We start from the raw sequence: 142,631 nt of genomic DNA, 5'->3' as shown, positions 1-142,631 counted from the left end.
TCCTCCCACCACCTCACTCCTCCTTCCCCCTCCCTCCTCCTCCTCCTCCCACCACCTCACTCCTCCTTCCCCCTCCTCCTTTCCCATTCCCCTCCTCGGCCATCCTCCTCCCACCTCCCTCCTCCATCCCCTCCTCCCCCCTCTCCTCCCCCTCCTCCTACCACCACCCCCTCCCTCCACCCCCTCCCCCTCCTCCCTCCTCCCCCTCCTCCTCCTCCCCCTCCTCCTCTTCCCCCCTCCTCCTCCTCCCACCACCACCTCACTCCCCCCCCCCCTCCTCCCACCACCACCCCCTCCCCCTCCACCTCCTCCTCCTCCCCCTCCCCCTCCTCCTCCTCCTCCCCCCTCCTCCTCCTCCCACCACCATCTCACTCCCCTTCCCCCTCCTCCCACCACCCCCCCCCCCTCCCCGACACACAGAGACGCACGCCGACCTGGTGTCGCTCTCCGAGGTGTCCCGGGGCCAGCACCTCGTCCCCGTCAGCGTGGCCGACTCGGGCCGCCCGCCACAGACCACGCTGCTCGTGTTCAACGCCTCCGTGTGCTCCTGCTCACCGCCGGCGGCACGCTCGGGCGGCGCGGCGCAGCCCCTCGACTGCAGCTCGGGGGCCCCGGGGGGGACCACGGCGGTGGCTCGGCGCCGGGGGGGCCGCGGCAGCGGCGCTCGTCGTGACCGCACTCCTCGTGGGGGGGGGGTGGTGACAGGTGGGCTGGCTCGTGGGGGGGGGGGGGGTGACAGGTGGGCACGCTCGCGCGCGGGGGGGGGGGGGCGTGAGGCTCGCAGCGAGAGACAGAGACTCGTATAGGGAGCCGTAGACTCCATCCACCCGCACCCCCTTGCGCCCCCCCCCACCTGCACCCCCATGCGCGGGGGAGTGTTTCACCATTGCTACCGCCGAGCACACACACACGCGCTCACACACAACAACCGCCATTCGCCACTAAGTGGCGGTGACGTCACCACGACGCTTGTGCCAGGCTATGTGCACCTTGAGGCCACGTGAAGTGTCGAACGCCCGCTGGCAGGAGGTCACGGGGCAGACCCAGGTGCCACGGGTCGACTGACAGAGATGACTGGCTGATGCACCACCTGTGCCCCCTACTGTGCCAACCTGCTGTGCTTTAGCCACCCGGCGCTCCGCTCGTGTTGTGAGCGTCGCTCATCCGCCCTCCGTTGTTGTTGGAGGGCGACTGCCTCCAACTGCCCAGTAGCATCCTTCACGAGCCTCCTCCACAGAGGCCGATCTTGACACCGCTGGTACCAGTCATCGGGAAGTCCACTCAGCTCAACGTCCTCCTGTACCACATCAATCCATCTCTTCTCTAGCCTGTGCCGCGCCCGTTTAGCCCCCTCGATCCGGCCGAACAAAAGCTGTTTCGGCATGCGGTGGTTGGGCATGCGGGCTACATGACCCAGCCAACGCAGCCTTGCCTGCTGGAGGAGCTCACCGATGGGACCTTGTCCAGATCTTTCAAGGATTTGTGAGCTCCTCACACAATCCAGCCTTGTTAAACCCAGGATGGATCGTAGGCAGGCTAGCCTAAATGTTTCTAACCGGCGAAGATGTTCCATTAAGGGGGTCCACGTTTCGCAAGCGTAGAGAAGGGAGGGAATGACCGTGGCCGAGAAGACCTGCAGCTTAGTACAGAGCGACAGACCAGGTAGCTTCCACACAGTGTTACGCAATCGATGAAAGATATTGCCGCTCGACTGATTCGGAGTGAGACCTCTGCTGTTAAACTGGAGCCAGTCATAAGCACACTGCCCAGGTATGGGAAACTCTCCACTCCCTCCACAACTGCCCCATCACCGATTGGGAGTTGTGGGGGTGGAGTGTCCGATGGTACAAAATACCCAGGCAGGTGCTTAGTTTTGGTGGGGCCTGATGGTAAGGCCCCATCTCTTAGTGGCACGCTCCAGTCTCAGCAGGAGCGTCTCCAACTCCTCTGAATGAGCAGCTATTACCAAATCATCGGCATACATAACGTGGTTGAGCAATAGGGAGCCATCCCTTGATCGCACCCGGGCATCGATCAGCCTCCCATTATATCTGTACCAAATGGAGATACCCCGGTACAGCTATTGAAGACTTCACGAACGACGTGATCAAAATAGATGTTAAATAATGTGGGAGCCAGAGGACATCCCTGTCGCACCCCAAGGTGTACAGGGAATGGCTTCTGACTCCCAGCCACGTAGTTTTATCCGGGCCCGCTCACCATCATGAAGGTCCTTAATGATCGTGAGCAGGGTCAGGGACTCCAAAAGCACGGAGAACAACCCAGAGCCCAGGCCTACTGATGGTATCATAGGCCTTGACCAGGTCAATAAAGCAGAGATGTAGGTCTTGTTGGAATTCCCTACACCTCTGCTGTAGCAGACGGACAGAAAATATGGCATCTGTGCAGGACCGCCCTTTCCTGAAACCGCATTGGGGCTCCGCAAGCCTCTCCTCAGCGTGCCTGGCAAGGCGATGTTGAATAATCCTCGCCAGGATCTTTCCCAGCCCACTGAGGAGTGAGATGCCCCTGTAGTTGTTACAGTCTGTGCGTTTCCCCCTTCTTAAAGAGGGGGACCACCGGGCATCCTTCCAATCTTGCGGAACCCGTCCAGTGGTCCAGACTGTTGTTATGTCATATAGGGCAGTCTGTGCACAAACGCCACCCTCCCTCAGCATTTCGCTTGGGAGATCATCTCTGCCCGCTGCCTTTCCTGGTCTCAGACACCGGATCGCCTTCAGTACTTCCTCAACAGATGACACCTCAGCCAGCCACTCACAGGGGGTGACTTCTTCCAATATTTGAGGCACCGCAGCCTCAGAAGGGTCATTCCCACTTTGTGCCACGATGTTTTCCTGGCTGAGGGGTTTCCCCTCCCCCAGGACCTCACAGAAATGCTCAGCAAATCTGCAAACCTGTTCCTGGGGGTCGGAGATTGGAACACCATTTTTTTCCTCTGATGGTAATAGGTGTGGCGCTGCAGGTTACTTTTTTGATGGAGTTAAATAGAGATTTGTGATCGCGGGCCACTGAGGCAGACTACATCTCCTCAGCAACCCGCGACCACCACCCATCCTTGCAGCGCCTCACGGCTCTCCGAACCTCCGATCGAAGGCTCGGTAAGCCTGCTCATTCTCTGACGTGGGATGCTGTAGATGGTGAGAGTGGGCCTGTCGCTTTTTCTCAGCCTGCCTGAACACCTCCTCTGTCAGCCAGGGTCTCTGGGGAGGTCTTGACCGTGTACTCAAAGCAGCCATTGCAGCTGCATGAGCCAAGTCCATAACCTTGCCCATTTCCCCTCGACATCAGGAGTGGGGGACGATGCCAACCCCAGCCGCAAGCGATTATGAAATTCTCGCTTGCAAACTTTCATCAGCTGAGACCAGGCCACTTTAGGTTGGAATGGGGTCCTGGGTGTACACCCACCACCGGAGTGGAAGAATGGCAGGCGCATCTTACAGATGACTAGTCGATGGTCAGAGGGAAGACCAGCTCCACGGTAGGTCTTGGTGTCAAGGACATGGGCTCGCATCCGCTGGTCCGTCACTATGTAGTCCAGCAGATGTTCTTGCTTGGACCCGGCATGCATCCATGATGTTGTGTGGATGCACCGATGCCGGAACACCGTGTTGGTAATTACAAGCCCATGGGCTGCACAAAAATCTAGCAGCCTCCTACTGTTGTTATTGAGCTGATCTGGCCCATGCCCTCCAATCACTCCAGACCAGGTGCCAGCATCATGACCAACTCGGGCGAATTTGAAGTCACCAAACAAGATGACTCTATCCCGAGGGGCCACTTTAGCGAGCACCTGTGACAGGAGGTCATAGAAGGCATCTGACTCATCGGCTTTGCCTGCATCGCTCCACGGATGTTTGTATTCGGTGGGGGCATAAGTAACCACGACCACCACTCCTCGCCTCCGGTTGATGGGAAGGCGAGCCCAAAGTAGCCTGGGGCTTACAGCTTCCCACACCTCACCACCTCGCTCTCACGTACCCTTCATTCTTTTGTTCAAAAGAAGAGCCACACCCTGTTGTTTGGCAGTCTGCTGCCCCGAGTAGAGGACTGTCCACCCCTTATGGTGGCAGGAGCCAGAACCGGTCCACCGGACCTCCTGAATGCCACAGAGATCCAGGCCGGTACCGGTCCAGCTCCCGACAGAGGAGTGGCAGCCTCTCCTCCGCAGTGAGCGTTCGAACATTCCACGTGGCCACACGAAGTGGCTTTTCGTTGTTTCTGGAGGAGCCCCGAGGGTAGAGATTCAATCTCCTGGCTCCGCCAAATGGGGTTTGGCCAGGAGACGTCATAGACGCCTGTCCCCCCGGGGCCTCTGGAACAAGCTTATTAATTATATATTTTAAGCGTGTTTCGTGGTAATTTTTTGAAGGTGGAGGGGTTACCAGCCCCTCGCACCCGTCCAGAGCCCCCGTTTAGCCACTGTGGTGGTCACAGACGCCATGAGGGGAGAGGGCCAATCGAAATTGGCCCTCTCCCCACAGCACTGTCCACGACAGAGTTGCCCGTCCGGCAGCGCGAGGAGGTAGGGGGTTGTTTTGCTCACACACACCCACACACTCCACCACCCACACACACACACACTCCACCACCCACACACACACACGCAAACCCTCTATATAGCCTACACATGTTCACACACGCGCACACAATGAGCCTCTATAAGCCCGACACACGCACACCCAACGTGACAAATACAAAGATCGCACCCCCCCCCCCATAGCCTGAACTTACTTTAGGGGCAAGTGCTGCTAGCGAGTAGCGCCTATGAAAGGCCGGCACTGTGGCACACGAGGGGGTGGGGGTGGCCAGCACCACGCCCGGCCGCCTTTGTCTTCCCTAGCGTCGATGTTTACGACGCACCACACCGGGATCTCACAACCGTGCGACCCAACGCGTGGACAAAGACCCCCACCACTGCAGCACCACAACAGGCTGCTGCTGCTGGGGCAAGTGCCGCCTTACAGGGGCCGCAGACTCGCACGTAGAACCAGAGACTCGCATAGAGAGCCAGGGACTCGCACAGAGAGCCATAGACTCGCGCAGAGAGCCAGGACTCGCACAGAGCCTAGACTCGCATAGAACCAGAGACCTCGCATAGAGACCCATAGACTCACATAGAGACCCATAGACCTCGCAAAGAGACCCATAGACTCGCACAGAGAGCCATAGACTTACACAGAGACCCATAGACTCACATAGAGACCCATAGACTCGCAAAGAGACCCATAGACTCGCACAGAGAGCCACAGACTGGCATAGAGACCCGTAGGACTCACATAGAGACCCACAGACTCACACCAGAGACCCATAGACTCACACAGAGACATAGACTCACATAGAGACCCATAGACTCGCAAAGAGACCCATAGACTCGCATAGAGACCCACAGACTCGCATAGAGACCCACAGACTCGCATAGAGATCCACAGACTCGCATGGAGAGCTAGACTCGCATAGAGAGCCATAGACTCGCATAGAGACCCATAGACTCGGATAGAGACCCACAGACTCACATAGTGACCCAGACTCCAAAGAGACCCATAGACTCGCACAGAGAGCCACAGACTCACACAGAGACCCACAGACTCGCACGGAGAGCCACAGACTTGCATAGAGACCCACAGACTCACATAGTGACCCACAGACTCACATAGAGAACCACAGACTCGCACAGAGAACCACAGACTCACACAGAGACCCACAGACTCGCACGGAGAGCCACAGACTCGCACGATAACCCATAGACTCGCATAGCGAGCTACAGACTCGCATAGCGAGTCGATGTAACTGCCTCTCATCACCGTTCGTCGCGGCCCCTCCCCCCCCCCCCGTGCGTCCCCCGCCTGCAGGTTGGGTGGATTCGGGTGGGTTCCCAAGCTCCGGGTCGCAGCCGAGTTCCGACGGAAAACCAAAGACCTCGTGAACACGGACTCAGCCCCCCACCACCACCCCCCACCACACCCCCCCACCACCACCCCCCCCACCACCCAACTAACCTACCCCCACCCTCCCACCACCACCCCACCCCCACCACCCCCCCCCCCCCACCACCACCCCCCCACGGAGGGGGAGCAGGCCGCGCTCCGCGGTGCGACCAGAGATGTACATACGGCACGAGCACCCCCCCACCTGCACCCCCCCCACCCCCGTGCCCCCACCCGCACCCCCCCCCGCGCCCCCCACCCCCGTGCCCCCACCCGCACCCCCCCGTGCCCCACCCCCCTGCGCCCCCCCCCCGTGCCCCCGTGCCCCCCGTGCCCCCCTCCGCCCCCGCGCCACGCTCTCCCACGGCGCCAGCTTGGCAGCTTGGGGTCACGTGGGGGGGGTGTTTCACCATCGCTACCGCTGCACACACACACACGCAGACCCTCTATATAGCCTACACATGTTCACACACACACACGCAGACCCTCTATATAGCCTACACATGTTCACACACACACACGCAGACCCTCTATATAGCCTACACATGTTCACACACGCGCACACACACACACACGCAGACCCTCTATATAGCCTACACATGTTCACACACGCGCACACATGAGCCTCTATAAGCCCGACACACGCACACAAAGTCACGTCGAAGTCCACACCCAACGTGACAAATACAAAGATCCCCCCCACCATAGCCTGAACTTACTTTAGGGGCAAGTGCTGCTAGCGAGTAGCAGCGCCCTGTGAAGGCCGGCACTGTGGCACACGAGGGGGTGGGGTGGCCAGCACCACGCCCGGCCGCCTTTGTCTTCCCTAGCGTCGATGTTTACGACGCACCACCACCGGGATCTCACAACCGTGCGACCCACCGCGTGTGCCAAGACCCCCACCACTGCAGCACCACAACAGGCTGCTGCTGCTGGGGCAAGTGCCGCCTCCGAGAGTCGTCACGGTGCACGGCCACGCGCACAGAACGCCCATGCGCCGCGGGACACCGAGTCCCCACGTGGCTATCGTCTCCCCCCCCCCTCGCCCCCCGGCTCGTTTTGCCCGGGAGAGCCTCACTAAAATCTCGAGAGGGGGGGTCCCTGGGGGGGGGGGGGGCGGGGGGTCCCGATGTCGCTGCCACCGCCGCCGCCCCCAATCGAGAGACCGTTCATTCTTTTGAATATTTTTTTTCCGAATCTTTGGGACGTTCTGCGGGGAGAGGGGCTCCCAACGTCCACTGCGAGCGAAGCTGCGCTGATGCCGGCAAGATTCATCGGGGGGGGCGGGCGGCCTGCCGGGTTCGAACCGCCAATCGCTAGGCCGCGCCACGCACCCAATCGCTAGGCCGTGCCACGCAGCCAATCGTGAGGCCGCGTCACGCGGCCAATCGCTAGGCCGCGCCACGCAGCCAATCGCTAGGCCGCGCCACGCGGCCAATCGTGAGGCCGCGTCACGCGGCCAATCGCTAGGCCGTGCCACGCAGCCAATCGTGAGGCCGCGTCACGCGGCCAATCGATAAGCCGCCTCACGCGGCCAATCGTGAGGCCGCGTCCACGCGGCCAATCGTGAGGCCGCGTCACGCGGCCAAATCGTTAAGCCGCCTCACGCGGCCAATCGTGAGGCCGCGCCACGCGGCCAATGGTGAGGCCGCGTCACGCGGCCAATCGTGAGGCCGCGCCACGCGGCCAATCGTGAGGCCGCGCCACGCGGCCAATCGTGAGGCCGCGTCACGCGGCCACGTGATTTTGAGGAGACGCTGTGAAGACAAACGGCCGGTGACGTGCGACGGCGGGTCACCGTCAAACGCGAGAAACGTCGTCGCGGCTGAGGACCCCCCCCCGCCCCCAACGGGTGGACAACTCGCGACAAGCACCTCCGCCCTCCACTCGGAAAGGGGCCTTCCCCTTTCCCCGGCAGGCACCGCCGCCAAGCCGTTATCCGGCCACGGCGTCCGGCGTTTCGCACCGAGCGCTCCCTCATCATCATCATGGTGGCTAGGAGATGTTAACTCCCTCGCCTGGTAGGCAGGAGGTCGCGGGTTCTATCCCGACGCCATTTAGAATGAACGTCCCGCGCCTAGAGTATTTGGCCGAGAGAAATGTCCACTTCTCGTCGCACTCTCGTTCGAGACAGCCAGGGTCGCTTCTGCAAAAGAGCTACGTGGCTCCGTGGGGCCTTACCTGGTCAAATAAAAATAAATTCGTTTTCCAAATGTAGTCTTTTGATAGGTCCCAGCCGCAGAATTCGCCCGTTCAATCCTTGGCTCTCGGTCGTGGTTGCCGTCGTGGTTGCGGTTGCGCGTCAAAACATCGTGATGATGCCGTGGTCGGCCGGCTGACCCCCCCCCGGCCCCCCATCTGCATCGCGCTTCCGTGCGTGGCAAAACACCGGAGCGGGATTCCCCTCAAGGAGACTGAGCGACACCTTCCTGTTTGTTTGGACTAAATCAATAAATGTCACACGACAGCCCTCCGTGTCTTCGCCATTCGCGATGTTCCTACGGCGACGTTCCCAGGAGCGGCGGTCCTACAGCGGCGGTCCCACAGCGGCGGTCCCACAGCGGCGGTCCCACAGCGGCAAGGTTCCACAGCGGCAAGGTTCCACAGCGGCAAGGTTCCACAGCAGCAAGGTTCCACAGCGGCGTTCCCACGGTGAAGTTCCCACAGCGGCGTTCCTACAGCGGCGACGTTCCGACAACGGCATTCCTACAGTGACGTTCCCACAGCGGCGACGTTCCAACAACGACAAACATATGGCGATGTTCCTACAGCACGTGGAGGCGACCGTCGCTGGGGGATGTTAACTACCTCGCCTGGTGTACAGGAGGTCGTGGGTTCGATGCCAACCCTGACGCCTGCTGCTGTATATTGGGAGTTTGCGTCTCTCTCTTCTTGGTTGCGTGGATTTTTCTCCGTGGTCCTCCGGTTTTTCCCTCCACATTTTGAATCAACGTCGCGTGTTTAGAGAGTATTTGGCTGCGATAAATGCCCACAATTTCCACGTGATGATAATAAGCCACTTAATTGGGCAATCATTTGTGAAAAAGAGCTGCGTAGCTCTTTTGGTAGTGGGCCTTACCTGGTAAAATAACAAAACATTTGATTCGTTTTTAGTTTTAAGCCTGCCGGCAAGGGGGAGGGGGGGGGGGGCGGTGACGCCCCTGCGCCGCTTTACCCCAAACTCGGCAAGGGGAGTTCGTCGTTTTTGAAAATTTGGAGATAACATTTTTTTTCTGGTACCGTGCCGACGCCGGAACACGACGGCCTACCGCCCTTGACCGGACGACGCGCCACGGGACCGCTACCGGCCCCGCCACGAGCGAAGCAGACGGCTCGTAGTCGCAGCAGTCCCGAGTGCGAGATATACGGCGTACCCGCACGCGGTGAGACGTCGGGAGTGGGAGGGGGGCGTACCGTGTAATTTCCGCGCGCGTACACCCAAAATTCCCACGCCGCTCGGCCTCGCGGCTCAAGGAAGGGAACCGCGTCGCAACGTTTTGACGGGCGAGGACTCGCCGTAGCAACCAGGCGCGGCCGTCGGTGGGCGCGAACCGCGGAAACCTCCGCAACCGCGGACGACTCCTTCGCGGGGTCACACGTCACGTGCGGCAGCACTCTCGTCGAGCCGTTCGGCGAAATGTTTTATTTCATTTTTACTTTCACTCGCGCAGCCTCCGTCCCCCGTTCTCGGCAAAAAAAAAGGGGTCGCGGAAACCCGTCGCACCACCGAGGGGACTCGTCGGACAAAAGGAGCAGCCGCGAGCGTGGCACCCCGCTCGAAGCGTCCGCGGCGCGGCGGTTGGATCTGCGGCGTCAAGAAGCGCGGACGTCTCTCGATTCCGCCGCTGGACCCCCCCCCCCCCGAGACGGTCACGCCGGCGCGGGTACGCCGGGGTTGGGGGCCGGGGGGGGGGGGGATTGTTGCCCGAGCGCGCTTTTCGCCGAGCCGGCCAACGCGGAGGGTTGCGGCGAAGGCGGAGAAGCGCCGATTCCCCGCGCGGCGTTGCCCCCCAGGTTCACGCCACCCCTGCTCAGCTTCGGAGATTTCGGCGTGTTTATCTGCCATCGAGAATGACCGTGTTCTCTGGACTGCTGTAGGACCGCATGGCCCTGTACTTTTTAAAGCAAAGGCTAGGGTGCGCACAGCTTATTAATACCACACAGTTCGCATATTAGACCATGTCCTGCCGTACGCCGACGCTAAAGTTATCGCGCCGAACATATTTTTTAAAAGTTTTTTTTTTCTCATCTTAACGAATCCTCAAGAATTGACCGAGTGCACTCTTTGCAATTATCACGCAATTCTTAAAATGAACCTTTTAACTATATCTTAACTCGTAAATATTTCTCGCGATTGTGCACCCGTTTAACCGCGAACGCTTCCACCCGCAGCACCGCGTGCGGTGACCACCGGTGAACAAATTACCGCGCCGCGCCAATCCGTCACGGCGTCGCACTAGATTCTCTCGCCAAGCTTCCCCGTGAGTCGTTTCGAAGGGGCCGCGGTCCGAGTGATGACGAGGGGGCGTGGGTTGGGGGGGTGGTGAACATCTCCGTAAAATCTCAACGCAAGGGAGATTTAGATTTGTTTTTTTCAAAATTAAAACAATCATTTGGGCACGCCAGCTAAAACGATCGCGCGACGAAATCTTGAAATCGATATAAATTACAATTTTTTTCCCTTTCGACAAAACTCCACAAAACCCACGATCACTGAAGGCCGTCATCACCGCCACCGCCGTCGTCACAGCTTGCTGGCGTCGTCGTGCCCCGCCGCCGCCGCCGCCGCCGCCGCCGCCAGCGTCGCCACGTCGGCGGACGCCGGTGCGCGCCCGTGCCGCTCGTAGTCGGCGGCGTTGCGCACCGTTCGCTCCGGCCAGTAGCGGTAGTTGGCCATGAGGCCCGCGGAGGCGCGGAGGGCCCGCGGCGACACGTCCGCCATCCAGTTGAGCCGCCACGCCTCGGCGCCGTTGCGCAGGTGGAAGTGCGCCACCGGGTCGAGCGCCCGACCGCGGCGCCGCTCGCCCACCAGGTAGCGCGCGCAGAGACGCGTCAGCGGCGCGCGCATCGCTTCGCGGAGATCGGCACGGCGCCACCAGTCCAGGGCGGCCGCTCCGGCTCCGTCCGTCGTTCCGCCGCCGCCGCCGCCGCCGCCGCCATCTTCGTCCGAGTCGTCGGGGCAGCTGTGCGAGCGAGAGAGCGCCGCGCGCAACGCCGAGACGGCGGGGAGGCCCGTGAGGGCCTCCAGTTTGGCCGCCTCGTCGGGCAGCAGGAAGGGCGGGAGGGCCGCGGCGGCGGCGGCGGCGTCCCCTTCCGTGTCGGAGGAGGGCGAGCGCGGGAGGGGGGCGGCCGAGGTCAGGGGTCGCGGGTCGTGCGACGCCAGCACGCCCGCGAGCCAGCGCGTGAATCCCGGGATCGGAGAGAGGCTGGAGAAGTCGCGCAGGGTCGACGGGAACTCCGCCTTGTGGGGGGGAAAGGGGTCGTAGCAGGCCACACGTGCACCGTGGAGGCAGCCGGAGTTTGTCGAGTCAAAGATCCCCCCGTGTAGAATTGACAGACTGAACGGCTTTTTTACACATCGCGCCAGGCACTCGATTGAGGCCGAGTCCACCTAGGGGAGGCCCAGGACCGCTGCGGATAATCGTCACCATTGCCGGGTTCGTCGCGCAGCAGGGCGCTAACTCGTGAGGCTCCCTCTAACTGTGGCGTGCCAGGGCAGTACAGCAAGCGGGTTAATGTCCCCTTGCCGTACGGGGGGTGGGGGATTGAGAGTTACCTCTCCGGCTCCCTTGTTAACATCTAGATGTTAACAAGGGAGTTAACATCTCCTAGCTCACGGTGGCTAGGAGATGTTAACAAGGGAGTTAACATCTCCTAGCTCACGGTGGCTAGGAGATGTTAACAAGGGAGTTAACATCTCCTAGCCACCGTGATAATGATGAGAGAGAGAGACACGCACACTCCAAATATACAGCAGGCGTCAGGGTCGGGATCGAACCCACGACCTCCTGTATACCAGGCGAGGGAGTTAACATCTCACAGCCACCGCGGTGCCCCAAACTCTTGTCAGGACCCCCAGAGTAGGTGGAGGCTTTTCCATCATAAGGAGGTGGGGGGGTGAACTGAACCTCACGGTGCTCTGAGTGAAAACTCCCGTAATCTCCGGCTACATGGAGTTAATAAACCCTCAAGTCCTTACCCAACGATGTTGTCTCCCTGCTCAACATCCACCCGTAACCCAGCGTGGTGAAACAAGATATTGCCCGGTCAGCGGTGGGGGGGGGGGGGGTACCCTAGGGCCCCCCCTCGCCGCAGCGCCGAGACGTTAACCACCCCGGGGCCCGGCGGGTTTAACGACACTCCGGCACTGCCGCGAGCTAACCCCAAAACCCCGTCACTGGCGGTGGCTCGTACTTTGCTCCGCCGTGAGCGCGCGGCGGCCGGCCTCACCTGCAGGTGGCGCACCACGTGCTTGATGAGGTGGTGGCCCAGGTCGATGCCCTGCAGGCCGCGCTGGGTGGCGCTGATGGAGTAGAAGACGGCCGCCCGGACTCTGCCCGCGTCCTCGGGGGGCGCGACGATGCCCGCGGGGGCCGGGGTGGCGGCCGTGGGAGACTCCCGCACGATGGACTGGGCGGGGCGGCGGACGACGGGGGGAGGCGGGGAACGGGAGGGGAGGGACGAGTGGGAATGGGGAGGGAGGAGGAAGTTAGGGGGGATGAGAGGGGAGAGAGAGGAATGAGTAGGGGGGAGGAGAAAAGGGGACGAGGAGGGGGAGGAGGGGGGAGGAGGAAGGAGGGATAAGGAAGGAGGGTGAGGGGGAAGGAGAGGGGAGGGAAAAGAATGAGAAGGGATAGGAGAGGGAAGGGGGGAGGGGGGTGGAGAAGGGGGAAGAGGAGGGATGAGAGGGGAGAGATAATAATGAGAAGAAGTGGGGGAGAGGGGGAGGGAGGAAGGAGAATGCAGGGGGAGGAGGAAAGAGGGGAGTGGGATGGGAGAATGAGAAAGGGGAGGGAGGGAGGAGGGAGGGAAGAGAGAGGTGGGAGGGAGGACGAGGCAGGATGGGGCTAGCAGCGACAGAGCCCTGCCATCGATGCTCATGGCGGTCGTGAGACGCCCTCCTCCGCGCCAAGCCTGAGAGCACTTCACACGTTTGAGAGGGCACCCCTGGTGGCAGCTGTCCCTGTGGGGCACGAGGGGGACCCGGCACCTGGCCTGTCACTAGGGGGCGATCTTGCTTCTCTCAACTCGAGTAATCTTTCAGCATCGGCATGTTTTGGCCAATAGCTGGGGGAGGAAACCCCATGCAGAAGGGGAGGGGAGGGGGTAGAGAGTCTGTCACCCACACTCTGTGATCCACACACTCTCACACGCACTGCCTCATACACACACACACACTCACTTTCACACTCCCACACACTCACTCTCTCTCACACTCTTTCTCTCTCACACTCTCTCACTCTCTCACTTTCTCACTCTCTCTCACACTCTTTCTCTCTCACACTCTCTCACTCTCACACGCACTGCCTCGTACACACACACACACACTCATACACTCACTCCCACACACACTCACTCTCTCTCACACTCTTTCTCTCTCTCACTCTCTCTCACTCTCACACACTCACACACTCTCACACACTCTCTCTCTCTCACACTCTTTCTCTCTCTCACACACTCTCACATGCACTGCCTCATACATACACACACACACTCTCATACACTCACTCCCACACACCCTCTCTCACTCTCTCTCACACTCTCACTCTCTCTCACTTTCTCACACTCTCTCACTCTCACACACTCTCACACGCACTGCCTCATACACACACACACACTCTCATACACTCACTCCCACACACTCACTCTCTCTCACACTCTTTCTCTCTCTCACTTTCTCTCACTTTCTCACACTCTCACACAATCTCACATGCACTGCCTCATACACACACACACTCACTCTCATACACTCACTCCCACACACTCACTCTCTCACACTCTTTCTCTCTCACACTCTCTCACTCTCTCACACTCTCTCACTCTCACACACTCTCACACGCACTGCCTCATACACACATACACTCTCATACAAAACAAAGATCCCCCATATAGCCTTAACAGACTGTAGGGGCAAGTGCTGTTAGCGAGTGGCACCTATGAAGGCCGGAACGGTACACGAAGGGGTGGGTGGCCAGCTCTCATACACTCACTCCCACACACTCACTCTCTCTCACACACTCTCACTCACTTTCACACTCACCCATACTCTCAAGAACGGGGGGGGGCAGGGGTAGGTGGGGGGGGATAGAACCCAGCCATGGGGGGCGGCACGAGGAGTACCGCCAGCACCCGGTGGTGGCCCCCCGTGCCGCCCCCATGCAAGCGGGCGAGGGGGGTCGGTGAGCAGGCGAGGGGGGCGGGTGAGCGAGGGGGGCGGGTGAGCGGGCGAGGGGGGTGGGCGAGCGGGCGAGGGGGGTGGGCGAGCGGGCGAGGGGGGTGGGCGAGCGGGCGAGGGGGGTGGGCGAGCGGGCGAGGGGGGTGGGCGAGCGGGCGAGGGGGGTGGGCGAGCGGGCGAGGGGGGTGGGCGAGCGGGCGAGCGGGCGAGGGGGCGAGCGGGCGAGGGGGCGAGCGAGCGGTACCCGGATGTCGCTGGAGATGGTGTCGGTGAGTGCCACGTGCAGCACGACGAGCGGCTCGCGAGGCATGGCGGCGTGCGTGAAGACGAAGCAGCGGCGGTAGGGCCCCACGCGGCGCCGCATGTCCGTCCAGTGGCGCACCGGGTGCACCGCCTCGTATCTACGCACGCGCGCACAGAGGTACCCCGGGTAGCCCTCGCGCGCCGCTGGGGCAAGTGCTGTCGGCGAGCGGCACCGGCGAAGGCCGGCGCGGTGCGGCTATGGTGATGGCCATCCTATGGTGATGGCGCTCCTACAATGATGGCGCACCTATAGTGATGGCACACCTATAGTGATGGCGCACCTATAGTGATGGCGCACCTACAATGATGGCGCACCTACAATGATGGCACACCTATAGTGATGGTGCACCTATAGTGATGGCGCACCTATAGTGATGGCACACCTATAGTGATGGTGCACCTATAGTGATGGTGCACCTATAGTGATGGCACACCTATAGTGATGGCACACCTATAGTGATGGTGCACCTATAGTGATGGCACACCTATAGTGATGGCGCACCTATAGTGATGGCACACCTATAGTGATGGCGCACCTATAGTGATGGTGCACCTATAGTGATGGCGCACCTATAGTGATGGCGCACCTACAGTGATGGCGCACCTATAGTGATGGCACACCTATAGTGATGGCGCACCTATAGTGATGGCACACCTATAGTGATGGCGCACCTACAGTGATGGTGCACCTATAGTGATGGTGCACCTATAGTGATGGTGCACCTATAGTGATGGCACACCTATAGTGATGGTGCACCTACAGTGATGGTGCACCTACAGTGATGGCGCACCTATAGTGATGGCGCACCTACAGTGATGGCGCACCTATAGTGATGGTGCACCTATAGTGATGGCGCACCTACAGTGATGGCGCACCTACAGTGATGGCGCACCTACAGTGATGGTGCACCTATAGTGATGGCGCACCTATAGTGATGGCGCACCTATAGTGATGGTGCACCTACAGTGATGGTGCACCTACAGTGATGGTGCATCTACAGTGATGGTGCACCTACAGTGATGGTGCACCTATAGTGATGGCGCACCTATAGTGATGGTGCACCTACAGTGATGGTGCACCTACAGTGATGGTGCACCTACAGTGATGGTGCACCTACAGTGATGGTGCACCTATAGTGATGGCGCACCTACAGTGATGGTGCACCTATAGTGATGGCGCACCTACAGTGATGGCGCACCTATAGTGATGGCGCACCTATAGTGATGGTGCACCTATAGTGATGGCGCACCTACAGTGATGGTGCACCTATAGTGATGGTGCACCTATAGTGATGGCGCATCTACAATGATGGCGCACCTATAGTGATGGCGCACCTATAGTGATGGCACACCTATAGTGATGGCGCACCTATAGTGATGGTGCACCTATAGTGATGGCGCACCTATAGTGATGGCGCACCTATAGTGATGGCACACCTATAGTGATGGCGCACCTACAGTGATGGCGCATCTATAGTGATGTCCAGCCTACGATGATGGCGCACCTATGGTGACGGTGCACCTACGGTGATGGCCAGGCTATGGTGACAGCACAGCTATGGTGACGGCACAGCTATAGTGAGGGGGTGGAGTGCGTTGGTGGGTTGTGGGGGCGCTACCCACTGTGCAATCTTCTGCAGCATGTCACACGGGGACTGCCACGTGACTCTCTCCAGATGCAGGAGTCCAATCGAGAACCACTCGGACAGCAACGCCTTCAGCACCATGGCCAGCTCCTATAAACAGCAGCAGCAGGAATAGCAACAGAGGTAGTAACAGCAGCAGCAGCAGGAATAGCAACAGAGGTAGCAACAGTGGTTCTCAGTGTGGTCTAGAGCAGTGGTTCTCAGTGTGGTCTAGAGAGCAGTGGTTCTCACAGTGTGGTCTAGAGCAGTGGTTCTCTCAGTGTGGTCTAGAGCAGTGGTTCTCACAGTGTGGTCTAGAGCAGTGGTTCTCAGTGTGGTCTAGAGCAGTGGTTCTCATTGTGATCTAGAGCAGTGGTTCTCACAGTGTGGTCTAGAGCAGTGGTTCTCAGTGTGGTCTAGAGCAGTGGTTCTCACAGTGTGGTCTAGAACAGTGGTTCTGACAGTGTGATCTAGAGCAGTGGTTCTCACAGTGTGGTCTAGAGCAGTGGTTCTCAGTGTGATCTAGAGCAGTGGTTCTCAGTGTGGTCTAGAGCAGTGGTTCTCACAGTGTGGTCTACAGCAGTGGTTCTCACAGTGTGGTCTAGAGCAGTGGTTCTCAGTGTGGTCTAGAGCAGTGGTTCTCACAGTGTGGTCTAGAGCAGTGGTTCTCTCAGTGTGGTCTAGAGCAGTGGTTCTTAGTGTGGTCTAGAGCAGTGGTTCTCAGTGTGGTCTAGAGCAGTGGTTCTCACATTGTGGTCTAGAGTAGTGGTTCTCAGTGTGGTCTAGAGCAGTGGTTCTCACAGTGTGGTCTAGAGCAGTGGTTCTCACAGTGTGATCTAGAGCAGTGGTTCTCAGTGTGATCTAGAGCAGTGGTTCTCACAGTGTGGTCTAGAGCAGTGGTTCTCATTGTGATCTAGAGCAGTGGTTCTCAGTGTGGTCTAGAGCAGTGGTTCTCACAGTGTGATCTAGAGCAGTGGTGCTCAGTGTGGGCTAGAGCAGTGGTTCTCAGTGTGATCTAGAGCAGTGGTTCTCAGTGGTCTAGAGCAGTGGTTCTCAGTGTGATCTAGAGCAGTGGTTCTCACAGTGTGGTCTACAGCAGTGGTTCTCACAGTAGTCTAGAGCAGTGGTTCTCAGTGTGATCTAGAGCAGTGGTTCTCACATTGTGGTCTAGAGCAGTGGTTCACAGTGTGGTCTAGAGCAGTGGTTCTCAGTGTGATCTAGAGCAGTGGTTCTCAGTGTGGTCTAGAGCAGTGGTTCTCACAGTGTGGTCTAGAGCAGTGGTTCTCACAGTGTGGTCTAGAGCAGTGGTTCTCAGTGTGATCTAGAGCAGTGGTTCTCACAGTGGTCTAGAGCAGTGGTTCTCACAGTGTGGTCTAGAGCAGTGGTTCTCAGTGTGGTCTAGAGCAGTGGTTCTCACAGTGTGGTCTAGAGCAGTGGTTCTCAGTGTGGTCTAGAGCAGTGGTTCTCAGTGTGGTCTAGAGCAGTGGTTCTCACAGTGTGGTCTAGAGCAGTGGTTCTCAGTGTGATCTAGAGCAGTGGTTCTCAGTGTGGTCTAGAGCAGTGGTTCTCACAGTGTGGTCTAGAGCAGTGGTTCTCAGTGTGATCTAGAGCAGTGGTTCTCACAGTGTGGTCTAGAGCAGTGGTTCTCAGTGTGGTCTAGAGCAGTGGTTCTCACAGTGTGATCTAGAGCAGTAGTTCTCACAGTGTGGTCTAGAGCAGTGGTTCTCAGTGTGGTCTAGAGCAGTGGTTCTCAGTGTGGTCTAGAGCAGTGGTTCTCAGTGTGGTCTAGAGCAGTGGTTCTCAGTGTGGTCTAGAGCAGTGGTTCTCAGTGTGGTCTAGAGCAGTGGTTCTCAGTGTGATATAGAGCAGTGGTTCTCAGTGTGGTCTAGAGCAGTGGTTCTCAGTGTGGTCTAGAGCAGTGGTTCTCAGTGTGGTCTAGAGAGCAGTGGTTCTCACAGTGTGATCTAGAGCAGTGGTTCTCAGTGTGATCTAGAGCAGTGGTTCTCAGTGTGATCTAGAGCAGTGGTTCTCACAGTGTGGTCTAGAGTAGTGGTTCTCAGTGTGGTCTAGAGCAGTGGTTCTCAGTGTGGTCTAGAGTAGTGGTTCTCAGTGTGGTCTAGAGAGCAGTGGTTCTCACAGTGTGATCTAGAGCAGTGGTTCTCAGTGTGATCTAGAGCAGTGGTTCTCAGTGTGATCTAGAGCAGTGGTTCTCACAGTGTGGTCTAGAGTAGTGGTTCTCAGTGTGATCTAGAGCAGTGGTTCTCAGTGTGGTCTAGAGCAGTGGTTCTCAGTGTGGTCTAGAGCAGTGGTTCTCAGTGTGGTCTAGAGCAGTGGTTCTCAGTGTGATATAGAGCAGTGGTTCTCAGTGTGGTCTAGAGCAGTGGTTCTCAGTGTGGTCTAGAGCAGTGGTTCTCACAGTGTGGTCTAGAGCAGTGGTTCTCAGTGTGATCTAGAGCAGTGGTTCTCACAATGTGATCTAGTGCAGTGGTTCTCAGTGTGATCTAGAGCAGTGGTTCACAGTGTGGTCTAGAGCAGTGGTTCTCAGTGTGGTCTAGAGCAGTGGTTCTCACAGTGTGGTCTAGAGCAGTGGTTCTCAGTGTGGGCTAGAGCAGTGGTTCTAAGTGTGATCTAGAGCAGTGGTTCTCAGTGTGGTCTAGAGCAGTGGTTCTCAGTGTGATCTAGAGCAGTGGTTCTCAGTGTGGTCTAGAGTAGTGGTTCTCACAGTGTGGTCTACAGCAGTGGTTCTCACAGTGGTCTAGAGCAGTGGTTCTCACAGTGTGGTCTAGAGCAGTGGTTCTCACAGTATGGTCTAGAGCAGTGGTTCTCACAGTGTGATCTAGAGCAGTGGTTCTCAGTGTCGTCGAGAGCACAGAGCTGTCAACCCATATGGTTCACCCCGTATTCTTGTACAGGGAAACTGAGTTTTCAGGTCCATACGGCGTACAGCCGTTTCACTACGGGCAAAAAAAATAATCCGTCTATTTGTCTGTGTTTCTCCCTTGTGATGGGGCTTCGTAGCATGAACGTTGAGATTTATAATGGCCAATGGGTGTCGATTAAGGTCCGAGTTGGTCTGTGACAAGGCAGGACAACTGACAAGGGGTGGACCGCTGTGAGAGCAGTGGTTCTCACCGTGGTGGTCCGGTAGACCACCGGAGACAAAGCGCGGCGAGGGCCACCGCTCTCACCGTGGCACCCCCCGCGGTCACTCGCCTTGAGGTGGGGCCCGTCGGCCGCGTCGCGGGCCGCGATGGCGGCGAGCGCGTCGGCGCGCATGTCCACCAGCAGCTTGACGCCTCCCTCCAGGCGGCTGAGGCGCACCAGGAGGTGCTTGTACCGCGGCGCGAGGGCCTGCCGCAGCCTCTCCTCGGCCTGCAGCAGCGTGGCCGGGTCCCGCGTCCCCTCTCCCTGCGTGCGCAGGGGGGCAGGGCCCCCCTTCCGGTTATTAGGAAGCCGCCGGAGTCGTGGCTGTCTTCTATCGCCGACTGGGTAGACAAAGCTCATACTGGTAGGAAACGTAGTGGGCTGGAAGCACAACCGGGATTAGTTCAGAGGAGGCAGGGGATTAATGGTGTATGTCTGTGGATGTCTGTCCACGTGGGAGGGGTAGGGCTGGGTGGAGAGGGGAGGGTAGGGAGGGGCTGGGTGGGGAGGGGCTGGATGGGGAGGGGCTGGGTGGGGCTGGATGGGGCTGGGTGGGGAGGGGCTGGTCACCCCGTGGTGCCCTTATAAAAATCAAAGTTTAACCTACTCACGCCAGCTTGTGCCCGCCCTCACAGTCGGGAATATTTGCTGAATACACCACGTGGTGTCCGCCGTTGTTGACCCTGCCCATTTACCGAGCAACCCAACGTTCCTACCAGCTCCCTCCGCAGGAGAACGTGTTTTGTGTAGAGGCTGCGTTGTGTTTGTTGTTTAGTTTGTTGTCCTTCCCCCCCGCCCTCCACACCTCCGATGTGCACGGTTTGCGGCGAAAGAAGTTCAGCGTACGTCGAAAATGACGAAGATTCCACCCCCCCCCACGGTGTAGCCTGTCACAGACTGTCGGGGCAAGTGCTGTTGGTGAGCAGCACCTGTGAAGGCCGGCACTGTGGTACACGAGGGGGGTGGGTGGCCAGCAACCACGCCCGGCCGCCTTTGTCTCCCCGGTGACGATGTTTTTTTTTTTAAATCGCACCAGGTACTCAATTGAGACTGAGTGGAGCTAGGGGAAGGCCCAAGACCGGTTCAGATAATCGTCACTCGTGTTGGTGGCCGTGAGCCGGGAATCCAACTCAGGTCGCCCGGATTTCTGGCCACACACGCCAACCACCACCAACCACCACCACCAACCACCAACAACCACCACCACCAATCACCACCACGACCAACCACCACCACCAACCACCACCACCACCACCACGATCAACCACCACCACCAACCACCAACAACCACCACCACCCACCACCAATCACCACCACGACCAACCACCACCCACCATCAACCACCACCACCACCGACCAACCACCACCACGACCAACCACCACCCACCACCACCCCCAACCAACACCACCAACCAACACCACCACCACCACCAACCAACACCACCACCAACCAACACCACCACCAACCACCACCAACCAACACCACCCAACACAACCCACCACCACCAACCACCACCACCAACTACCACCACCAACCACCACACATCCAGCCACAACCAACCAATACAACCACCACCCACTACAAACCACCACCATTACACACCACCAATCAACACCACCACCAATCAACACCACCACCAACCACCACCACCACACGTCCCCACCTGCATGTGCGCCACCCTGGCCGCCAGCGTGGCCGCCGCTTCGTGATCCACACCGTGCGGGTCCCGGGCCAGGGCCCTCAGCAGCGCCCGGCGGCCTGCGGGCCCCAGCGCCGCGTAGCATCGGGCCAGCTCCGTCGCGGCCTCCTCCGCCCCGGGACCCTCTCCGTCCCCGCGAGCCGCCGACGCGGGGCCCGCCCGGGGCCCCGCGTCGACGGCGGCCCTCAGCGCGGCCCCCCACGTCTCCTCGCCACCGCCGTCTTTGTCTTCCTCGCGCCTCCCGGCAGACGAGGCGACGAGCCGGCGGCCGCCGTCACCCGGCCAGGGGCTCGCGCGGGCCCGAGGGCCGCCTCGGGGCGCCGTCGGCCGCGGGGGGGCCGCCTGGCAAGCCGGGTGGCCGCGGTGGAGGTCGGGGCGCGGCGGGGTCAGGCCCCGGGGGTCCGGGTCCATGGGCGATGGGCTGCGGGCAAGGTCCCGCTGCGGGGCGCTGAGACGGCTTGTCGAGCAGGCCTCCGCGGGGAGGGTCGACCAGGGGAGGGTTGACCCGGGGAGGGTTGACCCGGGGAGAGTTGACCAGGGGAGGGTTGACCAGGGTAGAGTTGACTCGGGGAGAGTTGACCAGGGTAGAGTTGACCCGGGGAGAGTTGACCAGGGGATGGTCGACGCGGGGATGGTCGACCCAGCCTGAAACCGCGGCGGTTCTAAGCGGGCGGCGTTGACCTCCCGCTCGTGAGACGATGTGGCTGTACGAGACCAGCCCAGGCGGGGTTCGTGGTGCCAGCCGAGGGCCGCGTGACCCTGCGCTGCAGCCGCTGGTTGAGCGCGTGGGCCTGCCGGGGCCTCGGGTCGTCGACGATAACCCCTGGCGGGGTAGGCCTGGGGGTGAGGGGCCGCTCTGAGCCGTCCCTCACCCCGGGGCTCGCAGCGACCAAGGCGGCGTGCGGCCTGCGGCTTGATCCCAACGCCTCGAGGCGGGGGTCGAACTTCTTCACCGCTTCCACCTCCTCCTCCTCGCCGGTCGTTTTCCCCGCGTCCGCGCGCACTCCCCACGCCCGTAGCGGCCTCGCAGCCGCCCAAGCGAGCGGCGAGGTGCCGCGCCCGGCAATCGAAGCGCGGCCCGCCGGCGGACGTGGCGTGAAGCAGGCCACGCGTCCTGGACAGGGCAGCCCACATGGCCACTCGCGACCACACCGCGCCTATCAACACATGGCTGGGTTGTTTATCGTTAACGGTCGCGGTTACATCTCCAGCCGGGATGGCAGCAGCCAGCCACTGTTGTTTGGTTGTTGTTGTTGTTTGCGCTGGTTGCCAGTTCCGAACTTGCAAGTGACCAAGTGAACAGTTCCAGCCCGCATCTAGGTTTCGCCACCGCTGCAAGGTCACGGGCCCCGCCGTGGAGCGGAGGGGGGGGGGCGGTTACGAAGGGGCGGGGCTAGGCAGGGGCCACGGACAGAGGGAAGGGGGCGGAGATTGCAGGGGATAGGCGGGGATAGTTACAGGGGGCGGGGCCTCCAGGGGATGGGCGGGGTTAGTTTCACGGAGCGGGGCTAGTTATAGGGGGCGGGGCTAAAGGGAAGCGTGGAAGCTGGAGGGGCCGTGGCTGAAGGCGGGGCCACGCGTGTGGGCGTGGTTTAAGGGGAAGGGGGGCGGGTCTAGATGTTTGTGCGAATCAGAGAGGCGGTAGCCGAGGGGGGAGGAGCTCGGAGAGGCGTGGTTATGGTGGGCGGGACATATGAGAGACTCCGCCCTCTACCCCGCCCCCGCCCCCGCCCCTCCTGCTTCAGCCACGTGCCAAGTGTGGGGCGACCCTCGCGTGATCGTTGATGAAGCTAAAGGCGCAGCCCTGCAATGTCCGGCTCACGCCACTGCTGGCGGATAAGGGAGCGAATCCCCATCGTGGTTACTTGGTCTACTCTTCCACGTTGACCAGATGTGCGGGAGGAGGCGGCTGTACCCAACACTTAACCCCTACCACGCTCGCTGTAAGATTGACTAACTCGGTGAACCTACCAGCTGCAGCTACTGCTGAGTGGACAAAGGAGGCAAGCGGTGATTTAAGAATGTCATCAAACCGGCGACTACTGCAAGGCGGGTTTGCTAACCAGAGTAGCATCGGTAGCTCCTCTATATTGAAGCAAGTAGCCTCTGGATCGGTTTAGAACCTCTGGGGTCTCATCAGCAGTCAGGCGTGTTAAAAAAATATATCTCCATATATATAAAAGGCAAAGTTGTGATTGTGTGTCTGTTCAAAATGTTTAGCGTACTTCTCGACATGCAACAAACTTGAAATTTGCCATGTGGGTACTTTCCAGACTGTACACCGTGCAGAAATTATAAAAATACACTTTTGTATGTATTTTTTTGGGGGGGGGGAGCTCAATAGTGCATTTATTTTTTGCACGGCAAGTGAGCTGTGACGTCAAATCTGTCACGTGACCCGCGCACGTGGAAGCGTAACGCATTGTAGTGTAGCGGTTAGCGCGCTGTCTGTGTGTGTGTATCTGTGTGTGGGTGTATCTGTGTGTGTCTGTGTGTGTGTATATGTATCTGTGTGTGTATCTGTGTGTATATGTATCTGTGTGTCTGTGTGTGTGTATCTGTGTGTATATGTATCTGTGTGTGTGTGTCTGTGTATGTCTGTGTGTATCTGTGTGTGTCTGTGTGTGTGTATATGTATCTGTGTGTGTATCTGTGTGTATATGTATCTGTGTGTCTGTGTGTGTGTATCTGTGTGTATATGTATCTGTGTGTGTGTGTCTGTGTATGTCTGTGTGTATCTGTGTGTGTGTGTATCTGTGTGTGTCTGTGTGTGTGTGTAACCGTGTGTGTATGGGGGGACAGGTAGTGTAGCGGTGAGCGCGCCGCGCTACGAATCCAGCGACCCGAGTTCGATTCCCGCTCACGGACCACCACCACTGACGATTATTTTTACCGGTCCTGGGCCTCCCCTAGGTCGACTCAGCATCAAACGAGTAACTGCTGTGGTGTGTGAACATCGCCACTGGGGAGACAAAGGCGGCGGGCGTGGTGAATCCAAGTCCCGGGCGAAGCCGGGTGGTACAGCTAGTTATTCATCAGAGCACTCTGTATATAGAAGAAGAAAGCCACCTTTGGGGGTGACTGCTCAGGGGAAATCTCGACATCACAACAATCTCGTTGTGCGGCACGACAAACCTTATTTTAATCAGTGTCTGCCGGCACACCACACCCAGTATGCACCCTCTTGCTAGAGCCGTACCTACTGTTAGTCACGCGCCACGTACTTAAGTCTGGCTCGGGGGTAAATATTCTGTGAGACACGGCGTGAGACCGAGAGTGTCACCCCCCCCCCCCCCCCCGAACTGTAAGCCGAGCCATTGCTGCACAAAGGGCAAATATTCTTGAACTCTCTGTCACGTGAGTTTCCCGACGGGGCATATCAACAACATAACGCTTTCACATGGGCACATCTGAAACGTCAACACGGTCCAAACACCGCAATTGCAAATCCGACGGATCTCGAGAGCGCGAGAGAGCGACATGGAGTAGGAACAGAGGGGGTATAGAGAGAGAGGGGAGGGGAGGCAGAGAGGGGGGTAGAGAGAGAGGGAGGGGGGCAGAGAGGGGGGTAGAGAGAGAGGGAAGGAGTAAGGAGAGCAGAACGAGAAATATTTTGTTAAATCTTTCTTTAAAAAAAAGGGGGGGGGGGGTTTACATAAAGCAAAGCATTGAAAAAAAAAACCGAAATGATGAACGAAGCAAAGTGCCGACTACACCGAGCATCTTCTTGTTTCCTCTGATCGTAAGAAAAAAGAGAGATGTTTAGTCGACGCGAGATAGAGAAACCGGTTACTCTTCAATGGAAAGAGAAAAGTGACAGCCGTCATGTCTCATGCCCTTCCCACAAGTATCCTGCGCTTAAAGTTCAGGGACTCCTCTACTTATGAACACTGAACTTAGGAAGTTTTAGAGATACGAACGAAACCTGTCCGTACGTCCAGTTGCCCGTTCGGACCCAGAGTCGTAAGTTCAACCGCTACGCAATAGATGGCGGTGGTGGCATCTACATCTGCAGAACGTGAAGAACCAGTAGCATCTACATCTACAGAACATAAAGAGCCAGTAGCATCTACATATGCAGAACATGAAGAACCAGTGGCATCTACATCTGCAGAACGTGAAGAACCAGTGGCATCTACATCTACGTAACGTGAAGAACCAGTGGCATTTACATCTGCAGAACGTGCAGAAGCAGTGGCATCTACATCTACATAACGTGAAGAAGCAGTGGCATCTACATCTGCAGAACGTGAAGAACCAGTGGCATTTACATCTACAGAACGTGAAGAACCAGTGGCATTTACATCTACAGAAGATTAAGAACCAGTGGCATCTACATCTGCAGAACACAAAGACACCAGCGGCATCTGCATCGACAGGAGATTATACAACTTGTAAAGCAATTTCCCGTGTTTAGTGTACATGCCGTAAAACGTGTTTGGAATCGACGGGAGTAAAGTTGGCCTCTGGAACCTAACTCGTTCGTAACTAGAGGAGTCCCTGTATTCCGCTTTGTTATGTAGTAGTCGTCGTAATAATAATAAGACTGCCAAGACAATATACATTGTGAGGTTTTTTTGTTGTTTAATATTTCCTAGGATTTCAATAATATTATGGCGAATTAATTAAATCAGCGGTAGAGCAAAATGGGATATAGCGATTTAAAGTGAGTCGTGTCAAAGTCTTCTTTGTTCCAGAACCTCCCACATCTTTGCTTTCACGATTATTGTCGCAACGTATTAACTCTCCAACACAACCGGTGACAAACCCCTCGCTTACGTAATCTAACCCCAAAAACACCTTTATTATTAATATTGGTCGCGAAAGCCTTACGTGTTAAACTAATTGGCCGTGTCGGGTGGTGGCGGGTTTAACGACACATTGTACACTTACGCGATCCACCCAACCAACTTTTATTATTAATATTGGTCGCGAAAGCCTTACGTGTTAAACTAATTGGCCGTGACGGGTGGTGGTGGGTTTAACGACACATTGTACACTTACGCAATCTACCCAAACAACCTTTATTATGAATAATATTGGGTCGAGAAAGCCTTACGTGTTAATTTATTATTGTTGTTGTTGTTATAAACGTCTTGTGAACTTCTTCCGCCATTTAACTTCAACTCAATATTCATTTATTACACGGAAAATCCCGTGCAGCCAGTTACCCAGCTAGTTTCGGTGGCAAAGTGCCCACAGCAGCCACTAACAACAACAGGAAGCCCAGCGAGCAGCCAGCCGGGAAACTCGAGGCATAGATTCGTTTTTTTTATAGCAAAATAATCCGAAATTTAAAAACCCATAATGTACACAATGTTGACAATCCACTGCTGGATGAGGGCCTCCCCGCGCCTAGCCGGTTGTCGTTGGGGGGTCACTTGACAATACTTCACCCCAGTGCCGGATGAAGCGAGTGCCCTCAATAAAGATAAACACGTAAATATTAAAACACAAATTTTTCACTTGCGTAGTAAAGTAAGTGTATTTTCTAATTTGCTATACAGCCAGATAATACGACAAATACCTAACCTTAAACACCCGGTCGTTCATTAAAGTTGAAGGCGGTATAGTACTACAGTAATAGAGCAAGTGCAGAATCACTGAACCGGAATTGATAGCTCAAAAGAATTTAGCGCGGGGCCCTTGAAAGTGCGGGGCCCGTAGCTTGTGCAGCTACTTTTGCTACGAGGATCATCCGCCACTGCTTCACCCACGCGGGGCAGCGCGGGTTGGTTAAGGTCGGTCGTGGAAACACAGACGCGGGGGACATCGTTAGGGCACAACAGTGGACTTCTTTCTGCTGCCTCACAACGTAAGCCCGTAAACAAGCGAGCGGGGTTTGACGGTCGCCCATCCATGGCCCTTCAAGAACCGCGCTCAGCTTCCGGCATCCAACGACGGTCCCAGGACGGTGGATCGAAAAACGTCTCATCATGATATCACATTGTAAAGATATTCCCATCATATATTGTGATATTCTCATGATATCATATTGTGATATTCCCATCATATCACGTTGTGAGATATTCCCATCATATCGTATTGTGATATTCCCATCATATCACATTGTGAGATATTCCCATCATATCGTATTGTAATATTCCCATCATATCACATTGTGACATTCTCATCATGGTATCACATTGTGAGATATTCCCATCATATATTGTGATATTTCCATCATATCGTATTGTGATATTCCCATCATATCACATTGTGAGATATTCCCATCATATCGTATTGTGGTATTCCCATCATATCACATTGTGATATTCCCATCATATCACATTGTGAGATATTCCCATCATATCGTATTGTAATATTCCCATCATATCACATTGTGAGATATTCCCATCATATCGTATTGTAATATTCCCATCATATCGTATTGTGATATTCCCATCATATCACATTGTGAGATATTCCCATCATTATATCGTATTGTGATATTCCCATCATATCACATTGAGATATTCCCATCATATCGTATTGTAATATTCCCATCATATCGCATTGTGAGATATTCCCATCATTATATCGTATTGTGATATTCCCACGTCGGACGTCGTTCCGAACGACGCGGGACGACCAGAAATATCTCGAGGTCGTGGATGCGGGTATGGGGGGCACTCCATGGGAAGGAACGCTCCAGCGATGCCCAAGATCTCGGCTGTACCGGCTCCCTCTGTGCTCTGACCTCTGAGCCACATGGACCATGGGTTCTCATTTGGGTGCTTTATTTTAAAAAAAGACATGTTGGGGGTACGGTGAATATGTTCCACTACTGGTTATGTTTAGCGCGAACATCAGACCGGGCACGTGGCCACCGCGTGGAACTTTGTCACTGCGCGTAGTTCAAGGGCGGGGGCGAATTTTTGTTTCGAAGGGGGGGGGGGGGCTCCTCCTCTCCCCCCTCCACCTCTCACCCTGAACTACGTGAACACCAACACATTCAATATCGTATTCTTGGTTCTTTCGGTAAAGTCACGAGAAGGGAAATTAAAAAAAATTAAAAAGATAAAACAATACAATTCTCACGACGTTTAGATTGCAACACAAGCACTCATCTTGAGGTGTGAAAACCACAGCAAGAAAATTTGAAAAAAATTGGCGGTCAAATGTTCTTGCTGTGGTTTTTCACATCTGATGATGATTGCTTGTGTTGCAATCGAAACGTCGTGAGAATTTTATCGTTATCTTTTTATTATTTTATTATTTCCCTTCTACCTGGTGACTTTACCGAAAGAACCAAGAATATGAATCCCTGCAGTCACGAAAGCTTTAAATCGAAATTTTACATTCAATATCATTTTCTTGGCCGATTGTAAGAATGTCCACGGTCTATCGGGGTTTAGAGGTGGGGGGGGGGAAATTGTCTCCATCGCCCCCCCCCCTCACTTCCACCCCCCCCCCACTTCCACCCCTCCCCCCCACCACTTCCAACCCCCATTAGATCCTCTGCTTTGGTGCGCCATCATTCGCACGATATTTTGCCACGGTAATATTCCTCCCGCGAGATCGTGACGTCGCGAAATACACTCATCATATCATGTCATTTTGCGAGATATTTACATCATGATATATTGCGAGATATTTACATCATGATATCACATTGTGAGATATCCCCATCATATATTGTGATATTACCATCATGATATCATATTGTGAATATCCCAATCTTGATACCACACTACGATATGTTCTCATCGTCGCGACATGGTCACCTTCCCGTGACGCACGACTAATTGCTGCTGCCTACTGCTGCCACTGCTGCTGCTGCTGCCACTGCTGCTGCCTACCGCTGCCACTGCTGCCTACTGCTGCCACTGCTGCTGCTGCCACTGCTGCTGCCTACTGCTGCCACTGCTGCCACTGCTTCCACTGCTGCTGCTGCCTACTGCTGCCACTGCTGCTGCTGCCACTGCTGCTGCTGCCACTGCTGCTGCCTACCGCTGCCACTGCTGCTGCCTACTGCTGCCACTGTTGCTGCTGCCTACTGCTGCCACTGCTGCTGCTGCCACTGCTGCTGCTGTCTACTGCTGCCACTGCTGCTGCTGCCATTGCTGTTGCTGCCCACTGCTGCCACTGCTGTTGCTGCTGCCACTGCTGCTGCTGCCACTGCTGCTGCCTACCGCTGCCACTGCTGCTGCCTACTGCTGCCACTGCTGCTGCTGCCCACTGCTGCCACTGCTGTTGCTGCTGCCACTGCTGCTGCTGCCACTGCTGCTGCCTACCGCTGCCACTGCTGCTGCCTACTGCTGCCACTGCTGCCACTGCTGCTGCTGCCACTGCTGCTGCTGCCTACTGCTGCCACTGCTGCCACTGCTGCTGCTGCCACTGCTGCCACTGCTGCTGCTGCCACTGCTGCTGCTGCCTACTGCTACCACTGCTGCTGCTGCCACTGCTGCTGGTGGCTTGGCCGCTACTTGGGGTCTGGCAGGAAGAGGCCGTGCAGGTCAAGGGGCACATCGGCGCCGTGGACGGTGGCCCGTGCCACCTCGCGGAACGAGCGAGCGTCCAGCACCAGCAGGAACGCCGGCATCCCGGGCTCGCTCGTCACGATGGACGACAGCACCACGCCTGCGTCGGTAGGGGGGTCAGGGGGTCAGGGGGTCAAGGGTCGTGGAGGAGAAGGGAAAGGTCAGTGTGGGTAACAATAAAAAAATAAATCTTGACTTAAAGCTTTCGTGACTGCAGGAATCCATACTCTCTGGGTCTTTCGGGTAAAGTCACGTAGATAGAAAAATAAGAAGAAATAATAAAAACACACGACGTTTCGATTGCAGCACGAGCAATCGTCTTCAGGCGAAAAAATACAGCAGGTGGACTGCTGAGGCAGGAAGAAATATATGTATTATAGAAACATATGTCGATTCTTTTCTGCCTCTGCAGTCCGCCTGCTGTGTTCTTTCACCTGAAGACGATTGCTTGTGTTGCGATCGAAACGTCGTGATTTTTTAAATTATTATTTGTCTATCTCCGTGCCTTTACCCAAAAGACCCATAGAGTAAGAATCAAGGAGCCGTTCTGGCCGACGCTCGTTTGTCCATGAAAGCCTCGCACGAGTCTCGAGACACGTTCACGTCTCGATTTAAAAACTCGCCCCTTTGAAACGGCCCTCGATTCGTTTGGTGTTCGGTGTTCTTCTTGCTCGCCGCACCTCCGATGAGATGCGAGAGAAGTTCGGACCAGGAAAAATAATCCACGTGACCGCGGGGAGAGAGAGACACGCAAACTCCAAATACAGCAGCAGGCGTCAGGGTCGGGATCGAATCCACGACCTCCTGCATACCAGGCGAGGGAGTTAACATCTCCTCCACGACCACCGCAACCACCACCACCACGACCACCACCACCACGACCACCACCACCACCACGACCACCGCGACCACCACCACCACCGCCACGACCACCCCGACCACCACCACGACCACCACCACCACCACGACCACCACGACCACCGCCACTACCACGACCACCACCACCACGACCACCACCACGACGATCACCACCACGACCACCACCACCACGACCACCACCACCACGACCAAGACCACCACGACCACGACCACCACCACGACCACGACCACCACGACCACTACGAACACCACCACGACCATCACCACCACGACCACCACGACTACCACCACCACCACGACCACCGCGACCACCACCACCACGACCACCACGACCACCACCACGACCACCACGACCACCACCACGACCACCATGATGAGGGGTAAATCCCCGGAGTGAGCGAGCGAGGGCGTCCGACAAGGGACTGCGGCGAGGACAGACGGAAGGAAGCGGATGGTGGGTGGTGGTGGTGGCTGGGTGGTGGTGGGTGGTGGGTGGGTGGTGGTGGGAGATTGCGGCGCGCCGGTTAACGGAGAGGCCCCGGCTCACCGTCATCCTCGTCCCTAGCGCCGGGCGTCGGCACGAACACCGGCTCCGCAGGCCAGCAGCCGCCCTCCTGCCACTCCAGCTTCTCTCCCGTGTGCGTGTCCACCTTCACGATCTGCGTGCGGGAGGACGACGGACGCACGGGCGACGCCGTCGAAGGCCGGCTTCGACCGCCGGCCACGCGGCGCTTCCTGAGACTCTCCCCCCCCCCCCCCCCAGGCTCGACTCGGCCTCGAACGAGGCCCCCCGCAACCGTTAAGCGCCGCACTCGTGATCTGCGCCGTGCTCCTCAATGACCCCCCCCCTCCCTTAATGACCCCCCCCCTTACGGTGCAATGTTGAGGGGCCGTCCATAAATGACGTCACGCGATTTTGGCCGATTTTTGACGCCCCCCCCCCCATCGTCACACAGCGTTACAAAAAGTCAGACCCCCCCCCTCAAATATGACATCACAAAGGTCTGCCCCCGCCCCCCACAAAACAAAATTAAAACATGCTTCAAATCGCTTTAAACTATTGTCATTGTAGTGCGTGTTTAATGTGGCGCTGCACTCTGATGTTGTAGGAGAAAACATTAAAAAGTCTTATTTAGTTAATTAAGTAGAACGTGTTGTCTATATTTATTTAAAGTTGCGCATTTTGATGTGACGTCACATTTCTCAAACCCCCCCCCCTCGTCACACATCGTCACAAATGTCTGACCGCCCCCCCAGGTGCGTGACGTCATTTATGGACGGCCCCTTGATTGTTGTTGTTGTTGTCGTCTTTATCTCGTTGCCGTCATCTCGCTGCTGTGCTCACACCCACCGCGGATCTCCCGCGTGCAGACGCAGCACGGACTGGGGCCACAGGGGGCCCCTCCCCACCCAGCCCCTCCCCACCCACCCAGCCCCTCCCCACCCTCCCCACCCAGCCCCTCCCCACCCAGCCCCTCCCCACCCTCCCCACCCAGCCCCTCCCCACCCAGCCCCTCCCCACCCACCCACCCAGCCCCTCCCCACCCACCCACCCAGCCCCTCCCCACCCCTCCCCACCCAGCCCCTCCCGCCCCTCCCCACTCTCCCCACCCAGCCCCTCCCCACCCTCCACCCCCAGCCCCCTCCCCACCTAGCCCCACCCTCCCCACCCAGCCCCACCCCTCCCATTTTTGGATGCACGACGGACGTACAGACACAATAATCCCCTGTGGGCTGGTGGTGTAGTAACCAGGAGGTTCCTACCAGTAGTATCAAACCAAACGTGAAGGGACCCACTAATAATAATAGGGTTTACCCCCTTTTTATGGCGACACAACTGAAACCCTTTTTACGAGGAATCATGGCTGCGTTAACCACGATACTTGTGGTCACAATGCAAGCAGAAAACACGCTCTGATAATCTACGTGGCATTGTCCTTGAAACTGATTGGTCCACACCAGAGACGGCTTTCTTTTGAGCCTCGTCTCAAAAGGGTTCAGTTTTGTTGCCAGTAAAAAAGGGGAGAAACCCGATGATTATATTTTGGTACTGGCAAAGGAGGTCAAATGATGGAAAGAGACCCAGTTATAGCGTGCTCTTAAAGGGACCCTGTTTTTGGGATGCTCTTAAAGGGACCCTGTTTTTGGGATGCTCTTAAAGGGACCCGGTCATAGCATGCTCTTAAAGAGACGCTCTTTTTGGGATGCTCTTAAACGGACCCGGTCATAGCTTGCTCTTAAATGGACCCTGTTTCAGCATAATCTTAAAAGGATCCAGTTTGACTTGCTCTTAAAGGGACCCTGTTTGGGGGATGCCCTTAAAGGGACCAGCTATGGCTTACTCTTAAAGGGACCCTGTTTTAGCATAATTTTAAAGGGATCCATTTATAGGTTGCTCTTAAAGGGACCCTGTTTTAACATATTCTTAAAGGGATCAAGTTATAGAATCCTCGTAAAGTGACCCTGTTTTTGCATGCTCTTAAAGGGACCCCGTAAGGATGGCCTTAAAGGGACCCCTGTGTTTTTTTTTTGGTATGCTCGTAAAGAAACCAGAGCAGGTACCTTGGTGGGCACGGGTCTCCACTCGATTTGGGCTGCGTAGATGTAGCGGTACTCCCTGCCGTTGTAGTTGTAGTTGATGCGAGGGAGTTCGATGCCTGTTGTGAGGTCAAGAGGTCAAACAAATCAGCGAGCACCTCGATCACCAGCAGCGTGTATCCCCGTGCGTGTGTGTGCATTTGTATTTGTGGAGCGGTGGCGCCGCGGTTGGCGCACTGTGCTGCGAGCAAGGCGATGCGAGTTCGTTTTTCCGCTCGCTGACGGATGTGTCCGAACCAGCGGGTGGGCCTCCCCTAGGTCGGCTCAGCCTTAAATGAGCACTCTGCCTGGGGCGGTGTGTAAACATCGGCATCGGGGAGACACGGACAGCGCAGGCGGGCGTGGTGGTGTGTGGCCACCCACCCCCTCGTGTGCCGTGCCGGCCTTCATAAGCGCTAGCCCCCACAGTCTGTCGTGAAGGCGACGAGGGGGATCTTTGTCGTTGAGTTCGTGGGTGGGTGGGTGAGTGCGCCACTGAGTGGATGCATGCGTGTACAACTGAGATGGGGGTGTGAGTGGGTAAATGATTGAGTGGGATGATGAGTGGGATGATGAGTGGGATGATGAGTGGGATGATGAGTGGGATGATGAGTGGGATGATGATTGAGTGGGATGATGAGTGGGATGATGATTGAGTGGGATGATGAGTGGGATGATGATTGAGTGGGATGATGAGTGGGATGATGATTGAGTGGGATGATGAGTGGGATGATGATTGAGTGGGATGATGAGTGGGATGATGATTGAGTGGGATGATGAGTGGGATGATGATTGAGTGGGATGATGAGTGGGATGAAGATTGAGTGGGATGATGAGTGGGATGATGAGTGGGATGATGATTGAGTGGGATGATGAGTGCAATGATGATTGAGTGGGATGATGAGTGGGATGATGAGTGGGATGATGATTGAGTGAGATGATGAGTGAGATGATGATTGAGTGGGATGATGAGTGGGATGATGATTGAGTGGGATGATGATTGAGTGGGATGATGAGTGGGATGATGATTGAGTTAGATGATGGGAGTGTGTGCGCATCGCACCCTCTGCTATAAGCTCTGGAGTGCAGACCACGTGTCCTCCCCCCTCCTTGACGGCGCTCGCTTTTGAGCCGGGAAGAGTCACGAGGTTCCGGGAGACGGGAGACTCCTGTGACGCACGCCACATCGTCACGGACTCATCGTCGCAGACTCATCGTCACGGACTCATCGTCACAGACTCATCGTTACAGACTCATCGTCACAGACTCATCGTCACGGACTCATCGTTGCGGACTCATCGTCGCGGACTCATCGTCGCGGACTCATCGTCACAGACTCATCGTCGCAGACGACACTAGTGCCCTTCGTTTCCATGGGACAGCCGCCGCGTCCATCACCACCACCACCATTCTCATCAGCAGTTCCATCACCCTCACCACCACCACCATCAGCAGTTCCATCACCACCAGAATTCTCATCAACAGCTTCATCAGCACCACCACCATCACCGCCATTCTCATCAGCATCACATACCTGTCAACCCCTTGTCAGTGCCCTACCTTATTAGAGACCAATTCAGACCTTATTGGTCACCCCGTGCGCCTTTATAAATCTCAACGTTCACCCTACAAAGTCCCATCACAAGGGGAGAAACACAAAGACATTTTGTGTGCCCGTATTGAAACGGTTGTACGCCGTATGGACCTGCAAACTCAATTTCCCCTGCACAAGAATACGGTTAAACTATACGGGTGAGATACACACACTGTCCCACGTGTACCCGTGAGACAAACACACTGCCCCACGTGTACCCGTGAGACAAACACACTGCCCCACACGTACAGTATAGGAATTCGCAAAGACAAAGCATCCCTACCCGTACAGGTATTCATCAAGACACACCACCCCACGCGTACTCGCGAAAGACAGTCACGTAGAGAGACACAAGGTGTGGATGTGGCTGTGTTGGTGTGTAATTGAGTAAGTAGTTGGGAATTTGAATTGGTTTTGTGCAGCTCGTTGTGTGTGGGTATGGAGTTGGATGTGGGTACAAATAGGCGCGTCCACCGCCTCCACCACCTTGTCCACCGCACGGCACGGGGGCCACCGGCACGCGGCCCACCTTGCCGACGCCCAGCGGCAGGACGTAGCGGCGGCACTGCGGCAGGCAGCTCATCTTGTTGTCCTCGGCGAAGTCGGCGGCGCCCTTGCGCAGGTTGCGCAGGTAGAACATGTCGTAGAGGCTGTTGTCGTCGTAGGCGACGACGTCGCACACGACGCAGCCGGCGCGCTCGAACGCGTTCACGTGGTGGTACACCACGAAGGGCTCGCTCACGAAGTGGGTGCTCAGCGCCTTGCCCGTACGCCGGTCGATGAGGTAGAAGCGGCTCTGGAAAAGGAGGAGAGGGGAGAGGGGGGGGGCCGGGGAGGGGGGGGGGGCACGTGCTGAGCTAGAAATAAACGAGCCGCGAACTCATTTTTTGGGGTTTTATTTTCGATAGGGGAAAGCCCCCCCCCGAAGCCCCCCCCCCCAAAGCCCACCCCCCCCCCCCCACGAAGTGGCCGCTCGTCATCGTCGTCGCGTGGATATTTATAGCGGGCAGCCAAATAACTCTGAACGGGCGCTCACGTTGATTCTAAATGTTGGAGAGGAGGGCGTGGGGGGGGGGGAACCGGAGAAAAATCCACGCGAGCGCAGGGAGAGAATATACAGCAGCAGCAGCAGGCGTCGGGATCGAAACCCACGACCTCCTGCACACCAGGCGAGGTAGTTAACATCTCCTAGCCACCGTGATGATGATGAGAGACGCAGACTCCAAATATACAGCAGCAGCAGGCGTCGGGGGTCGGGATCGAACCCACAACCGCCTGCATACCAGGCGAGGTAGTTAACATCTCCTTGCCACCGTGATGATGAGAGACACGTAGACTCCAAATATACAGCAGCAGGCGTTGGGAGTCGGGATCGAACCCACGACCTCCTGCATAACAGGCGAGGTAGTTAACATCTCCTAGCCACCGTGATGATGAGAGACACGTAGACTCCAAATATACAGCAGGCGTCGGGGGTCGGGATCGAACCCACAACCTCCTGCAAACCAGGCGAGGTAGTTAACATCTCCTAGCCACCGTGATGATGATGATGAGAGAGACGCAGACTCCAAATATACAGCAGCAGGCGTCGGGGGTCGGGATCGATCCCACAACCTCCTGCAAACCAGGCGAGGTAGTTAACATCTTCTAGCCACCGCTGTGCAGCAATTCCGCTTTTGCAGGGGTCGACCTGGGAATGAGGGCACCTGGGGGAAGTGACCTGCACATCACAAATTGTAGCTCAGCGTGCTGGCTCATCAACACGTGGACATTCGCAGCGGCCAAATACTCCGATATGTGTGGTGATGTTGTTTCGAAATGTGGAGGGAAAAACCGGAGGACCCGGAGAAAAAAATCCACGCTCTGAAGAACAGGCGGAGAGAGAACGCACAAACTCCACTCACTCACACTCACTCTGCAGAACACAGAGAGAGAGAACACAAACTCCACTCACTCTGTAGTACAAAGAGAGAGAGAACACAAACTCCACTCACTCACATGCACTCTGCAGAACACAGTGAGAGAAAGAACACAAACTCCACTCACTCACACTCACTCTGTAGAACACAGTGAGAGAGAGAGAACAGACAAACTCCACTCACTCTGTAGAACACAGGGGAGAGAGAGAATACACAAACTTCACTAACTCACTCTGCAGAACACAAGGAAATAGAATACACAAACTCCACTCACTCACACTCACTCTGCAGAACACAGTGAGAGAGAGAACACACAAACTCCACTCACTCACACTCACTCTGTAGAACACAGTGAGAGAGAACACACAAACTCCACTCACTCACACTCACTCTGCAGAACACAGTGAGAGAGAGAACACACAAACTCCACTCACTCACACTCACCCTGTAGAACACAGTGAGAGAGAGAGAACACACAAACTCCACTCACAGAAAGTGCTCCCTATTCGGGAATCGAACCCAGGCCCGAACACTGCCACCAGCGCTGTCACCTGTCCAACGTTTCGCGCCGCAGCCCCCCCCCCCTCCCCCATGGGGGCTCACCTTGTCGTCAGGCAGCCAGGTCATGCAGCTGGCCCAGTTGGCCCCGCGGAAGTAGGCGGTGGCCAGCTTGACGAGGTCGAGCTTGAGCGGCTGCTCGATGAAGACGAGGTAGCGGGGCGTGAGGCCGAAGCTGTGGTAGTAGCTGGGGCTGAAGCGCCAGCGAGAAGGCACCGTGCACAGCACCTCGAGGCCGCGGAGGCCGGAGTTGGGGCGCTCGCCTGCACGTGGCGAACAGTGGCCGTACCCGTCAAGCCCTCATCAGCACCCTATCTTAGTACAGGCCAAGTCACATACCTGTCAAGTCTTCATCAGCGCCCTATCTTAGAACAGGCCAATTCACATATCAGTCAAGTCTTCATCAGCGCCCTACCTTAGTACAGGCCAATTCACATACCAGTCAAGTCTTCATCAGTGCCCTACCTTAGTACAGGCCAATTCACATACCAGTCAAGTCCTCATCAGTGCCCTATCTTAGTACAGACTAATTCACATACCAGTCAAGTCTTCATCAGCGCCCTACCTTAGTACAGACTAATTCACATACCAGTCAAGTCTTCATCAGCGCCCTACCTTAGTACAGACTAATTCACATACCCGTCAAGCCCTCATCAGCGCCCTATCTTAGTACAGACTAATTCACATACCTTTCCAAGTCTTCATCAGCGCCCTACCTTAGTACAGGCCAATTCACATACCTTTCCAAGTCTTCATCAGCGCCCTATCTTAGTGTAGTGGATTAACACGCGCATACAGGGTGGATGGTAAAGACGCGCGAGTTATGGACGGTGGGGCCAAGTCTGGCCGGCCACGTGCGGCCACGTCGGGCCGGCCACGTGCGGCCACGTCGGGCCGGTCACGTGCGGCAGCGGGGGAACCGTGGAATAGAAACGGCCCAATTAAGTTTGTGAGCGACGTACGGCAGTGATTGACCGGGGTTGTTGTCAGGGGCCAAGTGGCGCCGGAGTGTCTGGAGATAGAGGGGGGCGAGCGACAGGTGCGGGGGACGCGGGGCCTCGTGGGCACGCGGCTTAATTAATTGGTTGTTGATGAGACCGGGGATATATGCGGGAGACGGAGAGAGCGAGGGGAGTTGTGGTTGGGACTGGGACGGAGCAGGTCGGGGAGAAACGAGGAGAAGACATAGGAGACAGGACAGGCTAGCAGTGGAGCAGAGACAAGGAGCGACTGAGAGCGATAGGGACGAGCAGAGACGAGCAGAGACAAGGAGAGACAAGGAGCGAGACAGAGATACAGAGTGGGACAGAGACAGAGTGGAACAGAGACAGAGCGAGACAGAGACGTAGCGAGAGCGAGATACAGAGACGTAGCGAGAGAGACAGAGACAGTGAGCGACAGAGAGAGAGACAGAGACAGCGAGCGACGGAGAGAGACAGTGAGAGATAGGGGAGGAAGCGGAGCGAGCGAGCTACGGCAAGCAGAGGAATGCTGAAGTCACAGACGTAATGTGGAGAGTTGTAATAAAAATGTGCCAAGTGCCCAACCTGGCAACGTGGGTGGCACCCGGATGAAGGTGTACTTGGTATGGCCCTTGTCTGCGATGGATGTGCCCACGTTGTAGACTGTTCCATCCGGCTCGTAGTGCGGGTGGGACGTGGCGATGTTGATGGCCACGTATTTGGTGTAGTCCACCTAGGGGGGTGAGTTTCCAACATCGTCATCGTCGTCATTCTCACCATCATCACTGTCACCGTGATAATCATTAACATCAACACTGGTATCATTGCTACTAGCAATAGCAAAAGACAAAAGATGCAGCTCCCCCATATAGCCTGTAACAAACTGTCGGGGCAGGTGCTGTTAGCGAGCACCTATCAAGGTCGGCACGGCACAGGAGGTGGGTGGGTGGCCAGCACCACGCCCGACCGCCTTTGTCTCCCCAGTGGCGATGTTTACACACCGCAACCAGGTGCTCATTTGAGGCCGAGTCGACCTAGGGGAGGCGCAGGACCGGTTCAGAAAATCGTCACCGGTGTTGGTGGCCGTGAGCCGGGAGTCAAATTCGGTTCGGGGGGGGGGGGTTCCTAGCGCAGCGTAGCGCTACCCGCTACACTACCGCTCCCACACGCTGGCAACAACCTCACCAACGTGCATCGCCACCTTCGCAATCATTGTCCGTCTCGTTACGTCTCGCGACGTCACCGCATCATCACCACCACGCGCGTGGCACGCCACGGCTCGGCACAGCTTCCCACACGGTTCACCCCGTGTCCTTGTACAGGGGAAATCGAGTTTTCAGGTCCATAGGGCCTACAGCCGTTTCAATACGGGCACACAAAAAAAATAACGTCTGTTATTTTATTTTATTGTGTTTTATTTTTATTATTTTATTTCCATTCTACGTGGTGACTTTACCGAAAGAACCAAGAAGATGAATCCCCGCAGTCACGAAAGCTTTCAATCGAAATTCAACGTCTGTTTGTGTTTCTCCCTTGCGATGGCACTTTGTAGGATGAACGTTGGGGTTTATAAGGGGGCGCGGGGCGACCCGTAAGGTCCGAGTGGCTCGTGTAATAATGTAGTAGGGCACTGACAAGGGGCTGACAGGTACGCGACCGGCGCGTGCCACGTGCCCCGGCGGGTAGCGGCGGTGACCTTCTCGAGGGTGTTGAGGGAGCTCGCGTCGATCCGTCGCATGAAATTGGTCTCCGTGGTGGCGTAGAAATCCTCCCCGCACCTCATTACGTTGATGAGGCAGTTGTCGGTGAACTCTGGCACGGAGTAGGAGAGGTAGGAGAAGGCCCTGCGCGTGCGGGGGGGGGGTGGGGGATATCACGGAACGTCGGGCCTTCAGAATGTAAATGTGGCGGGGTGTTAACTGCACAGCTGTCAACCCCTGATCAGTGCCCTTACCTTATTCGAGACCAATTCAGACCTTATTGGTCACCCCGTGCCCCTTATACATCTCAACGTTCATCCAGCAAAGTCCCATCATGTGAGAGAAACACAAACAGACACATTGATTGTTGTTGTTGCTGCTGCTGCCCGTATTGAAACGGCTGTACGCCATCGTGTGGACCTCAAAACTCAATTTCCCTGCACAAGAACACGGGCTAGACCGTGTGGGTTGACCCGGTGTGCGACCCCCACTGCCCAGCACACCACCCCGCTGCCCCCTACCTGCCCCCCCCCCCCCCACAGCTGACTGCATCAGCTGCGAGCTCCCTCACTTGGCGAAGACGTTCCTGCAGGGGTCGGGGTGGGCCATAGTGCCAAACTCCGAGATGACGATCCTGTTGGCCTCCGAGTTTTTGCGGAATGCGTCGCTCTGCAGGTACTTGCTGCGGTAGTGAACCTCACCTGCGCACAGGTGTGCGGGCACAGCAGCAGCAACAACAGCAGCAGCAACAACAACAGCAGCAATATCAGCAGTAGCAACAACAGCAGCAGCAGCAACAACAACAGCAGCAGCAGCAACAACATCAGCAGCAACAACATCAGCAGCAGCAACAGCAGCAACAGTAGCAGCAACAACAGCAGCAGCATTAGCCATTCGTCACCGAGTGGAGGCTACGTCACCGCGTCGCTCGTGCCAGGCTAGGTGCACCTTGAGGCCGCCGTGTGCAGTGTGGAAGGCTCGGGTGTTATTTTGATGATTGCACAGGTACAAAGACAAAGAGCCCCCGTGTAGCCTTAACAGACTGTTGGGGCAGGTGCTGTTAGCGAGCAGCACCTATGAAGGCCGGCACGGCAACAGGAGGGGGTGGGTGGCCAGCACCACGCCCGGCCGCCTTTGTCTCCCCGGTGGCGATGGTTACTACACTCCGAACTGGGTACTCGTTTGAGGCTGAGTCGACCTAGGGGAGGCCCAGGACCGGTTCAGATAATCGTCACTGGTGGTGGCCGTGAGCGAGAATCAAACTCGGGTCGCCGGGTTCGTAGCGCAGCGTTGCGCTAACCGCTGCACCACCGCTCCTCAAGGTCACACAGCAATAACAACTGCTATTTACCACTACGTGGCGGTGACATCACTACGGTGCCTGTGCCAGGCTAGGTGCACTTTGAGGCCACGTGAATTTTCGAACGCCCGCTGACCGGAGGTCACGGGACCAACCCAGCAGGTGCCATGGGGTTGACCGACTGAGATGACTGGCTGATGCACACACCCACAGCCACCCACACACCCACAGCCACCCACACACCCACCCACACACAACAACAACAACAACCGCCATTCGCCACTAAGTGGCGGTGACGTCACCACGACGCTTGTGCCAGGCCATGTGTACCGTGAGGCCACGTGAAGTGTCGAACGCCCGCTGGCAGGAGGTCACTGGGCAGACCCAGGTGCCACGGGTCGACTGACTGAGATGACTGGCTGATGCACCACCTGTGCCCCCTACTGTGCCAACCTGCTGTGCTTTAGCCACCCGGCGCTCCGCTCGTTGTTCTGAGCGTCGCTCCTCCGCCCTCCGTTGTTGTTGGAGGGTGACTGCCTCCAACTGCCCAGTAGCATCCTTCACGAGCCTCCTCCACAGAGGCCGATCTTGACACCGCTGGTACCAGTCACCGGCAAGTCCACTCAGCTCCACGTCCTCCTGTACCACATCACTCCATCTCTTCTCTAGCCCGTGCCGCGCCCGCTTAGCCCCCTCAATCCGGCCAAACAAAAGCTGTTTCGGCATGCGGTGGCTGGGCATGCGGGCTACATGACCCAGCCATCGCAGCCTTGCCTGCCGGAGGAGCTCACCGATGGGACCCTGCCCAGATCTTTCAAGGATTTGTGAGCTCCTCACACAATCCAGTCTGGTTAAACCCAGGATGGATCGTAGGCAGGCCAGCCTAAATGTTTCTAACCGGCGTTGATGTTCCATTAGGGGGGTCCACGTTTTGCAAGCGTAGAGAAGGGAGGGAATGACCGTGGCCGAGAAGACCTGAAGCTTAGTGCGGAGCGACAGACCAGGTAGCTTCCACACAGCGTTACGCAACCGATGAAAAGATATTGCCGCTCGACTGATTCGGAGTGAGACCTCTGCTGTTAAACTGGAGCCAGTCATAAGCACACTGCCCAGGTATGGGAAACTCACCACCCACACACCCACCCACGCACCCACATACACACCCACAGCCACCCACACACCCACGCACACCACACACACACTCAACCACACCCACAGACACACACCCACCCACGCACACCCACCCACACCCGCACACGCACCCCCGCGGAACGTGAAGCTGTGGAGCAGTGCCATGCCGTCGAACCAGTGGTTGTACGAAGTGTCCCCGAACGTGTGCAGGGCCGGCCCGTTGCGAATCAGCGTTCCGCTCAACCACTCGGGAAGCTTGCCTGATCGACACAACAACATCAACAACAACAACAACATTTTGATTTAAAGCTTTCGTGACTGCAGTAATTCATATTCTTAGCTCTTTCGGTAAAGTCACGTTGAAGGGAAACAATAAAATAATAAAATATATAAAAAACAATAAAAATTCTCACGACGTTTCGACCATAACACAAACGGTCGTCATCAGGTGTGTCGGTTTGCATTAACTTATTTATTTTTAAACGGTGTATTTATTTTTAAAAAACGTCAGCGCCACGCGCAGCGACTTGGCAGTTTATTTAGAAGGACGAGTCCATCTGTGTTCTGAAAAGAGGAGACAGCATACATTAATTTTTCGTCTCCCCCCTCCTCTTTTCAGAATATAGATGGACTCGTCCTTCTAAATAAACCGCCAAATCGCTGCGCGTGGCGCCGAGGTTTTTTAAATAAATAAATACACCGTCTAAAAAGAAATTAATTACTGCAAACCGACACACCTGATGACGACCGTTTGTGTTATGGTCGAAACGTCGTGAGAATTTTTATTGTTTTTTATATATTTTATTATTTTATTGCTTCCCTTCAACGTGACTTTACCGAAAGAGCTAAGAATAACAACAACAACTAACACGTCGTGCGGGCCCTTCTGCTAGGTGGCGGTGAGGACACCAAAGCTCTCGTGCCAGGCTAGGTGCACCCCCGCCCCCTTTGAGGTTGTCACGTGACGTGTGGAAAGGCTCTCTGCTGGCACCGTGGTGGGGACTAAGCCACGGCGTCGTGGGTAGACTCAGATGAGTGAGCGATGCACCGCAGACACACACACAGACACATACAGACACACACACACAGATACATACACATAGATACACACACAGACACACACACATACACACACAGACACACACAGACACACACACAGATACACACACTGACACATACACACAGATACACACACACAGACATACACACACAGATACACACACACAGAAACACACAGACATACACACAGACACATATACAGATACACACACACAGATACACACACACACAGACACACAGACACACACATAGATACACACACAGACACACACACAGATATACACACACAGACATACACACACAGACACAGATACACACACACATACACACATAGACATACACACACAGACAGACACACACAGACACACACATACAGACACACACACACACACAGATACACACCCACACAGACACACACACACACAGATACACACCCACACAGACACACACACACAGACACACACAGACACACACACACACACAGACACACACACAGACACACACACAGAGACACACAGACACACACAGAGACACACAGACACACACAGAGACACACACGGACACACAGAGACATACACGGACACACAGAGACATACACGGACACACACGGACACACAGAGCCACACACAGAGACACACACGGACACACAGAGACACACACGGACACACACGGACACACAGACACACCCGGCGTCCCTTAGACTTACCCTGTAGTTCGGCACGGACCGGCTGTGGGCATTCCTTTGCGTTTCCTTGGAAAAGGGTTTCCATTGGTGCTGCTATTTCATAGAGACACACACAGACACACACAATAACAAAGATATCCGGTATAGCCTTAACAGACTGTAGGGGCAAGTGCTGTTAGCGAGCACCTATGAAGGTCGGAACGGCACACGAGGTGGTGGGTGGCGAGCACCACGCCCGACCGCCTTTGTCTCCCCAGTGGCGATGTTTACTGCACACCTCCCCAGGTAGTCATTGGAGGCTGAGTCGACCTAGGGGAGGCACGGGACCGGCTCAGATAATCGTCACTGGGTGTTTGCCTTGAGCGGGAATCGAACCCGGGTCGCCGGGTTCGTAGCGCAGCGTAGCGCTTACCGCTACTACACTACCGCTCCCCACACCCACAGAGACAGACACACAGAGACAGACACACAGAGACACATAACAACGACCCCCCCGTATAGCCTTCACGGACTGTTGGGGCAAGTGCTGTGTGCGAGAAGCAGCATCTATCAAAGTCGGCACGGCACACGACGGGGTTTGGGTGGTCAGCACCACGGCCGGCCACCTTCTCTATCCAAGTCATTCCGTAGTCCCATCCACGCACTAGCCAGGATCAGACCTGCTTAGCTTCCGAGTTCCGGTGAGACGGGATCCGGATTGTGGGTGTACAAAAATATCACTCGACCACGGGGAGGGAGAAACTGCAGACTCCAAGTATGCAGCAGGCATCAGGGTCCGGATCGAACCCACGACCTCTTGCACACCGGGCGAGGTAGTTAACATCTCCTAGCCACCGTGCCCCCCTCCATAATGTCAGGGTCGGGATCGAGACAAATAATCAAAATTATCTAAACGCATGTTCAGATTTATAGCAGCCAAATAATAATATAAATAATCGAAAAGCATAAAATTTTGATTTAAAGCTTTCGTGACTGCAGTGATTCATATTCTTGGTTCTTTCTGTAAAGTCACGTTGAAGGGAAACAATAAAATATATATAAAACAATAAAATTCTCAAGACGTTTCGACTGATGATGACTGCTTGTGTTGCAGTCGAAACGTCGTGAGAATTTTATTTTTTTAATATATTTTATTATTTTGTTTCCCTTCAACGTGACTTTACCGAAAGAACCAAGATTATAATCTAAAAGCATGTTCAGCATTCATAGCAGCCAAAAAATCAATACGCATGTTTAGATTATCGCGTGCTTTCAATCATTTATTTTCACACACCCACAGGCTCAAGTGTTCAAGTCGATGCTGTGGAACCAGGCGAGAACTCTATAGAGCAGGATAGAAGTCTCATTTGCAAGAGTGGGGGAACCTGGGGGGAGGGGGGGGGGAAGAGGGGGGTTCACCAAAAGTGACAACACAAACTAAAGCACCCAGCAGCGATGGCAACAGAAGTCAGAGTAAAAAGCACAAACTGCGTCGCATGGACAAAACGGCCTTCGTCACAGCCCACGGTCAAGCGACCGGAGGATGTGTCCGCGCGACACCACCAGCCAGCGCCTTCCGTCACCATCCTTCCTTCCCGAATGGATCGCCTCGAGAACGGTCGCGCCAATACCACAGACGCGCTCGTGATCAGTCATCGTACGCGGGCGCTAAAATCAGAACGCGAGGCAAAGGTACCTGTTGCTCAGGCGCGCTCGACCCCGTTTGGGATTGCCGCAAGCCGCACTCCGGCTCGGGGGGTGGACCGGTAACTTCGCCGCGCTGGCTCGGGCAGGTGCCGGTAGCGATGGCACAAACTGAACTTTGTTCCACGTGGCTCAAGGATTTTTAGTGCGCGTCGTGCGGACACCGTTTATGAGCCGAGCGCGCACTCTGGCTCCCTTCCTCGGCTGCCCTGACCACCGCGGCGTCAGCCCCGGGGCGAAGTTCGAAGGGTCGGAGCGTGCTGCCCGCTCTGTGATATCGGCTTGCGCGGGGCAATCTGTGTGGGCCAGAGCGGTCACTTGAAGTAGAAGAAGGGGATCTCAGGGGTAGCTCTGTGGTATCCGCTTCTGCGGGCCGTTCTGTGTGGACCAAAGTGGTCACTGGCGGAAGAAGAAGGGGATCTCAGACGTAGCTCTGTGATATCCGCTTCCGCGGGGCAATCTGTGTGGACCAGAGTGGTCACTTGCAGAAGAAGAAGGTGATCTCAGACGTGGCTCTGTGGTATCCACTTCCGCAGGCCGTTCTGTGTGGACCAGAGTGTCGAGGAAGAAGTGATCGGGATGACATTGAGGCTTATGACTCGACTGTATGGTGCCACTGTGGGCTTAGCCTAACACACAATCGTGTATAACGGCCGTGAGCAAAACAAAATATCTAAATATCTCACAAAACCCAAAATGTTTCACCAATCTTCACGCACGTCGGTTTTTTTTTTCTTCCCGACAATATCATTCAAAAATGTATTCGTGTGTTAGTAATATTGGAAAAAAATATGCATCGTCAATACCATGGGACCCGTCTTGCCAAGCATCTGCCGAGTATCTGGCAAGAAATGTCCCATGGTATTAATTCCTTGCAAAAGATTTCTGTTTGGTGTTTTAAGATCTGAACACAAAATGCTTTATTGCCAGAAATAATATAAACAATTCTGATATGTCGTGAATACTCTCCACCACCCGACATAGCCCAAACAAATTCAGCCCGGTTTAACACGTAGGCTTTCTCTACCAATATTATTTTACGTGGATTTACTCTCCAACACAACGGTGTTGCTGTAGTAGTAACGAATTGGCCACGTTCTCTTTACGTGACAAACCTTACTAATTGGCCGTGTCAGGGGGTGGCGGGTTTAACGGCACATTTATATATTTATATACACTTACGCGATCGAACCCCCCCCCCGCCCTCTGTTATGGATTATAAATTCAACCCGGATTTTATCCTCACTTTCCGGATCTCGTCCTGAAGATGCTCGCCACAGTTGTGAGCGAAACTTAGTCCCGCATCTAATCGCGAGACGCGGCCGTCACCTCAACTCACCGGGTGGGTTGAGCTAAATGCTTTAGAGCTATCAATTCCGGTTCAGTGATTCTGCTCTCGCTATATTACTATAGTACTATACCGCCTTCAACTTTTATGAACGACCGGGTGTTTAAGGTTAGCGATTTGTCGTATTATCTGGCTGTATAGCAAATAAAAAAAATACAATTTCTTTACTATGCAATTAAACAATTTGTGTTTTAATATTCACGTGTGTTTTTTTTTAGTAATTTAGGGCCCTTTTATAACATCATGCTACAGGTCCCCACACGAACTTCATCCGGCACTGCAGTACACCGCGTGACGGTTTCAATCGATTTGGCCGCGTCGGGTGGTGGAGGGCTCTTAACGACACACGCACAACAACAAAAATCACAAAATCTACCCACACACCCAACCAAAAATAACTTAACAACAACCCCAAATACTCTTTGTTTTTATTCGGTAAAGTCACGTAGGTAAAAAACAAATTAAAATTAAATAAAAGAAACAATTAAAACACGACGTTTCGGATGCAACACAAGCTTCCGTCTTCAGGTGGAAACAGTCACAGCAAAAAAATCGCTGCTGTGACTGTTTCCACCTGAAGACGGAAGCTTGTGTTGCCTCCGAAACGTCGTGTTTCAATTGTTTATTTTATTTTAATTTGTTTTTTTTACCTACGTGACTTTACCGAATAAAACCAAAGAGTATTAATTCTTGCAGTCACGAAAGCTTCAAATCTAGAATTAACAATCCCAAAGACCATTTGAATGGCACCTACAGGGCCTTCCTTGAACATTCAAAATCCCACGGGTTCCTTGACCAGCTAATTGGTATTAAAAACATGACCGAGGCAACAACACACATCGGTCTGGAGTACACTTAAGGAAAACCTTTGCTCGAAGACAGTATGCCCATGATTAGATCTTGCAATGCTGTGGTTATTGCCCCATTCTTATCCGGAGCCAAAGTCCTGCAGCGATAATCCAATTTAGATAAGAGGTAATTTTCGGCGGAGGGTAAATACACCTTTTTATGGACATCATCTTCAAATGATATGGCTGCGCAAAACTTCCCCACACCCGTGTCAAGTGCGGTCACCCACGTAGGGATACGGTGGCCTGATCTGCTCGCGTTGGTATCACTCCGCAGCCACTTACGTGGAATTTCGTGGCCAAGTTTTCACGGCGATTGTGACGATTGTTCCGCTCGTTTACCCAGGAGAGCTTCGTACTGAGCATCAGGACTCCTGTTCAGGAGGGTTGTGCCCAAGTTTTCAGAGTAGGGGAGCAATTCTGCCTCTGCTGTGTGCTTTCAATTGAGTAATTGGCAAGTACTGTTTCAGCATTGGAGATGTTGTTTGTCCAACAAAATTTGCACTGTGGATGTGTGATTTCTTCTAGCTATGGGAGGAAACTGGAGACTTGGGATCCCAGAGGAAAACCCCATGCAGAACAGGGGGTGGGGGGGGGGAGAATCCACAAACTCCGCAAAGCAAGGGGGCCGAGTCAGGAATCGAACCCAGGCTCTTGCTGGCGCGAGGCCTCAGTGTCACCACTGCGCTGTCACCACCCAATGTGCAGGGCTCCATACATAACTACTTGTACGATGTGCATGGTCCAGCAGTGGGGGGGGAGGGGGGGGGGGAGGTTGCCATTCGTTGCAGAGGGTTCGCGGTTCAATGAATGGAGTTCAAAATAGCTCACAAACAAACACCTTGTTGTGAAAGACCCAAACGCAGACGACTCCCTGGGGGTTTAATCTTCCACGAAGCTGCTCATGGTCCACTCCTAAATCCCATCAACTGCACAAACCGCGCCAGTGGATGCGGACACACCACATTGTGAAAGACCCAAACGCAAGAAAATTCCCTTGTGGGGTTGACCTTCCACGAAGCTGCTCATGGTCCCACGCTAAACCGCATCCACCGGACAAACCATGGCAGGAGATGCGGATGATACCTGAGGCACCAATGGACATTAACAAAAAAAAGGTCCAGTAGCGTCCAGAAATGACCGCGCCAGCGTATAACGGTTAATGCCACCCCGATCCACAAATACGAAGAAGGAGACATAATCGCGGTGGCGGTTCGCGTAAGACGGCCGTCCTGGTTAATACTGCGAGTGTACTAACCATAAAAAAGCATTCGACGCGCCACCCTGCAGTGAACGTTAAACGATGTTCACCGTGACGCCGTTATACGTCGTTACGTTGTTATATGCGGGAGACGTGCGGGGCCACCCAGGGTGAGCAGACTTGAAGCTCGGAGAAAATCTCACGTCGCGATGTCATTGTGAACGCAGTCTGGAGATTAAATGCAAGGAGCCTTTAGAGATAAGGGGCAAGAGGGCGTAGGGGCCCTAAGTGGTGATTGGACGATCGCCCCGCCCCACCACCACCACCTCTGTGGCGATGATTTGAGCTGTCGAGATTGAAGGCCGCGATTAGATTGTTCCAGAGGTTCGCGGTTCGTAATCATCTGGCAGCACGCCCTGGTTAATACTGCGGGTCTTTATGAACCACAATTCAAGGCACCCTTCAGCAAGATCGGTGATTCCGTCGCAGTGCGCCTTTATGGTACCACAGCGCCTTCTGCGTCACGGTGGACGTTAAGGATCCGCGTGACTTCGTTCTAAACGAGTGCTGGTGGCACAGTCCACATTCGCTAACATTTTAACAATTCCACGGCAGAATGGCTCAATTACTATTAACTTTCATTTTATTTCATCAGGTAGTGTCCACTGAACTACATATTGCCCTTTGTCAGAAGCGACCTGGCTACAAAGGATAGCGCAACGAAGTGGCTTATCAAGTGGACATTTATCGCAGCCAAATACTTTAGACGCACGTTTATAATTGTGGAGGGAAAACCTGAGAACCCGGAGAAAAGTCCACGCGAGCACGGAGAGAGAGAGATACGCCAACTCCAAATACACAACGGGCGTCAGGGTCGCGGTTGTTTCTGAGGTTTGTGGGTTCGAATCTATCGGCCTGTCCTGGTTGTGAAATAACCACGATCATTTTTCCCGCCGTCTGCTTCACAGCGGACATCAAATACCCTGTGACGTCATTCATAGGAGTATCAGAATGAGAATATTTTATTTATACTGCCGCAGGAGGAATCTGATGAACTATGAAGCTCTTTTGTCCAATTCGGGGCACGCGGTCAGAACGTTACAAAAATAAACAAAAACACGATAGGAGTGCAAAGAATAGAGAAGGTAAACAAATCGCTTTAAAAATAAACATATACAAATAAACGTAAACTATGTTTCATCTTCATAATAATGGTTTTTGGATTGGATCTCGTAAGTATAAATGTGTCGTAACCCTCCACCACCCGAAACGGCCAATCAGTAAGGGATTTGTCACGTAAACCAAACGCGCCAGTTAGTTTACTACTTCAGCCCACCGGTGTGTTGGAGAGTAAATCCACAACATTTACAATTTGAGTAGTACGACGTTTCGCTGGTAATTACATCCGGCATCATCGGGCGATTTGTCCGATTTAATACCCCCCAAAAAAACCTTTATTATGAATAATTTTGGTGGCGAAAGCTTGCTACGTGTTATGTTTTATCTTAAAAGGTAGAGCCCACTGAGCTATTTGACTTATTTTTTCAGAAGCGACCTGACCGCGAATGATGAGATCAACAGAGTGGCTCATCACGTGGACATTTGTGGCAAAGTATATATATAGTTCTTAAGAATCCTAAGTACTCGCGTTTAGAAGAATCGCATCGCAGTTTAGTCAAATTGTGATTCTGAACACGGCGCTCCCACTAATCAGAGGACTCAATCACCAGATCCGACTCTTTTCCAATTATCCATAATTATCCGTAATAATTATGCGATCTAGCCCAAAATATTTACGCGATCTAACCTCCCCCCCCCAAAAAATAAATCTATATTATGGATGATATTGGTCGCAAAAGCCTCCTACGTGGTAATCTTAACCAATTAGACTTCCTATCCTGATTTCTTCTTGATTTCTGCATCGGTTAGCAATTATTATTATTGCTCTGCGTAATTGTACTATGTTTTTTTGTTTGTTTTAATTTGTCAAGCAATTTGGGACCATTTTTTTTATTGATTGCGTGATGTATAAAATAACGATTTATGATTATAGTTGTTGTTAATAGATAACAAGTTTATTTAGGGTGATTATTGCATGAGTATGTGTGCTCGATAGAAAAATAATAATGAAAATAAAGTGAATAAAATTCAAATGATAAAAAGAAAATAAAAATAATAATAAAAAACAAAAACCCATTAATGTAGACTGTAGCCTGGTTTTTAATCAGTGTGAGTGTACTGGCAGTCTATAAAGTAGACTGTAGCCTGGTTATTAAGCTTGGTGAGCGTATTGGCATTCTATAATGTAGACTGTAGCAATGGTTATTAAACTGATGGAGGATACTGGCAGTCTATAATGTAGACTGTAGCCTGGTTCTTAACCTGAGTGAGCGTACTGGCAGTCTATAATGTAGACGTATTATTGGTTCTTTCAGTAACAAAAAATAAAATTCAAACTATTCTTTGGATCTTTCGGTAAAGTCACGTCGATAGGTTTCGATCGCAACACAAGTGTTCCTGATGACGAACGCTTGTGTTTTCTTTGTACCTAACTACGTGACTTTACCGAAAGACCCAACGAATATTAATTCCCGCAGTCACGAAAGCTTTAAGTCAAAATAAAAATGATAAAAAATAAAGATGATTTTTTTTTTAAAACCCACGACGTTTCGGTCACAACATAAGCGATCGTCTTCAGGAGGAAAGAGGGAGACGGTCACCTAAGGCAACCGTTTATAGAGGTTTCAAAAATGGGCGTGGCACAAGAGAAAAAGCTCCTGCCGCGCAACGAAGTGGGCGGGGCATGTGTGCCCTGGGGTCAGAGAGCACCAATGTGAAGCACGGAACGTGCAGTGTCACAAAACGTCTCCGTGTCAGAACGAAGTGGGCGGGGCATAGGTGCCCTGGGGCAAAACAACAAGAAAACGACACAAATCAAGTTACGACCCAAAGGAGCCGTCCATAAATGACGTCACGCACCTGCGGGGGGGGGGGGGGGGGTCAGATATTTGTGACGATGTGTGACGAGGGGGGGGGGTGAGAAATGTGACGTAATATCAAAATGCACAACTTTAAATAAATATAGACAACACCTTCTACTTAATTAAATTGACTTTTTAATAAATGTTTTCTCCTACAACATCAGAGTGCAGCGCCACATTAAATACGCACTACTTTTTGTGACGCCGTGTGACGAAGGGGGGGGGAGGGGGGGTCAAAAATCGTCTAAAATCGCGTGACGTCATTTATGGACGGCACCCAAAGTGGTTGATGACATCTTTCCAATGATTGCTGAGTCTATAACCATCCTCTCGGTTGAAATTGTGTCTTTGTATATATAAATGGATGGCTTCATGAACGAATCTTTGTTGATATCCAGTGGGCTTGCAAAGTACCATCGTCTTAGAGAAATCAATTTCGTGTGAGCCAGCCGCATTAAAATAATGATCAGCCACGGCAGAAGTATTGGTCCGACCGTGTTTCAAATCTGCCTCATGCTCACGACCACTGTCCGAGACATGTCGCTGATTTTCCTCAATATACTGCCGCAGACACAGCTTAGTTTGTAGACGCCGGGGTATTGCATGTCAGGAATCGTGCCCTTCACAGATGGGATCAGATCACACATTTTATGTACTGTGTTAAATCGGACCTGGATCTTGTGTTTGATTTAGGATATCTTTTTGGTGACCCCTGCCGTGTATGGCAAGGTGATGGTTTTGATTGGATCCTCAGATGGCTCCTTCCTCGCGGTTGGGGTGATGGCTTTGCGGATTGTGTAGTCAGACTATCCATTCGCCTTGAGAGCTTCGTGTACGTGTTTGAGTTCACTGGTTAGGTGTTCATGGTCGGAGATACATTGAGCTCTGTGGTGTAGCGTTTTGATGAGGGAATTCTTCTGGGATGGATGGTGGTGGGAGTCAGTTTTGAGTTAGGCGTCAGTATGGGTTACTTTCCTGGAGACGGAATGGTTCATTGAGCCATCTGGTCTCAATGAGCCATTCTGCCCTGTGAGCCATTCGGCTCTTGAAACGGGTGCAACCGCAACAAACAAAAAACAAAAACATGAACAAGAAAACATCTTAAAGTGACTATGTGACTGCGCAAACAGAAAAATCCAGGAAAAAACAGCAAAAATCTTCCAGAAAAAGCATCGTACACCAACGCTGTGTGCAAACAATCCCAGTGGGATGCAAGTCAAACAACAACAACAACATATTCTTGGCTCTTTCGGTAAAGTCACGTAGAAAGGAAACAATAAAATAATAAAAATATAAAACAATAAAATTCTCACGACGTTTCGACTGCAACACAAGCAATCATCATCAGGTGTGAAAACCGCCACTTTTTTCAAAATTTATTTCTGTGGTTTTCACACCTGATGATGATCGCTTGTGTTGCAGTCGAAACGTCGTGATAATTTAATTGTTTTATATTTTTTATTATTGTATTGTTTCCCTTCTACGTGACTTTACCGAAAGAACCAAGAATATGAATCCCTGCAGTCACGAAAGCTTTAAATCAAAACAACAACAACAACAACCACAAGACAACTTAGATTAAAGCCATCAGCCTAACTCGGTACTTCAACATGATGAGGACATCTAAGAAAGGGAGCATGCTACACGCATCTACCTCTATGGTGAATTTGATGGCTGGGTATATGGAATTGATGTGGTTGAGGTGCATGCTTAAGCACGTCGCAACAGGCATTGTTCGGAGCTAAAAGCGGTGCATGTCCTCCCCGCCTTGTACCAATCCGTGGTAGCTGTCCTTTGTACTGCCTGTGCGAATTAGATTGCGTTAACTCGCGCACGAAACGCCGGGCATACCCTGCGTACTTTTTTAAGCGTAGCAAACGACCAGATGTTTTTTTTATGCAATATAATTTTTTTACGTAATTTATTTGACACAAGTGTCACCTCCTAAGACCCCCACTACCCCTTATTGGCCGAATTCAACTGGCAATGAAATAGACACCCCTCTGGGGGTCCTTTCAACCGGTAACCATAGCAACAATGCAAACCGGTAACCCTAGCAACCGGCGTACACAGTCGTTGTCGTAGACTGTATAGCGGGTGTAGTTTAATCGATCTTCAAAGCGTTTTTTAATTTTATTTACCACAATTATTGCTGTGTTGTTGTTGTTATTGTCTAATCTAAACGTGAGCTCGTTGTGTGCCGGGTGACGCAGGTGCCATGCCCGGCGGTCGGGGGACATCGATCCCCAGGTGAGAGAAATTCTCACCTCACCCAAAAAATATATTAAGAAAAAGATTAAGCGAAAAAATATTAAGTAAAAAAAGATAAAATGTTGCGATAGTGCACGTCCCACTGACCCACCACCACCCTCCATGAACTCTCCTTGACATCTTAAACGAGTTTCGCGTCTCAAAATGCATTCGTGAATAACACGCAGGTTTTCGCGCGACAAATTGTTATTCATGGTAACCCCTGTCAACCCCTTACCAGTGCCCTACTATACACTACGATACACTACACTGTAAACTACAATATGCTACACTATACACTACTACATACCTGCCAACCCCTTATCAGTGCCCTCTCTACCTTATTACAGACCAATTTAAGACCGTATTGGTCACCCTGTGCCCCTTATAAATCTCAAAGTTCATCCTACAAAGTCCCATCACAAGGGTGAAACACAAACACATAGACAACACTATTTGTATTGCCTGTATTGAAACGGCTGTACAGGTGTGTGGTCACACGCTTGGTTGTTATATCTTGTAAATGTGTCGTACGCCCTCCACCACCCGCCCGACAGACAATTAGCAAGGGTTTGTCACTACTAAAACTACTGTCGTGGGTTTGCTCTCCAATACACCGGTGGTGCTGAAGTTGTAACTAATAGGTACGTTCTGTTCACGTGACCAAACCTCGCTGATTGGCTTGTGTCGGGTGGAGGTGGATTTACGACACATTTACGTGATTTATCCCGAAAAACGTTACTATGATTGTACTCAATAACCTTATGAATGTATTATGAAAACAGTGAATATATAAATAAAAATTCTAATGAATATTCATTATTCATATACGGCCTAATGAATATGCACTATGCCTATTTTTATTATTACTTATAATAAATACGTATTCATATTCATTATTAATGTATTCATAATGAGTCATAACGAATATGTTAATAATACAAACTAACACATTTATAATCATTCACATGGGTCGGTCTTCTGAAGGGCGCTTACCATACTTTTTGGCTCTTTCGGTAAAGTCATAAAAAATAAAATATAAAACAAATCACGACGTTTCGATCGGGCGCTTTCCAGTTTCCCATGTCTCTTGGCACAGCTGCCCCCGTGTCGGTGTTGATATTGTCTGAACTTAATATAAACGGTGCATTAAGTCACCATCGCTGTCAACCCATACGGTTTACCCGTATTCTAGTGCAGGGAAAATGAGCCAAAGAAAATACTTTGTCTATTTCTTGGTGTTTCTCCCTTGTGATGGAACTTTCCCGGCAAATTTGTTTTTGTCTATTTGTTTGTGTTTCTCCCTTGTGATGGGACTTTGAAAGGATGAACGTTGAGCTTTATAAGGGGCACGGGGCGACCAATATGGTCTGAATTGTTCTGTAATAAGGTAGGGCACTGATAAGGGGTTGGCAGGTATCGGTCACGCTTGCGGATGTCTTTAAACTTTTAAATAATCTCCATTGAAAACTCATGTCTTCAGAACTTATTTTCGTGTTTAGTTTGTTGTCCTTCCCTCACACCTCCGATTAGCACAGTTGGCTACGTACGGTGCGAAAGAAGTTCAACATACCTACAAACTGGAGCTTTTGGGAGACCTATATACCGTATATGTCTCTTGGCATTGACGTAATTACATGCAGCAATTGTTATTTAAATGGAAATACTGTCATTAAAGACAAGCCACAGCACGGTAGTGCGATTTTGACCATGCAATATAGTAAATCCATAAGAGACTCATAGAGATACATAGAGACCCATAGAGATTCATTGATACACAGTGAGACCCATAGAACATCCATGGAGATACATCATAGATTACAAGCCACAGTGGTGCGACTGCGGCCATTCAGCCCAAAATATTGGACCGTATCGTAAACCAATGTGGTTTTCTCTTCTTCAGCGGAATAGTAAACTGAATAACTACACGGTAGTCCTCTCCTGAAGCCCTCCCGTGATAGCCAGCAGACCTCGACGTTGGCATCGAGCTCCTCAACTCATTGCTGTTGCCCATCATACGCAAGGATAGCATCATTATTCCACCTCGGTGTTCCATAGTGAAGTTGTGCACGTTTTTACTGTGTGAAACCGGTGTCTGTGTTTGTGTATTGTGTTTGTTGTCATAACGTTCTGAACCCATGCCCCTACTGGACATCTTTGAAAAAAGAGCTTTACAGCTCATCGGATTCCACCGGTATAAATATTCTTATTCTGATTGTGAATGCACGCGTGTGTTTAGCGGTATGAAGCCGTTGAATTGTTACCAGCTTTCGGGTGCAGTGCCTCATCAGCTGCCTCCAAAAGACTTCATCGAGGTCAGTAGGATTTGGGATGAGCATGCAATTAACCCGTTCCGATGACGTAATTCTACGTGTGCGTCATCAGTTTTTTCATCCAAGTCCGTTCCAATGACGTACGTGTACATAATCAAAACGAAACCGGAAGAAAAACTAAAATAAAATAACGTTATCGGTATCGAGGCTCCCACAAGGCCACGCGGGAGGGCTGCGTGTGGCACGGTGTTGGCGCCAGCCATCGTAGAGTGGCGGTGGTCGTGTCGCTACAGTTCTCTGCGGTGAGTAACAATGTCTTCAAAAACGGCGCTACTACGCTTCTCTAAATAAAATTAACGCTGAGCCGCTTGCACGCTCCGAGATTCAGAGGTGAACGGGACACCCACCCTGCAACTTGCACACGCCTCGGAACGGATAAGGGTTAAGTCCATTCATTCCGTTTTACGACTATACTTGACTAAATATTGTACTCTACGACTGTGTTATTTTAAGGTTGATTACTCGATGCCTGAGAATAGGTTTTCCCCTTTTTATGGCAACAAAACAGCTGTGTTAAGATGTTAAACCACCAAACTGAAACCTTTTACAGGGAATCATGAATGCAAACAAAAAACATACTCTGATAATATTGGCATTGTCTTTTAAACTGATTGGTCCACACCAGAAATAGCTCTCTGTGGAGCCTCGTCTCAAAAGGTGCTAGACCAGAGGACGCCAAAAGTCCATGTGAATATATTTATTCAAGAAGATATCTTGATTACATTTTTTTTATGATACAACATAAAACCTGTAAGTGCCGACCGTGGCCTATTGGGTAACACGGCCCTGCATGTAAAAACTACCCAGACTCGGCACTGCTTAGCGTCTCAGATCCGAGATCGGTCACGGGCCATTCGGCCAATGTCGGCATCACGAGCTAAAGTGCCAACCATGCAACAGCAGTATCAGCCCCAACGCTGGCTGCTGCAAAGGTGTGACATCTGTTGTGCAGCGAGCCGATAATGTTTATCTATGGAGGACAAGCGTTATTGGTTTTTACGCTCTATTTAGGTTTTTCAGTCACATAAAGGGACATATAACACAGCTATATGAGCATTGCATGGACAAGGTTGTAATGTACTTGAGTTTTGTCCCATCCACACTGCAGGTCACAACAACACACACATTAACTTACCACACTGCAGGTCACAAAAACACATCCACACACACTAACTCACCACACTGCAAGTCACAACAACACACATACACTAACTCATCACACTGAAGGTCACAACAAAACACGCACTAACTCACCACACTGCAGGTCACAACAACACACACACTAACTCACCACACTGAAGGTCACAACAACACACACACTAACTCACCACACTGCAAGTCACAACAACACATCCACACACACTAACTCACCACACTGCAAGCCACAACAACACACTCACTAACTCACCACACTGCAGGTCACAACAACACACACACACTAACTCACCACACTGCAGGTCACAACAACACACTCCTCACTAACTCACCACACTGAAGGTCACCCCGCTTCTCTTCCTGATTCTTGCAGCGCACTGCTCCACTTTGGATTCCCCTCCTGCCATCATCGCCTCTTTTATCAAATTCTTGCAATAATCCTGCTCAATTCCACAAACCTCTTTCGTTCAGGTTTCTCTCAAGTTTGTTTTGTTGTGCAGTGCGAGGGGGTGGGGGGTGTGAAGTATTTTGGCCTGCAGTGTGGTGAGTGGGTGGGTGAGGAGTGGGTCAGTGAGAGGATGAGTAAGTAAGTGAGAGTGGATGAGTGTGTTGTGACCTGCAGTGTGGTGTTTAAACACAGTGCGGATGAGGCTGGCATATCGAGTCCTCAACATGGGAAGAGGATTCAATGCATGGAATATTGTGACCTGCAGCATGTGCAAATGTTGAACTTATTTTGCACCGTACGTAGCCAACCGTGCTAATCGGAGGTGCGGTGGAAGGATAACAAACATAAACATTACTGGGAAAGAGAGCTCTGTTGTCAAACGTAAAAATTATGATCATTATTCTTCCCCACAGCCACCGGTGGGCTCGGCTCAGCTGTCCGTGTGGCCAGCGGGTCCTCTGGCCGTTTCGCCCCAGGCACCGGGCCCCTCCGAGTGTTCCCGGGGCCTCCGCAGGCCTCACGGGACCCCCTACCCGCCGGCCTCGCACCCCTCTGCAAAGCCGCGCTTCCTGCAGCAGTTGGAGGCCGACCTCAGGCAGGTGGGTGGCCGCGGTGGCGACCAAGAGGGGACCGCTCCGCCAGCCGTTCGTAGTCTCTTCTCCGGAGGTTTCGAGAGCTGACCGTGAGGGCTTTGATTCGTTGCTGGTCCACGCACAGTTCCACAGTTCCCCCGCGGGTTAACTGCTCAGCAAGCGGCTTCTCGCGGGGAAATGTATCGCAGCCAGATACTCAAAATGCACGTTTGTTTCTAAATGCGGAGGGGAGAAAAACCGAGGGAACCCCGTGGGGGAAAAATTCACGCGACCACGGGGAGAACGTGCAAACTGCAAATATACAGGCGTCAGGGTCTGGATCGAACCCATGACCTCCTGACATGAAGGGAGCTAGATCAATAACAAATTATTATTCTTATTGTCTCAAGACGCTGTGCAGAAACATTGGCCACATCATTTTATCTCATCCACACTGTTGAACCATCACATTAAGGAAACTAAAACTAAGCTATTTCTTTTATTTTACCACGCAAGGCCCATTGAGCTATATAGCTCTTTTTCAGAAGCGACCTGGCCACAACCGATAGCGCAATTAAGTGACTTAGAGAGTGGAAATTTGTCGGAGCAGCCAAATACTGTAAACACGTGTTTCTAAAATGTGGAGGGAAAAACCAGAGGAACTGGAGAAAAATCCATGCGATCACGGGGAGAACACGCAAACTACAAATATATACAGGCGTCAGGGTCGGGATCGAACCCGCGACATTGCAGGTCACAACAACGCACTCACTCATCCACTTACCAACCAACTCACCCACCAACCAACTCACCCACCAACCAACTCACCCACCAACCAACTCACCCACCAACCAACTCACCCACCAACCAACTCACCCACCAACCAACTCACCCACCAACCAACTCACCCACCAACCAACTCACCCACCAACCAACTCACCCACCAACCAACTCACCCACCAACCAACTTACCCACCCACCCACCTACTCACTGGGTGGGAGGGTGGATGGGCAGGTGGGTAGGTAATATTGGTAGGTGAGTGGTTGGATACGCACGATCGTAGGAGGGTGGGCAGTGAGGTGGATGGGTTTGTGGGTCGATGAGTGGGTAGGTAGGTGGGTGGTTCCATGGGAAGATCATTCATCCGATCATTTAGTTACCCAGTGACAATACAAACACGGGCTAATGGTAATAACTACTGTGAATAATTAATGTAATTTCGCATTTGTTTGCGAATGATAACTTACAGGAGCTGGGGACACTCAAATCATTGAACCCAGACTCACAGGACCTGGATTTGGCCGCACAGGAGCTTCGACTCCAGGTATTGTTTACCACTCCAATTGCATAATTCTTTCACTCATTTTGCAACCTAGCCATGCAGTCGTCCAATCACCCATTCAGTCTTTCATTAAATTTCCCAACCATTCAGTCATCCATTTATTAATTCACCAAGTCACACAGTCACGCAGTCATTCAATCATCCAGTCACTCAATCACTCACTCATTCATTAATATGGTCATGAAGTCATCCAGGCGCCCAGTCATCCAGTCTTGCAGTCATTCACGAAATCATCCATTCAATCAGTCATTCGTGCATCTAGTCATCCACTCATCTAGTTAATTACCCAGCCACTCATTTATCAATTAATTCATCCTTTAAGTTAGTTACCAAGGCATCAGTAATTGAGTAATTCCATCAGCAACTTACTCTATTGTTCTTTCAGGCACCTTGCAATCTACCTATTCGTTAATCTCTGTTCAATAAATGTTATTACAGTAGTTATGCTGATACAGTTTTATTGTTGTATGTATATTGAAATACTTTTACACCGTACGTAGCCAACCGTGCTAATCTTGCCGGCAGTGTGACAGTAAAGTTGGTGTCTCTTGTACGATCCTTTGCAGGCTTTTCGAGAGGCGTTCAATTGCATCATCGAAAATTTCACAACCTACAAGCCACTGCTGGCAGCAATCAAGTGCGAATACGAAGCCACGTTAGGTACGGAGTAGTCGCGATGTCCAACATAGACAAAGATCCCCCGTATAGCCTGAACAGACTGTTGGGGCAAGTGCCGTTAGTGAGCAGCACCTATGATGGCCGACACAGCACACGAGAGGGTGGGTGGCCAGCGCCACGCCAGGCCGCCTTTGTCTCCCCAGTGGCGGTATTTACCCATCAGGTACTCTTCATTTGAGGCTGAGTTGACCTAGGGGAGGCCCAGGACTCAGATAATCCTCCCTGGTGTTGACTGTGAGCGTTAACCGGACTCGGGACGCCGGGTTTGTAGCCGCCGTGCGCTAAACGCTGCACCACTGCTCCCCACACACACAGATATGCGTGTGGATGTGCGCACGCGTGCATGTGCACATGCGCGCCTTTCCACTTAAAATCTGTGCTTAGCGAAAGCTCGTTGGCCGCTCGTTGCAGAGGTCCGTGGGGTCAAATACTGCAGATGTATTCACCGTGCACTTATGCGCCGTCTGCTTCACAGTGGACATTAAAGATGTGTGCCAGCGTTATGGTTCAAATTCGAAAAAAACGACACCGCGAATGACTCGCTTGCAATTACGCACTCGCGACATCTCCCCATCCTGTGGAAAATTGGCAGGACCCCCCTGAAAATACAGTCTCGAGGCTCAGCGAGGCTTTGCAGGCTAAACGACCGTCGCAATCTTCCTTGGTTCTTTCGGTCAAGTCACGTAGAACGTGAAAGAGCCAAAGAAGATGAATCCTTGCAGTCACGAAAGCTTTAAATCGACATTTAACCGTCGCGATGTCATTCATTATTACATTCATTATTAACCCACGCGCTCCCCTCCCTCTGCGCCGCCGCCGCCGCCGCCGCCAGGCCACCTGCGGCGCCGCGTGGCCCAGCTGGAGCCGCTGCGGGGGCTGCTCGTCGCGGAGAGCGAGCGGCGGGCGGCTGAGGGGGTGGACGCACGCCGGGAGGAGGGCGACGCGGCCGCGCGGCTACGCCGGGACAACCGCGAGCTGTCGCGACGCCTGCACGAGGAGAGCGGGCGCACGGACGCGGCGCAGCTGCAGGTGCCGGCGGTCCGCACGTCCGCTCTGTGTCTCCCTCGGCGTCACGCGCGCGTTTCACTCACTCACACGCACGTCCCCGTCTCTCTCGAGCTCTCTCTCTGTACGCGCGCAGACCCCTCTGCTCTCTCGCTTGAATCTCCAGCCGTTCGGTCTCGATTACCTCTGCCCCTCTTCGTTGGCAGAGGGCAGAGGAATGCTGCGAACAGCAATGAGTGGCGCGCCGGTGCGAGTTAGCACAGTGGGGAGCACAGCTGGTGCATCATCTCAGTCAGCCCATGGCACCTGCTGGGTCTGTCCCGTGACTTCTTACTTGCAGCGAACATTGCACACCTACGATTAGCGCGGTTGGCTACGTATGGTGCGAAAGAAGTTCAACATACACGCATATACACATTCGCGTCTCTAATCGCATCACACCTCTCTCATACAACTCTAAAATAAACTACGAGCTAATACTATTTTTTTTATTTTACCAGGTAAGGCCTACTGCTGAGCTATACGGATATCTTTTCAGAAGCGAGCTGATCACAAATTGTCAACAAAGTGGCTTATCACGTGGACATTTATAGCAGCCAAATATTCTAAACTCACGTTGATTATAAATGTGGAGGTATAAACGAGAGGACCCGGAGAAAAATCCATGCGACCACCATGGGGAGAACATGCAACCTCTGAATATACAGCAGGCGTCAGGGTCGGGATCGAACCTACGACCTCCTGTACACCAGGCGAGGTAGTTAACATCTCGCCACCGAGATGTTAACATTCACATGCATCCTTTTCTTCACTCTCATTCACATTCAAATTTTCGTGCGCTCACATTTACAACTCTTCACTCTATCCTCTCTGTTGGCTTCACCCCTCCGCCCCTTTACCTGCGAAACTGGGTGTCGAACACATGGACTTAGCGGCGCTGGCTCAGTGGCTCCGACTCCCGAGTCACTCGGCCAAGTCTCTGCAACCGTTGGTACCTCCCTCCCTCCCTACCTCTCTCCCTCCCTGCCTCCCTCCCTACCTCCCTCCCTGCCTCCCTCCCTACCTCCCTCTCTCCCTGCCTCCCTCCCTCCCTCCCCCCTCCCCCGACTGGCAGGTGGAGCGTCTGAAGGAGGAGCTGTCGGCTGAGTACCGGCGGAGGCGCGACGAGTCCGACGCTCGGCGACTCCTCAACAACGAGATCCTGGAGCTGAGGGCGCTGCAGGAGAATGCGCAGCGCTTGCAGGCACACGGTGACAAAGCACAGACAAAGATCCCCCCCACATGGCCTGAGACAGGCTCTTGGGGCGAGTGCGATGAGCGAGCACTTAAAGGGGCTGACACGGCAGACTCTTGACTGGTGTGCTCGGCACCGCAGCCTGTGTCTCCCCAGCGCTGATGTTTACACAACACTGCGACAGGCGTTCATTTAATGCCGAGTCGTCATAGGCGAGGCCCAGCAACAGATATTCATCACCGATGTTGGCTGTGAATGGGAATCAAACTCTGGTCGCTGGGTTCGCAGCGCGATGGCGCGTACCACTGCGCCACCACTCCCCACACGGTGGCACGCGCAGTGACCCACATTGTGAATATTGTTGCTCAATTAAGTTTTCGTTTTGTATTTCCTGACTAATAAATGTTCACGAGATAACAGTAATCGACAGAATGGCGTTCGAATGGCATCATCGTCCGTAGTTCATAATCAAACCACGCAGCAATATTGCCCTGTGCTGGCAGCCTTATGCCCGCAGGTGCTTACGTACGTTGAACTTATATCGCACCGTACGTAACCAACCGTGCTAATCGGAGGTGCGGGGGAAGGACAACAAACTAACACACACAATATAGCAGTTCGAAAGAAATTCGTTTTCAACCTAGATAATTCGAAAGTACGTAGCTTCAGTGGCTTCCTCATATCGGAAGAAAGCGTTCCAGATGGCCGCAGAAGCGCGCCTGAAAGTGTCGCGCGAGGCGGTGACCACTGTGCAGCACAGGGACAGCTGCCACTGGGGGTGCCCTCCGAAGGTTTTGGATGAAATGTGGTGTCAGTCGCATACCGTGTGTAAAGCACTCTGAGGCTCCCGGTGTAAAGGAGGGCCGCGTGGTAAATAAATAAATGAAAAATTAGGGCGGCGGCGTGCCGCAGGGGTAGCGATTTTACCCCACAACTTGAAGGGTCTGGGTTTGATTCCCGACTTGGGTGCCCTGCTGTGTGTGGAGTTTGTGTGTTCTCGTTTCTCCTCAAAACTACTCCCCCCCCACCACGCCTGTAATATGACTGCTATTGGCGAAAACATCGCAATGTTGAAAAATCACCAAGTGAATCGCTCAGTTGGGAGTACACGTGGCAGCGACATTGCCCCGTGCTGCAAAGAACTCGAAAGGACGCTCCTGCAAATCGGTTTTAAGAACGCAAAGAGTGACACTTTTCCCAAGGTAAACAAACACTCTTTACAAAAGCGATAATAACGATTCCTATTCTAATGAACCCTAACCCCCCCTCCCCCCCCCCCCCTACTTCCCTTGCGCCTCCCGCCAGAGGACGATTGGGCCGACGCCGTGGGCCTGCGTCTGGCGCTGCGCGTGGCCCGCCAGGACCTGTCGCGCGTGCAGGACGAGCTGACGTGCGCGAGGGCCGACTACGCCGACGTGGTGCCGCGCCGCGACCACGAGGCCCTGGCGGCCAGCCACGCCGCGCTGGCCCGCCACGCGGAGCTCCGCGACAGGGACCTGCTGCTGCTCCAGCAGGAGCACGGCTCCCTGCTGGAGCTCCACGAGCAGCTCCTGCAGCAGAGGGACGGGCTGAGCGCGGAGGTGGAGGCCCTGCGGTGGAACTCCACGCCCAGGCCTCCGTGGGAGGAGTGCGGGGGTGAGTTTGTTTTCGTTTGGCCAGTTGTGAGCTCAAGGGTGACCTGGGTCACCAAATGTGACAAAAGGAAAATGAAGCACAGCACCAAAAGCAACCGTGTCACATGACAAATCTAAAATAATGCGCAGAGATAATTCACTGTTAAATGATACATTCCCTGTAGCGCGAGTCGGCTCGGGCAGATTATTTTGAGACTGATCGTAGCGCAGTTACAATTAAGTTGCAGAAAGATTAAACAGATATAGGGTGACTATTGTACTAATAAGGGGTGTATGGGTAGAGGTGGCGCAGTGGTTAGCGCATGAAGGTTCATCCGGTCCTATGTGTGTGTCATGTGTATGGGGAACGCAGGCTAACACGTCGCACTTAATCCACACCTGTGCGTGTGTGGTATGCGGGTGCGTGAATTCACGTGTGTCCCCACATGCCTCCCCCAACCCACCGCCACCACCCCCCCTGTTCACCTGCAGCCGTGATTGAGGGTGGAGTGGACAGGTGGACTCACCTGTGCGAGGGCAGGAGCAGCGGGGAGATCATGAAGCTGCTGCTCGCAGAGGTGACGGGAGTCTCCAACCCGGGCTTCACCGAGGACAACGCTGACCAAGAGGTGGTGGTGCTGCTGTTCCCTGGAGCGTTTTTGTCATTGGGGCGGCAGGGTGGCGCAGCGGTGACACTCGGGCCTCGCAGCTAGAAGGGGCCTGGGTTCGATTCCCGACCGGGGCGCCTGTCCGTGTGTGGAGTGTGGATGTTCTCCTCCGCCACCTGCTCTGCATGGGTTCGCTACGCGTTTCCTCCCAGAGTTGACACCAAAAAGAGTGTAACTGGAATTGGCCGAACATCCCAATGCTGACACTTTTTTTTTTTACCCAAGAGCACTATCGCCCCCTACTGCGAGAACAAGAGTAGAGACTCAGTGAGGTTTTCCTGGGTACACAAACGTAATCATGATTTCATTTCCACTTTTTGCGAGGCCCGGTTAAGAGGCTATGATGCTTAGACAATCGGCAGGTGGCGCGTGGAGCGGTGGGGTGAAGCGTGGCTACTCCCACCTCTTAAAGAGGTCTGGGGCGTCAGCGTGGAAGAGTAGGCCAAGCACCCTCGTAGAGGGTCTCTCTTGAGCTCCCCCCGTGGTGGAGACACACTCTTGCGGAACCATCATGAAACAAATAATAATACTTTTGATTTAAAGCTTTCGTGACTGCAGTAATTCATATTCTTAGTTTTTTCGGTAAAGTCACGTTGAAGAGAAACAACAAAATAATAAAATATATTGTTTTGTATATATTTTATTATTTTGTTGTTTCTCTTCAACGTGATTTTACCGAAAAAACTAAGAATATGAAATAATAATACTTTCATTTTATATCGCGTCATTCATGCCAACAGCATCCCACAACGCTGTACGTTAATTATACATGAGGACCAAATCCCATTTACGCAGTTGGCTTGTCACGTCGTGACAGAAGCCCAACGCACACGCCGAGTCAATGAAAACCCCTACGACCAAGCAACGTCGAAAACGAATGAAGAGATCAGTCGATGAGGCGGCCCGTCCCCTCTCACGCCGTCGCAGGGCGGTGGAGCCGACGGGGCCTGGAGCGTGGAGGATCTGTGCGCCGTGGTGCGAGACGTGTGGAGGGAGAAGCGGGCGGACGATGGCGCGGTGAGCTTCCCGACGGCCGCTCTCCCTCTCTCTCTCCTCCCTCTTTCAGGGTTGTCGTCCGCTCTGTCCGTCGGTCGCGCCTGTAGATGACGAGAGGAACCCATCGCAGCGAAAGTACCGGTGCGCCATCGCATGTGCAAAAGCGCTCGGCCTTGTCCAGACATGCCGGCTCAAGACGACTGGACGCGTGGCCATTTGAGTCGTTGAGAACCACCGACTCGAAGCGCACGAGGGTTAGTCGGTGGTTCTGAGCGACAGAATGGCCACGCATTCAGTTCTGTCGAGCCGGTGGTCTGGATAAGGCCGATAGGTGTTATTTTTTTTTGCACGTGCGACGCTGCACACATTTGTGTGTGTTGTTAAACACGTTTAAAATGTATATCAGTGGAGAGTCACAGTCGTCGTCATCATCATATCAGCCAGTTGATCTTCACGATTCACAATTGATATTTGGGTGAGGCCACGTGATTATTTGACCAAGTGCTTGTTGTTGACACCCCGGCCACCCAACATGGCCAGACGAATTGAATTGTCACGCGGTGTACAAGCGTTTAATGATGCACCGATTATTATTCTTGTGTCACCTCGCTCACCGGTAAATGAAAGAACAATTCTCACAACCAAATATTTATATAGTCGATACTAACTTGTAAATCATCATGGCAGTCATTTTAATCTCCAGTGTCTTGTAAGAATCATCATTCCTGTTGTTACATTCGTCAGTGTAGGATGTTGATGATAATGATGGTGATGCTGATTGTCTTTATCATCACCACCATCACCATCAACATGACAATCACTATCATCACCACCACTATCTACATGACAATCACTATCATCACCACCATCACCATCAACATGACAATCACTACCATCACCACCACCATCAACATGACAATCACTATCATCACCACCACCACCATCAACATGGCAATCACTATCATCACCACCATCACCATGACAATCACTACCGACCCAAATCAACATGACAATTACTATCACCACCACTATGTACATGACAATCACTATCATCACCACCATCAACATGACAATTACTACCATCACCACCATCAACATGACAATCACTATCATCATCACCACCATCAACATGACAATCACTATTATCACCATCAACATGACAATCACTATTATCATCACCATCAACATGACAATCACTATCATCACCACCACCATCCACGTGACAATCACTATCATCACCACCACCACCACCACCATCAACATGACAATCACTATCATTACCATCAACATGACAATCACTATCATCACCACCATCACTATCAACATGACAATGACCACCATCACCACCATCACCATCCACATGACAACCACTATCATCACCGCCACCACCGCCGCGTGTCCCCCACCACCGTCAGGCCGGTGTTCGCTCGGAGCTGTCGCACTTTCTGGTGAACTTTGGGGAGACGCGGGCAGCAGCGGGCGGCGAGGGGTCGTCGGCCCGCGGCCGTGGGGCCGAGTGGGCGCGCGGCGTGCGGGCCGCGTGCCGCGCTCACCGCGACCGCGCCGGCGCCATCCGCCTCTTCCTCTCCATCCTCGACGGAGAGGTACGCCGCACCCTGGCAGTGCCGCCGCACTCTTGACGCATCGGACGCGGGGCGGCACGGCGGTGGCACTCGTCGTACCTGGGCGCCAGGGTGGCTAGGAGATGTTGACTACCTCGCCTGGTGTGCAGGAGGTCGTGGGTTCGATCCCAGACCCTGACGGCCTGCTGCTGCTGTATATTTGGAGTTTGCGTCTCTCTCTCATCATCATCACGGTGGCTAGGAGATGTTAACTACCTCGCCTGGTGTGCAGGAGGTCGTGGGTTCGATCCCAGACCCTGACGCCTGCTGCTGCTGCTGTATATTTGGAGTTTGCGTCTCTCTCTCATCATCATCATCATCACGGTGGCTATGAGATGTTAACTACCTCGCCTGGTGTGCAGGAGGTCGTGGGTTCGATCCCAGACCCTGACGCCTGCTGCTGCTGCTGTATATTTGGAGTTTGTGTCTCTCTCTCATCATCATCATCATCACGGTGGCTATGAGATGTTAACTACCTCGCCTGGTGTGCAGGAGGTCGTGGGTTCGATCCCGACCCCCGACGCCTGCTGCTGTATATTTGGAGTTTGTGTCTCTCATCATCATCATCATCACGGTGGCTAGGAAATGTTAACTACCTCGCCTGGTATGTAGGAGGTCGTGGGTTCGATACCGACCCTGATGCCTGCTGTATATTTGTTCTCTCTCCGCCTGTTCTGCAGAGTGTGAGTGAATGAGTGTGAGTGTGTGCGGAGTTTGTATGTTCTCTCTCCCCCTGTTCTGCATGGGTTTCCTCCAAGTTTTCTGGTTTCCTACCCCATAGCTAAATATAAGTCCACACACAATGTAACCGGTATTGACCAAACATCGCAAAGCTGAAAAGTTATCTGCAAATTACTCAATCTTGGGATTACGTTGAGCAACATCATCATCTCCTGCAAAAAAACTTGGCGGGACCCTCCTGCACAGGAGTCTTGAGACTCCGCGTATGCTTTCCTGGTTGCAACCGTAGATTACAACAACAACACTAGAAACTGAAAGAGAGATGGCAGGGTACTCGTGGACGGAGAGATGGCGCAAAGGCCACACCACACCGCCAGCGGTCCTACAGGTGGATACACAGACGGACGAATAGACACACGGAGAGGTACATGTCACCAAACCAGAGCTCATTTCTAGCCGGTCCTTAGGTGACTGGCTGGATGGACGCATCACTCCGGTTATTTATGTAACAATGGCATGCGTGTTGCCTCTGTGCGTATGTGTGTGTTTGCGCATGTCTCCGCAGCTGGATGAGTCTTTGTACCACGGGCAGATACAGATTCTCTCCCAGCTCGAGCGGACTCTGTCGGTGGTTGACTCATCGGCAACCGGCATTCTGTCCGCACAGCAATTCACGTGCGCCCTCCATCACGCGTGACTCGTTGCAACCAGCCACTCAGCCACTCAGCCGGCAATTCAGCCACTCAACCAGCCACTCAGGGAGTCGCTCAGCCGGTTACTCAGCCACTCAACCAGCCACTCAGCTAGCCACCCAGCATCTCAGTCACTCAGCCAGCCACTCAGCCAGCCACTCAGCCAGGCACTCAACCACTCAACCAGCCACTCAGCCACTCAGCCGGCAATTCAGCCACTCAACCAGCCACTCAGGGAGTCACTCAGCCGGTTACTCAGCCACTCAACCAGCCACTCAGCCAGCCACTCAGCTAGCCATCCAGCATCTCAGCCACTCAGCTATTCACCCAGCATCTCAGTCACTCAGCCAGCCACTCAGCCAGCCACTCAACCACTCAACCAGCCACTCAGCCACTCGATCCACTCAAGCCAACAAACATATAATAATGATCGTGGTTGTAAATGCACGTTAGCCGCTTGTTGCAGAGGTTCGCGGTTCGAATATGGCAGGCCGCCCTGGTTATTACTGCGGGTGTATTAACCGCAACATACTGCATGCCATCTGCTTCACAGTGGACGTTAAAGATCTCATGATGTCATTCGAAATTAGTCGGCCATTGTGTTCCAGCGTCTTGGGTCCAAATTTTCCAAATTCGAAAGATGACACCGCAAATTACTCAATTGGGATTATAGCATTAATTTTCCTGTACTGCATGTTTGCGGCCCAGGTACTGAGTCACCTTGTGCTGCACAGGGACCGCTGCCACTGGGGGTGCCCTCCGAACGATTGGGATGAGATGAGGTGTAAGTGGCCTATTGTGTGTACAGTACTCTGAGACGTCCGGTGTAAAGGTGGGCTCTCTATCAAGAACAACTCATCACTTCATTTAAACCTAAAGGCGGCGTCCCTTCTCTGTCTTGTGTGCAGGGATGCCCTCCACCGTGCCTTCCCTCTCAAGGAGGAGGGCCTCATCGCGGAGCTCCACCAGGGGGCCTGTGCCCAGCTGGGCTTGGACAGCATCGACGCCTCCATCCCTTATAGGGCCCTCTTCACAGAGGTCCATCTCCGCCACCACCAGCACCACCGCCGCCACCAACATTACCACCAGCACCACTACCAGCATTACCACAAGCACCACCACGAGCAGCACCGCCACCACCAGCACCACCAACAGCAGCACCAGCAGCACCACCAGCACCAGTCCCGCACCACCCCATCCTGTGCCTTGACTGCCTTAATTAGATGCTCGCTAACAGCCCTTGCCCCAACCGTCTGTTAAAGCTACACGGTGGAGGGGGGGGTCTTTGTCTTTGTGCTGTGCGGACGAGCAGGGAGAGTCGCCCAGCTCGCAGGAGTTCATGCAGACGCTGCACAGGCAGACGCACGAGGAAAAGCTGCTCTACCTGCAGGAGGTGGAGGAGGCAGTGGGGGACACGGAGTATGTGATACAACCCACACGATCCAAACCAAACCGTTTTTATTTTACCAGGTTAAGGCCCCACTGAACTATGTAGCTCTTTTTCAGAAGCGACCTGGCCATCGCCAATTATAGCTCAACGAAGTGGCTTATTATCACGTGGAAATTCATATCGGCCAAATATTATGAATGCACGTTGATTATAAATGTGGAGGGAAAAACTTGAGGACCTAGAGAGAAATGGACGCGACCAAGGAGAGAACACGCAAACTCCAAATATACAGCCATCAGGATCGAGAGCAAACTCACGACCTTCTGTATACCAGGCAATATGGTTAACACCTCGCCGCCACCATCGCCGCCACGATCATCCTCACCGTCATCGTCGTCATCGTTGTTCCACTGTCGTTGCGGTGGCGTGGCGTGGTTGGTCTCGATGTCCGGCCAGGTGGCTCAGCAGCAGTCGAGCGAGCAGCTCGCGATCGCTGGTGGCCACGTTGGTCATTGGCAGTGTGGAGCGGCGGCGCGGCGGTTTGGGCGCCGCTCTACGAGCCCGGCGACCCGAGTTCGATTCCCGCTCACGGTCACAAACACCGTTGGCGATTAATTTGAACTGGTGCAGGGCCTCCACGAGGTCGACTCTGCCTCAAACGAGTATTTGGTGCAGCGGTGTATAAACATCGCCACTGCGGAGGCAAAGGCGGGCACGTGGGGTCCTGGCCACACAACCCCTCGCGTGCCGTCCTCAGCCTTTTATACGTGCTGCTCGTTAATAGCACTTGCCCCAATAGTCTGTTTATGGCTATACGGGGGATACTTGTCTTTGTATTGATGGAAGACGTGGCAACATTGACCAGAACACGTGGAGTTCACGTAAGTTCTGAGTCATTGCAATGGGTCCATATTTGGTATTGGGCTAGGCCATGAGGTTGCAGTCACGCGCGCCAGCGGGGGAAGGACATCATCATCATGGTGATGATGCTAATGTTGATGATGGTGGTGCTGTTGTTGATGGTGGTGATGGTGACGATGGCGATCAGGGAGGTGTCGGTGTCGTCTCTCCGTGCCGCCTTCCTGCGCGTCGACCCCTGCCTGGACCAGCCGGACATTGACGCGTACCTGGCGCGAGCCTTCCACTCGGACCCAGACCGCCTGGAGAGGGCCCCCCCTTGCGATTGGGCCACGGTGGCGGGTCGCCTGAAGGCCGCTCACGTGAGGAGGGCCGGGCCCCCGCCTTCATGAGTATGAGTTGGCAAGCGCACAACACACCAACGCAACAAAGATAAAGATACCCTCCCCCCCGCCAGTGTAGCCTTCACTGGCTGTTGCGCCAAGTGCCGTTAACGAGCAGCGATGAAGGCCGGCACGGCACACGAGGTGGTGGGTGGTCAGCACCACGCCCGGCCGCCTTTGTCTCCCCACCGCTGATGTTTACACACTTAGCATGTGCTCATTTAAGGCCAAGTTGATCTACAGAAGGCCCAGGACAGGTTTAAGGACCGCTTTGCTACCTCTTTCCACTGCACAACCGAGCCGTGCCAAGGCCGTGCCAAGTCTATGGGTCTGTATACCGAGCCCGGCATGGCTATGGAGACACAAATGTGGCAGTGGGATACGGGTAGTAGACGCGGCTAGGATTCGAATTCAAGTTGTCAGGTCAGGTTCGAAGCGCAGTGCGTCAGCCCCTAAGCCACCGCTCCACACATTAACAACAACAACAGCAACAGTCATTTGCCACTGAGTGGCGGTGACGTCACCACGACGCTTGTGCCAGGGTAGGTGCGCTTTGAGGCCACGCGAAGTGTGGAATGTTCGCTGCTCGTAGGGAATCACGGGGCAGACCCAGGTGCCATGGGTTGACTGAGATGACTGGCAGATGTTACTTACCACCTGTGCTCCCTACTGTGCTAACTCGCTGCGTCTAAGCCTCCCGGCGCTCTGCTCGTTGTTGTGAGCAGCATTCCTCTGCCGTCTGTCATCGCTGGAGGGTGCCCACTTCCATCTGCCCAGTAGCAGCGTTCTTCACGAGCCTCCTGCAACAGGGCGCTGTGGAGGAGGCTTGCAAACACGCGTGTACACAAACGGAACGTAACAATGTCCGTCATCCACACGAATTAAGTGCGCGTGAGTGTTCTTCACAGATCTCGGTTACAGCTGATAGAATTATTTTGGATATGTCCATGAGTGTGGCATTCTGTGTAAACAATAAAAGCAATTATGTTCTATGCGGAATCAGAATATGTTTTTTTTATCAGAATATTTATTGATACTGGAGGAATCCGATGAGCTATAAAGCTCTTTTTCACAATATGGTTCAGAAGCTAAATGGCAATATTCGAGGTCTGCCAACCACGAGAGGGCTTCAGGAGAGAGTAATTTTGCTTTTCATCCATTGAAAGAGCACCGACTACAGCGACTACAGCGGATTACTAATATTGTCCATAGTTTGGGTTGCACGGTTACAATTGTACTGTGGCCTGTCTTTTATTTTGCGTTCATGGAGATGTGGTGTGCATCGGCCTGTTGATGATCAGATGATGCGATTGATGGTTCCACCACCAGTGTCTTCGTGGGGGAGGAGGAATGTAAAAGCCAGGAGGTGGTGCGATGTGTGGGTCTCGATAGAGGTGTTTATCCTCGTTCTTCAATTATTCGCTGCGTCTTACTAAAACCTGTTTCTATTTTATTTGACCAAGTAAGGCCCCACTGAGCTGTAGCGCTCTTTTTCAGAAGAGACCCGGCCATCGCAAATGATAGCTCAACGAAGCGGCTTATCATCACGTGGAAACGTTTAGCAGCAGCCAAATACTCTAAACGCGTGAGGACGTTGATTCTAAAACGTGGAGGGAGAAACCGGAGGACCCGGAGAAAAATCCACGCCACCACCACGGGGAGCCGCGCGGCGCTCCGCCAGTGAACAGTGGAACAACGCGGAGGCCCAGAGTAAAAGCAATATTCGTACAGGAGTGTTGTACTGTACTGTTCAGCATAATGCAGAATCAGAATATTTATACTGGAGGAATCCGATGAGCTATAAAGCTCTTTTTTCACGGATGTTCAGTCAGGGGCACAGGGTCATCAACCTTACAACAACAAGCACAATACAACAACACGATAGGAGTGCAAAGTGTCGGAAAGGTAAACATCCCCAAAAAAAACAACTACAAACTAAACTGTGTTTTGTTTTACCAGATAAAGCCCACTGAGCTGTTAAGCTTCTTTTTCAGAGGCGACCTGGATATCACAAATGATATCCCAACGAAGTGGCTTATCATCGCGTGGAATTGTATAGCAGCCAAAATGATCCCAGTAATTTAAACGCCCGTTTCAGCTGAACAAATGCAACCCCGTGACATGGGTTTAACTGGGCATCCCGCCTCCTGAAGGTGGGATGCCCCACTCTTCTGGATGGCGAGTGCCCTTGACCCTAAGATCTGATAATCCAGCAGCATTTGTTTAACGAGTCTTAACTGTGCTGATGAGGCCCAGAAGGTCGATACCCTGATCCAGAGTGTGTTTACCTAAGTGCTGCTGGATAATATTGGTCCAGCAATGCGGATAAGGCTTGATGGACTTGCACTTTTATGCGGAGACAGAGTGGAGTTGTGCTTGTTTTAGATATTTTCACGAGCCTTGGAGGTAACGTTGCCAACTTTTTCACAGATCAAACCCGCAAATGTATCTCAATTACACGTTGGTCTACCAAAACTGTGCAGTAAGTTGCAATAAAGTGCAACGCAATGCCACCATGTCTCCTAAAAGCAATCATCATCAGGTGTGAAAACCACAGCAAGAAATTTTGAAAAAAGTGGCGTTTTTTTTTCAAATTTTCCTGCTGTGGTTTTCACACCTGATGATGATTGCTTGCGTTGCAGTCGAAACGTCGTGATAATTTTATTGTTTTTTATTTTATAGTTTCCCTTCTACGTGACTTTACCGAAAGAACCAAGAATATGAATCCCTGCAGTCACGAAAGCTTTAAATCAAAATTTATGCTTCAAAACGCTTTAAACTATTGTCATTGTAGTGCATGTTGTCTATATTTATTTAAAGTTGCGCATTTTGATGTGACGTCATAAATGCTTCTCTCCGGGACTAAAGCAGGAAGTTATTTTTCCCCAATTACATTCCTTGAATAATTATCAAATAGAGCAAGTCAAGATCTATAAGTATCTTGGGGTCATCCTGGATTCAAAACTTAGTTTTGAAGATCACATTGATTATATTGGTAAAAAGACAAAAATAAAAATTGGTTTTCTGTATCGACACAAGCACTGCTTCCCCCCAATGTTCCGTTTGGAATTGATAAAAGCTACCATACTGCCTCTACTTGACTACTGTGACATCGTGTATAAATCAGCCACAAGTACTGTACTGAAGAAGCTTGATTCCATCTATCACTCGCCCTTAAGATTTGCATTGAACTGCCCATATAGGACTCACCACTATGATCTCTACATTGGGTCAAACTTAACATCTCTTAATGTTCGACGGCTTGTGCACCAGATCTTATTTATTCACGGTGTACTTACAAAAAATTCCGCAGACTACCTACTGGATCTCCTCTCTGTTTCAAAGAACAAATTTGACCTCAGGTCTTCGCTCATTTACCAGCTTCACATTCCATATTGCCGTACAAAAACTGGAGGAAGGGCCTTTGCTATTGATGCCCCCAGGGTCTGGAATGCTATTGCCAATAAACTGCAACTTGAATCACTACCTATGAGATCTTCACTCAAAACTGCTCTAGAGGAGTTGTACAACCCTAGCTGCCACTGCTATTCAGTGGCCTAAAATATGGCTCTAGATTTTGGTGTTATAATTTATTTATGTAGTTTATTGTTAAAAATTCGGTCACAGTCCCTATGATCACTGTTACATTGGATTTATGGCGTTTATTTTGGTGATTTCGAAAAGTGTTTTTGTTTTGGCCATGTTTTTGTTTATTGTAGTACGGAGTTAGACTGATGGCTTTAATCTTAGTTGTCTTGTGGTTGTTGTTGTTATTTGACTTGCATCCCACTGGGATTTTTGCACACAGCGTTGGTGTACGGTGCTATTTCAGGAATATTTTGATGTTTTTTTTCCTGGATTTTCTGTTTGCACAGTCACATAATCACTTTAAGATGTTTTCTTGTTCATGTTTTTGTTTGTTGCGGTTGCACCCGATTCAAGAGCCGAATGGCTCACAGGGCTATACCAAATAAATGGACTATGAACTAACATCGTCACAAATGTCTGACCCCCCCCCCCCAGGTGCGTGACGTCATTTATGGAGGCCCCTTACGTGATACACAACCTTAGCAATTGTTTGAACACGTAGGCTTTCGCGACCAGTCGGCTGTGTCGGGTGGTGGTGGGTTTCACGACACTGTTATCGTGACGCTATTTACACCCAACAGCAATCGCTGTTACAGATTCTGATGACGCTTTGTCAGCGTGACGCGTCACGTGTGGGAGGCGGAGGGGGTGGGGCCGGGGGGGGAGGGTGAATGAATGGGAGGAGAGGGGCGGGGGAGGAGGGGCGGAGGAGGGGGGAGGGGCGGAGGAGCGGGGGGAGGGTGAATGGGAGGGGGAGAGGCGGCAGAGAGGGGGAGGGGCGGAGGAGGGGGGAGGGGCAAGAGGGAGGGGCGGGGGGGAGTAACTATAAGGGAGGAGGGGCGGGGGAGGGGCGGATAAGGGGCGGAGGGGATTGAAGGGGCGGTGGACGGGGTGTGAATGGGCGGGAGGGGTAGGGGCGGGGCGGGAGGGGCGGGAGGGGCGGGGCGGGAGGGTCGGGGCGGGGCGGGAGGGGCGGGGCGGGGCGGGAGGGGCGGGGCGGGAGGGGCGGGGCGGTAGGGGCGGGAGGGGTAGGGGCGGGGCGGAAGGGTAGGGGCGGGGCTGGGGGGTTTCGTGACGTCCCCCAATCACGAGGCGTCATCGGACCAGGAAACAAAATATCGCGGGTTCTGGAATCTGTAGAGCGGATAGGCGAGCCGCCCTTCTCCTATTGGTCGGCGCTGTCGCGAGCCGAGGCCCGCTTGACCAATGGGCAGCTTTGAGGGGGGAGGGGGGTGAGGGGCGGGTGGCCCTATCCGCGCTAGGATATTTAAAGGGTTCCCGCGTGCGCCTCGGCCCGGTTAACAGCGATGAGCGGACGGGTTTCGCTTCAGTGTTTACACTTTGAGCCCCGTCACTTCCTAACCACCACTGTCTTGCTAATTTATTATTATTGTTGTCCTCGTCGGTTGTTGTTGTTGTTGTCGTCGCCGTCGGGGTCAACGTTTGTGACATTCGTCCGGCTGAGCTAGCTCGGGTCGCCCCCGGGAGGAAGCGGGGAGGCGTGACCCCCACCCCCCCCCGCCACCCCTCTCAGGTCAACTCGGCAGGCCAGGGTCACTCCACTGCTGGATGAACCGCGTCTTACCTCGCCCTCCCTCCACCACAAGCGGCGAGCCACCTCGGCCGGCTCTTCACGGCCGATTCTCGCCACCCACCGTAACCCTCCCATACATCCACACACGGCGGCTGCTGCAAAGCAGCTGCATCTGCTGCTGCTGTTTCGCCTGCTGCCTCGCCTGCTGCTGCTGTGGTATGAGGGGTGGGGGTGTGAGAGGCGATCGGCCCCATTGTACAACATCCGTGACGATGTTGACCGAGCCACCCAATCCCCCTAAGCAGCAGTGTGGATAATGGATGACGTGTCTCTGTCCCTGCGCGTGTTCTCTAATCCACGTGCTCCTCTCCATGTCTGTCAATGGAATTCCAAGTCTGGCAAATCTCTATCATCATGAAGTCCAGTGTGATTATGTCTCTACCCCGCATGCGACTCTATGAGTCCCTGTGCAAGTCTATGGTTCTCTGTGCACGTCTATGGTTCTCTGCAAGTCTATGGTTCTCTGCAATTCTATGGTCCTTTGTGCAAGTCTACGGGTCTCTGTGCAAGTCTATGGTTCTCTGTGCAAGTCTGTGGTTCTCTGTGCAAGTCTATGGTTCTCTGTGCAAGTCTATGGTTCTCTGTGCAAGTCTGTGGTTCTCTGTGCAAGTTTGTGGGTCTCTGTGCAATTTGTGGGTCTCTGTGCAAGTCTATGGTTCTCTGTGCAAGTCTATGGTTCTCTGTGCAAGTCTATGGTTCTCTGTGCAAGTCTGTGGTTCTCTGCAAGTCTATGGGTCTCTGTGCAAGTCTACGGGTCTATGTGCAAGTTTACGGGTCTCTGTGCAAGTCTATGGTTATCTATGCAAGTCTGTGGTTCTCTGTGCAAGTCTGTGGGTCTCTGTGCAAGTCTGTGGGTCTCTGCAAGTACACGGGTCTCTGTGCAAGTCTATGGGTCTCTGTGCAAGTCTATGGTTTTCTGTGCAAGTCTGTGGTTCTCTGTGCAAGTCCGTGGGTATCTGTGCAAGTCTATGGGTCTCTGTGCAAGTCTATGGGTCTCTGTGCAAATCTATGGTTCTCTGAGCAAGTCTATGGTTCTCTGTGCAAGTCTATGGTTCTCTGTGCAAGTCTGTGGGTCTCTGTGCAAGTTATATGGTTCTCTGTGCAAGTCTATGGGTCTCTGTGCAAGTTTATGGGTCTCTGTGCAAGTCTATGGGTCTCTGTGCAAGCCTATGGTTCTCTGTGCAAGTCTATGGTTCTCTGTGCAAGTCTATGGGTCTCTGTGCAAGCCTATCGTTCTCTGTGCAAGTCTATGGTTCTCTGCAATTCTATGGTTCTCTGCAAGTCTATGGGTCTCTGTGCAAGTCTATGGGTGTCTGTGCAAGTCTATGCTTCTCTGTGCAAGTCTATGGGTCTCTGTGCAAGTCTATGGTTCTCTGTGCAAGTCTATGGTTATCTGTGCAAGTCTATGGTTCTCTGTGCAAGTCTATGGTTCTCTGCAATTCTATGGTTCTCTGTGCAAGTCTGTGGTTCTCTGTGCAATTCTAGGGGTCTCTGTGCAAGTCTATGGTTATCTGTGCAAGTCTATGGTTCTCTGTGCAAGTATGTGGTTCTCTGTGCAAGTCTATGGTTCTCTGTGCAAGTCTGTGGTTCTCTGTGCAAGTCAACGGGTCTCTGTGCAAGTTTACGGGGTCTCTGTGCCAATCTATGGTTATCTATGCAAGTCTATGGGTCTCTGTCCAAGTACGGGTCTCTGTGCAAGTACGGGTCTCTGTGCAAGTCTACGGGTCTCTGTGCAAGTCCGTGGGTCTCTGTGCAAGTCTGTGGGTCTCTGTGCAAGTCTGTGGTTCTCTGTACAAGTCTATGGTTCTCTGTGCAAGTCTATGGTTCTCTGTGCAAGTCTATGGTTCTCTGTGCAAGTCTATGGTTCTCTGTGCAAGTCTATGGTTCTCTGTGCAAGTCTATGGTTCTCTGTGCAAGTCTGTTGTTCTGTGCAAGTCTGTGGGTCTCTGTGCAAGTCTATGGTTCTCTGTGCAAGTCTATGGGTCTCTGTGCAAGTCTACGGGTCTCTGTGCAAGTCTATGGGTCTCTGTGCAAGTCTATGGGTCTCTGTGCAAGTCTATGGTTCTCTGTGCAAGTCTATGGTTCTCTGTGCAAAATCTATGGTTCTCTGTGCAAGTCTATGGTTCTCTGCAATTCTATGGTTCTCTGTGCAAGTCTATGGTTCTCTGTGCAAGTCTACGGGTCTCTGTGCAAGTCTACGGGTCTCTGTGCAAGTCTGTGGTTCTCTGTGCAAGTCTACGGGTCTCTGTGCAAGTCTGTGGCTCTCTGTGCAAGTCTACGTGTCTCTGTGCAAGTCTATGGTTCTGTGCAAGTCTATGGGTCTCCATGCAAGTCTATGGGTCGCCATGCAAGTCTGTGGTTCTCTGTGCAAGTCTATGGGTCTCCATGCAAGTCTATGAGTCTCCATGCAAGTCTACGTGTCTCTGTGCAAGTCTACGGGTCTCTATGCAAGTCTATGGGTCTCCATGCAAGTCTGTGGGTCTCTGTGCAAGTCTACGTGTGTCTGTGCAAGTCTACGGGTCTCTGTGCAAGTCTGTGGTGACCGGGCCAGCAACTCGGTGAAAGGTTTCCTGAGCCGGAAAATGAACCCAGGCCCCCCCCCCCCCCCCCTTTGCTGTGAGCCGCGAGTGTCACCGCCACGCTGCCGCCACCATCCTGCCGCTTTAATCGATGTCTCGCCGTCGTCATCGTCGTCATCGTCGTCATCGTCGTCATCGTCGTCATCGTCGTCATCGTCGTCATCGTCGTCATCGGCGTCATCGGCGTCATCGTCGTCATCGTCGTCATCGTCGTCGTCGTGCTTTCGCAGATTCACGCCGTTGCCGCGAAGATGATCCCGGGCGGACTTCGCGATCGCCATCTCATCCTCCGCTCGGCCTGATTTGGGCCACCGAGCCTCCTCCCCCCTGGGCCCCTCGCCGCCCTTCCGGCGCCGAGCTCGCCCGGCGGCACCTCGCACGTCTGTCGGTTTCCCCCGGCGAGTCGTTTCGAGAGAACGACCGCGTGCTTCGGTCGAGCGCGGCGGCCGCGGCAGCAGCAACGGGCGATGTCTGACTGACACGGGACGCCGTGGACCGCTTGGGTGCACGTTTGACGGCGGCGGCGGCGGCGGCGGTGGTCCGGTCCCGGCCGTCATGTCGAGCTACGATGAAGACATCGCGAGGAATCCGTTCTTCCTCGCGCTGCAGCGCAAGAGGCCGGAGTTGTTCCGCAAGGCGGCCGAGTTGCACGCCGTGGTGGGTGGACACGGCGCCAGCGGCACACCCCCCCCCCCTCCTCCTTCCCCGCCACCACCACGGCTACGCACGCACCCTCGCTGGCTCTCTCCGTGTGAACAACGACTCTGGACGTCTGTGAAAAAGACCTTTATAGCTCATCGGATTCTTCCACTGATTTTCTACACCGGGCGCCACCGCTGCTGCGCTCCCATTCGAATCGGCGGCACACTCCCCCCCACCCCCTCCCTCCCCTCCCCTACTGGCTGTGAGAACACGGCACATGCCGGTGGCTTGGATTTTTCTCCGGGCGCTCCGGTTTTTCTCTCCACGTTTAGAATCGACGTCGCGCCTTTTAGAGTACATGCCTGCTATAAATGTCCACGTGACGACGACGATGATGATAATGATGATGATAGTCCACTTTCGTTGAGCCATCGTGTTTGATGGCCAGGTCGCTTCTGGAAAAAGAAGCTACGTAGAAGCTCAGTGGGGCCTTGCCTGGTAAAATAGAAAATAAAAAAACGGTAACAACGGTAAACGCCTTGCCCCTTGTGTCCGCAGGTGCTGGTGCCTTGCCAGGGTAGTGTTCGGCCCGGGGCTCTGTCCTCCTGCCCGTTCGAGTCGTACATTCTGCTTCCGTCCGCCGACGAGCAGACTCGCTACGTCTCCATGGGCGGCCAGGTGGGGCTGTCGGCTCGCACCCTGCGTCTCTCGATGGCTGAAATAATGATGACGATGACGATGTCTCTTAGGAGCAGAGGGCCCCGCAGTGTCTGAATGTACGTGTGTGTGTGTACGTGTGTACGTGTGTGGGGAGCAGTAGGCGGCACAGGTGGTGCATCTGCCTGTCATCTCGGTCGGTCAACCCTTCGACGCTTTACATGGCCTTAAAGTGCACCTGGCCTGGCACAGGCGACGTGGTGACGTCACCGCCACTTTGTGTCGAATGGCGCGTGTTGTTGTGTGGATAGAGGTAGTGTCACGGTCAGCGCGCTGCGCTGTGAACCTGGTAACCCGAGTTCGATTGCTGCTCATGGCCCCCAGCACCCGTGGCTGTTGTCTGAACCGTTCGTGGGCCCTCTCCAAGGTCGACTCGGCCTCAAATGGAAGCCTGGTGCGATCGTGTAAGCAAAAACATCGTCACTGGGGAGGCGGACACGGCCGGGCACGGTGCTTGCCACCTCACCCCCTCGTGTGCCGTGCCGGCCTTGGTAGGTGCTCACTTGTCCCAACAGTCTATTTAGGCCAGTGTACTTCAGTGCCTGGTGGCCTTCGGTGCGGCCTCTGACGTGCGGCCCCTTCCCCTGACAACGCACAAAGAGTGAAAACACCCCCCCCCCCCCCCCCCGCCATCATCTTCATCATCATCGTGCTGCTGTCAAATTCCCGTTGGTTTCAAATGTGTTGGCCGGCCCTCGCACCGATGATGTCTGAGACTGAGTGACGAGCACCGATTTTCGCGTACACGGGGCGATGGGGCCGGGGGAATCTTGCGCCGCGTTCGTGCGTGTACCCGTGCCTCTCTCTCTCTCTCGCCCTCTCTCTCTCACCCTCTGTCTCTCTCGCCCTCGCCGTGCATCCGCAGGCGGTGTCGCTGCGTGGGGGGGAGCTGTGTCTCACTGGGGGAGAGGGGCCCTCCGTGTCGGCCCGCGTGCTCTTCGAGGAGACCTTCTACACGGACCGCGAGGAGAGCCTCAGCCTCATCTGCATCTCCCGCCCGCTCGACGCGCTGCCGCCGCCCGCCCACCCAGGCACGGCCACCGCACTCGCTCGCTCGCTCGCTCGCTCGCTCCCGGATCCCACGATTCCGGGCCCCACCCCCGCCCCTCGCCGATCTCGGCAAGGGAGCGTGAACCGTCGTCGCGCGAACTCCGCTCGTCCTCGCAGCAGCGGCTCTTTTGGCGGGCCGTCGGACGAAGACGGTGGTCACCGCGTCGTCGCGAGGCGCTTTCGGATGCGCTTCTGCGGCCGTCTGTGAACGCCTCCTCCGATGTTAGGAAGCCACCGGAGCAATGCACTCGATTGGAAAACGAATTTCTTTCGAGCTGCTTTTTGTGTTCAGCTGGTTGCCCTTCCCCCGCACCTACGATCGCCGCGGTTGGCTGCGCATCATCGCGGTTCATTCGTGGCAAGCGCTTTGTGCGTGATGAGCGCGACCTTCGTGACGTCTTCACCCGGGCAGCCGCACGCCAACTCAGCGTGGCGAGCGCCGCGCGGACGAGAGTTCCGAGGCTCGACTCGCCCGCGCGCGGTCTCTCCCACATTGTCCCCGCAGACGCAGAGGGCTCCGGTGTCTCCATGGCGACCGTTTCCCTCTCCACGTCCTGCCCGGGGGGAGCCTCTTCCGGCGCCGCGCTCCAGGCCCCCGCCTCGCTGGGCCCCGGCTCCATGGACGAGTGCCGCGAGGTCCTGGCGTGGGCCGAGTCGCCGGCCTTGGCCGGCGGCGGCACAGGAGGAGGAGGAGGAGGAGGCGGGTCGGTGACGACGGGGGCGCGGAGAGACGTGGACCGCCGGATCGCGGTGTTCACCGCGTCGTTCCGCCAGCTGGAGGGGAGGAGCCTGCGGCACCACATCGTGAGCCGTGCGGGGAGGGAGGGAGGGAGGGAGGGAGGGAGGGAGGGGGGAGGAGGGAGGGGGTGGCGTGGAGAGACGGGGGTGTATATTTATCATTGACAATAACGGAGTAGATTTGGCTTTTGGCGCTGTCGTTTTTCTAGCGCCGAATGCCGTCGCGACAGAAGGCTGTGCATTGTCTCGCGGACGCTGTCTGCAGGAGTTTTGCTGTAGGGGTGGCGATGTTGCGGCCCGTGTGCAATGTCATTCTCACCACCCCAATTAGTGCGTTTGGCTACGGACGGTGCGAATTAAGTTCAACATACACACATTTGAGTAATTCGCAAGGCATTTTCATCATGTTGCTCTGTGGTCTTGCCGCAGGTCACCCCCAGTGGCAGCTGCCCCTATGCAGTAGTTTCACAGCAGGGGGCGATGTTGCTACGTGTGCATTGTACACACACGTACTCATTATTGGCGCGCACGCGCGCGCGCATGAGTGCGTACGTGTGGTGTGGCGGTTAGCGCCGATGCGCTACAAACCCAGTAACCGGAGTTCGATTCCCGCTCGTGGCCACCACCAGTGACGATTATCTGGACCTCCCCTAGGTTTCATCATTCTGAATGGGTACCTGGTGCGTTCTTTAAACATCGCCACTGGGGAGACAAAGGCAGCCGGGCGTGGTGCTGGCCTGGCCACCCACCCCCTCGTGCATTGTGCCGGCCTTCAGTTGCTACTACTCGCTAACAGCGCTTGCCCCAGCAGTCTGTTAAAGGCAATACGGGGGATCTTTGCCTTTTGTTTTGTGTGTGCAGGATGCAGTCGGCGCTCTGTACAGCAAGTGTCTGCAGGTCGTGCTGAAGGACCCACAGCTGGTGAGCAACTTCCCCCAGCGGCACAGGCTTTGGCCCAGTTAAGGCACGGTGGCACAGGGAGCCTGGGTTCGATGCCCGACCGGGGCGTGCCCTCTCTGCGCGGAGTCGTAAATGTCGTGGGTTTACTCTCCGATGCACCGGCTATCGCTGAACGAGTAAGGAATTGGCACGTTCTGTTTACGTGACAAACCTCTCTAATTGGCTGTGTCGGGTGGCGGTGGGTTGAACGACGCATTCGTATTTACGCAATCTAACGTGAAAAAAACCCCCCATTATTGTGGGTAACTCAATTGGGATCGCATAGAGCAGTATCATTGCCCCCTTTGGCCAAAGCTTTGCTGGGTAAACAAATGCGATAATAGGCATTGTGGCAGACTAACTGCACTGCGGATTTTTCCTCTTAGCAACTGGACGCACGCCTGGAATCGCACTGAGAGGGCAGCGAAAGGAGCACGTGCAGTAGAGGCCACACGCAGGGTAGAGACATCACCACCACCACCATCACATTGATCTTCATCCAGCAGTGGATATACCATGGTGATGATGATTACACTGAGGAGCACGTGCAGTAGAGACATCACCACAACCATCCACAGCTGCTAGAGGGGTGTGGCTTGGGCAGGACGCGTCGTCACGGCTAGGGGGTGACGACGACGATGACGACGACGATGACGACGATGATAGCGGATAGATCGTGGCCGCCGGCGATGGCTGACGGCGCCCGTCGTTGTGCTTTGCAGAAATCGCTGGCGAGGCAGGAGGCCTCCCTCAAGCTCCTCAAGCAGGCGGTGGAGGTGAGTGCTCGCCTACTCGCCCGCCTACTCGCCCGCCTCGCCAGCTCAGCCGTTCACCCACCTCACCCCGGCTATCCTGCTCACCCAGATCACCAGGCTCGCCAACCTGAAATGCTCAGCAGCTCACCGGCTGACCCGCATTACTCGCCACAACTGCCCGCTCACTCGCCTGCCTCATCAGCTGACCCATTCGCCCAGCTCCCCCGCTCGCTCACCGCCACAGCTCGCCCACTCGTCCGCTTTACCAGCTCACCCGCTCGCCTAGCTCGCAAATCACCCACTCGCCTGCCTAAGGGCTCACCTAACTAGCTCAGCCACTCGCCCTCCTCACCCTGGTGGGCTGAGGGCACGCGGTTAGTGTGGGATGTGTGTGGTGAGGGCGCGTGTGGTGTATGTGGATGAGTGGTGTGTGAGGGTGTGGCGAGTGTGGTGAGTGTGGTGTGCGTGCTGAGTGGGATGTGTGTGTGTGTGTGGGGTGAACGCGTGGTAGTGTCGCGGTTAGCGCACTGTGCTATGAACTCGGCGACCCGAGTTTGATTCCCGCTCACGGCCAACACCAGTGACGATCATTTAAACCGGTCCTGGGCCTCCCATTGGTCGACTCGGCCTCAAATGGTCACCTGGCGCGGTATGTGAACATCGCCACTAGGGAGACAGAAGCGGCCGAGCGGGGTGCTGGCCACCCACCCCCTCGTGTACCGTTCCAGCCTTTATAGGTGCCACTCGCTAACAGCACTTGCCCCAACAGTCTGCTCGGGCTATACGGTGTGGTGAGCGTGGTGATCGCGTGTGCCACAGATGTACGTTCTGAACGGAACCCACGACGCCATCTTCAAGGCCATCGGTACCATGGAGGCCAGCCAGGTGTGACTCGCCTACCTACTCGCCTACCTACCTGCTACCTACTCACCTACCTACCCGTTTACGTACCTAATTGCCTACCTACCTACCTACTCGCATACCTATTCATGTACTTATTCGCCTATGTACCCACTCGCCACCTACTAACCCACTTGCTCGCATGTTTATCTACCTGCCTGCCTACCGCTCGCTCGCAGTCGCACACAAACGCTGGCATCTCTAGAAGACACAACTGCAACCTCCATCATGCATGCGATCATGCAATTGTGTGTGCACGCGTGTGTGTGCATGTGTGGGGAGCGGTGGTGTAGCGGTTAGCGCGCTGCGCCAAGAACCTGGTGTCCCGGGTTCGATTCCCGTTCACGGCCAACACCAGGTGACGAATATCTGAACCGGTCCTGGGCCTCTCCTAGGTTGACTCGGCCTCAAATGAGTACCTGGTACGATGTGTAAACACCTCCACTACGGAGACAAAGGCGGCCGGGCGTGGTGTTGGCCACCCCCTCGTGTGCTGTGCTGGCCTTCATAGGTGCTGGCTAACAGCACTTGCCCCAACAGTCTGTTAAGGCTATATGGGGGGGGGGGGGGGGTCTTTGTGTTTGTGCTCGTGTGCAGGACGCAGCCTTCAACAAACGCACACGCTCCCTGCAGGACCTGCAGCTCAAGGACCTCGGCATCACCTCTGACCTCAGGTTTAGCTGCCCGCCCAGAATGCGTGGCTATGTAATACAACAAGCCTTCAGGCCTGGCCATTAAGGGGAACCTTCAACACGGTGGTTTCGTAACCGGGGGTGCACGCGCCCCCTGGGTGTGCTAGCCATGGCCAGTTTTTTTCTCGAAGGTAAACCATCGAAAGCACAAAGTAACCACGGGCGCGTTAAGGAACGACTTAGTTTTGATTCGTCAATCCCTGCGCATTTACTCACGGTGCATTTTCGAATGAGAACCAAAAAGTGGGGGTGAGAGGCTGCAGTAAAGGTTAAGAGCCGCCACTTTAACGAGTACCCAGGGCTGCGCGTCACCGTCGGCAGCGGGGAGACAAAGGCGGCCGAGCGTGGGGTTCCTGGACACACTGCCTCCTCCTCCTCGTCGCGCTGCTCCCTAACGGGGCACTTGCCCCAAACGTCCCTCGTGAAAAGGCTACCCGGGGGACCTTTGTCTGCTATTGTGTCTGCTGCAGCATCAACATCCCGCGCGCCAAGCGAGTGCTGGGCCAGCTGAACCGGTGCCGCACGTCACAGGAGAAGTTGCTGTGCCTGCGTAGCGCCGTGCACACCGTACTGCTCTCGCCCAGCCACAGAGGTGCCACTTGTGTGTGTGTGCTGTGTGTGTGCTGTGTGTGTGTGTGCTGTGTGTGTGTGCTGTGTGTGTGTGTGCTGTGCCTGCGTAGCGCCGTGCACACCGTACTGCTCTCGCCCAGCCACAGAGGTGCCGCACGCGTGTGTGTGTGTGCTGTGTATGTGTGTGTGCTGTGTATGTGTGTGTGCTGTGTGTGTGTGTGTGCTGTGTGTGTGTGCTGTGTGTGTGCTGTGCCTGCGTAGCGCCGTGCACACCGTACTGCTCTCGCCCAGCCACAGAGGTGCCGCACGCGTGTGTGTGTGCTGTGTGTGTGTGTGCTGTGTGTGTGTGTGCTGTGTGTGTGTGTGTGCTGTGTGTGTGTGCTGTGTGTGTGCTGTGCCTGCGTAGCGCCGTGCACACCGTACTGCTCTCGCCCAGCCACAGAGGTGCCACTCGCGTGTGTGTGTGTGTGTGCTGTGTGTGTGTGCTGTGTGTGTGTGCTGTGTGTGGTGTGTGTGCTGTGTGTGTGTGTGTGTGCTGTGTGTGTGTGTGCTGTGTGTGTGTGCTGTGTGTGTGTGTGTGTGCTGTGTGTGTGTGTGCTGTGTGTGTGTGTGCTGTGTGTGTGTGCTGTGTGTGTGTGCGTGTGCTGTGTGTGTGTGCTGTGTATGTGTGTGTGTGCTGTGTGTGTGCTGTGTGTGTGTGCTGTGTGTGTGCTGTGTGTGTGTGTGCTGTGTGTGTGTGTGTGTGCTGTGTGTGTGTGCTGTGTGCTGTGTGTGTGCTGTGCTGTGTGTGTGCTGTGTGTGCTGTATGTGTGTGTGCTGTGCCTGCGTAGCGCCGTGCACACCGTACTACTCTCGCCCAGCCACAGAGGTGCCGCGTGCGTGTGTGCTGTTTGTGTGCTGTGTGTGTGTTGTGTGTGCTGTGTGTGTTGTGTGTGCTGTGTATGCTGTGTGTATGTGCTGTGTATGCTGTGTGTATGTGCTGTGTATGCTGTGTGTATGTGCTGTGTATGCTGTGTGTATGTGCTGTGTGTGCTGTGTGTATGTGCTGTGTGTATGTGCTGTGTGTGTGTGTGTGCTGTGTGTGTGTGTGTGCTGTGTGTGTGTGTGTGCTATGTATGTGTGTGTGCTGTGTATGTGTGTGTGTGTGCTGTGTGTGTGTGCACGTCTGGGTGAGTGAGTGAGTTTGTGTGTGTGCTGTGTGTGTGTGTGTGTCTGGGTGAGTGAGTTTGTGTGTGTGCTGTGTGTGTGTGCGCACGCCTGGGTGAGTGAGTGAGTTTGTGTGTGTGTGCTGTGTGTGTGTGCGCACGCCTGGGTGAGTAAGTGATTGTGTGTGTGTGTGCGCGCTCGCCTGGGTGAGTGAGTGAGTTTGTGTGTGTGCGCGCTCGCCTGGGTGAGTGAGTGAGTTTGTGTGTGCTGTGTGTCTGAGTGAGCGTGTGTGTGTGTGTGCGCACGTCTGGGTGAGTGAGTTTGTGTGTGCTGTATGTGTGTTTGGGTGAGTGAGTGTGTGTGTGTGTGCGCACGTCTGGGAGAATGAGTGAGTTTGTGTGTGCTGTGTGTGTGTCTGGGTGAGTGAGAGTGTGTGCGTGCGTGCGCGTCTGGGTGAGTGTGTTTGTGTGTGCTGTGTGTGTGTGTCTGGGTGAGTGAGTTTGTACGTGCTGTGTGTGTGTGTCTGGGTGAGGGAGTTTGTGTGTGCTGTGTGTGTGTATCTGGGTGAGTGAGTTTGTGTGTGCTGTGTGTGTGTATCTGGGTGAGTGAGTTTGTGTGTGCTGTGTGTGTGTGTCTGGGTGAGTGTGTTTGTGTGTGCTGTGTGTGTGTGTGCGTGCGCACGCCTGGGTGAGTGAGTTTGTGTGTGCTGTATGTGTGTTTGGGTGAGTGAGTTTGTGTGTGTGCACGTCTGGGAGAATGAGTGAGTTTGTGTGTGCTGTGTGTGTGTCTGGGTGAGTGAGTTTGTGCGTGCTGTGTGTGTGTCTGGGTGAGTGAGAGTGTGTGTGTGCATGCGTGCGCGTCTGGATGAGTGCGTTTGTGTGTGCTGTGTGTGTGTGTCTGGGTGAGTGAGTTTGTGTGTGTGTGTCTGGGTGAGTGAGAGTGTGTGTGTTTTGTGTGTGTGTGTCTGGGTGAGTGAGTTTGTGTGTGCTGTGTGTGTGTCTGGGTGAGTGAGTTTGTGTGTGCTGTGTGTGTGTGTCTGGGTGAGTGAGTTTGTGTGTGTTGTGTGTGTGTGTCTGGGTGAGTGAGTTTGTGTGTGCTGTGTGTGCTGTGTGTGTGTGTGTCTGGGTGAGTGAGTTCGTGTGTGCTGTGTGTGTGTGTGTCTGGGTGAGTGAGTTTGTGTGTGCTGTGTGTGTGTCTGGGTGAGTGAGTTTGTGTGTGCTGTGTGTGTGTCTGGGTGAGTGAGTTTGTGTGTGCTGTGTGTGTGTCTGGGTGAGTGAGTTTGTGTGTGCTGTGTGTGTGGCTGGGTGAGTGAGTTTGTGTCTGCTGTGTGTGCTGTGTGTGTCTGGGTGAGTGAGTTTGTGTGTGTGTGTCTGGGTGAGTGAGTTTGTGTGTGCTGTGTGTGTGTCTGGGTGAGTGAGTTTGTGTCTGCTGTGTGTGTGTGTGTCTGGGTGAGTGAGTGAGTTTGTGTGTGCTGTGTGCGCGCGTCTGGGCGAGTGAGGGTGGGAGTGGGTGGGTGTGTGTGTGTCTGGGTGAGTGAGTTTGTGTGTGCTGTGTGTGTGTGTGTCTGGGTGAGTGAGTTTGTGTGTGTGTGTGTCTGGGTGAGTGAGTGAGTTTGTGTGTGCTGTGTGTGTCTGGGTGAGTGAGTGAGTTTGTGTGTGCTGTGTGTGCACGTCTGGGCGAGTGAGGGTGGGAGTGGGTGGGTGTGTGCTGCTCTGGCCCAGCCACAGAGGTACCCGCTCGGCACCAGCCACTTTCTCTGCCACTCGTGCCACGCACGTGGGTGTGTGTGCGTGTGTGTAGTGATTAGTGCGCTCCGCTACGAACTTGGCGACCCAAGTTCGATTCCCGCTCATGGCCAACACCAGTGACGATTATCTGAACCGGTCCTGGGCCTCCCTTAGGTCGACTCAGCCTCAAATGAGTACCTGGTACAATGTGTAAAAAGATTGGCATTAGTGAGATGAAGGCCGTCGGGCGTGTACGATGCTGGCCTTCATAGGTGTTCGCTAACAGTCTGTTAAGGTTATACGGGGGATCTTTGTCTTTTTGTGTCTGGGTCTGTGCGAGTGAGTGTGTGTGTTACTGTGTGTGTGCGTCTGGGTGAGAGAGTGTGTGTGTGCTCTGTGTGTCTGTGTGTCTGTGCGAGTGAGTGTATGTGCTGTGTGTGTGCGTCTGGGTGAGTGAGTGTGTGTGCTACTGTGTGCGAATGTGTGTGTCTGGGTGAGTGCGTGTGTGCGCTGCTGTGTGTGTATGTCTGGGTGAGAGAGAGAGTGTGTGTGTGTGTAACCCTACCTGTCAGGCGATGAGACACGCGTGTGTGCCGCCATGTGACCCGTGTTCCCGCGCACAGTCAACGTCCAGGCGATGACGACGGACGACCTGCTGCCAATTCTCATCTTCCTCGTCGTCAAAACCGAAATCCCAAACTGGTGAGAACCCCTTCCTTACTGCTGACAGTAGGTCTCATCGTGTGTGTATGTGTCAATGGGATTGTGTGCGTGCGTGCGTGCGCGCGTGCGTGTGGCCTTAACGTGCACGTAGCCAGGCACAAGCGCCGTGGTGATGTCACTGCCACTTAATGGCGAATGGCGGTTGTTGTTGTGTTGGGGGAGCGGTAGTGTCGAAGGTTAGCGCGCGCCGCGCTACGAACCCGGCGTCTCGAGTTCCATTCCCACTCTCGATCAACAACAGCGGCGAATATTTGAATCGGTCTTGGGCCTCCCCTCGGTCGACTCGGCCCCAATTGAGTACTACCTGGATTTGTGTGTAAACATCGCCACTGGGGAGACAAAGACGGCCGGGCGTGGTGCTGGCCACCCAACTCCCTCGTGTGCCGTGCCGTGGGGATCTTTGTCTTTATTTTGTGTGTGTGTGTGTGTGCGTGCGCGCGTTTGCAAGGCGCGCGAACCTGAGCTACGTGAAGAACCTGCGCTTCAGCGGGGGTCTGGAGGACGAGCTGGGCTACTGCCTCACCTCGTTTGAGGCCGCGGTGGAGCACATCCACGCGGGCATCCTCACTCCCGGGGTGAGCTTCCTCGTCGGCATCGCCACGGCCGTGTGTCGCCGTCATCATCGCCCTGACCATCGTCGTCCCAGTGCATCGTCATCTCGGTCGGCTCGTCGTCGTCCTCGTCCTCGTCCTCGTCGTCGTCCTCGTCGTCGTCCTCGCGCTCATTCTCGTCTCCTGTGCGCAGGCGGGCGGCACGGGGTTGCCCGGCAACGGGTCTCCGTGGAGCTCGCCCGGCGGCGCCATCTCCCGCGCCCCCTCTGCCTGCGCCATCGACCTCCTCTTCGAGGTGACCGCCGCCGCCCGCCCCGTCCCCGTGCGCGGGAGCTCGTCGCCACCGCTGGCTCCGGCTCCCCCATCCCGCGTCGCCATCGACGCGGGGGAGATCCTCCGCGGACTCGCCCCCCCTCCCCCGCCTGCTCCCCACCCCCTCTCACCTCGCTCTGCTCCCCGTCCATGCGAGCCGGCAGCTCGGCACGCCGGCACGGGAGGCTCGCCCCCCCCCCCCCCCCCCACCCACCCCCCCATTGGATGTTTTCACCACCGCGGAAGACCGAGCCGTGTTGGGGCCCTGCTTGGCCCCCCTTTCTGAGCCAGTTTCGGATGTCTTCTTTGTTGTTTGCTTCTGGCTCGGCTCGCATGTGGCAGTGGATAACCACCCGAATGTTTATTGAACTTTGTTGCGCACCGCACGTAGCCATCCGTGCTCACCACGCTGGCCCCACTCTAGCTCGGCTCGGAAGTGTCGGTGGAAAACCACCCATACCGAGCCTGGCTCCCCCTCCCGCAGCTGGCTCGGTTTAGATGTGCCAGTGGAAGAAGAGACGGATGCACATCCGTGCCGAGGTCTGGCTAATCGCCACGGTGCCCTCTCGCCCTCGGCTGGCCTCGTGCGCGTGCGCGTGCAGTGCGTGGCGAGTGGCCGCGACGAGGAGGTGTCGCGACTGCTGACGAGCGGGGAAGGAGGCGGCGCGGACGCGGCGTTGTGCCACCCGCTGTGCTCGTGCGACTCGTGCGAGAGGATCGTGTCCGGGTGCGGCACGAACGCGCACGCACGCACACGCACACACACGAACCGATACCAATAGCCGCCATTCGGTGCTAAGCGATGGTGACGGTCACCGCAGCGCCCGTGCCAGGCCCAGGTGCATTTTGGGGCCACGGGAAGTGCACACGTACACACCCAAAGATCCCCCTTGTGTAGCCTTCACAGACTGTTGGGGCAAGCGATGTTATCAATGGCAGGCACGTATGAACGCCGGCATGGCGCCCGAGGTGGGTGGTGTGGGCCACACCTCGCCCAGGGCCGCCTTTGTCTCCCTAGTCGACCTAGGGGGGTGGGGGGGGGGGGGTCTCAGGACTGGTTCGGATGATAATCGCCGTCGCACAGACGCGCACCGTGGCACGGGAAACGACGACGACAACGACGACGACGACAGATTTTGTCAGATCGTTGCGTGACCCTAACCCCAAAAGTGTACCACGACGGATTGCCCTTCCGTCCGTTCTTTGACCTTTGCCGGCTTCCCCGACCCCCCCCCCCCCTTCCCCTTCTGCTGCCCCCTCGACCCCCTCGCAGGCGGCTGAACGACCCCTCGGTGGTGACGCCGTTCTCGCGCAACGACCACGGCCTCACGCCGCTGCACGTGGCCGCTCAGCACGGTCCGCGGTCGCACCCCAACCCCCGCAGCCCCCCCCCCCCCCGCACATCGCTCGCTCCTCGCCCTCACGCGTGTTCTTGATCGTCACGTTGGCCGTTTAACGCCGGCCGCTGTTTGGCTGCTGCATTGAATGTCCACGCGATGATGGGCCGCTTGGGCGAGCTATCATTCGCGATGGGCCAGGTCGCTTCCTGATAAAGAGCGGTGTAGCTCAGGTGGTGCCTTGCCTGGTAAACAATCAAAGTAGTTTAGCTTCAGGTTATAGGAATAGGTTTTACCCTTTTTATTGGCACAAAAACTGACACCTTTATTCAAGGCATCATGTTTGCAATAACCACAACACAAGCAGTCAAAATGCAAACAAAAAAGACAACTCTGATAATAATATGCACTGTCCTTGAATTTGATTGGTCCACACCCGAGACGGCTTTTCTTAGAGCCTAGTCTCCACTGGTGTTGGACCAGAAGACGCCAAAAGGCATACAACTCAACAAACAGCGCACTATCAGAGTATTGAGGGCTCGGGGTGAGCATTTACATTATGAGACTTCCTTTGCCAGTAGCAAGATATAGGAATAGGTTTAACTTAGCTTCGTTTTACGTGACCGCCGACCGGCACGGGGCATTGGAGTCCGGCCAGTGGTGTCGCCACGCTTTTGCAGCGCAGCAGCACGTGTTTATAAAACGGTACGTGAAATTATGATTGTTACTCTTGTTGTCATTCATGCTTGTTTACACGGGGAAGCCTTGCCGAGTCTCGGGACATAATTTTCCAGGGAGGGTCCTGCCTGTGACGTTCTTCCCCTGCGCCAGCTGGACATCAGTGAAAAGAGCTGTTATAGCTCATCAGATTCCCCTTGCAGTATAAATACAATATTTTGATTGTGAAGTTTTCGGAGTGGGGAGGGGTGGGGGATGGCGACGAAGGCCGCCGTGCGTTTACCGGTTTTAAGACATTTAGGCGACGTACTTTAAAAAAAAAAATGTAGGCTAACTTTGTGATGTCACTTCCTTCGCCCCTCGCTCCCTCGCTCCCTCCACGGCGGCGCGCAGGGCGCCTCTCCCTGCTGGAGATGCTGCTGGCCGCGGGCGCGGTGGTGAACACGGTTGACTATCACGGCGCTTCGCCGCTCCACTCGGCCTGCTCGCGGGGCCACCAGGCTGCCGCGGTGAGTATGATCGCCGCTTAGCGCCGGTGTTCATCACTGATTTCCAGGGGGGGTGTTAGTGGGCGGTGGGAGGGCAGGGCCCACTTCCACCGATGAGACATCGTCAGCGTGAGGGTCCCCCACACGTTTGAAACCCATTGGGGGGGGGGGGGTTTGACGGCAGCACGACGGCAAGGGGCGTTTTCTCTCTTGTGTACTTGTCGTGGGCCGCACTCAAAGCCACCAGGGGCCGCCAGTGGCCCGCGGGCCTTGCGCTGACGCTGGCTCACGTCCCCCAGTTTGTCCCGGACGGTCCCAGTTGGGGCGGCGGGGGGGGGGGGGGGGGCTCAGACAGTCTGTCCCGGCCCCCTTATTCTTCGTCTCGGCTCAGGCTTGACTTGGGCTCAAGTGAGCCGGCTCGAAGCCACGCCTGCCTGGAGCCCGCTCTGAGGACGGCCCCAGCCATTGCTCCGGGCTTCCCGTCGCCCTCCCTGGCCGCGTGTCGCCCTCCCATTGGAGCCGGTCGCACGCTGCCCCCCTCATCCGCTGCCCCCCTCATCCGCTGCCCCCCTCGTCGGCGTTGTCGGATCTTCTCTTCCCCACGCAGCTGCTGCTTTTGGATCGCAACGCCAACCCGTCAGCCGAGGACATGAGCGGGAACACGCCTCTGCACCTGGCCTGCGGTGGGGGGCACGAGGCGGTGAGAGAGGGTTGGGGGTGGGGGTGGGGGGTGGTTACGGCAAGAGCGGGGCGAGAGGAGCGAGGCGACCGGGTGGGCCCTGGGGGGTCTTGACCGCCCTCGTAGCAAGGAGCGCCCGGGTTCGATTCCAGACTGTGGCGCTTTTCTTTGTGGGATTTGTGTGTTCGCTCTCTCTCTCTCGCTCTCTCCACCTGCTCTGAGTGGGTTTCCTCTGCGGTTCTCTGGTTCCCTTCAATAGCTAAAACAAAACATAAAACCCGGCCAAACAATAACCCCCCCCCCTCCACCGCCCCCAATGCTGAATAATAACCAGCAAATGACTCCGTTTGGATCACACGCAGCAGCAGCAGCAACAGCAGCAGCAACATCGCACCTGACCACGAAAAACGTGGCAGGCCAAAATCGCAGCGTCCCAATGCTGAAACGTTACCTGCAAATTACTCTATTGGGGATCTCACGGCAGCAGCAGCAGCAGCAGGATCAGCAGCAGCAGCAGCACTTCTGCGAAAGCTTGGCAACACCCTCCTGAATGCGAGCGTCGAGACTCGGCGAGGGCTTTCCTGGGTTCAACCGAGCGCAGTGACGATGGTGATCAATCGGAGGGTGGTGCGCGTTCAGAATATAATTGTTGGGGGGGTGGGGGGGGGAGGCGGTGCGGGTAGGGGAAGGAAGGAGGAAGTGTAAACCAAACGTTGCGCAAATCTCACTCTTCCCCTTTTAGCAACTGTAGAGGATTTGGGTGTCACTTGCCTTAGACAGCTGTGGCGCGCTTTCTGTCGCCTGCTCGCCGGGGCTGCTTTCGCTCTGCCTCGCGACCGACTGTCGGGCCACTGCAGGCCTCAGTGGGGCACACCCGCCCAAAGGCTCACGACCCCCGTCCGGCCTTTGCCGGGCTTGTTAGGGCAAGTGCGCCCTATGGAGGCCGGCACGGCGCACCTATGAAGGGCTGGGTGGCCAACCCCCACGCACCGCCGACTTTGTCTCGCCAGTTGCTGATGTTTACACGCCGCACCAGGTGTTAATTTAAGGTGGAGTCGACCTAGATGGGGCCTGGGACCGGTGAAGGTATCCCTCGCCGATGTTGGCAGTAAGCGGGAATCGATTCGTAGGGGAGCGCGCTAACCCCGCTGCGCCGCTGTTCCCCACACGACAACAGCAGCAGCCTCCATCCGCCACTGGCCGGCCGTGATGATCACCAAAGCGCTTGTGCCAGGCTGGGTGCACTTTGAGGCCACGTGAAGTGTCGAAGGTTCGCTGGCAGGTTACGACACAGGCACGCGTGCCACGAGTTGACTGTCAGAGAAGCACCGCCTGTGCTCCTCTAGGTCAACTCGGCCTTAAATGGGTGCTGTGCATCTAAACATCAGCGCTAGGGAGACAAAGGCAGCCGGGCACAGTGCTCACCTTGCCCCAACTGCCTGTTAAGGTTAAAACTATAAAACTACGCATTATTATTTTTGTTGTACCAAGGCCCACTGAGCTGTACAGCTTTTTTTTTTTTCCCGAAGCGACCTGGCCACAAACGATAGCTCATGGCTTATCACGTGGAAATGTATAGCAGCCACAAATACTCTAAACGCGTGACGCTGATTCTAAATGTAGAGGGATCCGGAAAAAAAAATTAACTCGACCCATGGAGAGAGAGAGAGAAAGAAACACCTCAAACTCCAAATATACAGCAGCAGGAGTCAGGGTCGGGATCGAACCCACGACCTCCTGTAGACCAGGCGAGGTAGTTAACATCTCCTAGCCACCGTGATGATGATGATGAGAGAGACACGCAAACTCCAAATATACAGCAGCAGTCAGCGTCGGGATCGAACCCACGACCTCCTGTATACCAGGCGAGGTAGTTAACATCTCCCAGCCACCGTGATGATGATGATGAGAGAAAGAGACACGCAAACTCCAAATATACAGCAGCAGGCGCCAAGATCGGGATCGAACCCACGACCTCCTGCACACCAGACGAGGTAGTTAACATCTCCCAGCCACCGTGATGATCATGATGAGAGAAAGAGACACGCAAACTCCAAATATACAGCAGGGGGTCGGGATCGACCCCACGACCTCCTGCACACCAGGCGAGGTGGTCAACATCTCTCGAGCCCATCGCGGCGGCAGTGCGTGAAGCCCTTTCCCCCCCTGCCTTGCGTGTGCTGGCGGCAGTGCGTGAAGGCGCTGGTGTTCTTCAGCGCGCGGGGCCGCCGCGTCGACCCCAGCGCCCAGAACGACCGCGGGGACTCGCCGCTGCACGTGGCGGCGCGCTGGGGCTACGAGCCCGTGGTGGCCACCCTGCTGGAGGCCGGCGCCGCGCCCGAGCTGCAGAACCGCGCCGGCGAGACGGCGCTCACGTGCGCGCTCAACTCGCGGGTGAGTGGAGGGTTGGGGGGGGGGGGGGGGGGGCCCCGTGCCTGCGTGAGCGCCAAGCAAGGCCCACTGGGCTACGTGGCTCCTTTTTAGAAGCTGCCTGGCCTCGAATGATAGCTCAACGAAGTGGCTTATCACGTGGAAATGCATCGCAGACAGAGACGCTCGAAGCGCGCATTTCTAAAGGTGGAGGGAGAAACGGGAGGGCCCGGTGAAGCGGCCACGGCGGGCGCAGCGTTACCAGCCGACGTCGCTATATCGGGCGCTGCAGGCGGCTACATTACGGGCAGCAGAGCACTGTACGGCAAAATCCATTTTGGTTGTCGTAGCGCACCATGGCGCTTCCACCGTCCCACGCTCCCCCAACCCACACCGACCGCCGCGGTGGAATGTGGCCAGCTGTGACCCTGACCACCCGCCACCGTGTGGTGCTTGGCGAGGCCTTCGGCGCGGCGGCAACGGCGGCGGCGTACGTTGAACTTGTTTGGCGCCGTACGTAGCCGGCCGTGCCCGTCGCCCGTGCGGGCGTGACGGCGAGCAGCGTCCGTGCGGTCACGCGGGCGTGGGTGACGGCACCGGCGGACGTGACCCGGGGCTTTACACGAAGTCGCCCTGTCGCCAGACCAGCGCAGCCCGGCCTTCATTCTGCCCACCGACACCACCACCACCACCGCCGCCGCAGTGTCGCGGCCGCTTGGGAGCGTGGGAACCCGCGGTGGATTGGACTGGGGTCGGGAAAGTAGGGGGCCGTCGTCCGTGTGCACAGAGGCTGTGTCTGATGTATTGCACACCCCCCCACCCACCCCCGTGTCTCTTCCGCAGGTGATGGCTCTGATCCACAATTCCAGTCTGCATTCTGACGAGGTGCGTTGGCCCTGTTTAAAGTCGGTGCTGCTGGTTGTGTGCGGGGAGCGGCGGCGCCGCGGTTATCGCCGCCGCGCTACGAACCCGGCCACCCCGGGTTCGATTCCCCTTCACGGCCACCGTCGGTGACGATTATCTGAACCGGTCCTGGGCCTCCCCTAGGTCGACTCGGTCTCAAATGATTACCTACATCACCACTGGGAAGATAAAGGCGGCCGGGCGTGGTGTTGGCTACCCACCCCCTCATGTGCTGTTCCGGCCTTCATAGGTGCTTGCTAACAGCACTTGCCCCAACAGCTTGTTAAGGCTATACGGGGGAGCTTTGTCTTTTGGTGCTGGTTGTGGTGCTGGCAGTGGTGCTGGCGGTGCTGTTCTGCATGGATTTCCTCCATGTTCCACCGGTTTCCTGTCGTAACGAAAAAGCAAAGCAATCATGGTATCCGCTGTTGGCCGAAATCACAACGTTACCTACTCTGCCGCCCCGTCTCCACGCTCGCCTGTCTCCACGCTCTCCTGTCTCCACGCCGCTCTGTCTCCACGCCGCCCTGTCCAGCGCCATATTTCTTTCCGCTCCTCGGGCCATTGTGTTCGATCCCACCACATCGCCCCCCCCCCCCCCCCCGACCTCTTCTTCAGCCTTCCTCTTGATCTCTTTCCTTCCACTTGCACCACTTGCACCTTCTTACCCACGTAATTTTCCTGTTGTCTCTGCACACGAACCACAGCGGCCTTTTCCCCGCTCACCTTCTCTGTGATTTCTACCCCCTTGAGTCTTCCTCGCCTTCATTTCTCACGCCCCTCTCCTTCCTTGTTTCAACCCCAACATCCACCGCAACATCCTCATCTCTGTGACTGCCATCGCTTGGTCCTCCCTTTGTATTGTGCCCCAGCACGCATCCCCATACAACACTACACTACGCTCTACACTACGCTATACACTACGCTATACACTACGCTATACACTATGCTATACACTACGCTATACACTACGCTATACACTACTACACTACACTATACACTACACTATACACCACTACACTATACACTACTACACTATACACTACTACACTATACACTACTACACTATACACTGCACTATACACTACTACACTACACACTACTACACTATACACTACTACACTATACACTGCACTATACACTGCACTATACACTGCACTATACACACTGCACTATACACACTGCACTATACACTGCACTGTACACTGCACTGTACACTGCACACTACACTATACACACTACACTATACACTGCACTCTACACTACACACTGCACTATACACTACACTATACACTACACTATACACTACACTATACACTACACTATACAATACACTATACTATACACTACTATACTATACACTGCACTATACACTGCACTATACACTACACTATACACTACTATACTATACACTACACTATACACTGCACTATACACTACACTATACACTACACTATACACTGCACTATACACTACACTATACACTACTATACTATACACTACACTATACACTGCACACTTTTCCCTGCAACCAAACTGGGGACCCTCTTATCGCCCACCACACCAAAACATCTCTCGCCATTTCAGCCATCCCAGCCCTTCACGAGTGTACGTAGCTGCTATTAAATTTGCACTCGATAAGCAACTTGGTTGAGCTGTCGTTTGTGGCAGGGTCGCTTAAAAAATAAAGTTTCGTAGCTCGGTGGCCCTTATCTGGTAAAATAAAAAAAAATAGTTTAGTTTGTCGTTTTGTTTCGTGACCCGGGTCTGTGCCCTCCCCCCGCCCACCTTGGTCGCTTTCAGCCACCTGACAGCAGCAAGGCATCCGATAGGCCGTCGCCCTCGGCCAATCGGAGCCCGGAGTGCAGCAACAGTAGCCGGCGCTCATCCACGCTGTCGGACGCGTCGTCGCTGTCGTTGTCGGCGACGATGCTGGAGTCACAAAGCGACGACGAGAAGAGCAGGATGCGTGAGGTACGGGTGGTGGTGCTGGTGGTGGTGGTGGTTGGTGGTGGTGGGGCTGGTGGGGTTGGTGTGGCTGGTGGTGGTGCTGGTGCTAGTGGTGTTGAAGCTGGTGGTTGCTGGTGGTGCTGGTGGTGGTGTGGTTGGTGGTGGTGGTGCTGGTGCTAGTGGTGTTGAAGCTGGTGGTTGCTGGTGATGCTGGTGGTGGTGTGGTTGGTGGTGGTGGTGGTGCTGGTGGTTGGTTGTGGTGGTGCTGGTGGTGCTGGTTGTGGTGGTGCTGGTGGTGCTGGTGGTGCTGGTGGTGCTGGTGGTGGTGTGGTTGGTGGTGCTGGTGGTTGGTTGTGGTGGTGCTGGCGCTGGTAGGTTGTGGTGGTGCTGGTGGTGCTGGTGGTGCTGGTGGTGCTGGTTGTGGTGGTGCTGGTGGTGCTGGCGATTAGCGCGCTGCGCTACGAACCCGGCGACTTGCGTTCAATTCCCGCTCACGGCCAACACCAGTGATGATTATCTGAACCTGTCCTTGGTCTCCTCTAGGTCTACTCGGCCTCAAATTAGAACCTCATGTAGTGTGTAGGAAACATTGCCACTAGGGAGACAAAGGCGGCCTGGCGTGATGCTGGCCACCCACCCCCTTCGTGTGCTGTTCCGGCCTTCATAGGTGCTTGCTAACACCACTTGCCCAAACAGCTTCTTCAGGCTATATGGGGGATTTGTCTCTGGTGCTAGTGGTGGTGGTGCTGCTGGTCGTTCAGCCCAGCCGCTGTTATTCCAGCGGCGCTACAATCATCATCGCCGCCATCACTATCGTCGCCATCATCGTTATCGTCATCATCGTAGCCGTCGTCATCCGGTCGGGGAACCCACCGCGCGGCTTTCTGCTGCTGTGCTATGCGACTCACGGGCGTCGAGTCCCATTTGCGGGACGAGTCCCAAACTCCGAACGTCTCCCGCGGGCGCGCGTGCCGGGTGTGCAGGTGGAGCGCCTGCTGAAGGCCGTGGCCGACGGGGACCTCGTCATGGTGAGCGTTCTGCCCCCGCGTGGGCCCGGCCGCGACGAGGAGGGTCCTCGCGCGGGCAGCGTCCGTAGACGAGGCCGCGGTGCACGCGGGCATCGCGGCTCCCTCCCTGTGCGGGTCTGTGGGTGCCTACGCAAGTCTGTTGGTATCTACGCGAGCCTACGGGTCTCTCTTTGGGTCTGCGGGTCTCGGAGTCTGTGGGTCACTACGTGAGTCTGTGGGTCTCGGAGTCTAGGTCATGTGAATCTGTGGGTCTCGGAGTCTCGGTCATGTGAATCTGTGGGTGTCGGAGTCTGTAGGTCACGATGTGACTGTGGGTGGCTGAGTCTAGGTCACTCTGGGAATTTTTGGGTCTCAGAGTCTGTGGGTCACTGAGTGTGGTTCTCTGTCAGTGTGTGTGAGAGGTAGGAGAGTGCGTGGAGGGGAGTGGAGTGAGATGAGAGGGGAGAGGCAGGAGAGTGCGTGGAGGGAATTAGTGAGATGAGAGGGCAGAGGTAGGAGAGTGCGTGGAGGGGAGTGGGGTGAGATGAGAGGGCAGAGGTAGGAGAGTGCGTGGAGGGGAGTGGAGTGAGATGAGAGGGGAGAGGTAGGAGAGTGAGTGGAGGGGAGTGGAGTGAGATGAGAGGGGAGAGGTAGGAGAGTGCGTGGAGGGGAGTGAGATGAGAGGGGAGAGACAAGATATGTCTTCAGCGATGATCACGTGGTTTAACAGGACTGTGCGTGGTGTGTCCGCCTCCCCTCCCCGTGCGGTTCCCGCTGGGCTGGACAGACGCGCTTCCTGCTGGGCTGGACAGACGACAGCGACGAGAGCGACACAGAGGCGTTCCCCCCGACCTTCCAGCTGTGCCACCCGCTGTGCCAGTGCGCGACGTGCCAGCCTCAACAGAGGGTGCGTGCACTCACAAAGACAAAGGCGAAGATCCACCCCACAGCCTTAGCAGACTTTTGGGGCAAGTGCTGTTGGCGAGTAGCGTTAACAATTTGTTTTGTGGCCAGCACCATGCCCGGGGCCACCTTTGTCCCCCCCGATGTTTTGAACACCGCACCAGGTACTCTCTTAAGCCTGAGTCGACCTACGTGTGGGGTCCAGGGACCGGTTCAGACATTCACCACCAATGTTAGCCGTGCCTGGGAATGGAACTCGGGTCGCCGGGTTTGTGGCGGGCAGTGCACTAACCACTGTGGCAAAGAGCTTGGTGGCTGCGGTACCACACGATGATAAGCGGCCGCTTGGTTGAGCTATCGTTTGTGGCCTGGTCGCTTCTGAAAAAGAAGCTAACACAGCCTAGTGGGGCCTTACCTGGTAAAATAAAAAATAGTTTCAGTTGTTTTCCTTTCCTCGTTTCCCCCTTAACGCAACTGGTACCGCCGTCGATGGGAATGGTCGTCGTTAATTCGAATCCAGATTTGCCGAGGAGCAAACGCGGACGAACGGAATGTGCGCCTCACCCCCACAGCCTCCCTCCCTCCCTCCCAGTGGGAGGGACTGTCAACCCGCATCAGGACATCACCACCAGGCCGATGCGTCCCACATCTCCTTCATGAATCTAACATTAAAGACACGGGACAGGGGTGCGAAAATTAGAAAAGAAGAAAAAAAAACGTGGCCGTGCAACCCAAAACTACGTGGACCGCAGCGGTAAACCCGGTGTAGTCTGGGCTCGTTTCAACGGAGGGAGGCGGAAGAGGAACGGCAAAACGACCCGGACTCTCCCCGCCTCCTGAGGCCCTCTCGCCGTGGCGAGCGGCAGTAGCAGACCTCGACATTGGCAGCTCGCTCCTGAGCATCTCGCTGCCGTCGTCACGCGCAAGAGTAGATGCGTCCCTGCACGCGTTTGATGCGGTAGCGGTGGTGCAGCGGTTAGCGCTACGCTGCGCTACGAACCCGGCGACCCGGGTTCGATTCCTGCTCATAAAGGCCACCAACACCGGTGACGATTTATTATAACCGGTCCTGGGTCTCCCCCAGGTCGACTCGGCCTCAAATCAGTACCTGGTGCGGTGTGTAAACATGGCCACTAGAGAGACAAAGGCGGCCGGGCGTGGCGCTGGCCGCCCACCCCCCTCGTGTGCCGTGCCGGCCTTGATAGGTGCTGCTCGCGAACAGCACTTGCCCCAACAGTCTGTGAAACCTTTCCAGGGGATCTTTGCCTTTTGTGTGCATGTGTACATGTGCGTGTTGTGCATAGGCCAGTCATCTCAGTCGGTCAACCCGTGGCACCTGGCTCTGTCCCGTGACCTCCTTGCCAGTGGGCGTTCGACACTTCACGTGGCCGTGAAGTGCACGTAGCCTGGCACGGGTACTTAATGGCGAATGTTGCTGTCGTGCTTGCGTGTGCGTGTGTGCGCGTGTGCACCTGCGTGTTTGTGTGTGTGAGTGCGTGTGTGCGCGTGTGCGCGTGCGTGTTTGTGCGTGTGTGTGTGAGTGTGTGTGAGTGTGTGTGTGTGCGCGTGCGTGTGTGTGTGTGAGTGTGTGCGTGTGTGCGTGTGTGTGTGTGTGCGCGTGCGTGTGTGTGTGTGAGTGTGTGCGTCTGTGTGTGTGTGTGCGCGTGCGTGTTTGTGCGTGTGCACGGCACAGCGGGCGTCGCTGCTGTCGGCCTCGGGGCTCTCGGTGAACGCGAGCGACCGGGACGGCCTCACGCCGCTCCACGCGGCCTGCGCCAACGCCGGCGCCGCTGCCCAGGTCACGACCGCGCTGCTGCGGCACGGCGCCGACCCGGACGTCGGCACGCACCGCAGCGGCCACACCCCGCTGCACACCGCCGCCCGGCTGGGCCTCGCGCAGGTGGGCGTGGGCAAGTGGGCGAGTGGGCCGGGGCGGTTAGTGGGTGGATGGGGGTGTGAGTGGGTGGGGGTGTGAGTGAGTGGATAGGTGGATGAGTGGGTGGGGGTGTGGGTGGGTGGGTGGATGAGTGGGTGGGGTTGTGAGCGGGTGGGTGGATAAGTGGGTGGGGTTGTTAGTGGGTGGCATTGTGAGTGGGTGGGTGGATGAGTGGGTGGGGTAGTGAGCGGGTGGGTGGGTGGATGAGTGGGTGGGGTTGTGAGCGGGTGGGTGGGTGGATGAGTGGGTGGGGTTGTGAGTGGGTGGGTGGGTGGATAAGTGGGTGGGGTTGTGAGCGGGTCGGTGGATGAGTGGGTAGGGTTGTGAGTGGGTGGATGAGTTGGTGTGGTTGGGTGGGGGTGTGAGTGGGTGGATGAGTTGGTGGGGTTGTGAGCGGGTGGGTGGATAAGTGGGTGGGGTTGTGAGCAGGTGGGGGTGTGAGTGGGTGGGGTAGTGAGCGGGTGGGTCGCTGTGTATCCGTGTGTCGGTGCACAGGTGGCCGACATCCTCCTGGAGCACGGGGCAAAGGTCAACAAGCGAGACCGCGACGGGAACACCCCGCTCCACCTGGCGTGCGTCGCCCCCTCAGCTCTCACTGTGCTGCTCCTCGTACAGGTGACGGTCACCTCCTCCTCCTCCCCCCTCCTTCCTCCTCCCTCCTCCTCCCTCCTTCCTTCCTCCTCCTCCCTCCTTCCTCCTCCTCCTCCTCTGTGCGACGGGAGAAGCCGGCAGCCGGACGTCCAGGTTGGCCTCCCGCTCGGTGGCTTCCGAAGACACCGAGTGGGGGAATGGACGTGGCCTCTCGCAGCGAATGTGAGCGGCAGGGCCGATGGACGCGCCTGCTCCCCCGTAGGCGCGCCTACTTGCATCCCCATCTACACACCCATACACACCCATACACACCCATACAAAGACAAAACAAAGATCCCCCATATAGCCTTAACAGACTGTAGGGGCAAGTGCTGTTAGCGAGCACCTATGAAGGCCGGAACGGTACACGAGGGGGTGGGTGGCCAGCACCACGCCCGACCGCCTTTGTCTCCCTAGTGGCAATGTTTAGACACCGCACCAGGTACTCATTTGAGGCTGAGTCGACCTAGGGGAGGCCCGGGACCGGTTCAGATAATCGTCACTGGTGTTGGCCGTGAGCGGGAACACACATACACACACATACACACACATACACACCCATACACACACATACACACCCATACACACACCCATACACGCACATACACGCCCATACACACACATACACACCCATACACACACATACACACACATACACGCCCATACACGCCCATACACGCCCATACACGCCCATACACGCCCATACACACACATACACACACATACACACCCATACACACCCATACACACACATACACACACATACACACACATACACACCTATACACACCTATACACACACATACACACCCATACACACCCATACACACCTATACACACCCATACACACCCATACACGCATATACACGCCCATACACACACATACACACCCATACACGCATATACACGCCCATACGCATACACACACATACACACCCATACACACCCATACACACACATACACACACATACACACACATACACACCCATACACACACATACACACCCATACACACACATACACGCCCATACACGCCCATACACACCCATACACACCCATACACGCCCATACACACCCATGCCTGCACCTCTATAGACACACACCTAGAGCGGCATTGGACGCACAGCCGCCATCGTCACCACGTGTGCGTCGCCACGTGTGTGTTGCCACGTGTGTGTTGCCACGTGTGTGTTGCCACGTGTGCGTTGCCACGTGTGCGTTGCCACGTGTGCGTTGCCACGTGTGCGTTGCCACGTGTGCGTTGCCACGTGTGCGTTGCCACGAGTGCGTTGCCACGAGTGCGTTGCCACGAGTGTGTTGCCACGTGTGTGTTGCCACGTGTGTGTTGCCACGTGTGTGTGTTGCCACGTGTGTGTTGCCACGTGTGTGTTGCCAAGTGTGTGTTGCCACGTGTGTGTTGCCACGTGTGTGTGTTGCCACGTGTGTGTTGCCACGTGTGTGTTGCCACGTGTGTGTGTTGCCTGCCGCAGCACGGTGCCAGCGTGTGCCTGGCGAACCGGCGCGGGGATTCGGCGCTGCACGAGGCGGCGCGCGCGGGCAGCGCCGACGCCGTGCGGGCGCTGCTGTACGCGGGCGCCAGCGCCGCCGTCAAGAACCGCCAGCAGCGAACGCCGGCACAGCTTGCAGTGGTGAAGGGCCACCGGGGGGGGGGGGTTGGTGAAGGGCCACCGGGGGGGGGGTTGGTGCAGGGCCACCGGGAGGGGGGTTGGTGAAGGGCCACCGGGGGGGGGGGGGGGTTGGTGAAGGGCCACCGGGGGTGGGGTTGGTGCAGGGCCACCGGGGGGGGTTGGTGCAGGGCCACCGGGGGAAGCGCTAGTAGGCGGGGTGGTGAGTGGGTTTGAGCCGCAGTTTCCCTGCACATTTTTCAGCTTTCGTTTGCTTCGTTCACCCCAGGAAGGAAGCCCTCGCCGAGTCTCGGGGACTCGTTTTCAGGAGGGCCCTTGCCAAATGTGGCGGGGGGGGGGGGTTGGTGGGTGGGTGGGGGGGGGGGTGGGGGGGGGGGGCAACGGTCGCCGCTGTGCGTGCGTGGCCGCCAGCATCACAGCCCCTCCACCGTGATGATGACGACGAGAGAGAGAGAGAGACGCAAACTCCAAATACACTGCAGGGGACGGGGTGGGAATCGCACCCACGAAACTCCTATGTACCAGGCGAGGTAGTCGACATATCCTAGCCACCGTGATGGTGATCAGAGAGACACGCAAACTCCAAATACCCTGCAGGTGTGAGGGTTGGGATCGAACCCTTGACCTCTTGAGTCATCCCCCCCACCACTCCCCCCCCCACCACCACTTCCCCCCACCACTCCCCCCCCCACCACCACTCCCCACCGCCCTCCTCCCAAACGCAGGAGCAGGAGGTGCTGGAGCTATTGGAGAGAGCGGAGGTGGAGGAGAGGGGGTCCGAGGTGGACGGCCGTGACGGTGGGGGGCCCCGCTCCCCGCCGGGGGTTGGGCACGGCGCCGGTGTTGGCGCCCGGCGCCACCGCAGCGGTACGCCGTGGCGTGGGGTGGCCGCCTCCGCGCCGGCGGCGTCGTTCGAAGGGGACAGCCCCATCGTCACCGTCATCGCCGTTGTCACCGTCGTCATTACCATTATCGCCATCATTACCATTATCATCACCATCATTACCATTATCATCACCATCATTACCATTATCATCACCATCATTACCATGATCACCGTCGTCATTACCATTATCATCACCGTCATTACCATTATCATCACCGTCATTACCATTATCATCACCGTCATTACCATTATCATCACCGTCATTACCATTATCATCACCGTCATTACCATTATCATCACCGTCATTACCATTATCATCGCCATCATTACCATTATCATCGCCATCATTACCATTATCATCACCATCATTACCATGATCACCGTCATTACCATTATCATCACCGTCATTACCATTATCATAACCGTCATTACCATTATCATAACCATCATTACCATTATCATCACCATCATTACCATTATCACCACCATCATTACCATTATCATCACTGTCATTACCATTATAATCACCATCATTACCATTATCATCACCATCATTACCATTATCATCACCATCATTACCATTATCATCACCATCATTACCATTATCATCACCGTCATTACCATTATCATCGCCGTCATTACCATTATCATCGCCATCATTACCATGATCACCGTCGTCATTACCATTATCATCACCGTCATTACCATTATCATCGCCATCATTACCATTATCATCACCGTCATTACCATTATCATCGCCGTCATTACCATTATCATCACCATCATTACCATGATCACCGTCGTCATTACCATTATCATCACCGTCATCACCATTATCATCACCATCATTACCATTATCATCACCGTCATTACCAGTATCATCACCGTCATTACCATGATCACCGTCGTCATTACCATTATCATCGCCGTCATTACCATTATCATCACCATCATTACCATTATCATCACCGTCATTACCATTATCATCGCCATCATTACCATTATCATCACCATCATTACCATGATCACCATCATCATTACCATTATCATCACCATCATTACCATTATCATCGCCATCATTACCATTATCATCACCGTCATTACCATTATCATCACCGTCATTACCATGATCACCGTCGTCATTACCATTATCATCACCATCATTACCATGATCACCATCGTCATTACCATGATCATCACCGTCATTACCATTATCATCACCATCATTACCGTCATCACCATCGTCATTACCATTATCATCACCGTCATTACCATTATCATTACCATGATCACCATCGTCATTGCCACCGTCATCAATATCATTACCATGATCACCATCGTCATTACCATTATCATCACCATCATTACCATGATCACCATCGTCATTACCATTATCATCACCATCATTACCATGATCACCATCGTCATTTCCATTATCATCACCATCATTACCATCATCACCATCGTCATCCATGATCACAATCGTCATTGCCACCGTCATCAACATCATTACCATGATCACCATCGTCATTACCATTATCATCACCGTCATTACCATTATCATCACCATCATTACCATGATCACCGTCGTCATTACCATTATCATCACCATCATTACCATGATCACCGTCGTCATTGACACCGTCATCAACATCATTACCATCATCACCATCATTACCATGATCACCACCGTCATTACCATTATCATCACCATTACCATTATCATCACCATTACCATTATCATCACCATTACCATTATCATCACCATCATTACCATTATCATCGCCGTCATTACCATTATCATCACCATCATTACCATTATCATCACCATCATTACCATGATCACCGTCGTCATTACCATTATCATCACCATCATTACCATGATCACCATCGTCATTACCATTATCATCACCATCATTACCATTATCACCATCATTACCATTATCACCATCATTACCATGATCACCATCATTACCATGATCACCGTCGTCATTACCATTATCATCACCATAATTACCATCATCACCATCATTACCATCATCATCGTCATTACCATTATCATCACCATCATTACCATCATCACCATCGTCATTACCATTATCATCACCATCATTACCATTATCACCATCATTACCATTATCACCATCATTACCATTATCATCACCGTCATTACCATTATCATCACCGTCATTACCATTATCATCACCATCATTACCATGATCACCATCGTCATTACCATTATCATCACCATCATTACCATGATCACCATCGTCATTGCCACCGTCATCAACATCATTACCATGATCACCATCGTCATTACCATTATCATCACCGTCATTACCATTATCACCATCATTACCATGATCACCGTCGTCATTACCATTATCATCACCATCATTACCATGATCACCATCGTCATTACCATGATCATCACCATCATTACCATTATCATCACCATCATTACCATCATCACCATCGTCATTACCATTATCATCACCGTCATTACCATTACCATGATCACCATCGTCATTGCCACCGTCATCAATATCATTACCATGATCACCATCGTCATTACCATTATCATCACCATCATTACCATGATCACCATCGTCATTACCATTATTATCATCATTACCATGATCACCATCGTCATTGACACCGTCATCAACATCATTACCATCATCGCCATCATTACCATGATCACCATCGTCATTTCCATTATCATCACCATCATTACCATGATCACCATCATCATTGACACCGTCATCAACATCATTACCATCATCGCCATCGTCATTACCACCGTCGTCAGCATCATCACCATCATCATTACCATTATCACCACCGTTATCACCATCGTTACCACCACCGTTACCATTATCACCATCGTTACCATTATCACGATCATCATCACCATTATCGCCATCGTTACCATTATCACCATCATCACCATTATCACCATCGTTACCATTATCACCACCGTTACCATCATCACCATTATCACCATCGTTACCATTATCACCACCATTATCACCATCGTTACCATTATCACCATCGTTACCATTATCACCACCGTTACCATTATCACCATCATCATCACCATTATCACCATCATCATCACCATTATCACCATCGTTACCATTATCACCATCATCATCACCATTATCACCATCGTTACCATTATCACCATCATAACCATTATCACCATCGTTACCATTATCACCATCTCTCTGGCCAAGCAAGCTTCTTGGGTATGATGCGGTGGCTGGGCGTGCGGACTACACGACCTAGCCAACACAGCCTCGTGCGCTGGGGGGGGGGAGCTCACTGGTGATGGGTACTGTGCACACATCTTTCAAGGGTCTGCACATAATCCAGTCTGGTTACACATGGACCTAAACAAAGAATCCCCATTGGCGATGTTTACACACCGCACCAAAGACAAAGATCCCCCGTATAGCCTGTTGCAGCCCGTAGGGCCAAATGCTTTCAGCGAGCAGCACCTATGAAGGCACACGAGGGGGGGGGGGGGGGGTGGTCGGCACCACGCCCGGCCGCCTTTGTCTCCCCAGTGGCGACGTTTACACACCGCACCAGGTACCCATTTGAGGCCGAGTCGACTTGGGGGAGGCCCAGGATCAGTTAGGAGAATCGTCACCGTTATTGATCGTGAGCGGGAATCGCACTCGGGTCACCAAGTTCATAGGGCACATAAATATAAAGGACCCCCGTATAGCCTGTAACAGGCTGTAGGGCTAAGTGCTATTAGGGAGCACGCACAGGCCTATGCACAACATGCACGCACACAAAAGACAGATCCCCCGTATAGCCTGCAACAGACAGTTTGGGCAAGTGCTGTTAGCGAGCACCTATGAAGGCCAGAACGGCACACGAGGGAGGTGGGTGGCCAGCACCACACCCGGCCGCCTTTGTCTCCCCAGTGGCGATGTTTACACACCGCACCAGGTACTCATTTGAGGCTGAGTCGCCCGTGGGGAGGCCCGGGACCGGTTCAGATAATGGTCACTGATTTTGTCCGTGAGCGGTAATCGAACTCGGGTCACTAGGTTCGTAGCGCAGCATAGCGCCAACCCCTACACTACAGCTCCCGACCAGCACTCTGCACACGTACGCACACGTACCCACACGTACACACACGTACACACACGCGTACACTCACACCGTCTCGTGGTTGTGTGCGGCAGTGAGGAGCCTGTTCGAGGCGGTGGATGAGGACGACTACGACGCTGAGAGGACTCGCCTCTCGCTCGCCAGCGCCTCCTTCGACAAGTGCGTGGCACTCGGCTGGCGCGTGCCAACGCGTGGGCACGTGTGTGTGTGCGCGAGCGTGTCGCTGTGTGGGAGGGAGCGGCACCGCAGTGTTTGGCGCACGACGCCAGGATCCCGGCGACCCGAGTTCGATTCCCCGCTACGTGGCTAACAGCCGCGTCATACTCGGTGGCGAGATTTTATTTCCCCGATTTGGTCGGCAGGAGGGTTCAATCCCGGCCCTGACACCTGCTGTGTATTTGGAGTTTGCGGTATCTCTCTCCCCGTAGGTCGCGTGGATTTTTCTCCGGGTCCTCCGGTTTTTCCACATTTTTAGAGTCAACATCACGTGCTTTAGAGTATTTAGCTGCGATAAACTTCCACGTGATGATAAGCCACTTTCCTAGATTTGAAGCTTTCGTGACTGCAAGGATCCATACTCTTTGGTTCTATTCGGTAAAGTCAGGTAAAAGTATAAAACAACAAAAGTAAAATATTTTATTTTTATTGTTTTATACTTTTACGTGACTTTACCGAATAGAACCAAAGAGTATAAGCCACTTTCCGTTGAGCTTTCATTTATCGCAAGGTCTCTTCTGAAAAAAAAGAGCCGTAGAGCTCAGTGGGCCTTGCCTGTTCAAATTAACAGCACTTGCCCCAACAGCCGTTACAGGCTATACGGGAGGGGATATTTGTGTTTGTTTGGTTCACTCCAGCGCTGTCCTACCAGACAGTCTCGTCCCTTCACCTGATGAAGGCCGCTTGTCTTGTGGCCGAAACGTCGTGAGAATATTATTGTGTTATTTTATTTTATCAATTTATTATTTTATTCTCATTCTACGTGACTTTACCGAAAGAACCAAAGAAGACGTTTTATGTATGTTTTATGTGTGTGTGTGTGTGTGCGCGTGTGTTTGTGGGGGTGCGACGCTCACGACAACGAGCCGAGCGCCTAAAGCACAGCAAGCTGGCACAGTAAGGGGGGGCACAGGTGGTGCATCAGCCGGTCATCTCGGTCAGTCGACCCGCGGCACCTGCTGGGGTCTGTCCCGTGACCTCCTGCCAGCGGCCGTTCGACGCTTAACCTGGCCTTAAAGTGCACCCTGCCTGGCGCAAGCGCCATGGCGACGTCGCCTCCGCTTAGCGGCGGCTGTCGTTGCCGTTGGGGGGGGGAGGGATGACGCGGTCGATGAAACTCCCCGCGACCTTGAAGGTCGCGCGATCGTTTTGACGCCCCCCCGGCCCCCCCCCCCGCCCCCCCCCCCCCGCGCAGCTCCAAGCACCCACGGCGGTCGCCCGCCCCCGCCGACCCCCAGGACGTCCCGTCGGCCGACGGCTGCCCCGCGTCCGCCGCTCCGACGGAGCGACCCGCCGAGCCAGGGCGGGACGGAGGCGACCCCCCGCCGCCCCCGCCGCCGCCCTCTCCCGGGGACCCCGCCGCGGACGTCGCCTGAGCCGTCGCCTGAGCCGTCGCCTGAGCCGACGTCCGCGTCGTCGTCCGTCGCGAAGAGAGCCGCTTGCGGGAGAAGACGGGGGGGGGAGCGCGACGCCACCTCGGCGCGGCGGGGGCGGTGGTGGGGGCGGCGGCGGGGGGGGGCGGGGGTGGAAACTTGAATGAGGATTCTGGCCCAGGGAAAAGAAAAGAGGAAGCCTTAAAAGAGCCAGGAACCGTTTTATCTTCGCGAGTTTGTGGTCACACAGCTGCTTTGTTCACGACGTGCGTTAGTGTGTGTGTGTGTGTGTCATGCAGCCGGCGTGCGTGAGAGAAAGAGAGAGAGTCCAGGGCGGGTTGTTGTTGTTTTCTAGTGTGGTGGGGGCGCGTGGATAATATATATTTTGTAAGTTTGCGAATCAGGGCGGCGACGACCGCGCGTGGCAGGGGAGGGGGTGGGTGTGTGGCGCTCCCCTTGGAGCGACGTCGGCAAGCGTTCTCGCCGACGCGCACACTCGCTCGTCCGCCTCGTTTGCATATTTGTCCGTGACCTTTCAGGCGTTCGCCGCCCCCCCCCCCAGCTCGACGAGGCCCCCCGGGCCACGGACGTTGACCCGACCTCTACGGGGACATGGCTGACGCCATGAGGGAGCTCTCTTAAAACTCCTAAAGCGAACATGTTTCAAGAGTCGAATTTCTGCTGTTGAGACTCAGAAACTCTAAACCCTGGCCCAGAGTTTGTTTACCCAAGTGCTGCTGGATAATAATTTACTCTAAACGCGCGATGTTGATTCTAAATATGGGGGGGGAAACACGGGAGGAGCCGGAGGAAAAGATCCACGCGACCACGGGGAGAGAGACACCGCAAACTCCAAACATACATTAGTAGGCGTTAGGGTCGAGATCAAACCCACGACCTCCTGCATACCAGGCGAGGTAGTTAACATCTCCGAGCCACTGTGATGATGATGATGAGAGAGACGCAGACGCCAAATATACAGCAGCAGGCGTCGGGGTTGGGATCAAACCCACGACCTCCTGTAATCCAGGCGAGGTAGTTAACATCTCCTAGCCACCGCTTTCCAGGAGATGGGCGATACCGTTTGAGCTGCGGCTCGCGACGCAGCGTTTGTTCCAAATAGGATATTTTAGGGTTCTAAAAATTTAACTGCTGACAATACCACCACCACTTCCAATATAACCAATACTACCACCGCCAGCATCATTACAATTAACAGCACTGCAATCATCACCACCACTACCACCACCCTCAACATCACGACAACCACCACCACTACTACCATCAATAACCTCATCACCGCTACCACCACTACCATCATCACGCCTGCTTCCACTGCTTCGAACATCACCGCTACTACCTCCACCGTAATCACGACTACTACCACCACTACCATCGTCACCACCGCTACCAACGTCATCACCATTACTACCTCCACCATCATCACTACCAGCGCTACCGTCGTCATCACCACCACCACCATAGCAATTCGATGCATTGTCGGCCATTCAGGGTCACGATTCAACTCAAGATCTCAGACGTTTTTTTAGTGTTGTGACGTTTTGGTGAATGTAGTCGCTGCAAGGGGCCGTGATTATAATCCAGGGTAATGAAACGGGGGGGGGGGGGACCACGATAAAACGCAAAAACAAAGATGATGACGGCCGTGTACATCCGGCGGCGATGATCCGGTTTTGCTGGCCAGCGCGTTTGCGGTCCGGGTGTGGGCAGGGGGTTAATCCGTTTGTCGACCCTCGACGACGAGGAGCGGGGGGGGGGGGGTGGCGGCCGATCGCTAACCCCCGGCGCCAACGTGGCGAACCGTTCACTTGTTGTTCGCTCTGCGGTCAACCCTGCAACCCTGCAACCCTACAACTCTGCAACCCTGCAACTCTGCAACTGGCGGATAAATCCGCGCGCACGAACGATTGAGAGTGCTTGGTGCATCCCAGGCTGTTGGCCGCCAGACGGGGGGGGGGGGGGGGGGTGGTGGTGGTGGTGGCGGGCGGGCGGCCCCCTCGCGACATTCGAATGCTCTCCGGTTCTCCGATGACCGACGAGCAATGGTGGGGACTGCAGCCTCCCAATTCTCGGGGACACGGTGGGGTGGGGGGGGGGAGCGGCCGTCGCCGATTACTTTGGGGGTTAAACGCCGCATCGTTTGTAATTATTTCCATTTTTTTTTTAAAAAATTGTCTTTCTTCAGGGACTCTTTACCGCAAGGCGCGAGTTTGAGAGACGGAACCATCGCGGGTGATTCTTCTTTTTATTTTATTTTTTACGCTCGCGCCCGGTGCGGTCTCTTGGGCCGATCGGAGGCACCGCGGCGTTTTGGGTCGAGCCTTGCCTCTTCCCCCCCCAGAGCCGTCCCTCGGGTACGCGGCGAATCGGGGTGACTGCCCGGGGCCCCGCGCTTTGGGGGAGTGGGGTGGAATTCTCCCGCCCGCCCGCCCACCCCCTCTCCCCTCCCCCCATTGTGTCTCCCAGCAGAAAGCACTTAGTAGGTCAACACAATTCAGCACCGATGTCACGGCAGCAGTCGTTACGACTCGTCCCATGTTTGCTCCAAGCGGTTCTCGCGCACAGGGTTCGAAACGTCGATGAAGTTATGCACGCGCGCAAATCGACGAACGGTTGTTGCGTTAATCGTCATCATAATAATCGTGGTTGGTTGAGGCGGCGGGGGGGGGGAGGTGGGGGGGAGGTGTGGGGGGGGGAGGCGTTTGATTGGCTGCTGCCCCCCCTCCCTCCTAACTTCGCCCACCTGTGTCACGTGGTCGCGAGCCGTCCCGAGAGAGGAGCCCTGTGGTTGGCCCTTTCCGTAGCGCTCCCGCACGTGCTTCGCCTTTGCCGCCTTCGTCACGAGGAACGCTGTTGGCCGCCTCGAAAGCGGCCTGTTTCTCTCGCCTCTGTTCCCTCCGTCCGTCCGTCCGTCCGGAGTCGGAATGAGAATACGTATTCATCGCTGGAGGAATCCGATGAGCTATCAAGCTCTTTTTTTCTCTCAGACGTCCAGTCGAAGCAGGAAAGCGGCAGCCGTTGAAGGGATAAGAAGTCCGTGACCTTGCAGACGCGCCAGCCCCCGTCCGTGTGTTTCCACCGCTGTCGCACCCAAGCTAGAAGCTTGGTTTCATACGAGAAGAGACTTGATGGAGTCAGGGTTGACGCGCGCGGCTCTCTCCGCTACCGCGTGTTTTTCGGGCTGTTGCCGTCCGTGCGTTCGGCACGACGGTTGCCCCAACGTTTCGCGCCACGTGCCGGTGGGAGGGGAAGAGCTTCGTGCAACCAAACTCGGTTCTTCGAGATCCCAATTCGTGTTGTTGTTTTTTGTTTTGTTTGTGCCCGCCGAAGAGCCGCGAGCGAATTGTCCGGAGGGCGACGCGCAGACCGCACGGCAACGAACAACGTGGATCGGCGCGGATGACGATGCGCGTCACGACGGCTTCGTTGTGACGTCGCGACCGCACGTCACGACGATGTCGCTCGCGCCGTCGCTCGGCTGCGGCCCGACCGAAGCTTCGGAACGTCGGGCCGGCTGTTCCTGGCATGCACTCGTCAGCAAGATCGGTGTGCGACCACGGGGAACTCGCTGGCCACGTTGCGGGCGAGCGGCGAACGCTTCGCGAGACTTCCAGCTAGGACGGCAGCCGCCATCACGAAGCGCCGCTGCAACGGGCCCTCGGGGTAACCCTCGCAGCCCGCAGGTGTCCCACAGGTGACGTTATTTTAAATGAATAAAACGCGCGTGACACACAAACGCCGAAGGAAACCAGGTTCACTCAACTAATCTTGTCTGGCGAGTCGCTTAAGCGATGATGGTGGTGGTGGTGGTAATGGCGATGAGTGCGTGTGTGAGATTGCAGACCACATGATGTGGCATGTCACGTGGACAGGTAGTGATGTCGCATTGTTCCGTTGCGTGCCAGATGTGGTTTTGGTTGGGGCAAGGTGGCTGATGGTGGTGCTGACACCCGTGGCCCTCGCGGCAACAAGGGCTGTGTAGCCTGGGTTCGATTCCCGACTCGGGCGAACGTGACGTGCGCGGACTCGACGAGACGATGCAATCGAGACTCGACGCGCTCCGGAAAGTACCAACGACCCGGGTGGCAGCACGGCGCCAGTGCGAAATGACGGAGAGGGCAGCAGGTGAGCTGGTGCGGGGAGCACCGATGAGGAGGCCAGGCGGGCACACGGGAGGCTCGCGCTTGCCGGCGAGGCGATCGGGACGGTACAATGCAAAGCAGCGGCTAAGGCCGGGGCTTAATTTCTTTAATGGGAAATATTCAGACGCTCATCAACCACCGCTCAACTTGGGCGGTGGGGGGGGGGGGGGCTTTATTCAGAGCTCAGCCCCGGGCAGCTCCAACCGTAATGAAGCCCCGGTCACTGCGTCAGTCCGGGCTAGCTCTGTGGCCTTCAGTTGCGTGGCCGGCGGAGCACTGGCGGCCTCCCTGTGGTGGCCTTTAGTGCGGCCCCTCAACTATGTACACGGAGTTAAAACAGCCCCCCCCCAATCATCGTCCTGCTGCCGTCACACTCACCCCCCCCCCCCCACCTTCACAATGGTTTCAAGTAACGTGCAGCGGCCCCTCTCACTCGGCGAGAGCGGCCACCGGCCCCCCGAAAACGAGTGAAGGACACCGTTCTAGACGAACCAAAGCGTGCATAACATGGCCCCGCCGCCGCATTCCTCGATCGAGCCGTGACGCGCGCGCCGGCGGCTGTGACGCGGCTGTGACGCGGCTTGTTTTAGCACGTGGTGATGATGACGACGACTTGGTTGGAGCGGCAGGGCCTGGGTGGTTGACCCTCGACGTCGGTGGCTCTGTCGTGCCCCCCCCCCCCCCCCCCACGGCTGCGCGTGGCGCGCCGTGCCGCGCTCTTGTGAATGTAAAGGCTCCAGAGTGATGTTGCAATTAAAAGAACGCTCGCGTTATTTTTTTAACGAACCCGAGTCTCGTGTCCACCTCGTTGTGACGCGCCCTGCATTGGGGAAAGAAGACTGTTGGGCGAAAGCGGTGCAGTGGCGGATGATTACTTGTGCACTGGGGATGATTACTTGTGCACTGGGGATGATTATTGGTGCACTGGGGATGATTACTGGTGCACTGGGGATGATTACAGGTGCACGGGGGATGATTACTGGTGCACTGGGGATGATTACTGGTGCACTGGGGATGATTACTCGTGCACTGGGGATGATTACTGGTGCACTGGGGGTGATTACTGGTGCACTGGGGATGATTACTGGTGCACTGGGGATGATTACTGGTGCACTGGGGATGATTACTGGTGCACTGGTGATGATTACTCGTGCACTGGGGATGATAACTGGTGCACTGGGGATGATTACTGGTGCACTGGGGATGATTACTGGTGCACTGGGGATGATTACTGGTACACTGGGGATGATTACTGGTGCACTGGGGATGATTACTCGTGCACTGGGGATGATTACCGGTGCACTGGGGATGATTACCGGTGAACTGGGGATGATTACCGGTGCACTGGGGATGATTACCGGTGCACTGGGGATGATTACCGGTGCACTGGGGATGATTACCGGTGCACTGGGGATGATTACCGGTGCACTGGGGATGATTACCGGTGCACTGGGGATGATTACCGGTGCACTGGGGATGATTACCGGTGCACTGGGGATGATTACCGGTGCACTGGGGATGATTACCGGTGCACTGGGGATGATTACCGGTGCACTGGGGATGATTACCGGTGCACTGGGGATGATTACTCGTGCACTGGGGATGATTACTGGTGCACTGGGGATGATTACTGGTGCACTGGGGATGATTACTGGTGCACTGGGGATGATTACTGGTGCATTGGGGATGATTACTGGTGCACTGGGGATGATTACTGGTGCATTGGGGATGATTACTGGTGCACTGGGGATGATTACTGGTGCACTGGGGATGATTACTGGTGCACTGGGGATGATTCCTCGTGCACTGGGGATGATTACTGGTGCACTGGGGATGATTACCGGTGCACTGGGGATGATTACCGGTGCACGGGGGATGATTACTGGTGCACTGGGGATGATTACTGGTGCACTGGGGATGATTACTCGTGCACTGGGGATGATTACCGGTGCACTGGGGATGATTACCGGTGCACTGGGGATGATTACCGGTGAACTGTGGATGATTACCGGTGCACTGGGGATGATTACCGGTGCACTGGGGATGATTACCGGTGCACTGGGGATGATTACCGGTGCACTGGGGATGATTACCGGTGCACTGGGGATGATTACCGGTGCACTGGGGATGATTACCGGTGCACTGGGGATGATTACTCGTGCACTGGGGATGATTACCGGTGCACTGGGGATGATTACCGGTGCACTGGGGATGATTACCGGTGCACTGGGGATGATTACCGGTGCACTGGGGATGATTACCGGTGCACTGGGGATGATTACCGGTGCACTGGGGATGATTACCGGTGCACTGGGGATGATTACCGGTGCACTGGGGATGATTACCGGTGCACTGGGGATGATTACCGGTGCACTGGGGATGATTACCGGTGCACTGGGGATGATTACTGGTGCACTGGGGATGATTACCGGTGCACTGGGGATGATTACCGGTGCACTGGGGATGATTACCGGTGCACTGGGGATGATTACTGGTGCACTGGGGATGATTACTGGTGCACTGGGGATGATTACTGGTGCACTGGGGATTATTCCTCGTGCACTGGGGATGATTGCTGGTGCACTGGGGATGATTACCGGTGCACTGGGGATGATTACCGGTGCACTGGGGATGATTACCGGTGCACTGGGGATGATTACTCGTGCACTGGGGATGATTACTGGTGCACTGGGGATGATTACTGGTGCACTGGGGATGATTACTAGTGCACTGGGGATGATTACTGGTGCACTGGGGATGATTACTGGTGCACTGGGGGTGATTACTGGTGCACTGGGGATGATTACTGGTGCACTGGGGATGATTACTGGTGCACTGGGGATGATTACTGGTGCACTGGTGATGATTACTCGTGCACTGGGGATGATAACTGGTGCACTGGGGATGATTACTGGTGCACTGGGGATGATTACTGGTACACTGGGGATGATTACTGGTGCACTGGGGATGATTACTCGTGCACTGGGGATGATAACTGGTGCACTGGGGATGATTACTGGTGCACTGGGGATGATTACTGGTGCACTGGGGATGATTACTGGTACACTGGGGATGATTACTGGTGCACTGGGGATGATTCCTCGTGCTGTGGCGGATGATTACTCGTGGCCCACAGCAAGAAGGGCCCTGAGATCGAGTCCCGATTCGGGCGCCTTCCTGTGTGTGGAGTGTATGTGTGTGTGTTCTCTCTCCGCCTGTTCTGTAGGGTGCGTGAGTGAATGATTATGTGACTGATAGTGTGTGGAGTGTATGTGTGTGTGTGTTCTCTCTCCCCCTGTTCTGTGGGGTGCGTGAGTGAATGATTATGTGACTGACAGTGTATGGAGTGTATGTGTGTGTGTTCTCTCTCTCTCCCCCTGTTCTGTAGGGTGCGTAAGTGAATGATTATGTGACTGACTGTGTGAAGTGTATGTGTGTGTGTGTTCTCTCTCTCTCCCCCTGTTCTGTAGGGTCCGTGAGTGAATGATTATGTGACTGACAATGTGTGGAGTGTATGCGTGTGTGTTCTCTCTCTCTCCCCCTGTTCTGTAGGGTGTGTGAGTGAATGATTATGTGACTGAGTGTGTGTGTGACTGACAGTGTGTGTGACAGAGCGTGTGTGACAATGGGGAGCGGTAGTGTAGTAGCGGTTAGCGCTACGCTGCGCTACGAACCTGGCGACCCGAGTTCGACTCCCGCTCACGGCCAACACCGGTGACGATTATCTGAACCGGTTCTGGGCCTCTCCTAGGTCGATTTAGCCTCAAACGAGTACCTAGTGCTATGTGTAAAAAAAATATCGCCACTGGGGAGACAAAGGCGGCCGGGCGTGGTGCTGGCCACCCATCCCCTCGTGTGCCGTGCCGGCCTTCATAGGTGCTGCTCGTGAACAGCACTTGCCCCTACAGTCTGCTAAGCCTACACGGGGGATTTTCCGTGGCAGTGTGAGCGTGTGAGCGAGAGTGTGACTGTGACTGTGTGAGAGTGTGACTGTGTGTGTGAGAGTGTGACTGTGTGTGTGAGAGTGTGACTGTGTGTGAGAGTGTGACTGTGTGTGAGAGTGTGACTGTGTGTGAGAGTGTGACTGTGTGTGAGAGTGTGACTGTGTGTGAGAGTGTGAGCGAGAGTGTGACTGTGTGTGTGTGAGAGAGTGTGACTGTGTGTGTGTGAGAGTGTGACTGTGTGTGTGAGTGTGAGCGAGAGTGTGACTGTGTGTGTGTGTGAGAGTGTGATTGTGTGTGTGTGAGAGTGTGACTGTGTCTGTGAGAGTGTGACTGTGTGTGAGTGTGTGTGTTTGAGAGTTTGAGCGAGAGTGTGTGTGAGAGTGTGACTGTGTGTGAGAGTGTGACTGTGTGTGTGAGAGTGTGACTGTGTGTGTGTGAGAGTGTGACTGTGTGTGTGTGTGAGAGTGCGACTGTGTGTGAGAGTGTGACTGTGTGTGTGTGAGAGTGTGTGTGTGTGAGAGTGTGTGTGTGTGAGAGTGTGACTGTGTCTGTGAGAGTGTGACTGTGTGTGTGTGAGAGTGTGACTGTGTGTGAGTGTGTGTGTTCGAGAGTGTGAGCGAGAGTGTGTGTGAGAGTGTGACTGTGTGTGAGAGTGTGACTGTGTGTGTTAGAGTGTGAGCGAGAGTGTGACTGTGTGTGTGTGAGAGTGTGACTGTGTGTGTGAGCGAGAGTGTGACTGTGTGTGTGTGAGAGTGTGACTGTGTGTGTGTGTGTGAGAGTGTGACTGTGTGTGTGTGAGAGTGTGAGCGAGAGTGTGACTGTGTGTGTGAGCGAGAGTGTGACTGTGTGTGTGTGAGAGTGTGACTGTGTGTGTGTGTGAGAGTGTGACTGTGTGTGTGAGAGTGTGACTATGTGTGTGTGAGAGTGTGACTGTGTGTGTGTGACTGTGTGTGTGTGAGAGTGTGACTGTGTGTGTGTGAGAGTGTGACTGTGTGTGTGTGAGAGTGTGACTGTGTGTGTGTGTGAGAGTGTGACTGTGTGTGTGTGTGAGAGTGTGAGCGAGAGTGTGACTGTGTGTGTGTGAGAGTGTGACTGTGTGTGTGTGTGAGAGTGTGACTGTGTGTGTGTGTGAGAGTGTGAGCGAGAGTGTGACTGTGTGTGTGTGAGAGTGTGACTGTGTCTGTGAGAGTGTGACTGTGTGTGTGACTATGTGTGTGACTGTGTGTGAGAGTGTGAGCGAGAGTGTGACTGTGTCTGTGAGAGTGTGACTGTGTGTGTGACTGTGTGTGTGTGTGACTGTGTGTGTGTGAGAGTGTGACTGTGTGTGTGTGAGAGTGTGACTGTGTGTGTGTGAGAGTGTGACTGTGTCTGTGAGAGTGTGACTGTGTGTGTGACTGTGTGTGTGTGACTGTGTGTGTGTGAGAGTGTGACTGTGTGTGTGTGAGAGTGTGACTGGGTGTGTGTGAGAGTGTGAGCGAGAGTGTGACTGTGTGTGTGACTGTGTGTGTGTGAGAGTGTGACTGTGTGTGTGACTGTGTGTGTGACTGTGTGTGTGACTGTGTGTGTGACTGTGTCTGTGAGAGTGTGACTGTGTGTGTGACTGTGTGTGTGTGACTGTGTGTGTGACTGTGTGTGTGTGACTGTGTGTGTGTGAGAGTGTGACTGTGTTTGTGTGTGACTGTGTGTGTGACTGTGTGTGTGACTGTGTGTGACTGTGTGTGTGACTGTGTGTGTGACTGTGTGTGACTGTGTGTGTGACTGTGTGTGTGTGACTGTGTGTGTGTGACTGTGTGTGTGACTGTGTGTGTGTGTGACTGTGTGTGTGACTGTGTGTGTGACTGTGTGTGTGTAACTGTGTCTGTGAGAGTGTGACTGTGTGACTGTGTGTGTGACTGTGTGTGTGACTGTGTGTGTGACTGTGTGTGTGTGAGTGTGACTGTGTGTGTGTGAGAGTGTGACTGTGTGTGTGACTGTGTCTGTGAGAGTGTGACTGTGTGTGTGACTGTGTGTGTGACTGTGTGTGCCTCAAATATTGGATGAAGTCACCCCCTGTGAGTGGCTGGCTGAGGTGCCATCTGCTGAGGAAGTATTGAAGGCGATCCGGAGTCTGAGACCAGGAAAGGCAGCGGGCAGAGATGATCTCCCAAGCGAAATGCTGAGGGAGGGTGGCGTTTGTGCGCAGACTGCCCTATATGACATCATAACAACAGTCTGGACCACTGGACGGGTTCCGCAGGATTGGAAGGATGCCCTGGTGGTCCCCCTTTTTAAGAAGGGGGACCGCACAGACTGTAACAACTACAGGGGCATCTCACTCCTCAGTGTGCCGGGAAAGGTCCTGGCAAGGATTATTCAGCATCGCCTTGCCAGGCACGCTGAGGAGAGGCTTGCGGAGCCCCAATGCGGTTTCAGGAAAGGGCGGTCCTGCACAGATGCCATATTTGCTGTCCGTCTGCTACAGCAGAGGTGTAGGGAATTCCAACAAGACCTACATCTCTGCTTTATTGACCTGGTCAAGGCCTATGATACCATCAGTAGGCCTGGGCTCTGGGTCGTTCTTCGTGCTTTTGGAGTACCTGACCCTCTGCTCACGATCATTAAGGACCTTCATGATGGTGAGCGGGCCCGGGTAAAACTACGTGGCCGGGAGTCAGAGCCATTCCCTGTACACCTTGGGGTGCGACAGGGATGTCCTCTGGCTCCCACATTATTTAACATCTATTTTGACCACGTAGTTCGTGAAGCCTTCAATCGCTGTACCGGGGGAATCTCCATATGGTACAGATATAATGGGAGGCTAATCGATGCCCGGGTGCGGTCAAGGGATGGCTCTCTATTGCTCAACCACGTTATGTATGCTGATGACTTGGTAATAGCTGCTCAGTCAGAGGAGGAGTTGGAGAGGCTGCTGCTGCGACTGGAGCGTGCCACTAAGAGGTGGGGCCTTACCATCAGCCCCACCAAAACTAAGCACCTGCCTGGGTATTTTGTACCATCGGACACTCCACCCCCACAACTCCCAATCGGTGATGGGGCAGTTGTGGAGAGAGTGGAGAGTTTCCCATACCTGGGCAGTGTGCTTATGACTGGCTCCAGTTTAACAGCAGAGGTCTCACTCCGAATCAGTCGAGCGGCAATATCTTTTCATCGGTTGCGTAACGCTGTGTGGAAGCTACCTGGTCTGTCGCTCCGCACTAAGCTTCAGGTCTTCTCGGCCACGGTCATTCCCTCCCTTCTCTACTCTTGTGAACCGTGGACCCCCCTAATGGAACATCTTCGCCGGTTAGAAACATTTAGGCTGACCTGCCTACGATCCATCCTGGGTTTAACCAGACTGGATTGTGTGAGGAGCTCACAAATCCTTGAAAGATCTGGGCAGGGTCCCATCGGTGAGCTCCTCCGGCAGGCAAGGCAGCGATGGCTGGGTCATGTAGCCCGCATGCCCAGCCACCGCATGCCGAAACAGCTTTTGTTTGGCCGGATTGAGGGGGCTAAGCGGGCGCGGTACGGGCTAGAGAAGAGATGGAGTGATGTGGTACAGGAGGACGTGGAGCTGAGTGGACTTGCCGATGACTGGTACCAGCGGTGTCAAGATCGGCCTCTGTGGAGGAGGCTCGTGAAGGATGCTACTGGGCAGTTGGAGGCAGTCGCCCTCCAACAACAACGGGGGGCAGAGGAGCGACGCTCACAACAGCGAGCGGAGCGCCGGGTGGCTAAAGCACAGCAGGTTGGCACAGTAGGGGGCACAGGTGGTGCATCAGCCAGTCATCTCACTCAGTCGACCCGTGGCACCTGGGTCTGCCCCGTGACCTCCTGCCAGCGGGCGTTCGACACTTCACGTGGCCTCAGGGTGCACATAGCCTGGCACAAGCGTCGTGGTGACGTCACCGCCACTTAGTGGCGAATGGCGGTTGTTGTTGTTGTTGTGACTGTGTGTGTGACTGTGTGTGTGACTGTGTGTGTGAGAGTGTGACTGTGTGTGTGACTGTGTCTGTGAGAGTGTGACTGTGTGTGTGACTGTGTGTGTGACTGTGTGTGTGACTGTGTGTGTGTATTTCTCTCTCGCTCCCCATGTTCTGCACCGGCTTCTCCCGGGTTCATCCCATAGCTGTCACCCCCCCCCCCCCCCCACCGCCGTGCTCAATGCTGACAAATAATCTTGAAATTTCTCGACTGAGACTAAACACAGCAGTAGCAGCAGCACCCTTCCCTGGGCAAACGAGGCGAATGTTATTAATAAATTGGTGTGTCTGTGTGTCTGTGTGTGTGCCCCAGATTGTCATGACAATACCCAGAATCCCTCGAAGTATGTTGTTATGAATTTCGTGTATCGCGATCCGTGGCTCAAAATAGCGACATTAATTCAGCTGCAAAATTTTTTTGCACTTCCTTCACAACCAAACTTTATTCAGGCGCCAAGCGTCACAAACCCGGTGACCTCAACGTTTGATCGACAGGGCCTCGCGGCTGTCATCAGTGGCGAGTGGAGTCTCAGCGTCTGACCACGTGTGGCCCTCTCACCTTCCCCTAGTTCCGCTCGGCCTCAAATGAACACCTTTCTGGTGCTGTGTGTGTCTGTGTGTGTGTCTGTGTGTGTGTGATGGGGGGAGTGGTAGTGCAGTGGTTAGCGCTACGAACCTGGCGACCCGGCTTCAATTCCAGCCCACGGCCAACACCGGCAGTGACGATTATCTGAACCGGTCCTGGGCCTCCCCTAGGTCGACTCAGCCTCAAATGAGTACCCGGTGCGGTGTGTAGTAAACATCGCCACTGGGGAGACAAAGGCGGCCGGGCGTGGTGCTGGCCACCCACCCCCTCGTGTGCCGTGCCGGCCTTCACAGGTGCTGCTCGCTAACAGCACTTGCCCCGACCAGTCCGTGAAGGCTACACGGGGGATTTTCCGTGGCAGTGTGAGTGTGTGAGCGAGAGTGTGACTGTGTGTGTGTGAGTGTTACTGTGTGTGTGAGAGTGTGACTGTGTGTGTGAGAGTGTGACTGTGTGAGTGAGTGTGTTCGAGAGTGTGAGCGAGAGTGTGTGTGAGAGTGTGACTGTGTATGAGAGTGTGACTGTGTGTGTGAGAGTGTGACTGTGTGTGAGAGTGTGACTGTGTGTGAGAGTGTGACTGTGTGTGAGAGTGTGAGCGAGAGTGTGACTGTGTGTGTGTGTGAGAGTGTGACTGTGTGTGTGTGAGAGTGTGACTGTGTCTGTGAGTGTGAGCGAGAGTGTGACTGTGTGTGTGTGTGAGAGTGTGACTGTGTGTGTATGTGAGAGTGTGACTGTGTCTGTGAGAGTGTGACTGTGTGTGAGTGTGTGTGTTCGAGAGTGTGAGCGAGAGTGTGTGTGAGAGTGTGACTGTGTGTGAGAGTGTGACTGTGTGTGTGAGAGAGTGTGAGCGAGAGTGTGACTGTGTGTGTGTGAGAGTGTGACTGTGTGTGTGTGAGAGTGTGACTGTGTGTGTGAGAGTGTGACTGTGTGTGTGTGAGAGTGTGACTGTGTGTGTGTGAGAGTGTGACTGTGTGTGTGACTGTGTGTGTGTGAGAGTGTGACTGTGTGTGTGTGTGAGAGTGTGACTGTGTGTGTGTGAGAGTGTGACTGTGTGTGTGAGAGTGTGACTGTGTGTGACTGTGTGTGTGACTGTGTGTGTGAGAGTGTGACTGTGTGTGTGTGACTGTGTGTGTGACTGTGTGTGTGACTGTGTGTGTGAGAGTGTGACTGTGTGTGTGTGTGAGAGTGTGACTGTGTGTGTGAGAGTGTGACTGTGTGTGTGACTGTGTGTGTGTGAGAGTGTGACTGTGTGTGTGTGAGAGTGTGACTGTGTGTGTGTGAGAGTGTGACTGTGTGTGTGAGAGTGTGACTGTGAGTGTGACTGTGTGTGTGGGAGTGTGACTGTGTCTGTGAGAGTGTGACTGTGTGTGTGACTGTGTGTGTGTGAGAGTGTGACTGTGAGAGTGTGACTGTGTGTGTGTGACTGTGTGTGTGACTGTGTGTGTGACTGTGTGTGTGAGAGTGTGTATGAGAGTGTGTGTGAGAGTGTGACTGTGTGTGTGTGAGAGTGTGAGCGAGAGTGTGACTGTGTGTGTGTGAGAGTGTGACTGTGTGTGTGACTGTGTGTGTGACTGTGTGTGTGTGAGAGTGTGACTGTGTGTGTGACTGTGTGTGTGACTGTGTGTGTGTGACTGTGTGTGTGACTGTGTGTGTGTGTGTGAGAGTGTGACTGTGTGTGTGAGAGTGTGACTGTGTGTGTGACTGTGTGTGTGTGACTGTGTGTGTGACTGTGTGTGTGTGACTGTGTGTGTGTGACTGTGTGTGTGTGACTGTGTGTGTGACTGTGTGTGTGAGAGTGTGACTGTGTGTGAGAGTGTGACTGTGACTGTGTGTGTGACTGTGTGTGTGACTGTGTGTGACTGTGTGTGTGTGACTGTGTGTGTGTGTGTGAGACTGTGTGTGTGACTGTGTGTGTGACTGTGCGTGTGACTGTGCGTGTGACTGTGTGTGTGTGTGACTGTGTGTGTGACTATGTGTGTGACTGTGTGTGTGACTGTGTGTGTGACTGTGTGTGTGAGTGTGACTGTGTGTGTGACTGTGTGTGTGACTGTGTGTGTGACTGTGTGTGTGACTGTGTGTGTGAGAGTGTGACTGTGTGTGTGACTGTGTGTGTGTGAGAGTGTGACTGTGTGTGTGACTGTGCGTGTGACTGTGTGTGTGACTGTGTGTGTGTGTGTGACTGTGTGTGTGACTGTGTGTGTGACTGTGTGTGTGTGTGAGAGTGTGACTGTGTGTGTGACTGTGTGTGTGACTGTGTGTGTGTGACTGTGTGACTGTGTGTGTGACTGTGTGTGTGACTGTGTGTGTGACTGTGTGTGTGTATTTCTCTCTCGCTCCCCATGTTCTGAACCGGCTTCTCCCGGGTTCATCCCATAGCTGGCACCCCCCCCCCCCCGCCGTGCTCAATGCTGACAAATAATCTTGAAATTACTCGACTGAGACTAAACACAGCAGTAGCAGCAGCACCCTTCCCTGGGCAAACGAGGCGAATGTTATTAATAAATTGGTGTGTCTGTGTGTGTGCCCCAGATTGCCATGACAATACCCAGAATCCCTCGAAGTATGTTGTTATGAATTTCGTGTATCGCGATCCGTGGCTCAAAATAGCGACATTAATTCAGCTGTAATTTTCTTTTGCACTTCCTTCACAACCAAACTTTATTCAGGCGCCAAGCGTCACAAACCCGGTGACCTCAACGTTTGATCGACAGGGCCTCGCGGCTGTCATCAGTGGCGAGTGGAGTCTCAGCGTCTGACCACGTGTGGCCCTCTCACCTTCCCCTAGTTCCGCTCGGCCTCAAATGAACACCTTTCTGGTGCTGTGTGTGTCTGTGTGTGATGGGGGGAGTGGTAGTGTAGTGGTTAGCGCTACGAACCTGGCGACCCGGCTTCGATTCCCGCCCACGGCCAACACCGGCAGTGACGATTATCTGAACCGGTCCTGGGCCTCCCCTAGGTCGACTCAGCCTCAAATGAGTACTCGGTGCGGTGTGTAGTAAACATCGCCACTGGGGAGACAAAGGCGGCCGGGCGTGGTGTTGGCCACCCACCCCCTCCTGTGCCGTGCCGGCCTTCACAGGTGCTGCTCGCTAACAGCACTTGCCCCGACCAGTCCGTGAAGGCTACACGGGGGACCTTTGTGAACCATCGAGCCTTCGACACTTTCACGTGGCCTAAAAGTGCACCTGGCCTGGCGCGAGGTGTTGGTATTGATTAGGTATTGGTGAACCATCTCTGTGGCTTTCCTTAGCGGTCTAGAGTTTGGGTTGCATGACCACAACCGGACCGCCGTGTCCACGCGCCTTTCATGTCCCATTTAACGATACCGGAGAAATCCGATGAGCTGTAAAGCTCTTATCTTTTTCCACAGATGTCCCGTAGGGGCACGGGGTCAGAAGGTTTGTCGAAAGGAGGAGGCGTAATTTCGCATCGTCCCGGTGACGATGTTCTGATGATGCGGTTGATGATTCTACCGCCAGTGTCTTCGACGAGGAGGAGGAACGTCAAATCGAGGAGGTGGTGCGATGATGATGATCTTTGGCTCGAGGATGAAGGAGGTCATTATTATTCTTGGTTCTTCCGGTAAAGTCACGGAGAAGGGAAACAATAAAATAATAAAATAATTGAAAACATTAAAATTCTCACGACGTTTCGACTGCAACACAAGCAATCATCATCATCATCAGGTGTGAAAACCACAGCAAGAACATTTTCAGGTGTGAAAACCACAGCAGGAAAATATTCTTGCTGTGGTTTTCACACCTGATGATGATTGCTTGTGTTGCAGTCGAAACGTCGTGATAATTTTATTGTTTCATATTTTTATCATTTTATTGTTTCATATTTTTATCATTTTATTGTTTCCCTTCTACGTGGTGACTTTACCGAAAGAACCAAGACTATGAATCCCTGCAAGTCACGAAAGCTTTAAATCAAAATTTTAGGTCATTATTACCATCATCATCATGCTGGCTGTCCGCGTTGCTTCGCTCTGTTGGCACAACAGCAGCGGCGTTCTCTCGGATCTGGGTCGTGAGACTCAACCGGTGGTTCTTCTTCTTCTTCCTCGTCTACGACTTCACCTGGGGGTACATCACGCAAGCGCCTGTGGGTGCGAGGTGCCCTTTCGGGGGGGGGGGGGGTGTGGCGAGACATGGCCAGATTTTTGTTTTGAAGAAGGTAAAATCATCGACAACACGAATTAATCAAGGGACGCGTTAAGTAACGACTCACTTTGTTTCATCAAACCCTTGCGTGTTCGTTAACATTGTTACATGTTTTTTTTTTGTTACGATTGAGAAACAAAACGCGCTGCAAGGCTGCAGCAAATATGAAGAATCACCGGCGACCACGTGATTACCAGAAGGGATCGTCCCGAATTTAAAGATCAATTAAAGATGAAGAATCACCAGTTTAGGAGGACGGTGACAGTAGCGACCACGTGATTACCAGAAGGGATCGTCCCGAATTTAAAGATCAATTAAAGATGAAGAATCATCGGCCTAGGAGGAGGGTGACAGTAGCGACCACGTGATCCCAGACAGGAATCGTCCCGAATTAAAAGATCAATCAAAGATTAAGAATCACCGGCCTAGGAGGAGGGTGACAGTAGCGACCACATGATCCCAGAAGGGATCATCGCGACTTGGGTCGGCGCCAGTGGAGGAGGAGGGAGGAGGCATCGCTGAGGTCTCGATTGATGATAACGATGATGATTCATAATAAAGGTTTTTGTGTTAGATCGCGTTATACATAAATGTGTCGTAACCCTCCACCACCCGACACAGCTAGTAAGGTGTGTCACGTAAACAACGCGCCAATTAGTTTACTACTTCAGCCCACCGGTGTGTTGGAGAGTAAATCCACAACATTTACTGTATACTCAGGCGGTCTAACCCAAAAAAAACCTTCATTATGAATAATATTGGTCGCGAAAGCCTACGTGATGATGATGATGGTGAAGGCCTTCCAGCAGCAACGGAGGGACAGAGGAGCGACGCTCACAACAACGAGCGGAGCGCCGGGCGGCTAAAACGCAGCAAGTTGGCACAGTAGGGGGTACAACAGCTGGTGGTGCATCTACCGGTCATCTCAGTCGGTCAACCCATGGCACCTGCTGGGTCTGTCCAGAGACCTCCTCCTGCACCTAGCCTGGCACAGTAGGGGTACAACAGCTGGTGGTGCATCTACCGGTCATCTCAGTCGGCCAACCCATGGCACCTGCCGGGTCTGTCCAGAGACCTCCTCCTCTCAGCGAGCCTTTGACTCTCCACGTGGCCTCAAGGTGCACCTAGCCTGGCACAGGCGACGTGGCGACGTCACCGCCACTTAGTGGCGAATGGCGGTTGTTGTTGTAAGTGTGTGAGTGAATGTGTGTGAATGTATGAGTGAATGTGAGTGTGTGAGTGAGTGTGTGCATGTGTGAGTGTGTGTGTGTGAGTCGCAGGGCGCGTCCAACATTGTGAGTCGGGTGTGCGAAGACAAAGATCCCCCGTATAGCCTCAACAGACTGTAGGGCCAAGTGCTGTCAGCGAGTAGCAGTAAACCTATGAATGTCGGCACTTTGGCACACGATGGGGTTGGGTGGCCTGCAGAGAGAGACACGCACACACGTGCCCGCGTGTACACACACGTGGGGAGCGGTGGCGCAGCGGTTAGCGCGTTGCCCTAAGAACCCGGCCACCCAGGTTCGATTCCCGCCCACGGCCACCAACACCACCAGAGACGATTATTTTGAACCGGTCGTGGGCCTCCCCTAGGTCGGCTCTGCCTCAAATGAGCACCTGGTGCGGTGTGTAGTAAACATCGCCACTAGGGAGACAAAGGCGGCCGGGCGTGGTGTTGGCCACCCACCCCCTCGTGTGCCGTGCCGGCCTTCATAGGTGCTGCTACTCGCTCGTAGCACTTGCCTACAGTCTGTTACAGGTTACACGGGGAATCTTTGTTTTTGTCGCGCATGTGTCGCGTGTGTGTGTGTCTGTGTGTGTGTCGTGTGTGTCGTGTGTGTGTGTCGCTTGTCTGTGTTTGTGTCGTGTGTGTGTGCGTGTCGTGTGTATGTGTGCGTCGTGTGTGTGTGTCGTATGTGTGTCTGTGTGTGTGTGTCGTGTGTGTGTCTGTGTGTGTGCCGTGTGTGTGTCTGTGTGTCGTGTGTGTGTGTCGTGTGTGTGTGCCGTGTGTGTGTCGTGTGTGTGTGTCTGTGTGTGTGTGTGTGTCTGTGTGTGTCGTGTGTGTGTCGTGTGTGTCTGTGTGTGTGCCGTGTGTGTGTCTGTGTGTGTCGTGTGTGTGTGTGTCGTGTGTGTGCCGTGTGTGTGTCTGTGTGTGTGTGCGTCGTGTGTGTGTGTCGTGTGTGTGTCTGTGTATGTGTCTGTGTGTGTGTGTCCTCATGCCTGACTCACACAGCCCCCCCCCCCAGGCGGCGGCTAAGTCACGAAGCTCCCCGCAGGTGACACTCCCCAGGTGATTGTGAGCGCCACGGTCATTCACGAGCCCCCCACCCTCCCTGACGATGTCTCTCTTGGCAGTCGTCCGGAGTTCTTGTGGTGCCGTCGTCCTCATGATCGTCACCATCATTCATCACCATCGCCAATGAAATGGGCCCTTTTTGTTGCCAGCATCAAAGATTAATTGTTTTAGAATATGGTGTCTTACCCCTTTCTGACATTAAAACAGGAATCGTGTTAAGATGTTCAAATATCAAATGGACACCGCTTGCAAGGAGTCAAGTTCTCCGTGTGCGAGTCTGTGTCTCCGTGTGCGAGTCTGTGTCTCTGTGTGTGAGTCTGTGTCTCTGTGTGCGAGTCTGTGTCTCTGTGTGTGTGTCTGTGTCTCTGTGTGTGAGTCTGCGTCTCTGTGTGTGAGTCTGTGTCTCTGTGTGTGAGTCTGTGTCTCTGTGTGTGAGTCTGTGTCTCTGTGTGTGTGTCTCCGTGTGTGAGTCTGTCTCTGCGTGTGAGTCTGTGTCTCTGTGTGTGTGTCTGTGTCTCTGTGTGTGAGCCTGTGTCTCTGTGTGTGAGTCTGTGTCTCCGTGTGCGAGTCTGTGTCTCCGTATGTGTGAGTCTGTGTCTCTGTGTGTGTGTCTGTGTCTCTGTGTGTGAGTCTGTGTCTCTGTGTGTGAATCTGTGTCTCCGTGTGTGTGTCTGTGTCTCTGTGTGTGTCTCTGTGTGTGAGTCTGTGTCTCTGTGTGTGAGTCTGTGTCTCTGTGTGTGTGTCTGTGTCTCTGTGTGTGAGTCTGTGTCTCTGTGTGTGTGTCTCCGTGTGTGAGTCTGTCTCTGCGTGTGAGTCTGTGTCTCTGTGTGTGAGTCTGTGTCTCTGTGTGTGTGTCTGTGTCTCTGTGTGTGAGTCTGTGTCTCTGTGTGTGAATCTGTGTCTCCGTGTGTGTGTCTGTGTCTCTGTGTGTGTCTCTGTGTGTGAGTCTGTGTCTCTGTGTGTGAGTCTGTGTCTCTGTGTGTGTGTCTGTGTCTCTGTGTGTGTGAGTCTGTGTCTCTGTGTGTGTGAGTCTGTGTCTCTGTGTGTGTGAGTCTGTGTCTCTGCGTGTGAGTCTGTGTCTCCGTGTGTGAGTCTGTGTCTCTGTGTGTGAGTCTGTGTCTCCGTGTGTGTGTCTGTGTCTCTGTCTGTGTGTCTCTATGTGTGAGTCTGTGTCTCTGTGTGTGAGTCTGTGTCTCTGTGTGTGAGTCTGTGTCTCTGTGTGTGAGTCTGTGTCTCTGTGTGTGTGTCTGTGTCTCTGTGTGTGTGTCTGTGTCTCCGTGTGTGAGTCTGTGTCTCTGCGTGTGAGTCTGTGTCTCTGTGTGTGAGTCTGTGTCTCTGTGTGTGTGAGTCTGTGTCTCTGTGTGTGTGAGTCTGTGTCTCTGCGTGTGAGTCTGTGTCTCCGTGTGTGTGTCTGTGTCTCTGTGTGTGATTCTGTGCCTCTGTGTGCGAGTCTGTCTCTGTGTGTGAGTCTGTGTCTCTGTGTGAGTCTGTGTCTGTGTGTGTGTCTGTGTCTCTGTGTGTGTGTCTGTGTCTCTGTGTGTGTCCGTGTCTGTGTGTGTGAGTCTGTGTCTCCGTGTGCGAGTCTGTGTCTCTGTGTGTGTCTGTGTCTCTGTGTGTGAGTCTGTGTCTCTGTGTGTGAGTCTGTGTCTCCGTGTGTGAGTCTGTGTCTCTGTGTGTGAGTCTGTGTCTCTGTGTGTGTGTGTCTGTGTCTCTGTGTGTGAGTCTGTGTCTCTGTGTGTGAGTCTGTGTCTCTGTGTGTGAGTCTGTGTCTCTGTGTGTGAGTCTGTGTCTCTGTGTGTGTGAGTCTGTGTCTCTGTGTGTGTGTCTGTGTCTCCGTGTGCGAGTCTGTGTCTCTGTGTGTGTGAGTCTGTGTCTCTGTGTGTGTGAGTCTGTGTCTCTGTGTGTGTGAGTCTGTGTCTCTGTGTGTGTGTCTGTGTCTCCGTGTGCGAGTCTGTGTCTCTGTGTGTGTGAGTCTGTGTCTCTGTGTGTGTGAGTCTGTGTCTCTGTGTGTGTGTCTGTGTCTCCGTGTGCGAGTCTGTGTCTCTGTGTGTGTGAGTCTGTGTCTCTGTGTGTGTGAGTCTGTGTCTCTGTGTGTGTGAGTCTGTGTCTCTGTGTGTGTCTGTGTCTCTGTGTGTGTGTCTGTGTCTCCGTGTGTGTGAGTCTGTGTCTCTGTGTGTGAGTCTGTGTCTCTGTGTGTGTCTGTGTCTCTGTCTGTGTGTCTCTATGTGTGAGTCTGTGTCTCTGTGTGTGAGTCTGTGTCTCTGTGTGTGAGTCTGTGTCTCTGTGTGTGAGTCTGTGTCTCTGTGTGTGTGTCTGTGTCTCTGTGTGTGTGTCTGTGTCTCCGTGTGTGAGTCTGTGTCTCTGCGTGTGAGTCTGTGTCTCTGTGTGTGAGTCTGTGTCTCTGTGTGTGTGAGTCTGTGTCTCTGTGTGTGTGAGTCTGTGTCTCTGCGTGTGAGTCTGTGTCTCCGTGTGTGTGTCTGTGTCTCTGTGTGTGATTCTGTGCCTCTGTGTGCGAGTCTGTCTCTGTGTGTGAGTCTGTGTCTCTGTGTGAGTCTGTGTGTGTGTCTGTGTCTCTGTGTGTGTGTCTGTGTCTCTGTTTGTGTCCGTGTCTGTGTGTGTGAGTCTGTGTCTCCGTGTGCGAGTCTGTGTCTCTGTGTGTGTCTGTGTCTCTGTGTGTGAGTCTGTGTCTCTGTGTGTGAGTCTGTGTCTCCGTGTGTGAGTCTGTGTCTCTGTGTGTGAGTCTGAGTCTCTGTGTGTGTGTGTCTGTGTCTCTGTGTGTGAGTCTGTGTCTCTGTGTGTGAGTCTGTGTCTCTGTGTGTGAGTCTGTGTCTCTGTGTGTGAGTCTGTGTCTCTGTGTGTGTGAGTCTGTGTCTCTGTGTGTGTGTCTGTGTCTCCGTGTGCGAGTCTGTGTCTCTGTGTGTGTGAGTCTGTGTCTCTGTGTGTGTGAGTCTGTGTCTCTGTGTGTGTGTCTGTGTCTCCGTGTGCGAGTCTGTGTCTCTGTGTGCGAGTCTGTGTCTCTGTGTGTGTGAGTCTGTGTCTCTGTGTGTGTGAGTCTGTGTCTCTGTGTGTGTGAGTCTGTGTCTCTGTGTGTGAGTCTTTGTCTCTGTGTGTGTGTCTGTGTCTCCGTGTGTGTGAGTCTGTGTCTCTGTGTGTGAGTCTGTGTCTCTGTGTGTGTCTGTGTCTCTGTGTGTGAGTCTGTGTCTCTGTGTGTGAGTCTGTGTCTCCGTGTGTGAGTCTGTGTCTCTGTGTGTGAGTCTGTGTCTCTGTGTGTGTGTCTGTGTCTCTGTGTGTGAGTCTGTGTCTCTGTGTGTGAGTCTGTGTCTCCGTGTGTGAGTCTGTGTCTCTGTGTGTGGGTCTGTGTCTCTGTGTGTGAGTCTGTGTCTCTGTGTGTGAGTCTGTGTCTCTGTGTGTGAGAGTCTGTGTCTCTGTGTGTGTGTCTGTGTCTCTGTGTGTGGGTCTGTGTCTCTGTGTGTGAGTCTGTGTCTCTGTGCCGGCCGTCATAACTGCTCGCTTACAGCACTTGCCCCAACAGTCCGTTGAGGCTACACGGGGGGATCTTTGTCTTTGGAGTGCGTGAAGATTGACGGCGAGAGTGAAGCCGTCTAATGGATGGGTTTGTGGTCACTGGTGATTCATGCGTCCCACCCACCCCCTCATCCCCTCATCCCCCCCTCATCCCCCCACCCAGCCCCCCCTCCTTTATCTGCCGGCAGCTCTCCAGATATTCAGCACGCGCGCCTCCCAAATCCGTACCCAGATTTGCTCACCCAGCCACACTCACTCACCCAGCCTCACCCACTCACCCAGCCTCACCCACTCACCCAGCCTCACCCACTCACCAAGCCTCACCCACTCACCCAGCCTCACCCACTCACCCAGCCTCACCCACTCACCAGCCTCACACACTCATCCAGTCTCACCCACTCAACAGCCTCACACACTCACCCAGCCTCACACACTCACCCAGCCTCACACACTCACCCAGCCACACTCACTCACCAGCCTCACACACTCACCCAGTCTCACCCACTCACCCAGCCTCACACACTCACCCAGCCACACTCACTCACCCAGCCTCACCCACTCACCCAGCCTCACACACTCACCCAGCCACACTCACTCACCCAGCCTCACCCACTCATCCAGTCTCACCCACTCAACAGCCTCACACACTCACCCAGCCTCACACACTCACCCAGCCACACTCACTCACCCAGCCTCACCCACTCACCCAGCCTCACACACTCACCCAGCCACACTCACTCACCCAGCCTCACCCACTCACCCAGCCTCACACACTCACCATCCTCACACACTCACCCAGCCTCACCCACTCACCATCCTCACACACTCACCCAGCCTCACCCACTCACCCAGCCTCACCCACTCACCCAGCCTCACCCACTCACCCAGCCTCACACACTCACCCAGCCTCACACACTCACCCAGCCTCACCCACTCACCCAGCCTCACCCACTCACCCAGCCTCACCCACTCACCCAGCCTCACACACTCACCAGCCTCACACACTCGCCAGCCTCACCCACTCACCCAGCCTCACACACTCGCCAGCCTCACCCACTCACCCAGCCTCACCCACTCGCCAGCCTCACCCACTCACCCATCCTCACCCACTCACCCAGCCTCACCCACTCACCCAGCCTCACCCACTCACCCAGCCTCACCCACTCACCCAGCCTCACACACTCACCCATCCTCACACACTCACCCAGCCTCACCCACTCACCCATCCTCACACACTCACCCAGCCTCACCCACTCACCCATCCTCACACACTCACCCAGCCTCCCCCACTCACCCAGCCTCACACACTCACCCAGCCTCGTACTCCATGCACCAGTGCGAGAGAGGATTTGTCTCTGTTAGTCTATGGCGAGTGGTGGGGGTCTCGGTGGGTTTCCTCGCTGAACCTGCGACCCACCGGTGTGAATGATTCTCAGAGTCTGTATTCGATGAGCTGTAGAGCGTTAACAGCTATAATGAATTCATAGCTGTTATGACCTCATGGCTGTCAATCCATACGGTTTAGCTCGTATTTCTGTACCGGGGAAATTGAGTTTTTCAGGTCCATACGATGGCCTACAGCCGTCTCAATACGGGCACAAATAACTGTGTCTATTTGATTGTGTTTCTCTCTTGTGATGGGACTTTGTCGGGTGAACGTTGAGATTTATAAGGGGCACAGGGTGACCTGTAAGGTTTTAATTGGTCTGTAATAAGGGGCCGTCCATAAATGACGTCACGCGATTTTGGAAGATTTTTGACCCCCCCCCCTTCCCGTCTTCACACGGCGTTACAAAAAGTCAGACCCCCCCCCCTCAAATATGACGTCACAAAGCTCTGCCCCCCCCCCAAAATGCTTCAAATCGCTTTAAACTATTGTCATTGTGGTGCGTATTTAATGTGCCGCTGCACTCTGATGTTGTAGGAGAAAACATTTATTAAAAAGTATATTTAATTAAGTAGAAAGTGTTGTCTATATTTATTTAAAGTTGCGTATTTTGTTGTGACGTCACATCTTTCAAACACCCCCCCCCCCAGGTGTGTGACGTCATTTATGGACGGCCCCTAAGGTAGGGCACCGATCAGGCTTTGACAGCCATGTGAATATCGGTGGTCTTTCAATTCCTGCGTCTTGGCATATTCTCTTACATCTTCAGAATGAATGGCGGGGGATTGTGTTTTTGTTCGGGGGGGGGGGGGGGGGTGGTGAGACCACTGAGTCACCACCACCACCACCCGACACAACGGCTGGACAAGTTCACATCGGCGCTTTCATGAACAACGCCACTTGCGTTCCTCGTGGCCGTCCGTCCACCGCAGGGCGAATCTTTGGGCCCACCGCTCCCCGCTGAGATCTTCGCCTTTCTTCGTCTTCGCTATAAATAAGTCCACGCGCACTCCCACGCGTGAGTGAGACGCGCCCTGTTGGGTGAGCGGGAGGGAGAGAGGGGTGGGTGGTGTTTGTGGCAGGGCGGCGTCTGTCTCGGTGCGGGTAGGTGTGGGTGTGCCTCGTGAATGACGACTCAAGGATAAATTGGGTTCCTCGCCGAGGCAGACTCATCCGATGATCCGACTTCAATTAATCACGAGCTCGTTCGTCGCCTTCGCATTCCCCCGCCTTGCTCTTGCTGCTGCTGATGTTGTTGTTGATGATGTTGATGATGCCTCGTACGCTAAGGCGCTGGGCGATGGCAAACGAAAATTTCGCCGCGGTTCGATTTCCCGGGCGTGGCAGCAAGTTTCAATCTTGGAAGGTCGTTCCTGAAAATAAAAAAAACAATCGACTTTACCGGTGCTTGCCGACGTCCTGAACCGGTAACCAGATTCCGAAAGCGGTTATGGGTTTTTTTTTCCGCCCATGTAAATCAACCCTTTTCGAAACCGGTGGGGTTACCTATTGATGTGTCCGTAATTATCAATGAAGCTCAACCCCATGAAACCCCTACAACCCCAACAAATAACAACACTTTACCCTGATGCACAGGGACTCACACACAGAGCCGTAGACTCACACAGAGACTCACAGACGCACGCAGAGACTCACAGACTCACGCAGAGACACATAGACTCACACAGAGACCCATAGACTCACACAGAGTCCCATAGACTCACACAGAGAGACATAGACTCACACAGAGAGACATAGACTCACACAGAGACACAGACTCACACAGAGAGACATAGACTCACACAGACACACAGCCTTACACAGAGACACACAGACTCACGGAGAGACACATAGACTCACACAGAGACCCATAGACTCACACAGAGAGGCATAGACTCACACAGAGAGACATAGACTCACACAGAGACACATAGACTCACACAGAGACCCATAGACTCACAAAGAGAGACATAGACTCACACAGAGACACACAGACTCACACAGAGAGACACATGTCCTACAAGAGTGCAAACAACAACAAAAACAACACAAACGCATTCGTCAATAAGACGGCGTGGCATTAAACAGTAAAGGTGTCTCTAACAGACGACGTTTCGGGCAAGCGCCCTTCTCCACAGCACATAGGCCAGAGAGAGAGAAGTGCAAAGGGAGATCGACATGCAGACTCGCATCCATAACCCCACGCTGCAGTCCATAGACTAACATTGCCCATAGACTAACATTGCCCATAGACTAATATTACCCATAGACTAACATTGCCCATAGACTAACATTACCCATAGACTAATAGTACCCATAGACTAACATTGCCCATAGACTAACATTACCCATAGACTAACATTGCCCATAGACTAACATTACCCATAGACTAATATTACCCATAGACTAACATTGCCCATAGACTAACATTACCCATAGACTAACATTAGCCATAGACTAACATTGCCCATAGACTAACATTACCCATAGACTAACATTGCCATAGACTAACATTACCCATAGACTAACAGTGCAATAGACTAACATTACCCATAGACTAACATTACCCATAGACTAACATTACCCATAGACTAACATTGCCCATAGACTAACACTGTCCATAGACTAACATTACCCATAGACTAATATTACCCATAGACTAACATTACCCATTGACTAACATTGCCCATAGACTCACATTGCTCATAGACTAACATTACCCATAGACTAACATTACCCATAGACTAACATTGCCCATAGACTAACATTACCCATAGACTAACATTACCCATAGACTAACATTACCCATAGACTAACATTACCCATAGACTAACATTACCCATAGACTAACATTACCCATAGACTAACATTACCCATAGACTCACATTACCCATAGACTAACATTACCCATAGACTAACATTACCCATAGACTAACATTGCCCATAGACTAACATTACCCATAGACTAACATTGCCCATCGCCTATTCTACTCTTGCCCGTGATGGCACCAACACCATGTCCAGGATGTACCTCTGGGGCAGGGGTTCGTCGCCCTAACTTGGGGGTGCATCACGAACCTCCCCCTGGGGGTACGAGACACGGCCAGATTTGTTATTAGAAGGTAAATAATCGAAAACACAAATTAAGCGCGGGGCACGTTACACGTGGTGCCACGACCACGGAGCAACTCCGCTAACACCGCACTCCCCTCCCGGCCCCCACACTAAACACACAACCCACACACAGCGCACCCACGTAGTGGTGTCCTGACGGGGGGTTGCCTGGCACATCGGGATTTAATCCGAAGGGCCCCTAGCGGGAGAGTCCCACGGTTTCCCGGTGCCAGGCGCTTGGCCGACCCCCACAGGACAGGTTGCATTGCGGTGCCCCTAAATTGGCTTTAAGATTTGTATGGGCGCCGAACGATGAGGTTCACTGGGCCACCCGCAATGAGTTACTCACGGCGCTCGCTGGGAGAGGCGGAGGGTGGAATATTAGGCCAGAAGGGCAGACCAGTGGGTCAGAATCAATGAGCACGGGAGGACAATGTGTGAGGGGCCGCAGCAGCAGCAGACCCAGTGGCCCTCCATGTAGACGGCGCAGGTGAGCGCGCGATTGGCTGCGCAGTACAATGCCACCCCTGGGCCTTTGAATTGAGGGGATTGGGCCACGGTAGAGACGGTGGAGGGGGACGATGACGGCGGGCACGGGTAAGCGCCCGGTTCTTAGCTCTTTCGGTAAAGTCACGTTGAAGGGAAACAATAAAATAATAAAATATATATAAAACAATAAAAATTCTCACGACGTTTCGACCATAACACAAACGGTCGTCATCAGGTGTGTCGGTCCGCATTAATTTATTTATTTTTAAACGGTGTATTTATTTTATACAAAATAAATAAATAAAACGTCAGCGCCACGCATAGCGATTTGGCAGGTTTTTGAAAATAAATAAATAAATACACCGTTTACAAATAAATTAATGCAAACCGACACACCTGATGACGACCGTTTGTGTTATGGTCGAAACGTCGTGAGAATTTTTATTGCTTCATATATATTTTATTATTTCATTGTTTCCCTTCAACGTGACGACTTTACCGAAAGAGCTAAGAATATGAATTACTGCAGTCACGAAAGCTTTAGATCAAAATTTAAGCGCCCGGTTGTCTGCGCGGTATGACGTCACCCTGGGCCTTTGAAGTTGAGAGAAGAAAGACAGGTGCCCCGGGACGGTGTGTTCGGTTGTCTTCAACCTCTGGCCGATCCGGACCCCTCACCTGCCGTCCCGCCTCCTTGAGCCGCCCGCAGCATCCGCGCGTTAGCCCGCGAGTGCCGCTACGGGGCAGCGATAAGCGAGGGTTTCGCGTGCGTGCGACGCCGTGCGTACAGCTGCGAGGTACGTGGCAGGACGTTTGGGCAACTGGGTTCATAGGCAGAGTTCTACGCTAGGCTCTGCTCGCGAAACATCCCTCATCCGGGTAATGCGTTTCGGCGCCATTGATAAACTTTAGCACAGAGGATCCGTGTGGTGTGATTTCTGTGCGGGTGGGGAGAGCGTAGGTGTGGTGCGAGTGTGTGTGCGGGCGTGTGAACCGCGCGTACATTATCATCAATACGGCCTTGGTTGTGCCCGCGTGCGTGTTTGCACAGCGAACTAAAGACTCTGCCCCCCCCCCCCCCCAAAAAAAAAAACATGCTTCAAATCGCTTTAAACTATTGTCATTGTAGTGCGTATTCAATGTGGCGCTGCACTCTGATGTTGTAGGGAAACATTTTTTTTTATTAAAAAGTATATTTAATTAAGTAGAACGTGTTGTCTATATGTATTTAAAGTTGCGCATTTTGATGTGACGTCACATTTCTCACCCCCCCCCCCCCCTCGTCGCACATCGTCACAAATGTCTGACCCCCACCCCACCCCCCCCTACAGTAAGGGAAAAAAGTATTTGATCCCCTGCTGATTTTGTACGTTTGCCCACTGACAAAGAAATGATCAGTCTATAATTTTAATGGTAGGTTTATTTGAACAGTGAGAGACAGAATTACAACACAAAAATCCAGAAAAACGCGTGTCAAAAATGTTATAAATTGATTTGCATTTTAATGAGGGAAATAAGTATTTGACCGCCTGTCAATCAGAAAGATTTCTGGCTCCAGGGTGTCTTTTATACAGGTAACGAGCTGAGAATAGGAGCACACTTTTAAAGGGAGTGCTCCTAATCTCACCTTGTTACCTGTATTAAAGACACCTGTCCACAGAAGCAATCAATCAATCAGTTTCCAAACTCTCCACCATGGCCAAGACCAAAGAGCTCTCCAAGGATGTCAGGGACAAGATTGTGGACCTACACAAGGCTGGAATGGACTACAAGACCATTGCCAAGAAGCTTGGTAAGAAGGTGACAACAGTTGGTGCGATTATTCGCAAATGGAAGAAACACAAAAGAACTGTCAATCTTTCTCGGCCTGGGGCTTCATGCAAGATCTCACCTAGTGGAGTTGCAATGATCATGAAAATGGTGAGGAATCAGCCCAGAACTACACGGGAGGATCTTGTCAATGATCTCAAGGCAGCTGGGACCATAGTCACCAAGTAAACAATTGGTAACACACTAAGCCGTGAAGGACTGAAATCCTGCAGCGCCCGCAAGGTCCCCCTGCTCAAGAAAGCACATAAACATGCCCGTCTGAAGTTTGCCAATGAACATCTGAATGATTCAGAGGACAACTGGGTGAAAGTGTTGTGGTCAGATGAGACCAAAATTGAGCTCTTTGGCATCAACTCAACTCGCCGTGTTTGGAGGAGGAGGAATGCTGCCTATGGCCCCAAGAACACCATCCCCACCGTCAAACATGGAGGTGGAAACATGCTTCGGGGGTGTTTTTCTGCTAAGGGGACAGGACAACTTTATCGCATCAAAGGGACGATGGACAGGGCCATGTACCGTCAAATCTTGGGTGAGAACCTCCTTCCCTCAGCAGGGCATTGAAAATGGGTCGTGGATGGGTATTCCAGCATGACAATGACCCAAAACACACGGCCAAGGCAACAAAGGAGTGGCTCAAGAAGAAGCACATGAAGGTCCTGGAGTGGCCTAGCCAGTCTCCAGACCTTAATCCCATAGAAAATCTGTGGAGGGAGCTGAAGGTTCGAGTTGCCAAACGTTAGCCTCGAAACCTTAATGACTTGGAGAAGATCTGCAAAGAGGAGTGGGACAAAATCCCTCCTGAGATGTGTGCAAACCTGGTGGCCAACTACAAGAAACGTCTGACCTCTGTGATTGCCAACAAGGGTTTTGCCAC

At 54.2% G+C, this 142,631-nt stretch overlaps 5 protein-coding genes across 6 annotated transcripts in view; 3 read left to right on the top strand and 2 right to left on the bottom strand.

The window, feature by feature from the left end:
* The window catches only part of LOC116955978 (cadherin-13-like), a 47,609-nt gene extending 41,665 nt beyond the window's left edge, over positions 1–5,944 (top strand). Inside the window, exons 14-15 of the mRNA XM_076053850.1 lie at positions 485–684; positions 5,871–5,944. Coding sequence (XP_075909965.1) covers positions 485–684; positions 5,871–5,944 — 274 coding nt within the window. The remainder of the gene's footprint in view (positions 1–484; positions 685–5,870) is intronic.
* A 3,624-nt stretch (positions 5,945–9,568) lies between these two features.
* Positions 9,569–22,521, bottom strand: MLYCD (malonyl-CoA decarboxylase). Its single transcript, XM_032977457.2, has 6 exons — positions 21,077–22,521; positions 19,482–19,676; positions 16,267–16,379; positions 14,585–14,741; positions 12,396–12,575; positions 9,569–11,406 (listed from the first exon to the last, which is right to left on the bottom strand). Exons 1-6 carry the CDS (start codon positions 22,244–22,246, stop codon positions 10,690–10,692), a joined length of 2,532 nt encoding a protein of 843 aa, XP_032833348.2. The 5' UTR covers positions 22,247–22,521; the 3' UTR covers positions 9,569–10,689.
* Positions 22,522–28,552: 6,031 nt separating this feature from the next.
* On the bottom strand, positions 28,553–45,808 carry BCO1 (beta-carotene oxygenase 1). The gene is made up of 12 exons (XM_076053928.1): positions 45,635–45,808; positions 43,981–44,052; positions 42,347–42,475; positions 40,356–40,485; positions 39,781–39,928; positions 38,670–38,817; positions 37,168–37,385; positions 35,175–35,441; positions 34,115–34,220; positions 33,037–33,131; positions 31,022–31,133; positions 28,553–29,695 (listed from the first exon to the last, which is right to left on the bottom strand). Exons 2-12 carry the CDS (start codon positions 44,042–44,044, stop codon positions 29,538–29,540), a joined length of 1,575 nt encoding a protein of 524 aa, XP_075910043.1. The 5' UTR covers positions 44,045–44,052; positions 45,635–45,808; the 3' UTR covers positions 28,553–29,537.
* Positions 45,809–53,999: 8,191 nt separating this feature from the next.
* TSNAXIP1 (translin associated factor X interacting protein 1) lies at positions 54,000–72,933 on the top strand. Of its 2 annotated transcripts, none has more exons than XM_032977470.2 (16): positions 54,000–54,067; positions 54,234–54,270; positions 56,510–56,585; positions 58,620–58,805; positions 60,029–60,103; positions 60,688–60,781; positions 61,632–61,828; positions 62,919–63,054; positions 64,344–64,673; positions 65,144–65,280; positions 66,247–66,336; positions 67,731–67,919; positions 69,184–69,293; positions 70,219–70,348; positions 70,623–70,729; positions 71,749–72,933. In XM_032977470.2, the coding sequence occupies exons 1-16, from the start codon at positions 54,058–54,060 to the stop codon at positions 71,948–71,950; spliced, it is 2,106 nt and encodes a 701-aa protein (XP_032833361.2). In that variant the 5' UTR covers positions 54,000–54,057; the 3' UTR covers positions 71,951–72,933. The 2 variants fall into 2 exon arrangements, with proteins under 2 accessions (XP_032833361.2, XP_032833360.2); XM_032977469.2 differs by having other exon boundaries at positions 65,144–65,283.
* Positions 72,934–76,768: 3,835 nt separating this feature from the next.
* ANKRD27 (ankyrin repeat domain 27) lies at positions 76,769–117,247 on the top strand. Its single transcript, XM_032977434.2, has 28 exons — positions 76,769–77,185; positions 79,933–80,359; positions 80,903–81,022; positions 81,927–82,092; positions 82,617–82,915; positions 83,711–83,770; positions 84,511–84,564; positions 85,363–85,428; positions 86,041–86,117; positions 86,606–86,727; positions 90,202–90,280; positions 90,750–90,876; positions 91,046–91,147; positions 91,767–91,891; positions 92,438–92,520; positions 93,573–93,688; positions 94,275–94,367; positions 96,537–96,740; positions 97,560–97,601; positions 99,423–99,593; positions 100,553–100,597; positions 101,364–101,483; positions 103,173–103,379; positions 103,911–104,030; positions 105,537–105,695; positions 106,418–106,559; positions 110,784–110,868; positions 112,121–117,247. Exons 2-28 carry the CDS (start codon positions 80,258–80,260, stop codon positions 112,299–112,301), a joined length of 3,267 nt encoding a protein of 1,088 aa, XP_032833325.2. The 5' UTR covers positions 76,769–77,185; positions 79,933–80,257; the 3' UTR covers positions 112,302–117,247.
* Positions 117,248–142,631: the final 25,384 nt, after the last annotated feature.

Source organism: Petromyzon marinus, chromosome 63, assembly GCF_048934315.1.
Source record: "Petromyzon marinus isolate PM22_M1 ecotype Great Lakes invasive population chromosome 63, UKy_Petmar_22M1.pri1.0, whole genome shotgun sequence".
NCBI classification, from domain to species: Eukaryota; Metazoa; Chordata; class Hyperoartia; order Petromyzontiformes; family Petromyzontidae; genus Petromyzon; species Petromyzon marinus.
This window is presented reverse-complemented; position numbering and strand designations above follow the sequence as displayed.

Excerpts from the sequence above, each read along its gene's own strand:
- MLYCD (XM_032977457.2), bottom strand. The coding sequence starts at position 22,246 with ATGTGGGCTGCCCTGTCCAGGACGCGTGGCCTGCTTCACGCCACGTCC. Across the intron at positions 14,742-16,266 it reads ATGCTGCAGAAGATTGCACA|ATACGAGGCGGTGCACCCGG; the intron begins GTGGGTAGCGCC and ends GCGCGTGCGTAG. Across the intron at positions 11,407-12,395 it reads ACGTGGTGCGCCACCTGCAG|GCGGAGTTCCCGTCGACCCT; the intron begins GTGAGGCCGGCC and ends CCCCCCCACAAG.
- BCO1 (XM_076053928.1), bottom strand. The coding sequence starts at position 44,044 with ATGGAAACCCTTTTCCAAGGAAACGCAAAGGAATGCCCACAGCCGGTC. Across the intron at positions 42,476-43,980 it reads GGTCCGTGCCGAACTACAGG|GCAAGCTTCCCGAGTGGTTG; the intron begins GTAAGTCTAAGG and ends TGTGTCGATCAG. Across the intron at positions 33,132-34,114 it reads TCCAGAGCTTATAGCAGAGG|GCATCGAACTCCCTCGCATC; the intron begins GTGCGATGCGCA and ends ACCTCACAACAG.
- TSNAXIP1 (XM_032977469.2), top strand. Across the intron at positions 63,055-64,343 it reads GCAGCGCTTGCAGGCACACG|AGGACGATTGGGCCGACGCC; the intron begins GTGACAAAGCAC and ends GCCTCCCGCCAG. Across the intron at positions 69,294-70,218 it reads CTGTCCGCACAGCAATTCAC|GGATGCCCTCCACCGTGCCT; the intron begins GTGCGCCCTCCA and ends TCTTGTGTGCAG.
- ANKRD27 (XM_032977434.2), top strand. The coding sequence starts at position 80,258 with ATGTCGAGCTACGATGAAGACATCGCGAGGAATCCGTTCTTCCTCGCG. Across the intron at positions 86,728-90,201 it reads GCTCTCGCCCAGCCACAGAG|TCAACGTCCAGGCGATGACG; the intron begins GTGCCACTTGTG and ends TCCCGCGCACAG. Across the intron at positions 101,484-103,172 it reads CGTGCCAGCCTCAACAGAGG|CGGGCGTCGCTGCTGTCGGC; the intron begins GTGCGTGCACTC and ends TGCACGGCACAG.